The 118,360-nt window shown below is 40.1% G+C and overlaps 3 protein-coding genes and 1 long non-coding RNA gene across 4 annotated transcripts; 2 read left to right on the top strand and 2 right to left on the bottom strand.

Moving 5' to 3' along the window:
* Positions 1 to 3,090: 3,090 nt before the first annotated feature.
* Positions 3,091 to 7,215, top strand: MRPS25 (mitochondrial ribosomal protein S25). Its single transcript, XM_070735753.1, has 4 exons — positions 3,091 to 3,278; positions 4,603 to 4,709; positions 5,930 to 6,017; positions 6,854 to 7,215. The coding sequence occupies exons 1-4, from the start codon at positions 3,145 to 3,147 to the stop codon at positions 7,035 to 7,037; spliced, it is 513 nt and encodes a 170-aa protein (XP_070591854.1). The 5' UTR covers positions 3,091 to 3,144; the 3' UTR covers positions 7,038 to 7,215.
* Positions 7,216 to 11,945: 4,730 nt separating this feature from the next.
* RBSN (rabenosyn, RAB effector) lies at positions 11,946 to 41,884 on the bottom strand. The gene is made up of 12 exons (XM_070738316.1): positions 41,799 to 41,884; positions 34,321 to 34,615; positions 32,636 to 32,776; positions 31,608 to 31,708; positions 28,710 to 28,755; positions 28,461 to 28,622; positions 26,419 to 26,660; positions 25,080 to 25,150; positions 20,019 to 20,105; positions 19,638 to 19,740; positions 17,495 to 17,599; positions 11,946 to 15,635 (listed from the first exon to the last, which is right to left on the bottom strand). Exons 2-12 carry the CDS (start codon positions 34,478 to 34,480, stop codon positions 14,484 to 14,486), a joined length of 2,370 nt encoding a protein of 789 aa, XP_070594417.1. The 5' UTR covers positions 34,481 to 34,615; positions 41,799 to 41,884; the 3' UTR covers positions 11,946 to 14,483.
* Positions 41,885 to 51,604: 9,720 nt separating this feature from the next.
* Positions 51,605 to 67,398, top strand: LOC139158444 (uncharacterized). Its single transcript, XR_011557693.1, has 3 exons — positions 51,605 to 51,639; positions 52,712 to 52,819; positions 67,219 to 67,398. It is a non-coding gene; the product is annotated as an uncharacterized lncRNA (long non-coding RNA).
* A 4,962-nt stretch (positions 67,399 to 72,360) lies between these two features.
* Positions 72,361 to 79,001, bottom strand: TRH (thyrotropin releasing hormone). The gene is made up of 3 exons (XM_070735752.1): positions 78,908 to 79,001; positions 77,643 to 77,858; positions 72,361 to 73,482 (listed from the first exon to the last, which is right to left on the bottom strand). Exons 2-3 carry the CDS (start codon positions 77,842 to 77,844, stop codon positions 73,013 to 73,015), a joined length of 672 nt encoding a protein of 223 aa, XP_070591853.1. The 5' UTR covers positions 77,845 to 77,858; positions 78,908 to 79,001; the 3' UTR covers positions 72,361 to 73,012.
* Between the last annotated feature and the right edge of the window lie 39,359 nt (positions 79,002 to 118,360).

Below are 118,360 nucleotides of genomic sequence, written 5' to 3'. Positions count from 1 at the left end.
GGCTTATAAGTCATTACCAACACTGAATTCTGTCCCGAAACCAATCAGCAACCAATGCCGGCCAGGAGTGTTGACGAAACATGGATATATTTGGGAAGACCCATGACTGCTCACATTCTGCATGTAGAGAACGTTGCAGTAGTCGAACCTTGAGGTGATAAGAGCATGAGTGACTGTGAGCAGGGACTCCCTGTCCAAATAGGGCTGCAACTAGTGCACCAGGCGAACTTGGGCAAACGCCCCCCTCACCACAGCCGAAAGGTGATGTTCTAAAGTCAGCTGTGGATCAAGGACTCCCAAGTTGCAGACCCTCTCTGAGGAGGTCAAAACGTATAGCCACTCCGTCTTGTCAGGGTTGAGTTTGAGCCTGTTGGCTCCCATCCAGACCCTAACAGCCCATAAGCACCGGCACATAACTTCCACTGCTCCATCGAATAGACACGGGGTGGAGATGTACAACTGGGTGTCATCAGCGTACTGATGACAACTCACCCCATGTCCTTAGATGATTTCCCCCAACGGTTTCATGTAGATATTAAATAGCAGGGGGAGAGGACCGAACCCTGATGAACTCCACAAGGGAGAAACCTAGAGGTCGACCTCTGACCCCCCCACTAACACCGACTGTGACCGATCAGAGAGGTAGGAGGAGAACCACCGTAAAACAATGCCTCCCACTCCCAATCCCTCCAGTCGGCAAAGAAGGATACCATGGTCAATGATTTCGAAAGCCACTGAGAGGTCAAGAAGCACCAGGATAGAGGATAAAACCCTATGCCAGGCCCGCCAGAGATCACCCATCAGTGCGACCAAAGCAGTTTCCGTGCTGTAGCCGGGCCTGAATCCTGACTGCTGAGGGCCTAGATAAAGGGCTTCTTCCAAGGACCGCTGGAGCTGGAATGGCACCACCTTCTCAACAACCTTCCCCATAAAGGGAAAGTTAGAGACTGGTTGGAGACTTCAGGTGTCACCAGGTCAAACTCCTCCCAGACAGATGGACAAAGACGGGCCCCTGTTACCTTGAATGATTTGTCAGCTGACACTGCGTTCCAATTGGAGTCAAGCGAAAAACATGTTAAAATCTTCAGCACTACCCTTCAAGGGCTCCCTGCCCCCCCCCCCAATTTAGAAGGGAGAGGGTCACCCTAAACAGAGCGGCTGGGCAGGATTCCACTGATGCAATCAAGGCGGCATGATACGCGCATCTTGCCGCCTTGAGCACAACTTTGTAAGTCTTAATATGAGTTCTTAAAAGTGTTTGATCAGACTCCAATTTACTTTTCCTGCAACACTTCTCTAGACATCTATTTCAACACCCGGAGTTCCTCAGTAAACCAAGGAGTCCTCGGGGGTCTAGTGCCACAGAGAGGTCGCAATGGCGCAATCCAGTCAAGAGCCTCCATTGCAGCCGTATTCTAGGCCACAGCGAGCGACTCTACTGAACTGTTTATGAGTGAATCCGATTTTATGAACTACATTTAGATCAGATTGAAGGCGGTGTAGTTGTAAATTGTCTAATCCCCATATTTCAAGTCTGGTGGAATAAGATATTTTGTTGTGAGCAGAGGAGTGAAGGACTCTTCTTGTGAAATATTTCTGGACTCTCAATTGTATTAACGTCTGATACCTGTGCGGTATTAGACATTAATGTCTGAACCACAGCGGGGTTCCAGACAGGTGAGCTGTATTCCAGAATTAGTGTAACCAATGTTTTGTAAAAAAAAATGTTTTGTAAGGGAAACCTGCTTTTTAGCAACACCTGAACAAAACTTTAAATGTACAAAGTATCATATGATCCTCATGGCTCCCTGTTAACAATCCAAAATGCTTGCGATGAATACTTCACAAAATTACTTTTAAATCTTGGGGCTATTATAAACTTTAAAGGGCTGTCAGGGTGAGATTACCCTACTGTCCACTAGGACTATTCCCCTTTTGGCTGTCAAAATCTAGTCACTCTTGCAATTCAGCCTTGGTACCACAGGTGGACTCACCTGGGTTTCTTCTTCTCATGCGCCATAGGTGCAGGTTCTCGTCATAGAATAGAATAGAAAATAGAATAGAATTAGAATAGAATAGAAAATAGAACAGAATAAAGAGAAAATGAAAATAGAATAGAATTAGAATAGAATAGAAAATAGAACAGAATAAAGAGAAAATGAAAATAGAATAGAATAAAGAATAGAAAATTAGAATAGAATAGAAAATACAATAGAGTAGAATAGAATAGAATAAAGAATAGAAAATTAGAATAGAATAGAAAATACAATAGAGTAGAATAGAATAGAATAGAGTAGAATAGAATAGAATTCTTTATTGGCCAAGTGTGATTGGACACACAAGGAATTTGTCTTTGATGCATATTTATTTATTTATTTAGATTTGTATGCCGCCCCTCTCCGCAGACTCGGGGCGGCTCACAGCACAACACAACAGTTTGTAACAAATCCAAATATAATTTAAAACATTTAAAAGAACCCCATTTTGTTAACAAGCATACACTCAAACATCCCATACATAAAATGTGCATGCCCGGGGGAGGTGTTTCAGTGCTCTCAGTGTACATAAAAGAAAATATTCTTAAGAATCATGAGGTACTATACTTAATGATTGTCATAGGAGTCAAATAAGCAATGAGGAAACAATAGAAAATAGAGTAGAAAATAGAATAGAATAGAATAGAGAAGATAAAATTAGAATAGAAATAGAATAGAAATAGAATAGAAAAGAGAAAATTAGAATAGAATGGAAAAGAAAAGAGAACAGAACAGAACATAATTCTTTATTGGCCAAGTGTCATTGGACACAGAAAGAATTTGTCTTGGGTCTTGGCGCATATTTATTTATTTATTTATGCTCAGTGTACATAAATGAAAAGATACATTTCTCAAGAATCATGAGGTACAACACTTAATGATTGTCATGAGGTACAAATAAGCAATCAGGAAACTATGAATATAAATCTGCATATACTGTATAAATCTAACCAATATAAATAAGTCTTCTTGGATTTTCCTTCTCGAAAAAAACTACATTTCCCATGACCCTCTGCGCCGATCGCCTCTTCCTCTTTCTAACCGAGCGAAGCTTAACAACCGAGCCGGAAGTTGAGATTCGTGCGGAGCTGCCGGTGCCGTCGCAGTCATGCCTATGAAGGGCAGGTTCCCTATTCGAAGGACGCTTCAGTATCTGAGCCAGGGCGACATCATCTTCAAGAAGTTCGTGAAGGTGATGACGGTGAACTACAACCTGCACGGAGAGCTGAACGAGGGCGCCAGGTGAGGCGTCGCTTTCCGCTCGGGCGAGGAAGGGAGCCTTTTCAGGGAGGAGGAGACGGTGCTTTCCTTCAAATTGAGGGGGAGCGCCGTATTTGGGTTGCAAAAAACAGCGATGGTTGCAGGAGGTTATGTGGCTCCTTATTTTTTGCAACCCAGAATCCTATTGGAGGTGGAGATAGCTTGCGGATATACGGGCGCCTTGGATTGCCGATTCGCTCTTCAAACCTGGCAAAGTTTAAGACTTGTGGACATCCGACTCCCAGAATTCCCCAGTCAGCCTGGGAATTCTGGGAGTTGAAGTCCACAAATATGGTTCCCAATGTTTGCCATACTTGCCCACTTGTGCAATAGAGACTGCAAAGCTTCCAAGTCCCAAAGATGTTTTTTTTTCAAGAAGCAAGTGGACTTTACTGGTTTTTTTTATTTGAAGACGTTTCGCTTCTCATCCGAGAAGCTAAGGGTTAAATATGTTAAAGGGTTAAATAAGGTTCAGGAGGGAAGTGTTTTTAATAGGAAAGTGAACACAAGAACAAGGAGACACAATCTGAGGTTAGTTGGGGGTAAGATCAAAAGCAACATGAGAAAATATTATTTGACTGAAAGAGTAGTAGATGCTTGGAACAAACTTCCAGCAGACATGGTTGGTAAATCCACAGTAACTGAATTTAAACATGCCTGGGATAAACATAGATCCATCCTAAGATAAAATACAGGAAATAGTATAAGGGCAGACTAGATGGACCATGAGGTCTTTTTCTGCCATCAATCTTCTATGTTTCTATGATTCTTCAGCTCTGACTGGATGCTGGGGAATGGAAGGATTTATACTCCTTGCAGACCGCTGGTCATGGTCACTCGCATTCTTTTAGGGAGTCATTAAGGACACCTGGAGGTGTCAAGTTTACAACTAGTGTTTACAACTAGTGTAGGGTCTCCTGCCCAAGTAGGGGGTTGGACTAGAAGAAGACCTCCAAGGTCCCTTCCAACTCTGTTGTTGTTGTGTTGTTGTGTTGTTGTTGTTGTTGTTATAACTAGTCAAGAAATCATGATGAGCTGCTGGGGAATGGGGACAAGAGGAGACACTATACTGCCTCTCTTTGACTTTTAATGCTGTCCAAACTAGTATGTTCTGAAGACTTTGCATATGTATATGTGTAGTTTTGCTGCAACAGATAACTTGGCCAGCTTCCTGGGCAATATCAGTCACACTCCAGATGGACTCAAAACCTAGACCGTCGCACTTATTCAACTGCTCGTCCTTCAAAGAGGTTTTAAAATAACAAATATATTGCTTCTCATGGTTGCTTTTGTTTTTTTACCATAGAAAATTTGTGTTTTTCAACATACCTCAGATTCAGTACAAAAATCCTTCGTTGCAGATTGTGATGTTTAAAGACATGACTCCTTCACCGTTCTTAAGATTCTACTTGGGTAAGTAGAGCATGAGGTGGACTAGAAGTCTTTACTTATGCCCCTAATTGTAGCTACCGCATGGAAGATAATCCATAGTGTGTGGATTCTGCGGAGAGGGGCGGCATACAAATCCAATAAATAATAATAAAAAAGTATGTCCACTGATAGAGGGAAATGGCTCATGTCTTCAAAACAGGTTGACATACCTATTTGTTAATAGAACTGTGCAAAATTGACCGTCTGAGCTGTAATAGGTAATGCTCAATGCTGGTAAACCAAGTATTAGTTTGTATTCTAACATCAGGAAGTTTTGCTTCCCTTAGAAAAAACTGTAGTCAATAGTTTGTCTTTGATATGTCCCTCCAGATTTTTGTTTAAATGACCCTAGTTCAGTGATGGCTAACCTTTTCATCGCTGTGGGCTGAAAGGCTGTGTGTGCATGTGTGATAACACATGTGTGTGACCGCAACCATAATGCAATGCGCATGTAGGTCTCCCATGCTCCCCCTTGCATGCACCCTGCGCATTCATGCACTCCTCCCATGCTTGCATGCACATCTCCTACATGGGTCGGGGTTAGAAACCCTTGATCTTACCTCTTCCTAATTATTATAGAACCTTGCCTCGAGATCTACTGTTTTGGTCCTTAGCTTTACTTTACTCATATTGTGAATAGAAAAAAGGAATTGAGTTTCACTACTGCTCAGTTCAGTGATCATGCATTAAAATGCTCCCTGCATTCCCAACACTGGGCCAAAATAGAATATGCTGCAGCCTTTGAGCAGGAAGAAACCTAACCATCCTGCTTAAAATTGAATTAATTGAATTCTTAATTGAATTTTATGAGAATCAGTGGCCACTCTACAATGTGTTACAGTCAACCAGTGTGTGGATCCAAGAATGGCATGCAAGCCTGGGAGTGGTTGGTGACTTAAGGGTGCTCCTTCTGTCTTTTTAAATTCTTAACTTTGTTTTTCAACTTTGTCTATTTTTATATAGATTTTTAAAGAGGTGTTTATTTACAAAACATGTCACTTAGATAGTAAGGTGGATGGCATGTACATTTGATAAATAAAGTCACCAGCACTGGATAGTTTCAAGTATGAATGGTTTGCCAAGTTTTAACTTTTGTCAAAATGATTGTGTGTGTATTTTTGTATGAGAGCTATGCCATCTCATGGGAATAATTTTGGGAAAACCTAATAAATATTCTGTATGTAACCCTATTTCTCCTGCAGATACTGGAGAGCAAGTCCTGGTTGATATAGAAGAGAAGACTAATACAGAGATAGCAGAGCATATTAAGAAAATTCTTGGTAAAAGCGAGTAAGTCAAAATAACCAAAGGCATCACAGAATCAGAGTTAAGTTCTGATTGTATGGGGAAGCACTATTTATTTATTTTATTTTATTTATTTTATTTTTTTATTTTATTTTTTTTTATTTAGTAGATTTGTATGCCGCCCCACTCTGTAGACTCGGGGCGGCTAACAACAATAGTGAAACAACATATAACAAATCTAATATTTAAAATAATTTAAAAGACCCTAATTTAAAAACCAAACATACACACAAACAAACATACCATGCATAAATTGTATAGGCCTAGGGGGAAGAGAATATCTCAGTTCTCCCATGTCTGATGACAGAGGTGGGTTTTAAGGAGCTTACAAAAGGCGAGGAGGGTGTGGGGAATTCTGATCTCTGGGGGGAGTTGGTTCCAGAGGGTCGGGGCCACCACAGAGAAGGCTCTTTCCCTGGGTCCCACCAAACAACATTGTTTAGTCGACGGGACCCGGAGAAGGCCAACTTTGTGGGACCTAACTGGTCGCTGGGATTCGTGCGGCAGAAGGCGGTCCCGGAGATATTTATTTAGGTCTATTTATAAGACATAATATATAAGTGCAACTTTTTTCTATTTACTCATTTATGGATTAAAAAAGTAAAGTGGGGGAAGAGCAGTTTCCTGTCCAGCATTTTTTTAAATAGAAAACTGCATTACCTTAAATCAATAAGCCTACAGAAATGTATTTGATATCAAATGAGTTGTTAATCAGATAGAAATAGAATTTAACTTGTTAAAAAGTATTTACGAATGTGACTTGCTGCACACCGAATTGCACTTGCTTGTCTTCCTTACCATAAAATCATCTTTTTAAACAGAGAAACAATCCGGATAGAAGAAGAAAAAAAGAGGAAATGGCATCCTGCAACATTTGGTCACAAAAGATACCACTCACGGCAATGTATATGTGAGATTGACGGCCAGATTCCTTGTCCTGGTAAAGTGCCACTACCAAAAGAGATGACCGGCAAATATAAAAACGCCACGCAAGACACTTCCTAAGCCACTTTTGTGCCAAGGAATTAAAATATTGCAAAAGAAATAAGAAACGGACTGAGTAGTGGCATCATGAGACTACAGTGTTGTGTCAGTCTTTTGCCAATAAAATAGATGGTCCCAAGTCTTTCACTGCTGTACCTTTCAACTGTAAATGTATTATAAAAGCTTTTTTTTTAAAAGACCAAGTGTTGGGTCACATTGATCGTAATGACAACTTTAATTTTCTATTGGTTGAAAAAGGGCCACTGTCTTGGGAAAACAGCTTGCATCATGTCCACATTCTGTAGTAATGGGAAACGGTTGGAATAGGCAGGACTGGTTCCTTTCCAAAAGTTGCTTTCCAGACTTTCCAATTTCATAAGCCTACCAGTCATTAGCAATTTCCTATCGGTATGGTCGACACCATTGTACCGGTAGTGAAAATTGAGCTGCACTTGCAGCTCTGCATTTCTGGCATGCGTAGATGTGCACCTCCAAGCGAGATTTTGCTTCTGCACATGCTCAGGAAGCAAAATCGCACAAGGGGATGCGCACTAGAGATTTTGCCAAATTTTTTGCTTCTGCGCATTTTTTTGACTCTTGAGGTTTGTAGCATTTGTTTATGCATGGCTCTCTTGAGGGCCTGCCACAGTATTTCAATCGGGTTGAAATCTGGGTACTAGACCATTGCAATGCCTTCATCCTTTGAGCTAGTCTGTTGTAGTCTTGCTGGTGAACTTGGGATCGGTGTCCTATTGCATGATCCTGGGTCAGCCAGCTGATATACTGTTTGGTTTTTGCAAAACATGACACTGCATTATAGCCAAAGATTTCCACTTTGCTCTCATCTGTCCAAAGGACTCTTTTGTGATAGCCGAGTCGACTGACAATGAGTCAGTCAAGGTGACTGGGGCCCGTACTTGTCCACCTGTCTGGGAAGAGTTTGATCTGGTGACACCTGATGAAGTGGACAAGGCCATTGGAGCTGTGAGTTCTGCCACCTGTTTACTGGATCCGTGTCCTTCCTGGCTGGTTTCAGCGAGCAGGGAGGTGACCTGGAGCTGGGTCCAGGAGATTGTCAACGCTTCTTTGGGGAGCGGGTCCTTTCCGGCTCCCTACAAGGAGGCACTTGTGCGCCCCCTCATCAAGAAGCCTTCCCTGGACCCAGCCGTACTTAATAACTATCGTCCAGTGTCCAACCTTTCCTTTATGGGGAAGGTTGCTGAGAAGGTGGTGGCACTCCAGCTCCAGTGGTCCTTGGAAGAAGCCGATTACCTAGGTCCTCAACAGTCTCGTTTCAGGCCCGGCTACAGCATGGAAACTGCTTTGGTCTCGTTGATGGATGATCTCTGGCGGGCCCGGGACTGGTGTTTATCCTCTGTCCTGGTGCTCCTTGACCTCTCAGCAGCTTTCGATACCATCGACCATGGTATCCTTCTGCACCGGCTGGAGGGGTTGGGAGTGGGAGGCACTGTTCTTCAGTGGTTCTCCTCCTACCTAGTCGGTGTTAGTGGGGGGGGTCAGAGGTCGACCCCGAGGTCTCTCACTTGTGGGGTGCCTCAGGGGTTGGTCCTCTCCCTCCTGCCATAGTTCCCTCTAAGCTGAGCAGTGAGCAATCGCTCACTTAAAAATCATCATCAACTCAGAGTTTTCCAAACCTGCCCAGAAGCCGAGAGGGAAATTTTATTATTATTTCTGTGTCGCCCAGTCCCGAAGGGACTGTCGCTCAGACACTATACTTTTCCGCCCACCCCAAAAATTTTTTAGAGAGAACACTGCCTCCTGCTATTTAATATCTACATGAAACCGCTGGGTGAGATCATCCAAGGGCGTGGGGTGAGGTATCATCAGTATGCGGATGCTACCCAGCTTTACATCTCCACCCCATGTCCAGTCAATGAAGCAGTGGAAGTGATGTGCCAGTGTCTGGAGCCTGTTGGGGCCTGGATGGGTGTCAACAGACTCAAACTCAACCCTGATAAGATGGAGTGGCTGTGGGTTTTGCCTCCCAAGGACAACTCCACCTGTCCGTCCATTACCCTGGGTGGGGATTATTGACCCCCTCAAAGAGGGTCTGAAACTTGGGCGTCCTCCCCGATCCACAGCTCACATTAGAGAAACATCTTTCAGCTGTGGCAAGGGGGGCGTTTGCCCAGGTTTGCCTGGTGCACCAGTTGCGGCCCTATCTGGACCGGGAGTCTCTGCTCACAGTCACTCACGCCCTCATCACCTCAAGGTTCGACTATTGTAACGCTCTGTACATGGGGCTACCTTTGAAAAGTGTTTGGAAACTTCAGATCGAGCAGAATGCAGCTGCGAGAGCAATCATGGGCTTTCCTAAGTATGTCCATGTTACTCCAACACTCCGCAGTCTGCATTGGTTGCCGATCAGTTTCCGGTCGCAATTCAAAGTGTCGGCCCTTCATGGCACCGGACCAGGATATCTGTGAGACTGTCTTCTGCCGCACAAATCCCAGCGGCCGGTTAGGTCCCACAGAGTTGGTCTTCTCTGGGTCCTGTCGACTAAACAATGTCGTCTGGCAGGACCCAGGGGAAGAGCCTTATCTGTGGCGGCTTTGACTCTCTGGAACCAACTCCCCCCAGAAATTAGGACTGCCCCACCCTCCTTGCCTTTTGTAAACTTCTTAAAACCCACCTCTGTCATCAGGCTTGGGGGAACTGAGACATCCCCCCTTGCCTATGTAGTTTCGTGCATGATATGACTACGTGTATGTATTTTATATATTGGGTTTTTTTTCTTTTTAGACTTTTTAATGTTAAATTGTTATTTTAGATTTTAATTATTAGATTAGTTACCATGTATTGTTTTTATCACTGTTGTGAGTCGCCCTGAGTCTGCGGAGAGGGGCGGCATACAAATCTAATTAATAATAATAATAATAATAATAATAATAATAATAATAATAATAATAATAATTTGTTCAGATGCAATTTTGCAAACCGAAGCCACATTGCCGTGTTCTTTTTAGGAAGTTTTTTTTAACCCTGACAAGCCTTCCAAACAAGCCACACTTGTTCAGTCTTTTTCTAACTGTACTATCACAAACTTCAGCATTTAACATACTGAGACCTGTACAATCTGAGATGTAACTCAGTATTTATTTTTCAATTTCTGAGCATTGAAAGCTGGGGTGGCGCAGCAGGTAGAGTGCTGTACTGCAGGCCACTGAAGCTGACTGTAGATCTGTAGGTCAGCGATTCAAATCTCATCACCGGCTCAAGGTTGACTCAGCCTTTCATCCTTCCGAGGTAGGTAAAATGAGGACCCGGATTGTGGGGGCAATATGCTGGCTCTGTTAAAAAGTGCTATTGCTAACATGTTGTAAGCCGCCCTGAGTCTAAGGAGAAGGGTGGCATAAAAATTGAATGAATGAATGAATGAATGAATGAATGAATAAATGGTCTGACCTTGGGGTGAATTTGCTGGGACATCCAGTCCTGGGAAGATTGGCAACTGTCTTGAACATTTTCCATTTGTGAATAATCTTTCTCATTGTCGAATGATGGACTTTAAAATTATTTGGAAATGGTCTTATAACTTTTTCCAGATTGATGGGAAGCAACAATTGCTCCTCTAGGATCATAGCTGACCCGTTTTCTCTTTGGCATTAGGTTAACACACGCCTCAGTGCTGGAGACCAGCAAACTCTAAAAAACTTTTGCTGATCAACTGATCAAGGGGACTTGATTAGCAGCAGGTGGCTACTACTCAGCCTGTTCATACCTTTGGGAGCAGTAAGGATGTACTTAATTTTTCAACCCTGGCTTCTCCATTTTGCCTTTTCATAAAATAAACAACATGATGTAATATATCATTATTCATGTTTATCTGATGTTGTATTTACCTACTTTTAAGAACTGCTAAGGACCAGATGATTTTTATGTCCTGTTATCTTTGACAAATATGTAGAATCCTACGTATTTACTTTTTTACATGACTGTAACTAGCTATGCAGAACAGATCACTTAATAAAATAATCTAGGAATTAAGTACCACCTTTTCTTTCTATGTCTTATAACTCTGGAAAACATGTAGGAATATGGCTATGATAAAATTTATTTATTATTATTTTTCCTTTGGTGAAGAAAAGAAAATCAATTTTTTACCTGCCCCGACACTTCTATTTTTGATTATCTTCTGAATTGTATTTTAAAAGTATCTCTCTTGCTGAAGTGATTAAATTAGTTATTTGAAAACACTTTTATTAGCAAGCATCAGCGATTTAGATAGAAAAAGCTATTACTTAACTCTCTGTGTGTGTGTGTATATTGAGAATTTTCATGTTCATGGAAATCAAAACTACCAAATGCAGAAAAGGAAGTTGCATCTAATGCCCCAAATAACACAGGATTTTACTTAGCTGAAGCCAAGGGTTGAGAATAAAGTGAAATTTTGGCTTTTAAAAGCCTCAATAATTTTAAAGCAGGGGAAAAGGTAGTGCAGACTGTTTTTTGATGTCTTGGTTCAAATGGTACATTACTGCAAAACAGATTTTTTTAAAAAACCAAAAATCATGTATCTGTCTACACTATGTAGTTTTCTACATTTCACCATGGTGCATACTTTTTCCTACATGAAACTTGGATTGAAACATTGTTCACCTTATTTTCAATATCCTGTTCCAGAAAAAAGTGCTTTTTCTCCTTCCTACGTGCATTTCTCATTTTATTTAAACTAAAGAAAGTATCTTGGTACAAAACACAGAGATGATCAAATCCTTAGAATCTTTTCAGTAGACCAGCCTGGAAAAGGCCCCCGTCTAAATGTTTGTTTTCTTGCACATATTGCCTGCCTCGGTATGAAATTGCTTCCTGTGTGCTGCTCAGAAGCTACCAAGGAATTTGCAGTTCAAATGAAAGACTAGAATGGTGTGCTGATGTTGACCTAGTCAGTTTTACCACACTCACGGAAACAAAAATCGTACTTTATTTCTTTATGAGAAACTTTACAAACTAGTGCATGCAAATGTACAAACAAATGGCATTAGTGTTCAATCTCATCATGGCATGGTCTTGTTCATTTTCGTTGTGTCAATTCAGTAGTACAAACGGAAGGCTAACAAAATGTGGGACAACCATTGGGTTATCGGGAAGGATAATTCCACATTGACTTGTGTTTATAGAGCTACAACCAACGTATTTGTTAATAAAATACATCAAATACTATGTCTTATAAAGTATTAGGCTATGGCATACATAGAAACAAGGCAGAATGTATGTAACAACGAAATCGGTTTAAATTAAAGAAAAAGCCACTGAAACATTCATATTGGTTGGACTACATAAAGAATGGCAGATCATGTTTGTGGCCTTGTTGTCTTCAACAAATATAATCATCAATCATCGCACCTTGGCTACTTGCTCAATTTTTAGGTATCCATTTTTAAAAATATTTTATCACTTACTTTTATGTTCCAACTCGTCCTGTTTAGTGCATTGTAAGTTCATTCCCAGAATGCTCCCAATTAAAAAAAAAAATTCAAACAAGTATCCTTAGACTTATATAACCTGATGCGCAGTGTTCAGCTCAGTTTTTACAGGATTAAAATAGTCTGTCACTGAATTATGCACAAAATCAAAGCTACGTAGATTTTCCCTGCTAAAAAGGAAAAACATATATATACGCATACCATGAATTAACAAATGAATAACATGTAATACTTAATGCTGAAAGTATAAAGTGCTGCCTTAGTTCTTGACCATACTACCTCTAATCTTTTGAGGAATGTAACATTTAGTGTCCGCATATATTGGGTACAGTATCATCTCTACCAGCATTTCTAAATGGAAACAGTTGTCAAAATCAGTTTAATGATTAATGCTTGGGTCTTCTTCCTATTCCCCTAAGCACATAATACCCTCAGAGTAAGTTCTTGCCGGTGTAAACAATTAAAACTGGTTTATGTCACCAAAATAATAAAATGCAGCTAAATAAAATTCATTCTGTGCAACTGAAGCCAGACATTATTTAACACTTCTAAACATTTCTGTTCGTAGCTGGCAGATCAATTAAAAAGAAAAAAACCTGAATAGCTCAACCATAAGGATTTCATAGCCTCCATTTAATAAAACGGGGTTTACACAAATCCAACAAAAGTTGGTGGCAGGGGTAAAATGCCCCCAGTTTGCTCGTGCCTGTGGGTTGTCTGAGGTTGTGAAGGCAGAGTGAGGCTCCGCCTGCCCACCCGGACACCATTTGGGTTTTTTTACCCTCTGCGCATGCACAGAATGCTTCGTGCAGGTCCAGAGGGTAAAAGAACCCAAATAGCAACGTCTGGCTGGGTGGGCGGAGCTTCGCGCTGCCTTCACAACTGGCTCTCTGATAGCCGACAAGCATGAGCAAACTGGGAGCATTTTACCCATGTGTTGGTGGTATATCAACACTGAGACTTTTTGTGAAATGAGTTCATGCTGGTCTGTCTTATACTCCGGGCACTTTTTTCCCCTCTTCAATTCTGGACTCACTATTTCCTTAAATCCTAGATATAAATCAAATTAGAAAGAAAAATGGACTTCTAGTTTTTAATTTATACTCTTAAGTGGAAACCCAGGATGGCTCTCCCCAAAGCACAGTTCCGGATGCAAATGTTCTCATTTTTCCAAGCCTGGAAACTATGTAGTCTGTCAAAATTTCAACGTTCGTACAAAAAATGGAGTCTAGAATTGTCTGGAAAATGCTATTCAAATAGTTTGATCGGCTGAAAAACAGGTAAAGGGGGAAAATACATGATGTCTGGTTAGGTTTTATGCATGTTTTCTAAAACATATATGCACATACGTTTTTTAAAATGTGTATGTTACTTTATCAACGAATGACTATTCTGTTGAGCGGTACGTTACTGTCTCTCTTCTGCTTTCCCAAAATATAAAGTTGGTAGGAAAACTGAGAATCTGTGAGACAGTATTAATTCCTTGTTAGCTGAGCTGTGCAAGGTTCAAAAACGATTCTGAAGAAATGCTTTGGGCCCCTTTGAGCACCACGTTTCTTTGAAAGCAGTAAAAGCTTTTCCAGGTTGCTGCACGAGTTGCTTCTGCCTTAGGAAGCAAAGATTTCAAGCAATTCTCTCCCTCTCTCCCTCCCTCTCTCTCATACAATCATACCTGGTGACATAAAATAAATTCAGAAGGTTGTTTGAAGACTGCAAATAGTTTCCTGCTTTTTAAAGTGTCCAATTTCTCCCTTTGAATTTTACATCAGAGATAAAGCAGGTGCTGAGAAATACAATTATGCTCCTAAATTTGGGTTGGGATACAAATACAGACTTTTCAGTATCTGAAGAACAGTTTTGGGTAGTTATAACATTTTAAACAGTGTAGACTTTTACGGATCTGAAGAGTGGAAATCCCTATACCAAAGTGCCTAAGCACCCCGGCACCTTTTGTGATGAATTTCTCATTTTACCTTGATCTTCCCTCCCTTTGGGAATTGCAAAAGCATGTGGACATAGTTCAGCAGCTTGATTTCTTCTTCTGTTTTGCAAGGGTGCTCTTAAGTTCTTTCAAGTTCTCAGTCAATACTTCTATCTCATCCATTCGTCCACTTTGTTTGGCATCAAAAATATATGCTTTGATATTATCAATCTGTTGGAGAAGTAATTCCTCCTCTATGATGTCTTCCCCCGAAACTTCATTATCGCTTTCAACTTCGAAAGGATTCAAAGGGGAAGACGTGGATTCTTCAAAAGGATTCCCAGATTCCTGACTACCCACAGGTGTATAAAATGGATTTGCCACAGAATCTTCAAATGGGTTTGGAGCACTGAGATCTATCCCGTTTGCCTGCTGAGAACACTCCTGCTCCTGCTCCTCCTCTTCATCAAATGGATTGTACTCCCTTTTGTAACTGAGCAGGGCATTGGTAGGCAAGGGAACTATTGCAGAGTTTTCAGCAACAGGACTATCAGGGTCGCTCTTGGGAGGGCTAATTACTAAAGGATCTTCGAAAGGATTTATGGAGGCTTTTTCTTGCTCTGGGGCTTTAACAGGTTGGCCAACCAAAACCAGATTCTTGCTGCCTGGCAATTCCACACCATCACTGGGGAAAGCAGCCTTGGAGCTAGCGTAATCTTTGTCCTGAAGCATATCCAGATCCAAAGCCTCTGCTATTTGGTTTATGCTTTCCCTCTCCATCTCGAGTTTGTTGTGATTCATTTCTCTGAAATCCAGAGAACGTGTCCGTGAATGTTGAGACATCTTTTTTTTGTGATCCCTTTTCCATTCTTTTTCACAAAGGATCTGCAATTGCTCCCTCTGCATTTCCTCCATCTCCGCTTGCTTTTTGGAGAGCTCAATGGCTTTGACTGTCTGCTGTTGGTCGTACTCGTCCTGAAGCTGTCGCAGGTTTTCCTGCAGCATCTGGACTTCGTCCAGACGATTGGCTTCCTTTGCCTGCTTAATAAAGGAGGTGATATTATCGATCTGTTGAAGAAGTGGATCTGCCAGTTCCTGGTTCCGAGATGTGCTAGCAGTGGGTAGCCATCCTTCCGCTTTCTTCATTGCGACCCTTTTTGTTCGATGGACCTCACCATTGGACTCTGCGAAGGATCTGGAAGTGCAGTCCCCCGGCTTCTCTTCTCGCCGTCTCTGGCATTCATATTTCACCTAGCCAAAAAGAAAGGAAACTTTAAAAGGAGTCCACATTTCGATGAGAAATCCAACAACTTCCTCAGTTTTTAACATAGATACATGAGCCTAGAAAGGCAACTACAGTGGTACCTCTACTTATGAACTTAATTCTTTCTATGACCAGGTTCTTAAGAAGAAAAGTTTGTAAGAAGAAGCAATTTTTCCCATAGGAGTCAATGTAAAAGCAAATAATGCGTGCGATTGGGGAAACCACAGGGAGAGTGGAGGACCTGTTTCCTCCCAGGAGATTCCTAGAGAGGCCCCACAGAGGCTTCTCCCCGCCTTTTCTGGCCCTGTTTCCTCCCAGGAGATTCCTGAAGAGGCCCCATGGAGGCTTCTCCCCGCCTTTTCCAGTTACGGTCCAGAGACTCAGGTTTTGTAAGTGGAAAATGGTTCTTGAGAAGAGGCAAAAAAATCTTAAACACCCGATTCTTATCTAGAAAAGTTCGTAAGTGGAGGCGTTCTTAGGTAGAGGTACCACTGTATATTGGTGGGAAAGGGTATTCTTTTTTTCTGAAGATTATTTTTTCTTCTTCATCTGAAAAAACAATCTTTAAACTGATGGATTATGTAGGATTATAATTTTTAATCTGTCCCTCAACTGTTCATGTCCACAATGATATAAATCGTATTTAACAGAAATAACATCCCGTTAAATATGTTTAGTATAATGTTCTAAGCAGAATCGGCAAGTAGAAGTTGCACTTCTGCATATAGGGAAAATAGCCATGCTCTAGCACAGTGTTTTTCAACCAGTGTGCCGTGGCACACTAGTGTGCCGCGAGACATGGTCAGGTGTGCCGCGAAGCTCAGAGAGAGAAAGAAAGAGAAAGAAAGAGAAAGAAAGAGAAAGAGAGAGAAAGAAAACAAGAGAGAAAGCAAGCAAGAGAAAGCAAGCAAGAGAGAGAGAAAGAAAGCAAGAGAGAGAGAACGAGAGAAAGAAAGCAAGAGAGAGAGAAAGCAAGAGAGAGAAAGAAAGGGAGGGAAGGTGGGAGAGAAAGACAGAGGTAAGTAGGGAGAGAGAAAGAGAGCAAAAAAGAGGAAAGAAGGAAGAGAGAAAGAGGGATGGAGAGAGAAAAAAAGAGGGAGAGAAAGGGGGAGAAATAGAGCGAAAGTGAGGGAGAGATTTTTTTTGTCCAAATCTTTTTTAGCCGCCCCCCCCCCCATGTGCCCCATGGTTTTTTAAATATAAAAAATGTGCCGCGGCTCAAAAAAGGTTGAAAATCACTGCTCTAGCAAGTTTTATTCTTTTATTCTCTCCTATAATGACTGCAACTCCTTCTATCCTCCTGCCACTTCAATAGATCTCAAAGAACTGTGTTCTGCCATAAAATGATCAGCAGTCCATTAACTCAAAGAGAGATTACATTAGAAATCACATATCCAGTCGTATTCAATATGTATTGCATTTTTAAATTTAATGCATTGCATGAAATTGTTATTTCAATAAGAAAAATATATGAGTCTATACGAGCAGTAATATAAAGCAACATAAAAGTAGTGGAAAGGATACAACAAAACAAAAATTTGAGAGCAGAGCAAATTTTTTTCCTGGCTAAAATATTTTTTAAAACTTCTGAAAATTTCTAAGAAACATCATTCCCCACCCAGCCACCCCCAAAAAGCAAGTGAGGCAATTGAGTCAAACAAGAAATGGGGGGAGGGGGGGGTCATTCTTATTAAGCTGGTTTTAAATGTTTTGTAGATTTATGTCACACTATTTGGCAACTGTTTTAGCAAACACATTCAAAAGTAAAGTATTTCAGAAAGGAACTACTTTAATCAGTGAACAAACAAACTCATTATTAGAAATATATACTGATTAAAATACTTGCCAGTCTCTCCATTTGCAGTTTTCTCTCTAACTCTTGTTTCTTTTTCTCTTTCAGTTCTTCATACTGGTCTTTGGTTGGTAAAGACATTAGGCCAAGCAATTTTTCCTGAGGATATTTTTTTTTCAAAATATTACTTTAAAGGGTATAGGATACTAAGATTTAGATCTTGAAAACTAGAAAATGAGTGTCCATACTTACATACATACATATAATTATGCTTTAAATCATTAAAATATAAAAAAATGCCCATTCATCTAAATTGTGTGTCAAATAATAAAGTTACAATGTGATCAACTATACACAGTATCAAATAACAGTATTCAAAATAAAAGATTAGTTAATTGAAGTAAGTCTTTCAGATGAAATTTGAAATTAGTTCAGGAATATATCTCTAATTTTCTTAAAAGCATTATGGAAGTATCTTACAATCGCCTGCTTCTGGGATGTTTTTTCAATTAGTGCAAGGATAATAGAAAATCAAACAGGCAATAAAAGAATTGAACAGTTTTACACATACAGTATTTAAATAAAATGATCAAATATCCTTCTAAAATACCAGAATGACTTGATGAAATTGAATCTAATCTGAACCAGATGGACTAAGCTAGGGGGGAAGGAGGGAGGAAGGAAGGAAAAGGCGTATAATACAAGATATATGGCTTGTACTTGTATGTGGTCACTGATAACAAGGTGAATATGACCTACAGCAGAAGTACAGGTAGTCCTCAACTTACAACCATTTGTTTAGTGATCATTCAAAATTACAACAGCACTCAAAAAAAGTGGAACATGACCAGTTTTCACTAAACCACTAAAGCCTCCCCACAATCATGCAATCTATATTCAGCTGTGTGGTAATTGGATTGCATCTATAGCTTGCTTTGCTTTGTCCTGGGGTCACATGATCACCATATGGAAACTTCCCAGCTGACTTCTGATCAGCAAAGTCAATAAGGGAAGCCAGGTTCACTTAACAACTACATGATTCTCTTAACAATTGTGGGGGGAAAGGTCATAAAATGGGTTATAACTCACTTAACAACAGTTATACTTAGTAACTGAAATTTTGGGATCAATTGTGGTTGCAAGTCAAGAACTATCAGTATTTTATCAAAGAGGTGGGATGTCCATCCAGAAGTATCTTACAGAGACCATAGAATTCTCCATCTCTGGAATATCCTTTTAAAACCGGATAGATACATTTTGAGAACAGTTTAATTAGCATTCCTGCATGTTGCAGATGGTTGGACTTGTAGTCCTTTCCAACATCACAATTATCTAATTCTATGAAAAGCTAGCACCCCAGAATTATTAAAATGCCATTTCAAAAAAAGGGAGAAGGAGGGGAGGCAAAAGTAAAGTAAAAAAACCTGAGAATAAGCAAACATTATTTTCATAGGCTTAGGTTATTTGGTTAATAGCAAGGGATTGTCCCATGATAGCTGCCCTGAGTCCTCGGAGAGGGGCGGGATAAAAATCCAATCAATCAATCAATCAATCAATCAATCAATCAATCAATCAATATCACACTTGCTAAATTAGAATACAATTACCATTGACAGAGTGCCAAAAAAAAAATCATTAGCCTACTAAATACCAACAGAACTACTGATTAGGTAGGAAGTATTTAAAAACTGAAGCACTAATTTATTTTCATTATGCAAATTGTTAAAACCAAATTATATCGCCCCGAGAAACATTTAAAGTGTCAGTATGAATCTGATTATTGTCTTAGAGGAATTACCATCTTTTCCGCTCCATAAGATGCTCCTGACTATAAGAAGAGCACCTAGGTTTAGAGGAGAGAAACAAGGGGGGGGGGGGGAATATCTGCCTCTGCCTCCCAGCGTCCTTGCAGCAAATAGTAAACAGTCTCTCTCCTCCATGTTTGCTGCCTCTGTTGGGGAACACTGGAGCCTTCGCCTCTGAGCAGCTGATCGGCGGTTGGATTTTCCTCCTGGAATACTGGAATACTGCCGATCAGTTGTTCTGGCCGATGGGAATTGCTGCCGCCATTCACTGCTGCTGCCTGTCGCCCATATTCATGCACAGACATTTCCACCTGCTTTTGGGAGTGGGTGTTATGTCGCGAAAAATACGGTAATACATCTAAAAGCAGCTCAGCCTTTCTACATATGCCTACCTGAACAAAAAGTGTGGCTGAGTATCTAATCATCCTCTGAAGCTGTAAAGTTTTGGGATGAGGTTGTGGATCTTCATTCAGCCCTAAAGTCAGAATCTTCTTGCTGAAACAAACAAACAAACAAACAAACAAACAAACAAACAAACAAACAAACAAAGAGTGTGAATTAGAAATACATAACAACCAGCTAAGTAAACACTAGGTAGACAGAAATTTAAGTATTGCCAAATATTGGTAAAAACGTAATTGGCAAGAGGGATTAACTAACTTTATGCCTTCATTTAAAAAATGTTTATCTTCATTGAATTTTTTTTTAAAAAAATATAAAGCCAAGCAAAAAACAATCCAATAACAATTTTCATCATCATATTTTGTACTTACCTTAAAGCATCTATTAATTCATACATTCTCTGCACTTCAATTCTGAGATTGCTGGCACGTTCAAGATTGTATGTTGTCTCTCCAGCACTGGAAGAGAACATGCACATTTAAAAAATTCCAAATTGTCATCCATATAGACTTAGCAGTTACTTTACTAGCAGTAGTAGAGAACCATCAAAAAACCCCTAAAACATTATTTTTGCTCATTAATGAACTGTTAATGTGTTATGAAAGAAAGTGAAAAATCTGAATATCAAATATAGTTTTTTGTGTATTTTTCATCAATTTCTCTTTAAATTATTTATTTCATTAAAATGAGTTAAACACTATTTTAGAGTGGAAAGCAGCTTGATTCAAAATTAGCATCACTAAGCTCAGCATGATTTTAAAGAGTAACCATGCACTTATAAGGACACAAATCTAAGCATATACAAAAATCAGCCTTGGTAGCCAAGTATTTATACATACTAGCCACTTATTACAGACACCAGCTGACCATTGGGGTTCTGACCTTGGTTTTCCCCTAGAGTTTTTGGTATTTTTCCCTTTAAACTTTTGAAATTTCATTTCTCACTGTATTCATATAAACAACTATAAACAGACTTTATTAAGACTAATTCACACTCTTCTTTTCTACTGCAATCGAGTTAGATTTGGAAAACAGAATTTGGATTAACCAAGTACCGTATATACTCGAGTATAAGCCGACCTGAGTATAAGCCGAGGCACCAATTTTTGCCACAAAAACTGGGAAAACGTATTGACCCGAGTATAAGCCGAGGTTAGAAAATGCAGTGGCTACTGGTAACTTATAAAAATGGAAAACAATAAAATTACATTAATTGAGACATGTTTTAGAATATTTATTTTAAAGAAAACCAGTAAACTAGCTCTGTAAATTTAAAAGAGGGTAAACAAATTAACAATATTAACAATAAATTAAAAAGTAAAAAAAGTAGCTCGATCAGGAACAAAGCTAAAACCTAAGAGTTAAAATCCTTCAAAACTGGATTCCTTCTCATCATTAATTGGATTAACATTATTGTTCTGTTTTTATATATGCTGTGAGCCACCCTGAGTCCTTGGAGAGGGATTGCATACAAATCCAATTAAATAAACAAACAAACAAACAAACAAACAAATAAGTGTATCCAAAGAAGAGCTTCAGCATTAGCTGCTGTGAGGTTATCAGCATAGAAAACCAAATAGATAGATAGATAGATAGATAGATAGATAGATAGATAGATATAGATAGAAAGATAGATAGACAGACAGACAGACAGAAAAATAGATAGATAGATAGATAGATAGAAATAGATAGATAGATAGATAGATAGATATAGATAGAAAGATAGATAGACAGACAGACAGATAGAAAAATAGACAGATAGATAGATAGATAGATAGATAGAAATAGATACAGATAGATAGATAGATAGAAAAATAGTTAGATAGAAAAATAGATAGATAGAAATAGATACAGATAGATAGATGATAGATAGATAGATAGATAGATAGACAGATAGATATAAAGATAGACAGACAGATAGAAAAATAGATAGATAGATAGATAGATAGATAGATAGATAGATAGATAGAAAGAAACAGATACAGATAGATAGATAGATAGATAGATAGATAGATAGATAGATATAGATAGAAAGATAGATAGACAGACAGACAGACAGAAAAATAGATAGATAGATAGAAATAGATAGATAGATAGATAGATATAGATAGAAAGATAGATAGATAGACAGACAGACAGATAGAAAAATAGACAGATAGATAGATAGATAGATAGAAATAGATACAAATAGATAGATAGATAGATAGATAGATAGATAGAAAAATAGTTAGATAGAAAAATAGATAGATAGAAATAGATACAGATAGATAGATGATAGATAGATAGATAGATAGATAGATAGATAGATAGACAGATAGATATAAAGATAGACAGACAGATAGAAAAATAGATAGATAGATAGATAGATAGATAGAAAGAAATAGATACAGATAGATAGATAGATAGATATAGATAGAAAGATAGATAGACAGACAGACAGACAGAAAAATAGATAGATAGATAGAAATAGATAGATAGATAGATATAGATAGAAAGATAGATAGACAGACAGACAGATAGAAAAATAGATAGATAGATAGATAGATAGAAATAGATACAGATAGATAGATAGATAGATAGAAAGAAAAATAGTTAGATAGAAAAATAGATAGATAGAAATAGATACAGATAGATAGATAGATAGATGATAGATAGATAGATAGGTAGATAGATAGACAGATAGATATAAAGATAGACAGACAGATAGAAAAATAGATAGATAGATAGATAGATAGATAGAAAAATAGATAGATAGAAAGATAGACAGATAGAAAAAGAATTCCTGTCTAGCTCTGCCTCATAACACATTATTAGATCCTATCCAAGCAAGGACAGCAACTACCACAAAATACCATTTTTTAAACAGTTTAAATCCTTTCAAAGGAGGGGGAGGAGAATCTGACAGCAGGGGGCCTTTTTAATCTGACTCACCATTGCAAATGGCTGCCTTCTTTGCTTGAGCTAGGGAGAGGAACTACGGCGTGCGAGAGGAGACAAAAGCTGGTGCCTCCTCGCTCTGGCTCAAGCAATGGCGCCCTCGTGTGGTGACTTTGTCAATGACCCGAGTATAAGCCGAGGCTGTGTTTTTCAGCCCATTTTGGGGGCTAAAAAACTCGGCTTATACTCGAGTATATACGGTATCTATTTTAAATATCCTTTAAAGAAATTTAATTCCAAAAAATTGAAATGAATGATATTTTCAAATTCTTTATTACTTCAAAAGCTAAAGTATTTATATGAAAATAATCCTACGCAAACGTATCTGAGAGCAAATTGCAAATCAAAATCTTAATGCACGAATTCAACTTACAAACTGAAATCTTCATTTAAAAGCACCAGCAAATTTACAAAGTTTGGTCAAATCCCATAACCTATTTATTTATTTATTTATTTATTTATTTATTTATTTATTTATTCAATTTTTATGCCACCTATGCTCATAAAGATGGCCATATAAGCCTTTTAAATAAAATTCAGAAAATATAATTATGTAAATATCACCGAGTATTGTTAACAATGCAAATTATATATAAGGAGATTTTTGGACAATAGTGTGAAAATTGGTTCTAAGTGTCAATTAATAACAATACATACCGTGTTTCCCCGATAGTAAGGCAGTGTCTTACTTTCTTTTTACCCCCCAAAGCCCCCCTATGTCTTACTTTCGGGGTATGTCTTATATTGGAAAAAATAAGACACACCCGGCCAACCCACCTACCCGAACCCTGGCCGAAGCCCATCCCGCGCGCCCATCCCCTTCGCCTCGCCGTGATCTCGAGATTCGTCAGGAGAGCAACACGAACCCAGCCGCGCAATTCTAAGCACGCGTTTAAGGGGAAGGAGAGAGGGGGGGGACACAATAGTAAGCGAAAAACCTAAACACGCCTCAATAGGAAGTTACGTCCCATTGAACTCAGTGGGACTTCACTTCCAAGCAAAGGCGGTTCATCAGAAAGCTGCCAAGACCTTCCCAAATTCTCTTCAGCCCCCGCCCCAATTTTTTCCCCCTGTCCACATATTCCCCCCCCCCCCGCCCCACTCTTCGCATCCATTTATAATTCACCTCAACGCTCTTTTATTAGTCACTTCACGGACATCCTGCCACCTCCCATTCCCGCAAAGCCTGCCTGGAAGTAGTCCGACTGGGCTACGGCTCGCTCCCTCGGCGGGCTCCCCTTGCAATTTGCGACTTCCCAAGACCTTTGCTCGTTCGCGCGGTGCTCTCCCCTCCTCTCCCCTCCGCCCAAAGCCCAGACAATTTCGCAGCCCGCCCAGCTGCCTGCTCCCGTTTGCCTTCCCCCCCGCTCCCCTCCTCCCGCCAGGGCCCCATTACCTGGTGCGGGCGCCCGGGCACCCGGCGGGGCTCATGGGTGCCCGTGTCCGGCGGGGCTGCCCCTGCCTTGGCTGCGGACGCCTAACTCGGGCAGGCTCGGCCCATGGAGATGCGGTGGGGCAGGCGGCGGCTGGAAGTGCGCGGCGGCGGCTGTAGCAGTGGTGCCGCCGCCGTTCATGGCAAGGAGGCTGAAGAATCCGGAGCGAGAACGGGAACGAGTCCGGGGGGGCTCCGGCGGTGAAGGGCCCCCGGCAGGACGTAGCGGCGGCGAGGGCGGCAAGAAGGCGAGCAACGAGGGTGGCGAAGGGGCGCCGGAAGGAGCCGCCGCTCTGCTGCCACTACCACCCGTCCGCCCCGCCGCTTCCCCGCCGGCCTGGCCGCGGCGAGGCGAAGGGCGCGCGGGGAGCTGCCGGAAAGGAGGCGGGCGAAGGAGAGCGCAGCTCCGGCCGCTCGCCTCGCCCGCCCACCCGGCGTCTCCGAAGCTTACCGGCCGGGACGGGCAACACGGCATCCGCTTGAGACGCCGGCGGGAGCAGCGGGAGCGTAAGGGAGACTCTCCTGGGCGCGCAGCTCCCTCGCCAGGGCCGCGAACTCTTGGCAAAGCGAAGGACGGCGCTGGGGCCGAGGGAACCGCCGCCAGGGCTGCTGCCGCACTGCCGAGCAGATCAGCTGCTGGGCGGCCGAAGAAACCTTCCCTGGGTCTTCCCGAGGTCATCGGGCTCCCCCCCCGCAATACCCCCGTGTTTCCCCGAAAGTAAGACATATGTCTTACTTTCGGGGTATGGCTTATATTAGCCGACCCCCCTAAAACCCCCCATATGTCTTACAATCGGGGGTGTCTTACTATCGGGGAAACACGGTATATAACAGACAGCTGTCCCATAGAAAGCAGTAAATAACAACTTTGATGCACTTTGTTTTTATAAAACTGAACTTTCCAATATATTTAATTATATATATTCCCAATATCCAATTAGATGTTATTATTAATATCTAATAAATATTTGCCTTTTCTAATTTCTTTTAAATAACACAATTGTCTAACAACTTTTATAGAATACAAGTGTCAACTTTTTAAAAAAATTATGAAGAGGCTTACTTTAATGATTCTGCCATCTTTATGTATTCTGGGGCCTTCTGGTCAACTTTTTCCATGTAAAATCGGAGTTTCTTGTTTAATAAATGAAATCAACAGATTAAAATTAAGTTACTCACAATGATAATTAAAATATAAATGTGTATTATGCAACCTATTTTTCCTTTCCTTTATGTGAGTTTAAGGAACTCAGTTAAAAAGATTGGTGGTTAGAATAGAAATGAATCCATTTCACATATTATTGTATGATTGTATTATACAGTATGTATAGGTCCATGTTTTGCAAGCAATATGAATCTGGTTTTTTTCAGCAATGCATGGTATTCAAATGATATTTCACTAGTTTACCAAAAAAATGCCTATGGAGTATCTGTTGGCCATTTCTGCACTGTTCCCAGAACTATAATAACAATAATAACAATAACAATAATAATAATGATGATAATGATGATTATTATTGTTATTATTTATTAAATTTGTATGCCGCCCCTCTCCGTAGATTATTATAGATTATTATATCATATTATAGTATCATTTCCAAACTGTAACAACCAAGACTATATGCAATATTCTAACAGTTGCAGCATATTGCTAAATAAATCACACAGGAACACAACTAAAGCTCTATATTTATCCTACAGTGCTTATAACATTTTTTTCATGTAAATTGTCACTCAAACGAATCCAAGCTGGGCAAGCAACTTCTTTTTGAAAATTCTCTAAATTCCTTAAAACAATTGGACTCATCTGTTTGAAATCTGGCAAGAAAAATACCCCCAAAGTGGAACAGTGGCTGCAAATTCCATCCATTTTTATCAAGCACAAAAGGCTATAAATTGTGTCAGGCCTGGAAACCATCTTGGGCATTGGATTTTCAAGCCTGCTGCATTTATTGCTATGGGAAACTGAGAGGGGAGGATTGTGTGAATGGGGAGATATAGTCAAAATAACATTCCTTTCTCTGACAGTCAAGGTCACTCTGACCTGCATTGTTGATTTCTTATAATAGTAAAGAGTAACGCAGTTTAAGTCATAATAGAAATTATCATAACTTTCCAAACTGAGATTCTGATTTTGATAGAATGAATTGGGAAGCTTCCAAGGCCATCTCAGCCAAACTGTTATTTTTCTAATCACCAAAGTTAAACCAAATTTTATCATCAATGAACAAACTTACTGTTTTCTTTTTAATATAAACAGTTTCTAGTCTCTTAGATTTACTCCCATAAAATTATTATATAATTTACAATTATTATCTCATTTAAGCCTTGATCTCAGTCATTTGATTGATTGATTGATTGATTGATTGGATTTATATGGCACCCCTCTCCATGGATTTTACCTCATATAGCTTCACAATATCTGGTATAAACTCTTTTTCATCAATCTGTTGTTCCCTTTTGAGCAGTGTATCTTTACAGTGTCTACAGCAGCGGATTCGATCATCATCCTTTTCATCCAAAACAGAACTGACACTGCTTAAACTACTGATGCTACCTCTTCGAGAGCCCTGGATGCTATTGGGTGAGCAGCTGGGGCTAGTGTGAGAGGCCAAGACTTCCTTGCTAGCAGTAGTAAGCTTGCCTGAAAGGAGACCAACAAAATATAACTGACACAATGTAATTGTCCTTTTTCACAGAACGTTTATCTTGAACACTTAAGCTTCAAACGCACAGTTCTGCTCACCTCAATTTACACGTAAAAACAGGAACTGCAATGAAACTCTAAAAGGTGGCGGCTACAAAGATATCAATCAAAATGCTTTTTCCTGTACAACTGTAAAATATTATATTCAAAGTAAATGCAAATATTTACATAACATCACATATCATGAAATCTACCTACTAAACAGGCACTGTAGTAATGGAATATTTCAATTTTGACGTGAAGAAACTTTTTAGTTATTGCATGAGACTTCTAAAAGCCATAGAAAGAAGACAAATGGGGGGAGGGATTCATCTTTTTTTTCATACCTTTTGGAAATAAGTTTTTAAAAGGTAAAATAGCATTGAATAGCTACTGATAACCTGGAAAAAATCCTGACATCTAAAATTAGCATTTTAATATCAAAAATTTAAAGACACAATCATGATTCTCCCAATCATGCGAGAATAAGATGCAATTTTCGAGTTGCAAACTGCTCTTCTGCGGGGGTGGGTGGGTGGGTGGAGAGGCTATTAGCCTTCTTCTCACCCAAAAATAAACCCGCTAAAAATCCTGTGTATTTGGAAGGTAACAATTGGCTGTTGTCTATGCTGCTATAAAAACATGTCTGCCAATCCATATAAAATTTCCTCTAGTGCTTTAACTGGGTATCTCATCAGGGCAGAAGATAATTACTCATTTTTGAGACCAAGATAGCAATAGCACTTAAGACTTACTACTTTACAGCCCTCTCCAAGCAGTTTTACCGAGTCAGTATATTGCTCCCAACAATTTAGGTCCTCATTTTACCCGCCTCAGAAGGATGGAAAGCTGAATCAACTTTGAGCCTGGTGGGATTTGAACTGCCAAATTGTAGGCAGCCGGCAGGCAGCCCAAAGTAGCTTGTAGTACTGCACTCTAACCACTGCACTGAGGCTCTTAATATTGTTGTGGTTAGCTCTGGCCCAGCTCCTGCCCCAAGGAATGTGGAGGTGGATGTGGGGGAGACATCCACATGCTGCAGGCCTGTTTTGCTCCCAGTAGATTCTGCCGACGAAGTCTCCTCTGACCAAGGAAGTGTGAGTGACAGGGAAGAGGGGAGTTTTGCAGACAGCCCAGGAGGAGATCAGTCATTTATATCATCCCTGGATTCTGAACAAGAATTAATGACACATCCATGCATGCATAGAGTGATGCATAGGAGACAACAACTGAAGGATTATTACAAGAGAAAATTAGGCCACCTGTGCTTGGGTGGGGCTGCTGTAATTAGTGCTACAGATAAAAGTGCAGCCTGGTGTTTTAGCCTCATGGCAGTTTATCTGATTCATTGTTTTGTCAAGATCGTGGTTTTTGCTCTTCAGGATGGTGTGTGTGGACTCTCTGGAGTTTAGAATTGGACTCAATTTCCCAGTTATTGGGTGAGCAATTGGACTGCATTTAACCTGTGCCTTGTGTGTGCCAGAAAATCCCTTTGACGTTTAAAAAGGGAGCTGTTTCTGTTTTTCTGTTTATAAAACCTTTTGGGTTTTCCTTTTATCATGTGGTGTCTGTCTTCCTGGACTAATTACCCTGTAATTACGGGCGGTTGAGACACGCCGGCAGAACAAATATGCACAGCAACATTTTTTCTCAATTCATAGTATAATAATAATAATGTTTGAGCGATAGTAAGCCAAAATATGATTAACATTGAAAATTAAGAGTTGGGGCACTTCTAGCTCTAACAACTGTACTCACTTGCAAATGGGAGACTGACCAATTCCATGCACTTCTTGCACATGATAGACCCACAGAGGCGACAGTGATGGCGCCTGTTCCGAATGCTGAATTTGTTACCACAGTCTGGACAAAAGGGTACGTCTTGATCATTAACCCAAGGCACGACAGATTTCTCTATTGCTGCAATAAGACATGATAAACTATTAGACATCATTAATGAAATCTTAGTTGAAAATATTAGCAAAGGCGTTTCTTCTTTGCGCTTACCTCTTATCTTTGCAGAATCTGTAATTGTTCTGTCAAAGGAAGTAAGCTGACCAAATGAAAATGACCAAGAATTAGATAGACATACCAATTTTACAGTACAGTTTGTCACATTACTTCAGGTAAATCTGTTTTTAACCATTTTTCTTCAAAAATCAGATGTCTTCCCTGAATATCACTTTTATGTAACCTTAGTAATAGACCATCAGATTAATAGTGTCCAAACAATTGGGGCGGCGGGAGAGAATAGGAAAAATATTTTAAAAATCAGCGAAGTCTTTTTGTTTTAAAGATCAAGGTTTAAATAGGAAAAACAGGGGGAAAACAAATTATAAAATGAAAATTGAGAAGATATTTGAATTTTTCTAATTAAAAAGTAAATTTTAACTTTACTAAAGAAAGTACAGTGGTACCTCGAGATACGAGTTTAATTCGTTCCGGACCTGGGCTCTTAAGTCGAGCAGCTCTTATCTCGAACGACTTTTCCCCATAGGAATTAATGTAAATAATTTTAATTGGTTCCAGCCCTCAAAAAACTCACAAAGTTAGTCTAAATTATGCAGAAAGACATGTTTTTAATGAAGAAATGTACATGTACATATAAATGAATAATGAAGTTTCTTTCACTTAACTTGTAAACTTTCTTAAACTTTTAAATTTACATATGCTCAACTTCTCTGCCACCCAATCCTGTAGGACAGAGGTCCCCAACCCTTTTTGCACCAGGGACCGGCTTTAAGCGATCAAGAGAGGAATGGGTGAATGAATGGACGGAGGGTGGGAAGGAAGGAAGGAAAGAGGGAAGGGACAGGAACAGAGGAAAGAAGCAAGGAAACTTATGAAAGGGGAGAGTAAGAGAGGAATGAGTGAAGGGAGGGAGGGAAGAAGGTGGGAAGGAGAAAGAAAAGAAGAAATAGAGGAAGGGAAGGTAAAAGAGAGAAAGAAAAAGAGCAAGAAAGAAAGAAAGAAAGAAAGAAAGAAAGAAAGAAAGGGGGAAGGGACAGGAACAGAGGAAGGAAGCAAGGAAACTTATGAAAGGGGAGAGTAAGAGAGGAATGAGTGAAGGGAGGGAGGGAGGGAAGAAGGTGGGAAGGAGAAAGAAAAGAAGAAATAGAGGAAGGGAAGGTAAAAGAGAGAAAGAAAAAGAGCAAGAAAGAAAGCTGCAAGCACCCCCCCGAGCCCCCCAGGCCGGCTGCAACCTTTTAAAACACGCGCGCCGCTTCGCAGCTGTCTCCTGAAGCCGAACGCGGAAGTTAGCGTTTGGCTTCAGGAGACAGCTCCTTGCCGCTTGTATCTCGAATTTGGGCTTGTAAGTAGAACAAAAATATCTCTCCCCTCCCAGCTCTTATCTCGAGTTGCTCTTAAGTAGAGCAGCTCTTATGTCGGGGTTCCACTGTATATTATGTTCGAATTCCGTTTACTTCCTTATTGTATAGTATTTAGACCAGAAAGGGAGTACTAAATTTCTCAGTTTAACTCACCAACCTTTTGGACCCCAGGGACCACTAAATTAGAAACATAGAAGATTGATGGCAGAAAAAGACCTCATGGTCCATCTAGTCTGCCCTTATACTATTTCTTATATTGTATCTTAGGATGGGTATATGTTTACCCCAGGCATGTTTAAATTCAGTTACTGTGGATTTACCAACCACATCTGCTGGAAATTTGTTTCAAGCATCTGCTTCTCTTTCAGTAAACTAATATTTTCTTACGTTGTTTCTGATCTTTCCCCCAATTATCCTGAGATTGTGCCCCCTTGTTTTGTGTTCACTTTCCTATTAAACACACTTCCCTCCCGAACCTTATTTAACCCTTTAATTCATCATTTTAAATCCCACAGACCACTAATATAAATCCAGTTTATATTGCTGAAGCCCCTGGCATGGGGTCCTTCAGATACTTAGCTTGGCCACCTGTTTCTGCAACCTTAGATATTCAAAGAGCCATTTTGACTGGTATTTCCCACAGAAAAACAAAATACCGTCATATCATCTCTCTCTCTCTTCATCTTTCTCTCCCTTTTTCTCTCTCTCCTCTTTGTCTCGCTCCCCTTCTCTCTCTTTCTCTCTCATCTCGCTCTTCCCTCTCTTTTCTTTCTCTCGCTCTCTTACTCCGTCTCTGTATCTTGTTCTTTCTTTCTGTCTCTCTCTCTCATCTTTCTCACCAACACCCATTGCTTTGGGCCGCCTATGAGGTCACCACAATCCCTTGCCGCAACAGCATCATTACCTCCTCCCGGCCGGCAAGGGCTGCCCTACTCCTTGGACATTGCACTACCTGCAAAGTTGCACGTACCTCCCTCTACACTGGAGTTTCCAGCCCTACCATAAGCTGCCTGGTTGTCCCATATTCCAGAACTCTAGTCGCAGGACTGGCCCTTTGGTCGTCCTGGAGCAGCTCTTCCACCCGAGTGCTATGCGGACCACCAATAATTTCTTGTGGTCCACCGGTTGGTGACCTCTGGTCTAACTAATAGCAGTACTACTAATAGGACACTTCAGAGAAGTTAAAGTAGGACTAGATGGCATTTTTTTCTGCCAATTAATTTTATTACTATGCTTTTTAGACTGCTATATATCAATGGTGGGTGAGACTTAAGCAAACAACAAGGATCAAAAGTATATTGTGCCTTAGAGGATGTTTAATTAAAGTAAATTATAGATCACAATTTTCTTTCCAGAATCAATTCAATCTATTTAATATCTCTTCAGCCACTATTACATTTTTTTTGTTAACAGCACCTCACCTTTAACAAATAACATAATAATAAACATAACAAGAAATGTTACAGTAGCTAATAATTGAAAAAAAAGGACTTACATATGTTTATTTAAATATTTTAAGTAAATTTAGTAAAAAGTAAATAAAGTAAAAACTTTAAAGCTACAAATTATTTACCTTTTCTAACCTGATTATTAATTTATTGACTTCCACAACATAGTGATCAATTCTGGCTGCTCTGTGTTTCTTAAAATCAGAAAGATGACTCCTTACAGCACCTAATATAAAATAATCCAGTTAGGAAACTTGACAGAATAATTCAATCATAAATATTCAGCTAACAGGCAGTTTATCATGTTCTTATTTCTATCAAATTTGCTAGTCAGTTTAAAATTCAGAATTAAATAATGGTAGCTCGTGGACCATTCACAATGCCATTTAGCTGAACAATGGATAGAGTAACCAAGCAAGCATAGTAACCAACCAACCCAGACTGTGACTTAGAACATAAACATATTATTTCTTTACTTATCCAACTAATTAAGCAGCCATAATCCTTCAAGAAAATGATACAGAAAAGTAGGTATTGAGGGGAACAAAGAAACTTGGGGAAGGATTTATCTTGCCCCACTGTATATGCAGGGTAATAATTTTCGGTATTGCAGTTAAAAAAAAACCCACAGCCAAATGTGGTTTGCCATATAATCTGGCGTTCATACTTTATATTCAACATGGTTTAATATGTTATATAAACATGCTCTAAGTATTAATACTCTGTATTTTAGTATTCATTGATAAAATACTATTCTTATTTATAATATAATGGTATTTCAGAAGACGTATTTCCATTATGGAATTTTCTTCTAGTGTTAATTATTGCTAGTGCTGAGCCCATTTTGCTCTTAGCCTCAAATGAATACATACATTTGTACAAATTCATTATCTATTACAAACTATCTTCATAACACAATATGCTACATATCTTCTCAGAATTCACTGGTTCTCTCTCAGATCAAGTTAGTGTAGCGTATTTATATAGATTTATATACAATATAAAAATAAACCTATGATGTTAAAAATATCCAGCTAACTGTAATTATTAACATTTTCACAGCTTTATTATTTTTAGATTAGAGAGATCAGTAACTAGGGAGAGTAACATGCTATCTACCCTTGTTTCAAATGAAGATTTCTTCATTGGTTACCTAATTCTTCAAGTTCCCACATATATGGATCCATTCCACCATAACTGTAGCCTTCATATCGTTCCTGAGACCCTCCATCACTTCGGTCATCATCTCGTCGCAACAGTTTATTTTTTGCTTTTTTGGCTTTTTGAACAAGACCTAAAAAAAAAAAATGGTGGATGTCAAAAATTCTGTTTATATATTTAAACGTAATAGTTAGGGCTTGCTTCCTTACAGTTGCAACTGTGACAGCGTGGGCAAGGTTGTAGTTCACCCGATTTGCAATTTTCAGAACTCTTCAGAATGGACTGGCCAGGATTTTTAAATCCAATTTGCCCTTTCGGTTGGATGAGAAAATTTAAGTGCAAAATAGCATGTCTTTAAAACATGCTAAAAACAACCACCACCACTACCCAGGGTTGCATTTTCTAGACGAACAAGCTAAAATGGCAAAATGGAGACTGGCAAATATCACAGCATTATTTTCTGCTCTCCCATAGGAATGGGATATACGTTATTCTACAATTTGTGGGGAGGAAATGAATATGAAAAGAATTACAAATATTCCCATAAAGTACAACCCTGGGAAAAGAAATCTACTTGGTCTGACCTGTTGGGAATATAAATGTATCAATTAGCCAAGCAGCCCAATTATTGGCAGCTCACAGGAATATTTTGTACCCGGTTATAGACTTAATTCAGGAAGCAATTTGTGCAATAGAACACTGGCCAAAGCAGAAGGCAAGAGCACTTTAAAGGTAAAACAATGACGCATTTAACAGCCTTCAGAGAACTGGGAAATAACTTGTAACAAGTCAAAAAAATTAACAGTTCAAAGACATGGTCCTTGTATTTTCTAACTGTATCGTTATTTAAAAGAGGGGGCAGGGAAATGCCCAATAATTAGCATATAAACATATTGCAATTATTTTCACCTTTATGGCTTCTACTATTCTTAAGCTCTTGTTACTAAGTTGTGCACCCTGTGATTGAAATTGTGTGATGACTAAGGGCTGTTTACATGCCACACTGGATCCCATCAGAGTATTCCCAAGGATGACTCTGAGTGTCTGAAAATATAATGAACCTCAATGCGTCAAAATCACCATGGAAATCAGCAAGACTTACTAGTTAGAGCTAGCTTGACTTAGTCTGGGTCTTCAGAACAGACAGACACACTAACTTAGAAACTTTAATATGTATTGTGAAACTATGTCATGTGACTAAAATGTTATGTAGTAAACAGCACTAAATTGATATTAATTATTAATAAATTTATACTGGTTTCTCAAAATCATGGTATCAGATCAGAGGTGGGTTCCTCCTGGTTCGGACCAGTTCTATAGAACTGGTAGTAACTTGGCAGTCTGGGTCACTGGAACCAACAGCAACCCAGGCCTGCCACATCCAAGACAGTTCTCTTGGCAGCGCCATAGGTGCCGCCATCTTGGTTTTTGCTTCTGCACATGCAGTTTTTTAAAGTACTAAGCATGCATGCAACACGCATGCAAACGTTCACACATTCCTGAGTGAAGTGGGAGCGGGAGAAACCGGAAACTGTCCTTGTATTAGATAACTAGATACAGTGTTTTTCTGTATTCTTCAGGCACTCTGGTTTATCATAGTTGTACCAAAGGAAATAGCATCCTGTTATTTGTGCGTTAGATGCATGTTACATACATAATAGGAACTAGAATGCTTACTCTTTAATTGTCCTTTAACATCTCTGTCTTCGCTTGAATGTTCTTCATAATGAGATTGGAGCTGTTGAAAAGACTGTAGATCCTTCAGACACAGGGGACATAGAAAACCCTCTCTCACCTCCCCAGGATCATCAAATGGAGGTGTGTAGCTTGTTGCCATAATGGTCCAAGGCGCCTGAGGTTATTGCTTCTCTCCAAATCTCAGTTGCTATGGAGCACTGTATGCCATAAGCAAAGAAGTGGACATACAGTGAGGAAATAGTTATTGTTCTTGTCTTTTCTGCAAAGCATTCCCCTGAAACAGATACAAAAATAGCTTTAAATGGGAGAAACTATTTGATTTGGTAAGTATATTTTGTCTAATGCGTTCATGTTTTAATGGTTTAGTTCAGAAAACCAAGGGATAGCCAGTGTGGTTCTCATATAGTTATTGATTATTACTTTATTATTATTCATTAAATTTATATGTCGCCCGATGATACCATGGTCTTTCGAGACTGAAGGATGACAACGCAAATGTTGCCCAACTCCCAAAGGACTAATTGCCAAGATGCCCTAGATAAAACCTTTAAAAACCTACCAGGATTCCTAAAATTTTTATTACAAATTAAGTAAATATGAGGCTGGAATGCTGTAAAACCACCTTTACAGTATTATTGTATATGTTTACTATGGTGCCTTTTGCTTCTCTGTAGACCTCACTAAGATTATAGAAGTATTATATAGGGATACATTATGTTTCGGTAAACAAATAATTTGTTTGTTTGACTGTTTAACTGTTGTAATAATAGAACAGCCTTAACAATGTTTGGATAAGTAAGTCTTAACAATCATGTTGCATCAGCCACATGCTTTCAAAATTCCAGTGTGTCCCAACCCAAGAAGATTCCATGTCTCTGAAATAGAGTACCGTATTTTTCGGAGTATAAGACATACTGGAGTATAAGACGCACCTTAATTTTGGGGGAGGAAAATAGGGAAAAGAATCTGCTGACCAGATATTCATCTGGCTAGCGTCCTTAGTCTGGTCAGCTTCAGTTCATTATTTTATCCCATACATACAAATCTAATAAATAATAATAATAATAACAATAATAACAACAATAATAATAATTTTAATTGCTTTGATTGCATCAGCGGAATCCCGCCTGGCTGCCCTGTTTAGGGTAACCCGCTCCCTTCTAAATCAGGGGGGAGTTGGGGAACCCTTGCAGGGCAGTGCTGAGGAATTTAACTCATTTTTCGCTGATAAAGTCGCTCGGATCCGAGCTGAACTCGACTCCAATTGCATAGCAGTATCGGCTGACAATGAGTCAGTCGAGGTGACTGGGGCTAAACGTCTTTGTCCATCTGCCTGGGAGGAGTTTGACTTGGTGACACCTGATGAAGTGGACAAGGCCATTGGAGCTGTGAGTTCTGCCACCTGCTTACTGGATCCGTGTCCCTCTTGGTTGGTTTCGGCCAGCAGGGAGGTGACACGGAGCTGGGCCCAGGAGATTACCAACGCTTCCTTGGGGAGGGGAGTTTTTCCATCACTCTATAAAGAAGCGCTTGTGCGCCCCCACCTCAAGAAGCCCTCCCTGGACCCAGCCGTACTTAACAACTATCGTCCAGTCTCCAACCTTCCCTTTATGGGGAAGGTTGTCGAGAAGGTGGTGGCACTCCAGCTCCAGCGGTCCTTGGAAGAAGCCGATTATCTAGGTCCCCAGCAGTCGGGTTTCAGGCCCGGCTACAGCACGGAAACTGCTTTGGTCGCGTTGATGGATGATCTCTGGCGGGCCCGGGACAGGGGCTTGTCCTCTGTCCTGGTGCTTCTTGACCTCTCAGCGGCTTTCGATACCATCGACCATGGTATCCTTCTGCGCCGACTGGAGGGGTTGGGAGTGGGAGGCACTGTTCTCCAGTGGTTCTCCTCCTACCTCTCCGGTCGGTCGCAGTCGGTGTTAGTGGGGGGTCAGAGGTCGACCTCTAGGTTTCTCCCTTGTGGGGTACCTCAGGGGTCGGTCCTCTCCCCCCTGCTATTTAATATCTACATGAAACCGCTGGGTGAGATCATCCAAGGGCATGGGGTGAGGTATCATCAATATGCGGATGATACCCAGTTGTACATCTCCACCCCATGTCCAGTCAGCGAAGCAGTGGAAGTGATGTGCCGGTGCCTGGAGGCTGTTGGGGCCTGGATGGGTGTCAACAAACTCAAACTCAATCCAGACAAGACGGAGTGGCTGTGGGTGTTGCCTCCCAAGGACAATTCCATCTGTCCGTCCATTACCCTGGGGGGGAACTACTGACCCCCTCAGAGAGGGTGCGCAACTTGGGCGTCCTCCTCAACCCACAGCTGACATTGGAACATCATCTTTCGGCTGTGGCAAGGAGGGCGTTTGCCCAGGTTCGCCTGGTGCACCAGTTGCGGCCCTATTTGGACAGGGAGTCATTGCTCACAGTCACTCATGCCCTTATCACCTCGAGGTTCGATTACTGCAACGCTCTCTACATGGGGCTACCTTTGAAAAGTGTTCGGAAACTTCAGATCGTGCAGAACGCAGCCGCGAGAGCTATCGTGGGGCTTCCTAGATTCGCCCACGTTTCTACAACACTCCGTGGCTTGCATTGGCTGCCGATCAGTTTCCGGTCACAATTCAAAGTGTTGGTCATGACCTTTAAAGCCCTACATGGCATTGGACCAGAATACCTCCGGAACCGCCTACTACCGCACGAATCCCAGTGGCCGATAAGGTCCCACAGAGTTGGCCTTCTCCGGGTCCCGTCGACTAAACAATGTCGTCTGGCGGGCCCCAGGGGAAGAGCCTTCTCTGTGGCGGCCCCGGCCCTCTGGAATCAACTCCCCCCGGAGATTAGAACTGCTCCCACCCTCCTCGTCTTCCGTAAACTACTTAAGACCCATCTATACCGCCAGGCATGGGGGATTTAAGACACCTTTCCCCCAAGCTTATTATAATTTATGTTTGGTATGTATGTGCTGTTTGGTTTTTAATTGATAGGGTTTTTTAGTTTTTTCTTAATATTAGATTTGTGCCTGTACAATATTGTTTTATCGCTTGTTGTGAGCCGCCCCGAGTCTTCGGAGAGGGGCGGCATACAAATCTAATAAATTATTATTATTATTAAATTATTAATTAATTATTTAAAAAATATATTATTTGGAAATAGTAACAATGAAAAAGCTTGCAAGCTAGTAAGAGCTGGGAAAATCATTAGTACCAGGTTAGGTCTGGAAAGAAACATTCAGAGCAAGTAGAACAATGAAAAAAAACCTGCAAGGACTTAGGGCTTGAAAAATATTCTTTGCAGAGAGTAACCATGAAAAAACATGTAAGGTAAGAGCTGGGAAGATCATTAGCACCTGGTTAGGGCTGAAAAGAAAAAGCTGGAGAGGGGGAAGCTACATTCAGAGTATAAGATGCATCTGAATTTTCAGCCTATTTAAGGAGGAAAGGTGTGTCTTATACCCCTTAGGAGGTGTGTCTTATACCCCCCAAAATACGGTATATTTCTGTTCTGGAATATGTACACTAAATCTTTCATCAGTAAGGGAGAATATTCTTTTTACGTATCTTTGGAAGCCACTCTAAATTTTGCAGCACATTAACAGTCATTCCCAAACTGGCACCATCCAGATACTTGAAAGAGTAAGTTCCTCAAATCATTATCTATGCTATCTGATTTGAAGAGTACAAAACTGAGATAGCTGATAAAAGGCAAGGCTTAAATTCAAAGAAACAGAAAACAGTGTTTCCTTTAGATTAAAAAAAGAGACTGAAATGAAAAAGAAGACAATTTTAAAAGCAAAAAAACCCTGTATAAATCAATCAAGCCACAGGAGAATGAGAAACATAGAAGAGAGAGAAACAGATAGAAAAAAGAGAGGAAGGAAGAAAAAGAAAAAGAATGGGAGTAAGGAAGAGAGAAAGAAAATCAAAATCTAGTGTGAAACTAGCTCAACTATTTAAGTGGCATTTTGATATTGATAGAGTTGCCCTATTATGAGCTCACTGTTATAGACACACAGTACAGTATTTTATTTTGAAATTCTGAGGCAAAACAGGGTGGGTTTTTTATTTGTTTCTTTATTTGTTTGTTTGTTTGTTTATTATTTCTGTGCCGCCCAGTCCCGAAGGGACTGCCGCTCAGACACTATACTTTTCCGCCCACCCCCCCAAAAAATTAGAGGGAACACTGATGGGGGCTATGACTTCTTAATAACTGATAGGCAGGGCTAGAGCAGCTACAGCTTCACACCATACTCCTGGGTTCGGGCAGATGCTCCACTGCAGGCCAAGGGCTTCTTTCAATTCTAGAGCCATGGTAAGCCAAGAAAACCCTGAACCATTAGTGTAAAAAGCAGTCCCCAAAGAGATCAGTTCTTGGGCTCTTAGTGCCCCTTAGGCAGGATGTAAATGTAGTCAAAAGGGCAGAGATGGGAGGAGAGGAGAGTAGGTTGGAGGGAGTATAAGGGGAGGAAGTCCCTTATTATGAATAACATAATAAGAGACTTCCCTTACATTTTTGCTGTAAGCCATACAGTGTCTCTAGGGAGTTGGGCGGCATATAAATTAAATTAATAAATGAATAAAATAAATAAACAGGCTCAGGACTAAAAGGTCCCAAGCAGGAAGAGCTTGGGTGAGGGTGGGTCCTTGGTTTATAACTGATGGGATTTGTATAACAACAGCAAAGAGGAGTACCATCTCTAAATGGCATGATGCCTTATAATCACAATGGTCAGTAAAAGAAATTTCAGTCCCAACTGCAGTCGTAACTCGAGGACTATTGGTGTCCAAACTTGCCTGAAGGAAATAACAGTGACATTCAGAAAATTGTCCAGGCCAAATCACCAGTCATATAAACTTATAATTCAAAAAATTAACATTTAATAAGTCACTAGCATAATATGCCACAAGCGGGAAATTACACAATAACAGACTTTGAAGGGACCTTGGAGGTCTTCTAGTCCAATCCCCTGCTCAAGCAGGAGACCATATATCATTTCAGACAAATGGCTGCCTGGCCTCTTCTTTAAAAAATCTCCAATAATGGAACACCCACAGGTTGGAGCCAAGATTGATTAATTGTTTTCACTATCAATAAATGTATCCTTAGTTCTATGTTGGTTCTCTCTCTCCATTTACATTTTGCCTTCAGATGCTTTGGGAAATAGGTTGACACTCCCACTTCTCTGTGGCAGCCCTTCAAATATTGGAACACCGCTATTCCTTCCTTTCACTAGACTAGACATACCCAATTCCTGCAACCATTCTTCATATTTTAGCCTCCAATCGCCTAACAATCTTTGTTGCTATATAGGAATATAAAGATCACATAAAGAAAAAAGTTAAATTGTTATCTTCATAAGCAAGGCCTGTAAGACAAGAATCCTAAATATCTAAGTCAGTGGTGGATTACCATGTGCCACCTGTGTGCCAGAAATGGCACAACAAACCATCCCATCTGGACTGCATGGCCTCACTGGCCTTTGCGCATGGGATTGGCAAAATCCGGAAGTGCGGTAGTCCGGTATGCATGCGCGCACTGGCACCCGGACTTCTAGTTTCTGTCACTGACATGCACCTGATGAACTGCTGGCTGTTGCTCCTGCGTGCAGAAGAAACCTGGAAGTTTGGATGCCAGCGTGCGCATATGTACCAGAGTGTTACTCTTCCAGGTTTTGCCAGCCCCACACGCATGAAAGCCAGCTGGCCGGTGCATGTGTGAACAGGAACAGCACAGAGGAACCAGAGAGGCTCCATGTCCTGCGCAGGATGGCTCTGGATGCCACTTCCAGCACACGTTTCATAAGTTAGCCACCATGGGCCTAAGGTATTATAAAAAGGAACCATGCTATTCTGTAATTTTTCTATCATTAGCTGCCTCAACTTCCTCTGAATATCACACATACCCCATCCACGGTGACTGATGTACATATAATGCAAAGCCTACCACAACACTCATCTCCTATTATCAAGCCTCTGTCTTTTAAAAAAAATTACATAAGGTGTGACCAGCTTTTAGATTCAAACGTCCTTTGGTGAGGCATCCAGATTTCCCCCCAAATGCGATCTGAATGCCAACATTATAGTGCAGACCACTGGCAGATTATGGGAGGGGTGGGGGAATAAAACCTGTAGACTAAAACAAAATTAGCATTCTTAAAACCAGATTTTTTTTAAAAAAGGTTTCTAATAATCTAAAATAGAACACAAGAAAGTAAAACACAAAAGAAATTCAGTTAACAGTACAGTTAAAGCAACCTCATTCTGGCTCAAGGTTGACTTAGCTTTCCATCCTTTCCAAGGTGGGTAAAATGAGGACTTAAGACTTTTGGGGGCAATACACTGACTCTAGTAAACTGCTTAGAGAGGGCTGTAAAGCAGTATAAAGCTGTCTATAAATCTAGGTTCTATTGCTATTCCAGTCTTCTATGCTGGCATCTTATATTCACACTAGGAATGAGGTTTTTTTTTAAGGTAATTCACTAAATCTTGCCTTTTCCAAGTCCATATTTTTTTTAAAAATAGTTTGTATTCATTTAAAAAATACATACCGGTAAAAGCAAAAACAGACAATACATTATACAATACAAACCAAAAACTAATGTATGTATGTATGTATGTATGTATGTATGTATGTATGTATGTATCACGTTTTTGCTGAATTTTTTAATCCAACAGAAACACACACACACACACACACACACACACACACACATATATAAGGAAAAGAGAGAAAGAGGTATTTATGTAGGTATGTAATATATTTTTGCTGAATTTGAAAATGAAGGGAGACTAGTATAGATCTATTTCGGTCTCCTGTTAAGGTTATTTTACGGTACATCTAATATTTTACGCTCATTTACTATTTTTGCATTTGGATTTAAGTCCCCAATTTGATTTTTATGAACCAAGAGAGTCGAGGCACCCAATCCTGAGACAAAAGGGAAAAGACTCCCTTTCCTCCAAAGCAGCCTTATGTCTACCATCCAAAAACTGCAAGATAAAAAGTTATTTGACAGAAGCCATGTCACTCCGACCCAAGGACGGAGACTTGCTCGTTGACTCATCCTTGTTTTTCCACTACCAAGCTCCCAACCCAACCCGTCGGGCAAAAAGAGGTAGGAAGCACCGATACTCTCCTTCTGTCATGTTAACATTAGAAAGGGCGGGGACGATGCAGGGCGAGCAGAAATGGCTCCTGGGATGGCAAAGGGCAACCCGAACATCTCAGTAGAGATGCCGAAAAAAAAGTCTCCGGAGCGGCTGACAGCCTCCTTTGCGGAATCCCGGAACCCGCAAGCTGCCTGGCAAGGGGAAGAAAGCCCCCAACGATGCCAGGCTCCGGGCAGAGCGAGAAGGGACGGCAAGGAAGGGCGGCAGAAGAAGAAAGGTCTCCCTCTCCGACTAAACGCGCCGCAGCAGAGGGGAGATAAGTGCGGGGGAGAGGGTGGGGCGCAACGCTCTCACCTCAGCCTCACCGAGGCGGCGGCGGCCCCAAACGGCCGAGGGATCCAATCCCGCCCCCCGGTTACCCAGGAAGCGACCGGGCCTCCTTTAACAAGGCAGCGGGGCTGTCGATCGCGGAAAAGCCGATGGGAAGAAGAAGGCCTAGGCGGAGGTGGCGGAAAAGAGCGCCGAGCAGTCGATGTGGGAGGGCGGAGGGTGCGGCTCCCTGGGCCGCTCGCGCTGGTCTGGCTTGGCTGCTTGTGGGGTTGCGAGAAAAGTCCATGGGGGGCAGGTGGGGGTGTCCGCCTTTGGGGAGGGCGTCCTGCTAGATTTCGGCCTGCAAAACTCATGATCAGCACTTGGAGGACGGAATTGTAATTTTTTGCATAGGCCAGATTTGGAAATCTGGATGGATTTCACTTGGATCAACTACGTTCGGTGCAATTGAGGAATGCTTGTATTTATTTTTCTTTCTTTCTTTCTTTCTTTCTTTCTTTCCTTCCTTCCTTCCTTCCTTCCTTCCTTCCTTCTTTCCCTCCCTCCCTCCCTCCCTTCCTTTCTTGAAAATACATTCCAGTGGAAGAAGGCAGCACAAAATCATTCGGTAACAACAGTCTGGCTCATTGTAACTCCACTAACGCAGGACCTGGGTTGACATCGGAAAATTAAATAATAAAATTAATAAATAATACAATTGAAGAACTATTTTTTTCAAAGGGAGGCCACCAGAAAATTCAGGAGTTATAATGCTGCGTGGAAAGGGGGGGGGGAAGCGCAAAATTCTTGGAAAAGTACTTCCCAAACATCACACTTTACTGCAAAAATTCAAATTGATTGTGGCAAATGGCAGTTGAGCACACTAGGGAGAAGCTGACTTGAAAAAAACTTTCCTTTCATAGAGTGATCAATGCCTGGAATGCACTACCTGACTCTGGTTTCTTCCCCAAACCCCAAAAGCTTTAACTTTAGACTGTCTAAAGTCAACCTCACCCCATTCCTAAGAGGTCTGTAAGGGGTGTGCATAAGTCCCTCTCCTGTTGTCCTCTTTTAGTGTATACAGACTACTACTATCCTATACATGTTTGACAAATCTTATTTAAACTTTTAAAGCTTCAAACCTGATAGGACCCCGTAACATTTTGATGCCCTGGGCTACAATTCTCATCATGTGAAACAAGCACAGCCAAATGCAGGACAACAAGGATTAGGCCAGCTGTGGATCATTTGGAAGGCTGTGATTCATAAAGCTGCAGGTGGAGAAAGGGGAAGATTTTTCACCATAGCCACATCCTTATTACACAGAAGTAGTGGTCATAGAGCAGATTAGAGGAACTCATAGACCCAGCTCGCACCACACTTCTAGTGATGTGTGTTTAGTGTTGATTTTACATACTGAATGTGTAAGAAGAAATCACTTTCCCACAATCCCAAATAAAATATTAACCATAAGGAAGTCTCAGAAAAGCCCAAAGACCAAGATGCTAATTTAAAAAGAACCTGATTAAAGCCCATTCCACATTCCAGCCAGACACCTAAAGAAAACATTGTAGCAAGAAGCTAACTGCAGATGCTGGCAATTAAGGAGAAACCGAGCTTATTGAAAGAGGAAGCCACCTGCAAGGCTAGGAAAAATGTATATGAACCTCAAACCAAATTGTTGGAGATGTGGTCATAAAACTGGAACCTATTTCCACATGTGGTAGACATGTACCCAAATTTTAAAAATCTGGCATAAAACACAAATTTGGATAAAAGAAATGATACAGTAAAAGCTGGAATTGATACTGGAAATATTTTTACTTGGCATTTTGGAAAAAAACCATTGAAGAAAGAACATTACTATTTAATTCAACACATAGCAACAGCAATAAGGATAAATATTGCACAATATTAGAAACAGGAAACAACACCATCCGAAAGAAGCTTGATTGAAAAGATTCTTGATTGTGCATAAGCAGATAAGATGACAATGGAGCTTAAAGACCAAGAAAATTCAAAGTATTATGAAATATGGAAAGAACTGTACGAATGGATTGAAAAAAGGGGGGGGGGAAGGAAGCTGTATTAAAGACGTGAATAAGTTTAAAAGGGTTTTAAAATATTAGATTTACAGTATTTAAGAATTTTGTAATAATTGACTATATTTGTGAGCAGGTGGGAAAAGTGGATTGAAGAATATAAATTATTGGAAAACTGGTTATACGTATGTCCAAATAGTATCCGCTGGTAGTATTCACCATATGATAAACCGATAAGTTTAAGCTAAGCTGTCAACGAGACAGTAGGGGTGGAGTGGATTATGTACAGTCTGTTTTTGTTGTGTTTATGGTTTTCTCTTTCACTTCCCCTTTTTGTTTGCTTGATGATGTATGTAAAGATGTAATGATCGAGAAAATCAGCTGCAGTAAGAATTACCCAACACCCTCTAGACCACAAAGCCCATATCGCACAAATTCCAAACTTCAAAGTTACAGAGCCATATAGGAATCCTTTCACTTGCCCAGTTGATTGGTCAGCTGGCCCAGAACTGTACGCTGTATGTGTGTTAGTTGTTAGTCTGTTGTGTGTTAGTTGTTAGTATGTTGGCCAATAAATAGGATCTTTCTTTCCAATCAGCCTGCATTTTATTCCCAGCTTGTAACTGGAACTGGATATTTCTTCCAACAAGTGAACCCAGCCATTGTACTTCGTAAACTCTGCTTTTATTAGCACAGTCTGGAACCCAACCAGTTGTCGTTTTTTCTTTTTATTATATACATTAAAATGTGAAATCACTCCGGGTGAGCGGCGAATCGGCGCATCTGTTTAAAAAGATCGTAGCCGGCATGGAAAATCCCCCCATGCCAACTACGAGCTTTTCAGACAAGCGCGCCGATTCTCCGCTCACTCCGGGTGAGCGGCGAATCGGCGCATCTGTTTAAAAAGATTGTAGCCGGCATGGAAAATCCCCCCATGCCGGCTACGAGCTTTTCAGACAAGCGCGCCGATTCTCCGCTCACTCCGGGTGAGCGGCGAATCGGCGCATCTGTTTAAAAAGATCGTAGCCGGCATGGAACATCCCCCCATGCCGGCTACGAGCTTTTCAGACAAGCGCGCCGATTCTCCGCTCACTCCGGGTGAGCGGCGAATCGGCGCATCTGTTTAAAAAGATCGTAGCCGGCATGGAACATCCCCCCATGCCGGCTACGAGCTTTTCAGACAAGCGCGCCGATTCTCCGCTCACTCCGGGTGAGCGGCGAATCGGCGCATCTGTTTAAAAAGATCGTAGCCGGCATGGAAAATCCCCCCATGCCAGCTACGAGCTTTTCAGACAAGCGCGCCGATTCTCCGCTCACTCCGGGTGAGCGGCGAATCGGCGCATCTGTTTAAAAAGATCGTAGCCGGCATGGAAAATCCCCCCATGCCAGCTACGAGCTTTTCAGACAAGCGTGCCGATTCTCCGCTCACTCCGGGTGAGCGGCGAATCGGCGCATCTGTTTAAAAAGATCGTAGCCGGCATGGAAAATCCCCCCATGCCAGCTACGAGCTTTTCAGACAAGCGCGCCGATTCTCCGCTCACTCCGGGTGAGCGGCGAATCGGCGCATCTGTTTAGAAAGATCGTAGCCGGCATGGAAAATCCCCCCATGCCAGCTACGAGCTTTTCAGACAAGCGCGCCGATTCTCCGCTCACTCTGGGTGAGCGGCGAATCGGCGCATCTGTTTAAAAAGATTGTAGCCGGCATGGAAAATCCCCCCATGCCAGCTACGAGCTTTTCAGACAAGCGCGCCGATTCTCCGCTCACTCCGGGTGAGCGGCGAATCGGCGCATCTGTTTAAAAAGATTGTAGCCGGCATGGAAAATCCCCCCATGCCAGCTACGAGCTTTTCAGACAAGCGCGCCGATTCTCCGCTCACTCCGGGTGAGCGGCGAATCGGCGCATCTGTTTAAAAAGATCGTAGCCGGCATGGAACATCCCCCCATGCCAGCTACGAGCTTTTCAGACAAGCGCGCCGATTCTCCGCTCACTCCGGGTGAGCGGCGAATCGGCGCATCTGTTTAAAAAGATCGTAGCCGGCATGGAAAATCCCCCCATGCCAGCTACGAGCTTTTCAGACAAGCGCGCCGATTCTCCGCTCACTCCGGGTGAGCGGCGAATCGGCGCATCTGTTTAAAAAGATCGTAGCCGGCATGGAACATCCCCCCATGCCAGCTACGAGCTTTTCAGACAAGCGCGCTGATTCTCCGCTCACTCCGGGTGAGCGGCGAATCGGCGCATCTGTTTAAAAAGATCGTAGCCGGCATGGAAAATCCCCCCATGCCAGCTACGAGCTTTTCAGACAAGCGCGCTGATTCTCCGCTCACTCCGGGTGAGCGGCGAATCGGCGCATCTGTTTAAAAAGATCGTAGCCGGCATGGAACATCCCCCCATGCCGGCTACGAGCTTTTCAGACAAGCGCGCCGATTCTCCGCTCACTCCGGGTGAGCGGCGAATCGGCGCATCTGTTTAAAAAGATCGTAGCCGGCATGGAACATCCCCCCATGCCGGCTACGAGCTTTTCAGACAAGCGCACCGATTCTCCGCTCACTCCGGGTGAGCGGCGAATCGGCGCATCTGTTTAAAAAGATCGTAGCCGGCATGGAAAATCCCCCCATGTCAGCTACGAGCTTTTCAGACAAGCGCGCCGATTCTCCGCTCACTCCGGGTGAGCGGCGAATCGGCGCATCTGTTTAAAAAGATCGTAGCCGGCATGGAACATCCCCCCATGCCAGCTACGAGCTTTTCAGACAAGCGCACCGATTCTCCGCTCACTCCGGGTGAGCGGCGAATCGGCGCATCTGTTTAAAAAGATCGTAGCCGGCATGGAACATCCCCCCCATGCCAGCTACGAGCTTTTCAGACAAGCGCGCCGATTCTCCGCTCACTCCGGGTGAGCGGCGAATCGGCGCATCTGTTTAAAAAGATCGTAGCCGGCATGGAACATCCCCCCATGCCGGCTACGAGCTTTTCAGACAGGCGCGCCGATTCTCCGCTCACTGCTAAAAGCGGAGAATCGGCACGCCTGTCTGAAAAGATCGCCGCCGGTCCGGTGGGGTTTTGCAGCAACCTCCGAGCCCAGGTTGCTCGGAGGTTGCTGCAAAACCCCACCAGACCGGCGGCGATCTTTTCAGATAGGCGCGCTTTCTCGAAAGGGCGGAGAAAGCCCTCTCTCGCAGCCTCCTGGCTGGGAGCACTTTCGCTGCGAGAGAGGGCTTTCTCCGTCCCTTTCGGGAAAGCCCTCTCTCGCAGCGAAAGTGCTCCCAGCCAGGGAGAGCGTTCAGATCCCCCCACCCCCAGCAGAAAGCGTTCAGATCCCCCCACCCCCAGCAGAAGCCAAGGACTCACCAAGCGCTGGATACGAACGGAGAAGAGCCAGGCTGGTTTGCTTTGCAGAGCCGAATAAAGCGTCACGCCCCCCCTGACGCTTTTGGCGGCAAAAGAGCCCAGCATCGCTTCGGAAGCCGCCGAAAGCATCAGAGGGGCGTGACGCTTTATTCGGCTCTGCATCAGCTCGGAAGCAAAGCAAGCCAGGCCGGCTCTTCTCGGCTCGTATCCCGAATGGAAGCTCGTGAGTCGAGCAAAAATTTCTCTACTCTCCCAGCTCGTATCTCGAGTAGCTCGTAAGTAGAGCTGCTCGTATGTCGGGGTTCCACTGTACATTGTAATGTATTTGTCAAGACTCCAGATAACATCCGAATTAAATCAGACTCAGAGTCAAAGTATTCCTCAAAGCTCCAATTTATTTCCGGAGCCATGCTGGTGCCTACATAGGGAAACTTCAATCTGAATTTCCCACTCAGTTGAAAGTTCACATCCCTTGCCCTCCACCCACAAACTTGTCACATTGTCCAGTCAGATTTTATTTATTTTTATTTATTTATTTATTTATTTATATATATTCGGGTTTTGCCCTGTGTAATATTTTGCATGTCTATGCGACGTTTCGGTGAAATCACATTCACCATCATCAGGCTGAAGTTTCAAGCTTCGTGCTGTTGTAACAACAGCACGAAGCTTGAAACTTCAGCCCGATGATGGTGAATGTGATTTCACCGAAACGTCGCATAGACATGCAAAATATTACACAGGGCAAAACCCGAACTCAGAACAATCTACATACATATACCCGTGAAAATCTACGAAAACATATATATATGACTTTGAAAAAACTAAATTACTCCACAAAAGAGAGAATTTATATAGAAGAATTTCTCTAGAAGCTATCGAAATTGAGAGAATACCCCTTTGTCTAAATAAAAGAGATGATACCTCCCGCCTGCCAGACATTTGGAAACCAGCCTTAAACAAAATAAACACTTCATAATAATCAGCATGTCAATCCTTCTAATAATTATGATTTTAGAATTTTATATTTGGAAATCAGCCTTAAACAAAACACCTCAAAAAAATCTCCATATCATTCCTTCTAATAACTATGATTACACCAACCAATCAGATCACTGAAACGTGGTCACCCAATCTATTTGCTACATTCAAAGCAAATCTCCACCCCCACACTACATACTAGGAAGAAATGTCAGTTGCAAACATTCCATTTAAAACAACACAAAGATTGGAACTACAGCCTGAAGATGGTGAATGTGATTTCGCCGAAACGTCGCATAGACATGCAAAACATTACACAGGGCAAAACCCGAACTCAGAACAATCTACATATATATATATATATATATATATATATATATATATATATATATATATATATATATATATACACACACACACACACACACACACACATACACATAGTTAAATACATGATGAAGGTTATAGAGGAGACACTCATAGTAAAATATATCTATGAAAGAATAGAAAAGAAGATACAGTAATAGAACATATCAATGAAAGAATAGAAGAAGAGACATAGGAATAGAAGAAAGGAATAGGAGATATAGGAGAGCAATAGGACAGGGGACGGAAGGCACTCTAGTGCACTTGCACTCGCCCCTTACTGACCTCTTAGGAATCTGGATAGGTCAACCGTAGATAATCCAAGGGTAAAGTGTTGGGGGCTTGGGGATGACACTATGGAGTCCGGTAATGAGTTCCACGCTTTGACAACTCTGTTACTGAAGTCATATTTTTTACAGTCAAGTTTGGAGCGGTTAATATTAAGTTTAAATCTGTTGCATGCTCTTGTGTTGTTGTGGTTGAAGCTGAAGTAGTCGCTGACAGGCAGATTGTGCTAGCATGGCTAGTCTTTTCCTCACTTCCGGCCCCTCCTGGTATTCACCCTTCCCAAGTTCAGGTCTTCTATAGATAGTGTGGTAAGCCATTAATTTATCACCAACTTCTGCAGCAGCATGGCAGTATTGGCATAGTACTGTATATGTATGTCAAAATCTATTGTACTGTATATCCAGAGTTCTTTGCCCATGTTATCATGATTTCTTTCACTTGTTCTTCCATTTTAAGGCTTAATAAATAGCTGTGTATTTTCTTTATTATTTTTTCATATATAAGGATGCCATACACTAATCATCATCATCCTTCCCAGAATAAAGGAAATATTAACTGACAGAAATTATTTGCACTGCAATAGAAAAGGAAATATCAGGGGACTACCAGAATACTCAACATCAAAGATACCCATCCACAAACCATGAACTCTGAAATAATCTTTCAGAAACATTGTAAATCCTGTCACTATCTAACATTCTTTTGGAGAAGAGCATAGATTTGAAAATATCTTGAACCCAAAGAAATTTTTTAAACAGGTGTTTCACAAATCTTATTATTATTTTACAAGCTGTTTGTGGGAAAGTAATTTTATGATGCCACTAGGTGGTGCAGTTAACACATATGAATAAAGGCATGTTTCTTTTCTATCAGATAGGACAATTAATCTGTGATAGGCAGTTTTTTTAAAATAATTTTTTATAATTAGCCTGTTATATTACAGTTTACAACAAACCCACTTTTATTACTAACAGATCATATTTTTACTTTCTATTAGAGAATTTTTTTTAATAAAGACTTAATTGATTTTTCATAAAATTCACACACAAACGTACAGATATTTAACACATAGTAGGGGTTACAATTGCCCCTCTCATCTTAGAAGTTGATTTTAATACAGAAAAAGAATATATTCTTAATTCTTAAGTCAACATTTTAATCTAGGTGAAAAGAAGATATTTATTCAAACATTATAGTAATATAAAATTAAGTTAATAAAAAAGAAAAAAATATAAAATCACTTTGATATATTCATACATTTATCATAACATTCAATTTTTGTTGTTCTTTTTATCTATCCACTTATAAACTTTATTCCAAATAGTATAAAATTCAGGTTCTTCTTGGTCATTCAACATTCTTGTCATCACATCCATCTCTGCACAGTCTAATTTTTTTTTAATTACCTCTTCTTTTTGGGGGATATTTCCCCCCTTTCCAATTGTGTGCATAAACTATCCTGGCCGCTGTTAAGATATGAACATCTAAATATAAAATATCTTTTTTTATAATTCTGCTTAGTTATGCCTAACAAATAAAATTCTGGGTTTTTTTCTATTTCTTGTGGTACAATCTCTTTTAACATTTTTTCTATCATTTTCCAATATATCTTAACTTTATTACAGGTCCACCATTGATGGTAATAAGAACCTATTTCCTTTTTACACTTCCAGCATTTTGGGAATGTATTTGGGAACATTTTGGCAAATCTATTTGGTGGGAGATGCCACCTATAAAACATCTTGATTTGGTTTTCTTTTAAAGAAACTGATTTTGTCATTTTCCAATTTGTGATCCAAACTTTCTCCCATGTTTCTACGTCAATTTCTCTTCCTATATTTTTACACCAATTTATCATATTATCTTTGAGAGTCAAATCTATATTTTTATATTCAATCATATATTTATATGTTTTCCCTATTAATTTCTTTGGATTTGTAGTTAATAAACTACCTAAAAAATTCTTATTCTTATTAAATATATATATATTACTGTCTCTTTGAAATTTCGACTGTATTTGTATATATACAGTAATACCTCATGATACGAACTTAATTGGTGCAAGGAGGAGGTTCGTAAGACGAAAGGTTCGTAAGACGAAACATTGTTTCCCATAGGAAACAATGTAAAGTCAATTAATCCGTGCAACCAAAAACCCCCCGCAAAAAAAACGGCTTTCGGCGACTGCTGGGAAGCCGCGCGGCTGTTTTAAAAGGTGACAGCCGGCCTGGGGGGCTTCCCAGCACCCCCCCGAACCCCAAACCCGGGTTCGGGTGTGTGTGCTGGGAAGCCCCCCAGGCCGGCTGCGACCTTTTAAAACAGCCGCACCGCTTCCCAGCTGTCTCCGAACGCCGAACGCGGAAGTTCGGCTTTGGCGTTCGGCTTCAGGAGACAGCTGGGAAGCGGCGCGGCTGTTTTAAAAGGTGACAGCCGGGCTGGGGGGCTTCCCCGCAACCTCCCGAACCGAACCCGGGGTTCAGAAAAATTTTGCCTCTTGTTACGAACTTTTTTCGAGTTACGAACCGGCGTTCGGGAGGCTTCTGGGAAGCCCCGCCGCCCGGCTGTCACCTTTTAAAACAGCTGCACGGCTTCCCAGCAGTCTCCGAACGCCGGTTCGTAACTCGAAAAAAGTTCGTAAGAAGAGGCAAAATTTTTCTGAACCCCGGGTTCGTATCACGAGTTGTTCGTAAGACGAGGGGTTCGTATCTTGAGGTACCACTGTATTTTAAAGCCTTCTTTTTGTAAGTTATGTCTTGTTTTTAATTTCATTTGATCATCTAATAATTCTTTATTTTTTGGTGTCTTTCCTGCATCAAATTAGGGTGACAAATCGCCTCTAGTGGGGATATCCAGTCTGGAACAGGTAAAAGATGGTCTTTCTTAATATCTTTCTAGATTTCTAATAGGTACTTTCTTATTGTATGCTTTTTAAAATAGGAATGTGTTTTTTCTTTATCATACCAAAGGAAGGCATGCCATCCAAGCATCAAGTCATGCCCTTCCAAATTTAATATTCTTCTATTTTCTAATGTGACCCATTCTTTAATCCAGGTTAATGTGGCTGCCCGGTAATATAATTTCCAATTAGGTAAAGCAAACCCTCCTCTTTCCTTTATATCTTCTAATATACTTAACTTTACTCTTGCCTTCTTACCCTGCCATAAGAATTTTTTAACAATTGTTGTTAAATCCTTAAAATATTTCCCCCCTGAATTTATAGGTAATACTTGAAATAGGAACAATATCTTAGGTAGAACATTCATTTTAATGGTTGCTATTCTTCCCATGAAAGATATCACCCTTATTGTTTATTTTATCCCATGAAGCATTATTAAGGTTGGGAAACACTAGGTTAGAGGGTGTGCTTGGGGGGTGCATTAGTAGGCAGCACCAGCACAGAAGTCTGGGCCAGGGTGCACAAATGTGAGAGATTTTTGACCTTCCCTGTCAGCTTCCCCATTTGACTTTCTGGAGAAGCCAGCAGAGAACGTTGCAAATGGTGATTTGAGGCACTGCAATTGGTTGCAAATGCAAACTGATGACCAAGCATTCAGTTTGCAATCACTTGACAATGGATGTGCTTGGATGTTTGGAACTCCAAGTGACACTTTACGACCATCATAACATACAGTATGACTGTACTGAGCAGGCTTTAACTCAAGGACACTCTATAATCAATAAGTATAAAAAGTACCTTTTGAAGAATTAGTCTAATGAAAGTTATTTAAAACAAAGATCTCTGGTTTGTTAAAACAAAATATCACAACCCTTTCCAAACGTCTTGCAAATGATCATTATCACTGCCCCACCATTTTTAATTTCCAGGGAAAAGGGATATCTTAAAATTAAAGTGGCTAACATTTCTCAGCCTATAATAATCAACCTATAATAATAATAATTGTTTTACATTATTTTCCACCTTTCCTCTAATGTAGACCTTCATGGTTTAATGCAGTATCTGAACTCAGAATCTTCATGGTGAGATTGTTCATAATATGGAGAAAATAATACCAAAGAATCCTCACTGAATTCACACAAAACAGGCAAGTCAGAAATCTAGCAGCTGTAGTTAGAACAATATAGTAGGCTTGTTTACTTCTAAGTTTGATTTGGTTTGTTGGTGGGGCAAGATAGTCTGCAGCAACGTTTATCCCTATTCAGTGTAGAATGTGAAACAGAAAATGAATTAATTTAGTAACAAAGTGAAATTATTATGCCACTCAGACATATTGTAGGAAATCCCAGAGGATAGTGTTGGAAGAAATATCAATCTGGTTCCAAGTGAAAAGAAGGACACTGGAAACAGGTTGATAGGAAAAATGGTTTACAGTGATCCCTCGGTTAGCGCGGGGGTTACGTTCCAAGACCTCCCGCGCTAACCGATTTCCGCGTTATACTGGATGCGGAAGTAAAAACACCATCTGCGCATGCGCGCCCTTTGTTCCATGGCCGCACATGCGCAGAAGGTGGAGCGACGCAAGTTCGGAGGCTGGCAATGCAATGGTGATTTTTCCGGGCTCCTCGCCGCTACCCACAGGGCAGCGCTGGCGGCAATGGCAACCCTCCCTCCTTCCCTCCTTCCCTTCTCTCCCTTCCTCCTTCCCTCCTTCCTTCCTCTCACCGGCTTTCTTGGGGCAGCGCTGGCAGCAAAGTTCCAACAGTTGCAAAGCTTTTTTTTGCGTTTGCAACGATTGGTCGAGATTTTGGCCAATCAGCAATCAGTATGACGTCATCGGGCGGGAAAAACCGTGGTGTAGGAAAAAAAAACGCGGACTTATTTTTTAATTAATATTTTTTGAAAAACCGCGTTGCAGCGTTTCGCGCTAATCGAGAACGCGCAAATCGAGGGATCACTGTATTGGTGTACCACATGGGTTTTAGGTCCTGGGAGCTGACCACATGGAGTGGAGAATGAGGGGTATTTATACCCTCTCTTGGCCCTTTCAATTCAATTCAATTTATTAGATTTGTATGCAGCCACTCTCCGAAGACTCGGGGCGGCTCACAACAATAATAAAAACAGTATAACAATGGAACAAATCTAATAATAAAATTATATTAAAAACCCCCAACAATTTAAAAACCATACAGCACATACATACCAAACATAAAATATAAGAAAGCCTGGGGGAGATGTCTTAATTCCCCCATGCCTGGTGATATAGGTGGGTCTTGAGTAACTTGAGAAAGACAAGGAGGGTGGGGGCCGTTCTAATCTCCGGGGGGAATTGATTCCAGAGGGCCGGGGCCACCACAGAGAATGCCTCCCACTCCCAACCCCCCCAGCCGGCACAGAAGGATACCATGGTCGATGGTATCGAAAGCCGCTGAGAGGTCAAGAAGCACCAGGACAGAGGACAAGCCCCTGTCCCGGGCTCGCCAGAGATCATCCATCAACGCGACCAAAGCAGTTTCCATGCTGTAGCCGGGCCTGAAACCAGACTGCTGAGGGCCTAGATAATCGGCTTCTTCCAAGGACCGCTGGAGTTGGAGCGCCACCATCTTCTCAACAACCTTCCCCATAAAGGGAAGGTTGGAGACTGAACGATAGTTGTTAAGCATGGCTGGGTCCAGGGAAGGCTTCTTGTGGAGGGGGCGCACAAGTGCCTCCTTATAAGGAGCCGGAAAGGACCCCCTCCCCAAAGAGGCGTTGACAATCTCCTGGATCCAGCTCCATGTCACCTCTCGGCCGGCCGAAACCAACCAAGAGGGACACGGATCCAGTAAACAGGTGGCGGAACTCACAGCTCCAATGGCCTTGTCCACTTCATCAGGTGTCACCAAGTCAAACTCCTCCCAGACGGATGGACAAAGACGTTTAGCACCAGTCACCTCAACTGACTCGTTGTCAGTCGATACTGTTCCTATGCAGATTCCCATAGGGCCATATAGGGCCATGTTTGTCTTGAAGTCAAGTTTGGTTGAAGTGATGCAATGAAGGGCTGAGAATTAATTCTACCTTTGTTCAACCTTGCTGCTGGGAGTAATGGATAACCAAATCTGTATTTCTAAAGGCTAGCCTCAGTTTAGCATCTGCTTCAGGGCAAGGAGCTGAGGCTCTGAGTTTCTGTCTTCTATAAGATAAGAAAAAGATATAATATTCTGCCTTTTAAAACATTTCTCAAAATACTTCATTCTTCTAGGAGGGGTGGGTTCTAACTTTCTACAATAGGGAAGATAAGGAAAAGGTGGACAGATTATATCCATTTACACACAGTATGCAAAAATGGCAATAGCTTCTACAGATTTGAAGAACAATAACTATGAAACTGCGAATGTATATAAAGGTATTGTGTGCAACTTTGTATTTTTATAAAATAAAATAAACTTCACTTCCAAAAATGTACATTAGAAAAGGGAGAATTTAATCAAGTACCCTGATTCTAATTGCTATCAGATTAATTCATATTTTTAGAATGCTTTCCTTTGATGAACTTTTCTGATGATATACTGTAGTTTGCACAAGTATATCCCAAACTGAAATATCAATTGGTTTTCCCCCCCCTTTGTTCTGTGGAACAATCAGTACTCACTTGTGATCATTTTGTTCGGTAATCGTGTCATTATGAATAATAGTGGCTGAAATTGCAAGGATTTGCAGCAACGTCTGGACGATGATGATGCATCAATTGAATTTTTCTCTATCCTGGGACCCTCAATGACTCATAAAGATATAATTCGTTTTTATAACTGTCAGATAAATGTGGGATCAAATGACAATGGAAATTTTAAAAAAAGATCCATCCCTGTTCGACTAGCAATTTAAAGTGTGTGACATTGCATTAATGGAAAGAGGGACCCAACCACCGAACAATGTGACATCGTATCAAAGCTGTTTTGAAGCCAAAATTTCCTTTTATTTAAAATAGTAAAAGCATTATAATTCCTTAGCACTATCATTGCAATTCTCTTTTTGGGAATACATATTTAGAAGTGTGTAAAAAACCTTATTTTTACACTGAAATTACACTGAAAGTGGAAGTAGAGACTAGTCCAATGTTCCCTCTAATTTTTTTTCGGTGTGGGCAGAAAAGTATAGTGTCTGAGCGACAGTCCCTTTGGGACTGGGCAGCATAGAAAAATAAATAAATAAATAAATAAATGAATAAGAAAAAAATCCCTTCTTTTTTTATTAAAAGAAATTAATAATAAAACAAAACCAAAATCTATTACTATTATTATCTTCTCTTTTTCCATCCCTGTCTCCTCCCCCCCTTGTGTGTGTGTGTGTGTGTGAACTCTTGAACCATTTCCAATTAGAGGTGAGCTATTGGGAATGGTTCAAGAGTTCACACACACACACACACACAAACGGCTGGGGTTTTTTTTCTCTGTTATTATTTGGGTGCTTTTTACCATATGCTTTAAATCAAGAGTCATTTCTCTCTCTTTCTCTCTCCCCCTCTTGCTCTTTCTCTCTCTCACTCTTTCTCTCTCTATTGCTTTCTTTCTCTCTCACTTTCTTTCTATCTCTCTTGCTTTCTTTCTCTTCTCTCTCTTGCTAGCTCTCTCTCCCCTCCTTTCTCTCTCTCTTAGCAGCGGCATTGGGCAGTAGCCCTGGGACGGCAGCAGGGTGATCAGCTGTGATGCGACAAGGCGGCTGCGAGAGCGCTTTCTCCAAGCGCTTCAGGAACGCTTGCCCTGCCTCTACTGCAGCCCCCTTGCTGGAAGTCAGGGACAAAAGCACTCCTAGCGAAGGGGCTGCGAGAGGGGCGGGGCGGGCATTCCTGAAGCCTACGGAGAAAGCCCTCTCTCGCAGCCCCCTGGCTGGCTGGCAGCGCTTTCGTCCCGCAGCCGCCACCACCGCGAGAGAAGTCGCGCCCCAAGGCAGGAGGCGGCGGAGGAGGAGAGGGGGCAGATCAGGCGGGCGGGGGGCATGGCTGAGAAGCCAGGGGCGCTTTTGGCCGGAGGCACCGTGGGGAGGCAGGGGCGGCCGCAGCTCCCTTTCCTCCTACTGCCGCACCTCCCCGCCCCCCCCCCCCCGCGGGCTGGCAGGGGGATGGAGAGCGCGCACCCATGGAAAAGGGTGCGTGCAGGGGTATTTGGGTGTGTGCGCCTGCTCACGGGCGCAGCTTACGGGGAACGGTGGAGACTACGTCATCAGCCTTGGTCATCACCATGCCTCATGCAATATTCCACAATAGCACTTATATACTGCTTTACAGTGCTTTACAGCCCTCTCTAAACAGTTCAAAGAACCAGCATATTGCCCCCAACAATCTGGGTCCTCATTTTACCCCCCTCAGAAGGATGGAAGACTGAGGCAACCTTGAGCCAGTGGGAATCAAACTGCCAAATTACAGGCAGTCAGTAGTCAACAGAAATAGCCTGCAGTACTGCACTGTAACCACTGTACTACCATGGCCAAATGACTGTAAGAAGTGTTAGTCTTCAATTTATAACCATTCATTTAGTGATAGTTCAAAATTATGATAACATGGAGGGGAAAGTGACTTACTGTATTTTTCGGAGTATAAGACGCACTAAAATATAAGACACACCTTAGTTTTGGGGGAGGAAAATAGGGGAAAGAATTTGCTTACTGGGTATTCATCTGGTTAGCGTCCTTAGTCTGGTCAGCTTCAGCACATTATTTTATCTCCTGGATAAGGGCTTAATTTTTTTTTATTCTGAGAAAGAAACAATGAAAGAACTTGTAAGCCAGTAAAAGCTGGTAACATCATTAGCACCTGGAAAGAAACAGTCAGAGCAAGTAGAGCAATGGAAAAAAACCCTGCAAAGACTTAGGGCTTGGAAAACATTCTTCTTTGCAGAGAGTAACAACGAAAGAGCTTGCAAGTGGGTAAGAGCTGGGAACATCATTAGCACCTGGTTAGGGCTGGAAAGAAAAATCTGGAGCTTCCTATTTTGACCACTTGTTGTCTGTTTGACAGGAACACGATTAGCCAGTCATGTAGGGGTTTAGTGATGCTGTAGGATTTTAGTTTCAGAAGTAGTTTATCATGAACCACTGAGTCGAAGGCTTTAGAGAAGTCTATATAAATTGCATTTATTGCTTTGCCCTGGTCAAGTTTTGAGGTCCATATACACTGCTCAAAAAATAAAGGGAATACTTAAACAACACAATACAACTCCAAATAAATCAAACTTCTATGAAATCAAACTGTCCACTTAGGAAGCAACACTGATTGACAATCAATTTCATATGCTGTTGTGCACATTCAACTTTGTACAGAACAAAGTATTCAATGAGAATATTTCATTCATTCAGAGCTAGGATGTGTTATTTGAGTGTTCCCTTTATTTTTTGAGCAGTATATTTTTGCTGTGTAGTAGTTGTAGATTGCAGGATATTTTTTTCTTGAAACCTAATTGCTTGTTGGAAAGTAGGTTGATTATTTTTAGGTGGATGGTAATGGATTGGTTTGTGATTGATTCCATGACTTTGCATGTGATGCAGTATAGAGAGATTGGTCTGTGGTTTTCTACTAGACTTTTGAAGATGGAGATGACCGTGGCTAGTGACCATAGATTTGGTAGGGAACTGGTCTTGTAGAGTTATGCTTAGTGGTTCAGCTATGGCTGTGGAGAGCTTTCTTAGGAAGTATGGGCATAGTCCGTCATTTCCAATTGACAAGGAAGATTTTAAGCTGTGTAGTGCTTTTTAAACATTGTCTTCAGTGAAGTCTATTTGTGTTAAATTTTTGTGAGTGTTTGTGGTATGGGTATGGAATTTTGGATATGAGCCATTGCTGTTTATAAAGACTGAGCCAAAGAATGTGTTGAAGAGGTTAGCTTTGTCTGTTTCATCATAGCATTCTTTGTTGTTGGGTCCTTTTAGTGGTGGGAGGGGTCCTTGAGTCCTTGAGTTTGTTATTTACAAAGTTGTAGAAGGTGCAGTTGGATTTGGTGCACAGAAGGTTTTCTGTGATAGTTGGAGCAGTCCATCTTTATTTGGTGGCATATATTTTTGTAGCAATTTTTGAAGTTAGTTACATAACCTGCTTTGTTTTTTCACCAGAGGATTTTTTTTTTGGACTGTAGCTTCCTTATTGATATGGGTAATTTGTTTTTCTTGGTTATGGTGGTTATCAGTGGTACGTGTAGTCTGATAGTTCTTTTGACTTCAAGCAAGAAGATATTATAGAGATCATCGGCAGTGTTATAGCCAGAGTGTTACATCCACTTTCATTGTATATTTGCTAATTTCTGATAGTCAGAATATGGAGTTCACCCAGAGCTCTATATGAACAATGATATAGAAACTCCAAGGGAGTTTGTGTCTCGACATTGCTTAGAAGTTTTTTGTTTTTTGTTTAAAGTCTCCCAGGTAGCTGAAATTGAGAAGCCATTAGATGAAAAGACGTAACAATGTGACAGCACCAAGCACCAAGTTCCAAAAATCAAAGCTATTTATAAACTGTTATTGTCTACATCTGCTTTGGCAATGCAAATAACATTTTCTCTGGAGGGTACTTGCTTAATGAGTATTGACAGTCTTTGATGGCTGATGACTAGCTAGTGGCACACACCTCCTACCTTGCCAAAGGATTGGAGGCAAGCCATGGCAGCTTAAATATAACTTGAAAAACAAACCTCAGTTTTTGCAGAAAATAGAAGCTGAGGAAGGGAACCCTTCAAAGCTCACTATTACTGCTTCTGGGTGTTGCATTGTCATTGGAAAGCTAATGATAAAAGCAACATCCTTGTTGCCATTTTGTGTTGCACACTTAAAGCTGAGAGAGGAATTTGTACCTGAAACAAAGAAGGAATAAGCATACAGCCATATACATTTCTGTATGCAGTAAGACATTTATGCGTGTACTGGCATTGTTAATCACTGAAATGGAAACATTAGGATTTTCCCCATAATCCCAATAACCTCCTTCAGAGGATGAATCACTGAAGTAATAATAAAAGGTTACTCAATGCCACATATCCCTTAAGAAGATGCAACTAATTATAATGATTTTATATGGAGGATGAGCCCTTCCAAAAGCATCTTAGGGTGTTTGGTGGGGGGGACGAAATTTCTCTGATGAGCTTCTCTAAAACGAATTGCTAATTATATAGCTTGTCCCTGTCTCTTTAACCAAATTTAAGAAGGGGGAGGATGTTTGGGGAAATTTCTAAAGGTCGCCGTGAGACAATCTAGCTATTTTATGCTTCATTTGCTTGTATTTCTTAAAACTTCAGTGGAAACAAACTTCGTGACTGCAGAAGGCTGCCTTCACCCTAGCTGTTTCTTCCAGCTGAATGAACTCCTTATTTCTTAACGTGGTAGAATATTTATCCCTTCCTTCCTTATTTACCAGGCTTATGCTTCTCCAATCAGCAAGTGACTCCAGGCAGTTCACTTCCTTTGGGAATTTGGGTTAAAAATAAACAAATTCATAAAAATAACAACCACAGTAATAATCCCAAAAAGGGAGAAAGAAAATACCAAATCACTGTAAAAAAAATGACTTTCCCCTGTAAGAGGAACCTTATTACCTTTCAGAGCCCAAACATCCAATACATTTACTAATTGTCAAATGTATTAGAGATAGTCTGATCCTCAGGGAGATATTATTCGTAGGAAGCAGGGTGGTGGAGGTAGAGGCATCAATAGCAAAAGGCGACTTTCAAGGTCTCTGTAGATGACATTTCATACGAGTGGAACAGAAAGACTACTGTTTGAGATATTTATTTATTCCTACTCACAAATTCATAAAACGAAGTAATGCTTCACATGTTATCCCAAGATCTATAGCTGAATAATACTATAATATTTTCAATAAGGAACCACTGTCCATTGAGGAAGCATTCTAGCAATGGAGACATTTCCTGGAACACAGCCCAACTAATGCAATTGCACACAGGCCAAAAGAATATAGACCCCTGGTTCCCAACATGGGGGAATTTCATTTTTAACGGGGGCAATTAGAACCTTGTTTAAGCCTAGTTAATGGCCTTTTAGCTTCCTCTGTGTGAGTAGTTCACTTTTTGAATAATAAGAATTATATGTCATGGGGGGGAGGCCTCAGGATTTTAGAGATGCTTAGGTGGGGCATAGCCAGGGGTGGGCTACTGCCCGGATTGACAGGGGAACACAGTGGCGTAGCAAATATGGGGCTCCACCCCAGAGTAACCAATTTGCATTGAAAGATGTTGAAAGAAAATGCAGGGCGTCCTGCATAAGCCACACCCACAGTTTGGTAGTAAAACTTTTGGTAGCCCTTCACTGGGCGCAGCCAAATAAAGGTTGGGAACCACTGGTCTAGACATTCTGAAGAAAGCACAAATTCTCCTGCTTCAGCCAATCTGGGTGGATCCAGTTATTCTCCCATTTTAATTTCCCGTAAAGAAATTCTTATATGCGTGAGCAACTTTAGCTCTTCCCAGGTAAAAAGATTAGGACAGACTGTTGCTCTGCTAGATGAGGTTAAAGTGCAACAGTAATGGTGTTTGTGCAAAGGCTTGGATAACTGATATCCAGGGAGTCCCCAGAGAATATTATTTTGCTTTGCACATCTGATGTGGATCATCTGCTTCACAGTGATCATTCCAAGATTGGATCACCCAAACTGGTAGTGATCCACTAGTGACGTCATAATGGTGCCACGGATGCAATTCTGTCAGTGCCAGTCCATGGACGATGCCATCTCTCTTTTTTTGTTTGTAATTTTCTGGAAATATTTCCCTGTTTGGATGGCTTATCCTCTTCCGCTGCTTGAAAATGGGCCCGCCCACCCACCGCCGGGTTAATACTGACCTTTATTTCTTTGCCCTGATCAGCAACTGAGCATGTGCGGAAGCGAAACTGCATGAGGGGACACGCATGCGAACCGATGGCAAAGGTAAGTGGAACCCATCCCTGGATCATTCATATATAGTATCTCACAGAAGCAGTGAAGGGCTACCAAAAGGTTTACTACCACACTGTGGGCGTGGCTTATGCAGGACGCCCTGCATTTTCTTAGAAACATAGAAACATAGAAGTCTGACGGCAGAAAAAGACCTCATGGTCCATCTAGTCTGCCCTTATACTATTTTCTGTATTTTATCTTAGGATGGATCTATGTTTATCCCAGGCATGTTTAAATTCAGTTACTGTGGATTTATCTACCACGTCTGCTGGAAGTTTGTTCCAAGGATCTACTACTCTTTCAGTAAAATAATATTTTCTCATGTTGCTTTTGATCTTTCCCCCAACTAACTTCAGATTGTGTCCCCTTGTTCTTGTGTTCACTTTCCTATTAAAAACACTTCCCTCCTGGACCTTATTTAACCCTTTAATATATTTAAATGTTTTGATCATGTCCCCCCTTTTCCTTCTGTCCTCCAGACTATACAGATTGAGTTCATTAAGTCTTTCCTGATACGTTTTATGCTTAAGACCTTCCACCATTCTTGTAGCCCGTCTTTGGACCCGTTCAATTTTGTCAATATCTTTTTGTAGGTGAGGTCTCCAGAACTGAACACAGTATTCCAAATGTGGTCTCACCAGCATTCTATATAGTGGGATCATAATCTCCCTCTTCCTGCTTGTTATACCTCTAGCTATGCAGCCAAGCATCCTACTTGCTTTCCCTACCGCCTGACTGCACTGTTCACCCATTTTGAGACTGTCAGAAATCACTACCCCTAAATCCTTTTCTTTTGAAGTATTTGCCAACACTGAACTGCCAATACAATACTCAGATTGAGGATTCCTTTTCCCCAAGTGCATTATTTTACATTTGGAAACATTAAACTGCAGTTTCCATTGCTTAGACCATTTATCTAGTAAAGCTAAATCATTTACCATATTACAGACGCCTCCAGGAATATCAACCCTATTGCACACTTTAGAGTCATCGGCAAATAGGCAAACCTTCCCTACCAAACCTTCCCCTATGTCACTCACAAATATATTAAAAAGAATAGGACCCAGAACAGATCCTTGTGGCACACCGCTTGTAACCTGACTCTGCTCAGAATACTCGCCATTAACAATAACTCTCTGATGTCTACGCTTCAGCCAGCTGCAAATCCATTGAACTATCCAGGGATTAAGTCCAATCTTCACTAATTTATCTATCAGCTCTTTATGTGGAACCGTATCAAAGGCTTTGCTGAAGTCCAGGTAGGCAATATCCACGGCACCACCTTCATCCAACACCTTTGTGACATAGTCAAAGAAATCAATGAGATTAGTCTGACATGATTTGCCTTCAGTAAAGCCATGCTGATTTGGGTCTAATAAGTTATTGTTTTTTAGGTGCTGATTTATCCTCTTTTTGAGTAGAGTCTCCATCATTTTAACTACAACTGATGTCAAGCTAACTGGCCTGTAGTTACCAGCTTCTTCTCTACTGCCCTTCTTGTGAATAGGCACAACACTGTCCATTCTCCAATCCTCAGGAACTTCTCCTGTTAACAAGGATTGGTTAAACAAATCAGTCAGGGGGGTAGCAATGACAGATCTGAGTTCTTTAAGAACTCTGGGGTGGATGCCATCTGGACCCATTGCCTTATTTATCTTTAATCGTTCAAGTTCTTCTAAGACATCGGCTTCTAAGATCACTGGAGCTGAATCCGTACAGCTGGAAGCAATGCTATATCCCTCTATAGTATTATTTTGTAAGGTGTCTTTTGAGAAAACTGAACAGAAGTAGCTATTGAAATGGTCAGCGATCTCCTTATTCCCATTAATGCATGTATTATTCCCGGTACTAAGCTTCGTGATGCCGCAGTTTTTCTTCTTCTTATCATTAATATATCTGAAGAAGGTTTTATCCCCCTTCTTTACAGATTTGGCAATTTCTTCCTCTTTTGAGGCTTTAGCAGCATATATTATCTGTTTCGCCTCCTTCTGTCTCATTTTATATACCTCCCTATCAGCTATACTTACAGACTCTTTATACCTCCTATAGGCAGCCTTTTTTTCATTGACTATAGCCCTTACATCATTGCTAAACCATAGCGGTTTCTTCTTCCTTTTACCTTTAGTTATTTGTCTTACATACAGTCCAGTGGCTTTTAAGATGGCCTTTTTTAATACAGTCCACTGGATGCTCGCTCCTGCCATTTTATCCCTCCCCTTTAATTCATTATCTAAATATTCTCCCATTGCATCAAAATTTGTTTTTCTGAAATCCAATACTTTGGTTGCATTATAGGATTGCTCACAATGAGTTTTTACATCAAACCACAAACATAGATGGTCACTGCAACCTAAATTTTCTCCCACCTTGACATCTGAAACCCAATTCCCATTCGTAAAAACTAAATCTAGAATATTCTCCCCTCTAGTTGGTGTCTTAACCAGCTGTGCCAGAGCTGCTCCTGTAAAGGCCTCTACTATATTCTTACTTTTGCATGTAAGGGCACTGGGGATATTCCAGTCAACATCAGGCATGTTGAAATCACCCATAACCACAATATCTCCCTTTACTGCCATTTGGGTAATTTCATCCACCATCTTGTTGTCATATTCCTCGGATTGCCCTGGAGGCCTATAGATCACCCCAATTCTAATGACAGAACCTTCTTTATTTTGCATGCAAATCCAGAGAGTCTCTAGATCTTGACACGTATTTTGAATTAGTGTTGTTTTTAGACTTTCTTTAATATAAATGGCTACTCCACCTCCCCTTCTCTCTATTCTATCCTTCCTATACAGTGTATATCCTGGTATGGATATTTCCCATTCATTAGAATCCTTAAACCATGTCTCAGTTATGGCAACCAGGTCCAAATTATCTCTAGATATTATGGCCATTAATTCACAGAGCTTGTTGCTCAAGCTTCGAGCATTTGTGCACATTACCCGAAGAACATTATTTTCGTTATTAGTTTGCCCCTTATCATCAACAACTACATCTATATTATTTGCAGCTCCCTTTTCATAAGCTTCCAAAAACTGCTTTATCCTCATTGGTCGGGGACAGAAATCACCCACATCAGTTACATCTCTGTCCCCTTTACCTAAGTTTAAATGCCTGTCCAAAAAAGTTCTGAATTCCTCACCGAGCACCTGGGTACCTCTGTATGATGGATGCAAACCATCCCTCTTAAACAACTCCCTATTAGACCACCTACTGACATCATGACTTACATAGCCAAAACCTTCAGCTTTACACCACTGCCTTAACCACACATTAAACTCTCTGATACACGTTGTTTTATCCTCTTGGCCACAAACCGGTAACACCTCTGAGAAAGTCACTGAATCAGTTATTTTACCCAGCTCCACACTTAGACATTGAAAATCTCTTTTTACTACATTAACATTTCTCTGGGACAAATCATTTGTGCCAAGATGCACCACCACATCAACGTTATTACCTTTACTCACAGTCTTAACAATGTTTGTAATCCGCCTCCTGTCCCTGCTGGCAGTGGCCCCTGGGAGACACCTCAGCACCTTCACCACATCCTTGCTCTGTCCCAAATCAACACCTCTAACGGTCGAATCACCCACAAGAAAATGTGTCCATGTTGAAAGATCTTTCAACATCTTTCAGTGCAGATTGGGTGCTCTGGGGTGGAGCTCCATTTTTGCTACCCCACTGCATTCCCCCCTGTCCGGGCAGCAGCCCACCCTTGCACAGAAATGAATACACATTTTATAAATATTTAAATATATCTTCTCATGTGACAACACTGATGAAATAACACTTGTGAAGCTCTAGTGAGCTCTATGCCCAAGAGAGTTAGGGCAGTACTGGAAAATAATCGTGGCCACACAAAATATTGTCACTTTGGGCCCGGTAGTGGGATCTTACTGGTACATCTAATTGGGCACAGCTCTGCGGCTCTGGCGCACAAGTGCGCATTCAAGCAGGTAGCAAAATGCCACACAGGATGCACGCATGCACATGTTTCAGTGAGGTTTTTTGCTTCTGCCTTAGGTGCACCGGTAGGAACCCACTACTGTTTGGACTCCATTTGGACATTATCATTTAGGGGTGTACTCACTTTTGTTGCCAGCAGTTTAGACATTAATAGCTGTGTGCTGTATTATTTTGAGGGGACAGCATATTTACACTGTTGTACAAGCTGTATACTCACTATTTTACAGTAGCAATGTGTCATTTCTTCAGTGTTGTCACATGAAAACATACAATTAAATATTTACAAAATGTGAGGGAGTGTACTCACTTCTGTCTCTTCCTTTAAATAAGAAATGTTATAGTCCTGCCATAGCAATAGAACTCCTGGACATTGTGAAACATTAAAATCTAGGTACAGTGGTACCTCTATCTACAATCACTTCTACTAACAAACTTTTCTAGATAAGAACCAGGTGTTCAAGATTTTTTTGCCTCTTCTCAAGAACCATTTTCCACTTACAAACCTGAGCCTCCGAAACTGTAACCAGAAAAGGCAGGGAGAAGCCTCCGTGGAGCCCCTCTAGGAATCTCCTGGGAGGAAATAGGGCCAGAAAAGGTGGGGAGAAGCCTCTGCAGGACCTCTCTAGGAATCTCTTGGGAGGAAACAGGGCCTCCACCCTTCCTGTGTTTTCCCCAATTGCACGCATTATTTGCTTTTACATTGATTCCTATGGGGAAAATGGCTGCTTCTTACAAAATTTCTACTTAGGAACCTGGTCACGGAATGAATTAAGTTCATAAGTAGAGGTACCACTGTACTCATTTCTGGTAGCCAAGTGTCAGAGTGAATATTAAAAACTGTTTCTTAGCATGTTTTTCCACATGCAAAGTCTATTCCTGGAAAATCAGCTGACTTGGTCCAGCCTCTGAATTTCTCTGAAAACTCGGGAGTATGCCTCCATGGATTTTTTTTACTGATTCTCACCTGCACACAAGCATTCATATAGTTGCCTCATCATCCTAGCTCGCATGGTCAAACTGAGAAAATAAACTAGGTATTACAACAAGAGTGAAGGTGTCCCTTATGAAGAAAACAGTTGAAATAAAAGTGAGTTTGGTCTAGTAGTCAAGGCACTATATCAGAAATCAGGGACCATGAATTCAAGTCCCACCTTACCCATGAAAGAACTCTGTCTCAGCCCAACCCACCTCATTGGATTGTGGTTGTGGGAAAATAGGAGGAGCAATCTGTGTTGGATATGTTCACTGCCCTGAGTTACTTCTAAAATTAGTAAAGGCAGGCTATGAACAGATGGGATATAAAGAGCCATGATAGCACAGTGGTTAAAATGCAGTAATGCAGGTTTACTCTGCCCAATTCCCAGAGTTTGATCCTGACCGGCTCAAGTTTGACTCATCCTTCTGAGGTTGGTAAAATGAAGACCCAAATTGTTGGGGGCAATATGCTGATGTTATAAACCATCACAGAGTACTGTAAAGCATTGTGTCTGAGGTGAAGGGAGGCATAGAAATCTAATAAATAAATAAATAATAATACATAAATATAAGTCTAATTGCTAGTGCTAAACAAATAAACTATTGCCTCTTGTAGCATTTGTCTCAGTGCGTTTTTCCATAGGAATGCGTTTTAAAATTTCTACTCCAGTGTTTTCCTTTCCTAGAACTCCTGCATCTGCAATTCCTCATGCCTTGAACTTTTTGAAGAAGAGACAGACTACTCAACTCCTCTTAAAGAAAAAGCAGGTTTAGCAAAAGCTGTATACAAGAGGACAAGAGGCAACTCTGAGCCAAAATTGAGGAAAAAATTTCAGTGTGGCATTCGACTTTATCTTCAGGATCACGACCTTTCAGAAAACTGTACTCAACGTTTATTGACCCTTCCCTGTCAGTCTTTCATCTGGAATTATCTGCATTATAAGAGTCATCATATGTTTCATAGATCACTGTGGTGCATGAAAAATTTCCCTACAACATATACTTAAAATTGGAATGGGGAGAGAAAAAATATGTAATGGAAGCTATTTTGGCCTCTGGATGCAATGGGAAACATTTGGAATGAGTGATTGATTGGGACTGCCTCCAGATTCACTGAGAAACCTAAATGATGTCCACACCAAACACCTTGAACAGCATTTTCTCTAAAATTTTCAGGAAAGTGCCATCTCTGTGGTCTGTGCCTCAAAGTGTGGGATCCTCCAAGAAGGTATGGAGTTCCCAGCATAGTGGGTCCATCACAGCAGCTGACAAGCGACCAGAAAGAAGGTAGATTCCCAAGACCTCTCTATCACTTTCAGACCCAGTGTAACATGTTGTCATCAAAATTCCTACCAATAGATACACGCCTTAGTTGAACACATTTGTTCATGTGGATATGAGGAGATTCAAACCATTGCCTACCTACTGCTTTTGGTAATTTCCTCAATGACATACAAAATGTTCTTATTTTGCCTCTTCTGCATCAATATTCAGGACGAACATTTATTTATTATATAGAGTTCATATTTATAGTCTAATGCTAGTATTACTGTGGCTAAGTTGTGTGCGGTTAAACATATGAAATATCATATTCTGGTTGTGATGATTTTGTATGTTTTTGGCTTTTATCTGGCTCATTGATTATAATAATCAAGTAAATTAAGTACAAGTTCAGAAGTTACTTAATTGTAACTGTTAATTGTATTGGAATGGATTCAGTAGATTTTTGGGAGGTAGCAATAATCTGGAGCTTCAAAGTTTATATGTTATATCAGTCTAAGTGAATGTCCTTCTGTGATGATGACACAATAGCAGAAATTCCCTACCTGCTTCTCCCAGAGTGTAGAAATAGATTACCAGTGTGCATTCCTTACAACATGCAGATTTCAGAATGAGAATAGGTGGAAGGGACCTTGGAGGCCTTCTAGTCCAGCCCCCTCCTGAAGCAGGAGATCCTATACCAGTGATGGCAAACCTATGTCACGGGTGCCACAAGTAGCACGTGGAGCCATGTCTGCTGGCACATGAGCCATTGCTCTAGCTCAGCTCCAATGTGCATCTGTATGCCGGCCAGCTGATTTTTGGCTTGCACAGAGGCTGTAGAAGGGTGTTTTTGGCTTCCAGAGAGCCTCCAGGGGGATGGGGGAGGCATTTTTACCCTCTCCCAGCTCCAGGGAATCCTTTGGAACCTGGGGAGGGTGAAACAAGACCCTACTGGGCCCCACCAGAAGTTGGGAAACAGGCCATTTTCAGCCTCCTGCGGGCCTCTGGGGGGCAGGGGAAGCTGTTTTTGCCGTCCCCAGGCATTAAATTATGGGTGTGGGCATTCATACCTCAGAGATGGGCTACTGCCCAGAAGGGAGGGGATGCAGTGGGGTAGCAAAAATGGAGCTCCACCCCAGATCACCCAATTTGCACTGAAAGATGTTGAAAGAAAATGTAGGGCATCCTGCATAAGCCACGCCCACAGTGTGGTAGTAAATTTTTTGATAGCCCTTCACTGTCACACATGTACGATAGTGTGCATGCATGCTCTTTTGGCCCCCGAGGGAAAAAAAGGTTTGCCATCACTGTCCTATACTATTTCAGACAAGTGACTGTCTTTTATTAAAATCCTCCAGTGATAAAGCACCAGTGAAGGGCTACCAAAGGGCCCTGCATTTTCTTTCAACATCTTTCAGTGCAAATTGGGTGCTCTGGGGTGGAGCTCCATTTTCACTACCCCACTGCATCCCTCCCATCCAGGCAGTAGCCCACCTCTGTGAAGCACCCACAATTTCTGAAGGCAAACTGTTCCACTGGTTAATTCTCCTCACCATTAGGAAGTTTCTCCTTAATGCTAGGTTGCTTCTCTCCTTGATTTGTTTCCATCCATTATTTCTTGTCTTGTCCTTTGGTGCTTTCGACAATAATTTGACCTCCTCTTCTTTGTGGCAGCTTCTCAAGTATTGGAATTCTGTTATCCTGTCCCCCCAAGTCCTGGTTTTCTCTAGACTAGCCAGAAATGAACTGTAAATTAGAATCTATGAATCTTATGTCAACTAATCCAGTTAAATATTTGAACGCCAGACAGTAGGAATGGTCTACCTGGTGCCCATTAAATGATTCAGTCCAAGTACTACACAGATGCTACTTTTGTTTGTGTTGCATTTTTTTAAACATGTATCAAAAAGATTTCAAAGAGAAATCTATTTTTGCACAAAACAGTTTTCCATATGAACATTTCATTAATATTGTATACAAATATAAAATGCCATATACAAGTTTTGATTTAAAATATCAAGTTTGTCCCCTTGTTATATTGCGTTAATTTCCCCACTTTTCAAAATCAAAGTCAATTTTAATTTGGTACATTGTTTATTTACTTTCTTTCTGTACAATAAAAATGAAAGCTGAATTGGAACACTATTGTTTTATTTGGCAATTAAACACTTTTAATTCACAGAAAGTGAATACATTACTTCTGAGTATGGTAAGCAGAGTTTTCCACATTTATAAATTAAAATCCACACAATAAGATGAAGATGTCTAGTAGTTCCTCGTTTCAGTTTTCATTGTTGCTGTTACCGATCATTACAGTTTTGCCAATCAGTTTGAATTGAAAGATTTACTTTCACTTTATTCGACCCAGCAGCTAGAACCAGATATTCTTGGCTATAGATTTTTCATACTGATTCTTGTAATAATAGGAAATGTTTAATTGATAAAACAGGCATCTTTCTCAGTGTATATTTCCTGATTGGACTTCAATTTCCTCTACCTTAGCAATAAGCACAGAGAAACATCTTATATTATCACAGCTTTGTACCTGGTAATTTTACAGCCTCCCCCAACTGAGAAGGTATCAGAATGGAAAATGATATCAATGGAAAATATGATTTGAAAACTGCATTGCTACATAGAGAGGTATATTGTATCAGTACAGAAATAAATAATATATATTATGATAGTTAGTTGGAGAATATCAAATATCAGCCATAGGTCCTTTGTCCTTCTACAGTTTGATTACCGATGTGGAATAGATTTCTTTTTTTATAAAGACACTGTTCATTTCTCATTCCAGAACTAAATGGATAATATGAGCAACTGATATTATATTTTCTATCGATAATTCTCTCCATATATATCTTCAAATTCCTTTGCGTTTCTGATTAACTAATAACAACTTGATTTATAAAAGGATCGTTCAAATCTAAGAGCCCAGAGATCATTCTTAGTACAAGGACAAGGATAGACATATTAAGTTTCCAACTCCAGCTACTACAAAATCCCATAGTGCTAATTCTCCAGAGATTACGCCATTCACACCTTGGTAATCCTAAATCATACCATGAGCCCTCCTTAATCTGAAGGTCTGCAAATGTGTTGGGCTATAAAGAGGCATCTAGCACAGATATATAGATTGAGAACAATGAGAATCATACTTCAACTCATTTCAACAACAACAGACTGGGAAGATCTGGTTTAAGTAATGCAACCAAACAGGTCTGATAATATGATTTTGATCTTCAAGGTGAATAGATAATATCTAAAAAGCCATTGTGTTGATTCCTTTTTTTAATACATCCATATTGCAGATGGATGGATTATTGCAGGGGGCTCTTACTACAATGCTACAAAAATCCTACAAGCTAGGCTCCAGCAATATGTGGATTGAGAACTACAGGCAGGATTTCAAAGAGGCAGAGTAACTAGAGATCAAATTGCCAACATACGCTGGATCATGGAGAAAGCTAGGGAGTTCTAGAAAACCATCTACTTCTGTTTCATTGACTATGCTAAAACATTTTTGTGTGGATCATAAATTGTGGCAAGTTCTTAAAGAGATGGGAGTATCAGACCATCTTATTTGCCTCTTGAGCAATCTATATCCAGGTCAAGAAGCAACAGTGAAAACTGGACACTGATTAGTTCAAAATTGGGAAAGGAGTCCACCAAGGCTGTATACTGTCACTCTGCCTATTTAACTTATATGGAGAGCACATCATGAGAAAGGTGGGACTAGATGAAATAACATCCTCGGATATGCAGAAAGTGAAGAGGAACGTAAGCGTTTCTTGACGTGGGTGGAAAAGGAGAGTTCAAAAGTTGGCTTGAAATTCAACATTAAGAAAATTAAGATCGTGGCATCTGGCCCTCTCAATTCCTAGCAAATATATGGGAAAGAAATGGAGGTAGTGACAGATTTTATTTTCCTGCAGATGGGGACTGCAACCAAGAAATAAAAAGATGCTTGCTCTTGGGAAGGAAAGCTATGGCAAACCTAGACAGCACACAAAAAAGCAGAGACATCACCCTGCCAACAAAAGTGCACATAGTCAAGGCTATGGTTTTCCAAGTTGTATGGCTGTGAAAGTTGGACCATAATAAAGGCTGAGGAACAAAGAATCGAGGCCTTTGCACTATGGTGCTGGTGGAGACTCCTATGAGTTCCTTGGACTGCAAGACGATCAAACCGGTCAGTCCTAGAGGAGATTAACCCTGACTGATCTTTAGAAGGCCAGATCCTGAAGATAAAACTCAAATACTTTGGCCACCTAATGAGAAAGAAGGACTCACTGGAGGTGAGACTAATGCTGGGAACGATTGAGGGCAAAAGAAGGAGGGGACGACAGTGAATGAGGAGGCTGGTTGGGGTCACTGAAGCAGTCAGTGTGAGTTTAGATGGACTTCAGAGGATGGTAGAGAACTGGAAGGCCTGGAGGAACATTACCCATGGGGTTGTAAGGGGTTGGAAACTACTTCACAACTAACAACAACTAACCACAATATTCCAGTGGATCTACAGTACATACTCAACATTGTCTTTATGACAAGAATCTGATTGTGAACTCTCCCTTTCTTTTATCCACTTCAAATTTATTAAGTACCTGGAAAGGTCCTGCATCAAGGTAATTTTGTTGTAATCATTTATCTTTTACAATTAAGAGTGTTGACCAAATCATTTCTTTTACAGACATAAATTATATGTAATAGCCATGATCTTTTACACAATCCTTGCTGAATTACAGTTCTCCGTTTGGAATTTTTATTCATATCTGTAATGGGAGAATATCAAGACTTGAATAGGAAGCATGACTCTTTGCTGCTGGTGCAGCAGAAGTGAGCAGCAAGATTAGCTCGAATTAGTCTTCTAGTATGACAATTCCCACCTTCCCCATATATTTATCATTGGTCCATGCACAGTTGGGGAAAAAAGGTACGATATGGCTTTTTATGAGTAACTTTGTATTAAACAAGTATCAAACCCAACTATCTGTCGCTCAAGGAAACCCCTTAGTCTTTTCTTTAAAATGAAATCCACATGTCCATAGACTGCTAAATCTGGACTACCGTACTCCACCATTCTGTGTGATATTCTTTATAAAGAATTGCCTTCAGAGAAGTTAGCAAGCAGAAGGAGATGGGGAAATCATTCAGAAATCATCCAGAATGAAACAACGAATACGCAGACACACACAGACACACAAGCAATGTATCTCACTCCTCTGCTTCTATTTCACCATCCAACAAAGAACTTCTTCCAGGGTGCTGCCTCTTCTCTTCACCGTGGACTTTGCTTATCTTATCTAGCCACTCTAGCAGCAGGTTACCTTTGTTGCATTCAGAGGATTCCTGTGGGTCACAGAGAATATTATTGTCTGGGGTCTGTGAACCCAAATACCTCTTGCCTGGATGTTGCCGCTTCTCTAAGGTTTCTTCACTCTCAGTTTCATCATCCCAACTTTGCTTGCCAGGGTGCTGTCGCTTGGTGTAAGGCAAGAACCTCTTGCCTGGATGTTGCCTTTTGGATAATTCATTCAGATAAACTAACTGGCTGCTTGGAATGCTGAGGATTTGATCCGAGAGAGATCTTCTGCCAGGATGCTGTCTCTTCTCCAAATCCATTACCACCCTCTTCCCAGGGTGCTGCCTTTTGGTGATCCAATCCAGTTGAGAAGCACCTGGCTCTGTACAAATAAAGGTTTCACATTACTGCACATTTGGAAATTGCCAAAGGGTTGTTCTTGTGCAAGTTATAATTATTCAATTTGACTCAGGAAGACTTAGGCACAATTGGTTAAAAAAAAAGATCATGGTCAAAACAAGGGTTTAAAATATAATATTTGGTGGTGGATTATAAATAAGGGAGTAAGACTATTCCCTGGAGTTGACAAGATCTTTGAGAATATATTATGGGATAGGTGTTTAGAGTTAGGGATGTTTAGAAACAAGTAATTTGGTTTTTTCTTTCTTTTTGTTAATGTTTGTTTTTTTGGTTAAAAAGGGCGATTAAGCTAGGATAAGGATTCTGAGATGTATATGAAATAAATAAATATGTATGAAAATTGAAAGTTAGCCCTGTTAGAGCTCTCTTTGGCCCAAATGTACTAGATGAGTAAAAGTAATGGATTAGATTTATTAGCTAATGGCGTTGCAAATTTGATTAAGGATACTGGAAATTTTTATATTTGATTTTTCACATGACAAAAGAAAAGGGATTTGTGGGATGATAAATACCAAAGGTAAATGGATAATTATTGTACTGTAATGCAGATTGATGGTATATGACATTGTACATGTTTTTTGAGTGGAGAAAAATAAAAAAAAATAACCCAAAAGAGAATATGTTATGGGTACCTTTGTGAAATGGCTAATGTAATAGGGCTTGTTCATTTCCAAAATGGCTGCCATACCCAGTTTACCAGATTGTCCATGCAGATTCTCAGTCATCCAGGTCATGGTTGTCCCAAAAGGTGCTTTTTTTTCAAGAGGCAACTGGGCTTTCTTGTTTGTCTTTGAAGATGTTTCGCTTTTCATCCAAGAAGCTTCTTCAGCTGAAGAAGTTTCTTCGGTGAGAAATAAATCATTTTTCAAAGAAAAACAAGAAAGTCCAGTTGCATCTTAGAAAAAAAGCATATTTTGGAATTTACCAGAACGTTACCTGCATTCCTCCAGCCCCTCCTCCCACAGGTTGCTCCTCCCAGTTTAAAATTGCCTTTCTTGGGCAAGTGGGCTTTGCGATTTTGAACTATCAAATTGTAGGTGCCCATCACTGATGCTTTGAATTGTAGCTGCCCATCATTGGGCACAGACAAGTATCCATAGACATATGAGTGGATTCTACTTGAAAACAGATTCTAAATGCAAAAATTCCAGAAATATCGTGAATACCTTTTCCAATATTTGACTGAAACCTCTGACTGAAGAACATGACTTGAAATGATTGATTGGACAGCTATTTGGGAAAGTGGAAGGAGAATGGTGGTTTGAGTGGTGGTTTCACTATTAATAGAGGAAAAGGTTGGACTCCTTCAATATCAGTAACACATTGACATTAAAATAATGTGCAGCTCTCATGTGAGATTCCATACACTCGTCAAGCATAGTCTTATAATAAGTGTTAAATTATTCACAGAGAGGTTTGGCTACAGGCACAAGAAATACAGCCTTGTATATTCTGAGGGCAAGGAACAATTTTTGGACATTCCTCACAAGATGTTGCTCTTCAGGAACTTCATTTTACACACGGCTGTTTATAAAAAAGAATATCTTCCAGCTATCACTAGACTTCCTCCATTTAGATAGAGAATCAGAGGGAAGATTCAAACATACGGAATGGTATGTGTAGAGTTCTTTGGATAGATTTGCCATTCTTTGATCTGCCATCAACTCCATTATCAAAGTCAGTATGACAGAATGGAAATAGCGACCCTGTCTGCCATTCAGTCATATAACACCCCAGGCAAACATGCTATAGGTCAGCGATGGCAAACCTATGGCACGGGTGCCACATGTGGATTGTGGAGCCATATCTGCTGGCACACAAACCATTGTCCTTGTCCTAGCTCAGCTCCAACATGCATGTGTGTGCCGGCCAGCTGATTTTTGACTCACACAGAGGCTCTGGGAGAGCATTTTTGGCTTCCAGATAGCCTCTATGTGGATGGGGAGGGTGTTTTTACCCTCCCCTGGCTTCAGAGAAGCCTTTGCAGTCTGGGGAGGGTGAAACACAAGCCTTCTGAGCCCACCAGAAGTTGGCTATTTCCGGCATCCAGAGGGCCTCCAGGGAGGCGGGGAAAGCTGTGTTTTCCCTCCCCAGGCATTGAATTATGGGTGTCTGCACTCACGCATGCACAATAGTGCACAGACACACTCTTTCAGCACCCAAGGGAAAAAAGGTGCTATAGGTGATAGCAAGAATCTGAGAAAAGAACCCAAAAAAGTTTCTTCCCCCACACACAATAGAAAACCTTAGTCAATTCAAGTTCCCACTGGGGCAGCTGGAGCTTGAGTTGATTAAAAAACCGTCATGACATTGATTGTAGGGAAATTGGGAAGGGAGAAAAAGAAGAAAGATATCCCCAGGTGATTCAAGATCACCTAAGTGAAACTGGCAGGAAGCCACTATAGCATCTGTCCAGTGAAGGGCTATCAAAATGTTTATCATCACACTGTGGGCATGGCTTATGCAGGGCACTCGGCATTTTCTTTCAACATCTTTCAGTGCAAATTGGGTGCTCTGGGGTGGAGCTCCATTTTCGCTATCCCACTGCGCTCACCCTGTCCGGGCAGTAGCCCACCCCTGGATCTCTCTGTCCTGCACAGATAACCTGCAGAAGAAAAGGATCCAAAGACACCAGATATCCAGCTACATTTTGATTGGAAACCTTAATTAAGTCACTGGAGAATTTAACAGCAATTGCATTTCAGGACAGGAGTAATGTCTTATTATCATAGACATTAGTATTGCTGACAGAGATCTAATTAATCCCAGAATGATAGTACAATTAAGCCATTAAACTTGTCCACATTCTCTTTTCCTTTGAAGGCAGACAAGAGATGGAGGCAAAGTGGAAGAATTATAGGACTGTCACATTGCTTAGTTATCAGACTGGAAAAATAAAGCTTTCCAAAAAAACCCCCAACAACCCTGTTGTCTTTATATCCTTGTTACATTTAGGAGAAGGGAAATGGTTGATATGGTTCACATGAAGGCCTTTGAGTTCTGTATTTGTCTAATCCTGAAAATTTATGATCATTGGCCTAAGGTAGAGTGAGCCCTGTATAGAGATGTCAAGAAATGTGGGGAAGCAGAAATTGTAACTTTCTGACTATTGTATCAAAACCACCAGCTACCTATTTTTTTTTAAAAGAAAGCAGAGCTATACATGTCGCATAATACATTCTGGCCTGTGGCGAATACCCTGTGGCTTTACAGAGAGTGGAGTGAAGAGCCCTACACCACTATTACTGTTAAACAAAAAATCAATAAGCAGTCTAGTCAACTAAATGTTGACTGCCCTGAATACGAGCTGTTCTTCAGAGCTCTTTCCCAACACCGCTGGGAAGGGCAAATATTAAAATTTAAAATTATAATAGTGGCTTGTTTATTTGAACGTTGAATATACTGTAGTAGAAAATAAGAGATCTTAACTGCTCTAAACTTGACTGTAAAAAACATGACTTTAACAATCGAGTTGTTGAAGCGTGGAACTCATTACCGGACTCAATAGTGTCAACCCCCAACCCCCATCATTTCTCCCTTAGACTCTCCACGATTGACCTCTCCAAGTTCCTAAGAGGCCAGTAAGGGGCTAACATAAATGCACTGGTGTGCCTAACGTCCCCTGTCCAATTGTCTTTCCTTATCTCATATATCATATATATTCTCTCCCTCTCATATATTTCTCTTCTTTTTTACATACTATCTTTATATATATTACTCAATGTCTATTCTCTTCCATATGTATTGTGTATTGGACAAAAAATAAATAAAAATAAATAAAATCTTTTTTCCAGGGAGACTGGTCTAGCCTTCCCAGAATTGGCGTGCTCTGTAGATGTTGAATTACAATCCTCAAAACCCCCCACCAGCATACAACTGAAAAATTTAGGATTTCAAATTTGCTTTAAGATATAACACAACTCTTCTCCATTTCAGCAACCAAGAAAGATGTGCTGTATATTTTAGCAGTTGTCTCTCCCCGCTCCACTTCCACCAGCTTAAAAGAGGGAAAATACTATGAAGATTTTTTCTGAGCAGAAATTGTGCATGTAAACAAAACAGGAACAAGAAAGGAACTTTCACCAGTTATGTAACCATAGAGGTTCTCGTGTTCATATTTACCTTTATCCACATCCTCTCCTGCATCTTCTACTTTTCCAAAAATGGAACTTAAGATGAGGCTTTCTGCCTCTGGCGAGAGGTCATCAAAGAGACTCTTTTCATCGTTCTCATCTTCTTCTGGAAATTGCTGCCCCACGTTGACACAGACACTAGTAAAAACCAGGACTAGAAACAGCAGCTGCCGCCAAATGGAGATGGACATGGCAAAGCAAGATCCTATAAGCAGAATGTAAAGAAAATTGGTTTTTTTAAAAAGGTGTAGAAAATGCAGCATTGCTAATCACTTGGGAGGAAGTGGCGCATGGAGGGGAGATATGAAAGACACACTCTTCTGTTTTTATTCACTTCTAATGAAACTACCCATGGGAATGATTACTTGTCACTTTAATTTTCTGCAAGCTCACTTAGGTTTCCCTAAAGATCTTCATATGAATTTGATGTTCCTCCCTGAGCAAAGATGAGAACTACAATATGAGAAAACAGTCTGATTTATTCTTTTTTAAACATGTGGTTTATCTGAAGCCTATTCACATTAAAGATCTAAGGCTATATAAACTTCGTATCAATGCATCAGAACAAGTTATGTGTCATATTATATACTGTACACCATTTCTTTTGAATGTTTTATATCTGAAGTAGAATACCTATACAGAATTATCATAACATGAATACAATGCTTGTATTATACTGTGCTGTCAAATGATGCTTTAAATCCGCATGGTTCAATTACAATTTTCATTAAAATCACTCCGTGTTTTTTACGCCAGTCAAATAGATTCTAATGTTTTCAGAACATTTGAAAATGAGAGGAAACCTGTTCTTTTTTTAACACATAACTAAATGACTTAAAACACATTTTAACTTTGCTGGCAAAGTTAACAGCAGTTGCAATTTTCAAGATCTTTTCTATCTGATTCTTTGTTGTGAGCAAACAATTAACACTTATCCTTTTGAGAGACAGAGAGAGAGAGAGAGAAAGGAAGGAAGAAAGAAAGAAAGAAAGAAAGAAAGAAAGAAAGAAAGAAGGGGGGGGAGAGAGAGATTTTGTCATTTCCATTACCCCTTCAGGTTGAAAATGTTACAAAATAAGATTAAATTCAGAAGGTATATTTTTCCAATCCAGTAAATAGCCTGCTTTATTAACTACTCAGAACAATTGAATAACAGCTGTGCACAAATAGATAAATCTGTGAGATGTTTATAAGAAAGGAAAAGTTTATGTAGGCAAGACAGCCTGCAGAGGGAAAGTAAATGGAATTTATTACCTTCCTTCCAGGTGCTTTAATCCTTGGCTCAGGTGGTGAAAGAATTGCGTCGGCTCACTATTTTTCTGTAGCTACTTACACGTTTCAGCTTCAAAGTTGCCTTCCTCCGTTGAATCACAGATGACATCCACCAGAAGTGCTCCTGAGTTCTTTTGGGTAGATTAAGTCTTCTTCCCTTCTTATAGAGCGCTGCCTCTGGACCAATTATGCAAATAGTTGTGAGGTAATATATGTGATGTACTGTGTTGCTCCTGCCTCCTTTCATTGATGTCAGGGATCTGAAATTTGTGCGCATGTTAAAATTCTGACAGTTGTGAACTGACCTCACTTCGCTAAGGGTTGCTGGAAAAGAATTGCTTCAGGAAATAAGATAAGATGAGGGATATGGCTGTGTGTATATGTCAAACAATTGTTATGAGCCAAGCCAAAGCAGGTCATTCATGAGATCTGAAGAGCAAAATAGAATCAATAAACGATATTATTTGCAATTTCTTCTCTTTTTATGGTGTCCTCTTACTTGTGAATTTGCAGTTCAGTAACTGAGAGTTTGCTAGACTATAATTCACAGTTCTCTCATTTCCATATAGATTCTCTTCGTGCAAAATCTTGAATTTTACAGAAAGCAGGCAGTGTTCCCTCTAATTTTTTTGGGGAGTGGGCGGAAAAGTATAGTGTCTGAGCAGCAGTCCCTTCGGGACTGGGCGGCACAGAAATAATAAATAAATAAATAAACAAACAAACAAACAAACAAACAAACAAATAAACTAACAAACAAACAAACAAACAAACAAATAAATAAAAAAACCATTTGCCTCAGAGAATTTCAAAATAAAATACTGTACTGTGTGTCTATAACAGTGAGCTCATAATAGGGCAACTCTATCAATATCAAAAATACTTAAATAGTTGAGCTAGTTTCAAACTAGATTTTGATTTTCTTTCTCTCTTCCTTACTCCCATTCTTTTTCTTTCTCTTTTCCTTCCTCTCTTTGTTCTATCTGTTTCTCTCTCTTCCTCTCTTCCTCTCTCTCTCCTTCCCTCTCACTCTTTTCCTCTCGGCTTCTGGGCAGGTTTGGAAAACTTTGAGTTGATGATGATTTTTAAGTGAGCGATTGCTCACTGCTCAGCTTAGAGGGAACTATGAAAGCAGGACAAGATTTCATTTGGGTAGCAAAGTGCTTTGTGAGTGATGACCCTCTGTTTTCATCTAGAAAGGTTTCTATGTTCAGTTCAGAGATGCTTTTTTCCTACTCATTTGTATATGGGAGATTTGCTATTTCAATTTGAAAAAAGTTGCAATCTAGAAAATACACAAACATGAATGTGCTATACAACCATATCAGATTGTGACATCCAGTTTCTTCCTTGTATATTTCATGATATTCTGGACTTTTACAAAATCCTTCATTTTCATGTCTCATTTTTCTACAGTGAAGGTTTCACTGTTCTTTACAATCTTTTCAAATAAATTTATTCAAACTTAAATATTTTTTAAAACTGCAGTAAAAGCCTACATCCAGATGGCCAAATCCTGATTAAAAGTTATGTTAACATTTTGTTAAATTCTCTTGAACCAAACATTGAGTGGATCAAAATAATTTGTTTGAAATAAATTAAACTTTGAAGTTTTCTGTTATTTATCAATGAATGAATAACCTAATGTTTCCACCAGCTGCAGTAAGGGATAGATTCAATATATTTTCAAGACATTTCTCTGCCTTTCACATGTACATGTTTATCAACATGTTTTCAAGATAATCTGATGGTCAAGGAAGGTGAAATTGCCATTACAGTCTAAATATCACAAATAGCTATTTCAAATGGCTTTAAACCTAATATTTTAAAAAGATACACTTCATGTAGATACATAGAAACATAGAAACATAGAAGTCTGACGGCAGAAAAAGACCCCATGGTCCATCTAGTCTGCCCTTATACTATTTTCTGTATTTTATCTTAGGATGGATATATGTTTATCCCAGGCATATTTAAATTCAGTTACTGTGGATTTATCTACCACGTCTGCTGGAAGTTTGTTCCAAGGATCTACTACTCTTTCAGTAAAATAATATTTTCTCATGTTGCTTTTGATCTTTCCCCCAACTAACCTCAGATTGTGTCCCCTTGTTCTTGTGTTCACTTTCCTATTAAAAACACTTCCTTCCTGGACCTTATTTAACCCTTTAATATATTTAAATGTTTCGATCATGTCCCCCCTTTTCCTTCTGTCCTCCAGACTATACAGATTGAGTTCATTAAGTCTTTCCTGATACGTTTTATACTTAAGACCTTCCACCATTCTTGTAGCCCGTCTTTGGACCCGTTCAATTTTGTCAATATCTTTTTGTAGGTGAGGTCTCCAGAACTGAACACAGTATTCCAAATGTGGTCTCACCAGCATTCTATATAGTGGGATCATAATCTCCCTCTTCCTGCTTGTTATACCTCTAGCTATGCAGCCAAACATCCTACTTGCTTTCCCTACTGCCTGACTGCACTGTTCACCCATTTTGAGACTGTCAGAAATCACTACGCCTAAATCCTTTTTTTTTGAAGTATTTGCTAACACAGAACTGCCAATACAATAGTCAGATTGAGGATTCCTTTTCCCCAAGTGCATTATTTTACATTTGGAAACATTAAACTGCAGTTTCCATTGCTTTGACCATTTATCTAGTAAAGCTAAATCATTTACCATATTGCCGATGCCTCCAGGAATATCAACCCTATTGCACACTTTAGAGTCATCGGCAAATAGGCAAACCTTCCCTACCAGACCTTCCCCTATGTCACTCACAAACATATTAAAAAGAATAGGACCCAGAACAGACCCTTGTGGCACACCGCTTGTAACCTGACTCTGCTCAGAATACTCGCCATTCACAACAACCCTCTGGTGTCTATGCTTCAGCCAGCTGCAAATCCATTGAACTATCCAGGGATTAAGTCCAATCTTCACTAATTTATCTATCAGCTCTTTATGTGGAACCGTATCAAAGGATACCCAAAAGTTATAAAGAAATAATATACATGCTTTATAGTACAAACATTCCACATAACAGTCCTTTTTGTATTTAACTCAACAATTGCCAGATGAAATGATTTCTTTATTTTAAGCAACACTGGACACACAGTGAGCAATGTCTGTATTTGAGTGAGTGTGTGTGTGTGTGTGTGTGTGTGAGAGAGAGAGTGTGTGCATGTGTGCATGCAATAGACTACACAGTTTTGTCACTTCTTTTCATAGATTAAACAATATGGGCTTATCATGTGCCTGGATTTATAATAGAAACATAGAAGACTGACGGCAGAAAAAGACCTCATAGTCCATCTAGTCTGCCCTTATACTATTTCCTGTATTTTATCTTACAATGGATATATGTTTATCCCAGGCATGTTTAAATTCAGTTACTGTGGATTTACCAACCACGTCTGCTGGAAGTTTGTTCCAAGGATCTACTACTCTTTCAGTGAAATAATATTTTCTCACGTTGCTTTTGATCTTTCCCCCAACTAACTTCCGATTGTGCCCCCTTGTTCTTGTGTTCACTTTCCTATTAAAAACACTTCCCTCCTGAACCTTATTTAACCCTTTAACATATTTAAATGTTTTGATCATGTCCTCCCTTTTCCTTCTGTCCTCCAGACTATACAGATTGAGTTCATTAAGTCTTTCCTGATACGTTTTATGCTTAAGACCTCCCACCATTCTTGTAGCCCATCTTTGGACCCGTTCAATTTTGTAAATATCTTTTTGTAGGTGAGGTCTCCAGAACTGAACACAGTACTCCAAATGTGGTCTCACCAGCGCTCTATATAAGGGGATCACAATCTCCCTCTTCCTGCTTGTTATACCTCTAGCTATGCAGCCAAGCATCCTACTTGCTTTTCCTACCACCCGACCACACTGCTCACCCATTTTGAGACTGTCAGAAATCACTACCCCTAAATCCTTCTCTTCTGAAGTTTTTTAATGTCATGCACCTCAGGGCAAGACAAGAAGTAATGGATGAAAACCTATCAAAGATAGATCCAACCTAGAATTAAGAAGTGTAGCTCATAAAATCATCTACTACAGCGTCCTTCCTGTCAACTACTACTTCAGCCTCAACCACAACAATACACGAGCACACAACTCAAAGTGAATCATTCTAAACTCGATTGCAGAAAATAAGACTTCAGCAACAGCGTGCCTGGAACTCACTACCTGGCTCTGTGGTTTCCTCCCCAGTCCCCAAAACTTTACCCTTAGACTGTCTACGGTTGACTTCCTTCAGTAGTGGGTTCCTACTAATACAGCTAATTGCACATGGCTCCATGGCTCTGATGTGCACGCACACGTCCTAGCAAGATGTTGCTTCTGTGCATGTGCAGGAAGCAAAATCTCATGTGCGGATGCATGTGTGTATGAGATTTTGGTGAATTTTTTGCTTCCGCGCATGCACAGAAGCAAAAACCACCAAGATCTTACATGCGTGCGCATTCCCTCATGAGATTTTGCATCCTGCACATGCACAGAAGCAACAGCTTGCTTGGACATGTGCATGTGCATACCGGAGCCATGGAGCCGCACACAATTAACCGTACTGGTAGGAATCCACTACTGACCTCATCCCCTTCCTAAAAGGTCAGTAAGGGGCATGCATAAGTGCACCAGCATGCCTACCGTTCCTGTCCAAATGATCCCTCCTATTTGCACCCATCTAATGTTATACTTATGTATATTATCAAATACAGTGATACCTCGACTTACGAACGCCTCTTCATACGAATTTTTCGAGATATAAAGCCAGTGTTTAAGATTTGTTTGCCTTGTGTTAAGAACCATTTTCACCTTACGAACCCAAGCCTAGGTGTGTGGGCTCTCTTACTGCGCATGCGCTCTCTTACTGCTGCAGGGATTCCCCTGCCTTGTGACTGCCACCTCCGGGATTTCCCTGCCACCCTCACCAGGATTCCCCACTCCTTTTGCTTGCACCTGAGGTGGGGAACACCGGAGCTGCCCCATTTCCCTGCCACTTTCCCCTCTAGCCCTCCGCTTCCTCTGCTCCCCGCAGCAGTCCCATCCTGCTGCCAAAATCCCCCCTAAACTACCGCTTCCTTTGCCCCATCTCGCTCCCAAAATCACCCCTCCAAAAGCTTCCTACACTGCTCCAAATTGCCTCCAAAATCTCCCCACCAAAAGCTTCCTATGCCACCCCAAATTGCCTCCAAAATCGCTCCCCCAAAAGCTTCCTATGCTGCCCCAAATCGCTTCCAAAGTCTTCCAAAATTTCCTCTCCTTTCAAAATGCCTTGTTTCTCCTTGTTGCCTTTCTTCACTCCATTTGCCTTCGTTAGGACCTTGATTTGGGATGGCATAGGAAGCTGCTGGAGGGGTGATTTTAGGAGTGATTTGGGGCAACATAGGAAGGTTTTGGAGGGGTGATTTTAGGAGTGATTTGGGGCAACGTAGGAAGGTTTTGTAGGGATGATTTGGGGCAACATAGGAAGCTTTTGGAGGGGTGATTTTAGGAGTGATTTGGGGCAACGTAGGAAGGTTTTGGAGGGACGATTTGGGGCAACATAGGAAAGTTTTGGAGGGGTGATTTTAGGAATGATTTGAGGTAACGTAGGAAGGGTCTGGAGGGGTGATTTGGGGACCAATTTTGGGCAATGTAGGAAAGTTTTGGAGGGATGATTTGGGGCAACATAGGAAGGTTTTGGAGGGGTGATTTTAGGAATTATTTGGGGCAACATAGGAAGGTTTTAGAGGGGTGATTTGGGGCAACGTAGGAAGGTTTTGTAGGGGTGATTTTAGGAGTGATTTGGGGTAACGTAGGAAGGGTCTGGGGGGGTGATTTGGGGAGCAATTTGGGGCAGCATATGAAGCTTTTGGAGGGGTGATTTGGGGAGAGATTTGGGGTGGCATAGGAAGTGTCTGGAGGGGTGATTTTGGGAGTGATTTGGGGCAGCGTTAGCCTTTGTTAGGACCTTCATTCCTCGCTTCTCCTCGCTGTCCATCTCCACTCTGTTAGCCTTCACTTTGTCTGCCTGCCGCTTTTTTTTTAAGCCTTAAAGGTTGGATTTTCCTAATGGGTTTGCATGCATTATTTGCTTTTACATTGATTTGCTTTTACATTGATTCCTATGGGAAATATTGTTTCATCTTACGAACTTTTCTACTTACGAACCTGTATGTGCGTGACTAAATAAATAAATAAATAAATAAATAAATAAATAAATAAATAAATAAATAAATAAATAAATAAATAAATAAATAAATAAAAATTCCTGATACTGAGAACAATTCATTGGTGGAACACCTTGCCTTCAGAAGTTGTGGGTGCTCCATCACTGGAGACTGGACAGCCATTTGTTTGGACAGGTATAGGATCTCCTACTTGTGCAGAGGATTAGCCTAGAAGATCTCCAAGGTCACTTCCAATTCTGTCATTAGATTTTTATCTTATCTTTCTTACATGATAAGTTACTCAAGGCAGTGAACATACATAATACTCCTTCATCCTATTTTTACTACCAGAACAATCCTGTGCAGTGGGGTTGCTGCAATAGAGTGACTGGTCCAGAGTTACCTGGCTGGTGACTTTTGGAGAAAGGAACTACATACTGTATTTTTGGAGTATAAGAAGCACCAGAGTATAAGATGCACCTTAGTTTTGGGGGAGGGAAATAAGGAAAAAATCTACCTACCAGGAGTTCATCTGGCTAGTCAGCTCCAGCACATTATTTTATCCCCTGGTTAGAGCTGGAAAAAAAGTCTTCTTCAGGAGTAGCAATGAAAACAAGCTTGCAAAGACTTAGGGCTGGGAAAAAAACTTATTCAGAAGGAGTAGGAATCCTGCAAGCCAGGAAGATTGTTAGCACCTTGCTAGGGCTTTCAAAAAAGAGAGCTACATGGCATTGGACCAGAGTACCTCTGGAACCGCCTGCTACCGCACCTTTTCCGGGTCCCGTCGACTAAACAATGTTGTTTGGCGGGCCCCAGGGGAAGAGCCTTCTCTGTGGTGGCACCGGCCCTCTGGAATCAACTCCCCCCAGAGATTAGAACTGCCCCCACCCTCCCTGTGTTTCGTAAACTACTCAAGACTCACTTATACCGCCAGGCATGGGGGAGTTGAGACACCTTTCCCCCAGGCTCTGGTACTCTGGTCCAATGCCATGTAGGGCGGCATACAAATCTAATAAATAAATAAAGAGCTACATTTGGAGTATTAGACACATCCAAATTTTCGGTCTCTTTTTCGGGGGGGGGAGGGAGAGGTGCATGTTATACTCCAAAAATACGGTAATAATGACATACTATACTATGTAAAGAACATTTTAATAGGACAAGCAGCCCAAAATATTTGCTGATGAAATGAAAGAGAGACCAACTGATGTCCATGCATGTGTGGACTTCTGAAGCTTTCATTGAAGTAGCATATGAAGTGTGATAACCAACCTCAGGCCTTCTTTGGTAGCTTGGTGACATTTCCACCCACCCTCTCACCTGGTTGTCTTCTCTGATATTTTTCTGTCATGATTGTGAAGTTCTGTTCACTAGAAAATTTACAGCTGTAAGCAATTGCTTCTGGAATGGCTTTATGTTTTGGGATGGAAATCATAAAGACCATTAGATGGATATTATAGAAATGTGAAAACAGAAAATTAAATCCTATTGCTAGCTTTATTTATTTATTTATTTTTAAAAACAGACTTATTACCATTGAAAGCAACAACTTTATTTTCAAGCATATGTTAATCTTAGACTGCTTAGACTGAAGAGATGAATTATTTTTAAAAATGTCAAACAAAAGATGTCTTTGTCTTTTTGCTAGGCTTCAGATCTTTTTTCATTAATGTTAGAAAATTGGAAAGGTAATAAAAAAGAAACGTGTAATGTTTCACAGCTCTATAAGGCTTCTGCCACCTTTCATTTAAGTCTCTGTCACTCTTGTTTACGTTGCTAGATCCCGAGACCTTAGATCCTTAGGATCCTTATTGCTAAAAAATTGGATTTAGGCCTCTGTAAGTGAATTCAATTATTTTAGACCAGCTACAAGAAATTGAGAAAGAAAAATAACCAAGGATGGGTCAGCAGTCCAGAGATTGGTGACAGCTGTTCTTCTGAAAGGACCCTGAAAAATTCTATAACTCTAAGAACATGATGTGAACACTTACTCATCAGTCAACAATGGGCTGTTAAGAATAATAGCAAGAATAAAATTTGGTATATTCCTTTTCACTATTTGTTCAGAGTTTGAGATAATACCGTCAAAAATTGACAATTGGTGCTGAAGATGAGAAACTGACCAAGTACCTGAATTTTCCTACTATGAACATAATATAACGATGGTATTGACATTTTGCATCCATACACAATGAAGGAAGCAATTGAAATAGCACTTTATCAGAAGTTCACAATAGCACTGGGATACTCAGCCAGACACAATTTAAATGTTTAAAGTCAATAGCCTTTAACAGAAGGCTGAAATAGCTGTTAAGACCAACCCATTGCATTTGTTATTTGTATAAAAGAGGAGGAAGGGAAAGGAAGGGGAATGAGGGGAGGGAGAGAGAGGAAGAGGAAGGGAAAAGAAGAGCAAGGCTCCCACAAAATGCTGTTTTTTTCATTTAATTATTTTCATAATCTTATAATAAAAGTCTCAATGTTCCAAAGTTGTCTGGACCTTTAATTTGTTTATAACTTTCTCAGATCAAAATCCAATTTAACCTTTTCCCCTCTTTTATTTCCAGTTTGTTTAATTCTTAAACTTATAGTTAACTTTCTTTTTGTTTAAGAAGAAAGATAAACTCACAAAGTGGCTTTTCAAACTTGTTGTTCTGAAGAGTTCTAATAGCCTTAGAATAGCAAAAGGCAAATTCCAAGAGACCAGAAAAGTGAGGTAAATCCAGTGTTCTTGGAAAGCCTTCACTATGGCTATGAACATGATGATTGGTTGATTCCGTCATCTACCAATTCTCAAACCCACAAGGAACTATTGTCCTATAGTCCAGGGTTCTCCAACCTTGACAACATGTGGACTTCCACTCCCAAAGTTTCTCAGCCAGCAAAGCTCTCACTCGCAACAGAATACCCTATGCCAGTGTTTTTCAACCAGTGTGCCGTGGCACACTAGTGTGCCGCAAGACATGGTCAGGTGTGCCGCGAAGAAGGAAACTCAGGTTCCGGTCTCGCAACTTTTTGCTGAGAGAGAGAGTGAGAGTGAGAGAGAGAAAGAGAGAGAGAAAGAGAGAGAGAGAAAGAGAGAGAGAGAAAGAGAGAGAAAGAGAGAGAGAAAGAGACAGAGAGACAGAGAGAGAGAGAAAGAGAGAGAGAAAGAGAGTGAGAGAGAGAGAGAGTGAAAGAAAAGAGAGAAAGAGAGAGAAAGCAAGAGTGAGAAAGAAAGTAAGAGAGAAAGAGAGAGAAAAGGAGAGGAAGGGAGAGAGAGAGAGAGAAATGAGCAAAAAGGGGAGGAAAAAAGAGAAATGAGAAAATGATTGAGACAGAGAATGAGAGGAAAGAGAGAGAAACAAAAGAGAGAGAGAAGTGATTCTTGATTTAAAGCATATTATAAAAAGCACCCAAAGAATAAGAGAGGAAAAAACCCAGCCCTCGCCTGTTTTTGGAAATGGTTCAAGAGTGTGTATACACACACACATACACATACAAGGGTGGGGAGGAGACAGGGATGGAAAAAGAGAGGAGAGTGTCTTAGGATGTCATTTTGTGTCATTTTGGTTGGTGGTGTGCCCCAGGATTTTGTAAATGTAAAAAATGTGCCGCAGCTCAAAAAAGGTGGAAAATCACTGCCCTATGCAACTAGATTTACAATCCTAGATTTAGAAAGCTTAGAACTACTTCATCTTAAACACGACCTAAGCATAGCCCATAAAATCATTTGCTACAATGTCCTTCCTGTCAACAACTACTTCAGCTTCAACCAGAACAACACATAAACAAACAACATATGCAAGCTTAAAGTAAAACGCTCTAAACTCGACTGCAGGAAATACGACTTTAGTAACCAAGTAGTTGATGTATGGAACTCACTACCTGACTCTGTAGTGTCATCACCTAACTACCACAATGGCCAAACCCACATGCTGCTATTTATAGCAGCAGCCCTAATTACTGGAGCCCCACCCAAGCACAGGTGGCCTCCTTTATTTCCTGTAATATGTTCTTACTTGGTCTCTTCTATGCATAATTCTGCGCTTGCATGGGTCCAAAACGTCATCATCTGAATCAAAGGAAGATAAGGGAGAGTGACTGCTTGGGCTGTGTGCCAAGCCCTCCTCTGCCGAGTCACTCCCACCTTCTTCTTCGTCCGAGGAAACTAAACTCTGATCTGATTCTGTCGGCAATAACACAGGCCTGTGACATGTTGAAGTTTCCCCTGCATCCACCTCCCCATTCCCTAGGGCAGGAGCTGGGCCAGAGCCAACCACAACACCAATACTATATTTGTATGACAAATAAAATAAATAAATACAAAATAAAAAAAATAGTGAAATCAGAATGAATTTTCAGAGCTTGCTCGCTGCATCAGGAGGGTATGAGAATAGTTTGCCATTTAATTTCTTCCCACTGAACTAATTTCTCCTTTCATGAGACTAATCAGGCAGACAATGCCGAAGCCTGTATTTATGCAGAGTAGGTGGACAGTTCTTTCAGTCTGACATTCATGAAAATAGTTCCAGAAACAAATGTGCACTAAACAGAAAATCTGTGTCCCCAAAGAAGCTCTTTTCCCTTGTCACCTGATTGATGCTGCATCTTGAAAATTCAGCTGGTATTTATGGTATAAGATAACCACAGAGAATTCAATCTTTGTCTTTTTAAGACATGTATTTTTTTTCTTCTTTACCCATAAGGGTCCTTATAAAATGTTTGGGAAATCAATTTCTTTCCTTTAGTCAGAGACCCCACGATCGATCTGATTTAAGAGGGGAAGTTCTGAATTGTGTTTTCCTTTTTCTTCTTTTTTTCCAGTTTGAACTGCTTGATTAGTCAGAAATAATTGATGAATGGGTAGAAATAAAATGAATTCTGTTTTCTTAATCAGAAGTTTTATTTGTTTGTTTGATTTCTGTAGCCACCCATCGCAGCAAACACATTCCGGGTGGCTCACGATTCGAAAACCTATGCTGCAATTAAAGTTTCAAAATCATTTTAAAAGGATAACAACAGTAAAAAAAATCATTAAAACAATAAAAACCTTAAAACATCTAATTTGAATGCATGCAAAGCAAAACATCTGGCCTGTTAACAAAATACTTAGAAAGAGGGCCCAGTGGTGAAATCCTCCAAATGCAGATTACGTGCACAAGTACAGTGATACCTCGTCTTACAAACCCCTCGTCATACAAACTTTTCGAGATACAAAACCGGGGTTTAAGATTTTTTTGCCTCTTCTTCCAAACTACTTTCACCTTACAAAGCCAAGCCACCGCCACTGGGATGCCCCGCCTCCGGACTTCTGTTGCCAGCGAAGTGCCCATTTTTGCACTGCTGGGATTCCCCTGAGGCTCCTCTCCATGGGAAACACCACCTCCGAACTGCCGTGTTTTTGCGATGATGCAGGGGAATCCCATCAGTGCAAAAATGGGCAATGAAAGTCCGGAGGTGCGGTTTCCCAGTGAGGGGAGCCTCAGCAAAATCACAGCATCACAAAAACACGGAAGTCTGGAGGTGGGGTTTGCCATGCAGGGGAGCCTCAGGGGAATCCCAGCAGCACAAAAATGGGCACTTTGGCTGGCAAAAGGTGTGAGTTTTGGGCTTGCATGCATTAATCGCTTTTCCATTGATTCATATGGGAAACATTGTTTCGTCTTACAAACTTTTCACCTTACAAACCTCATCCTGGAACCAATTAAGTTCGTAAGATGAGGTATCACTGTACAGGGTGCACCAGATGCACACTATGCTCTGCATGCCACCACTGGCAGGTGTGCCATAGATTTGCTATCATGGCAATAGGACTTTCTCTAGATCTAGAAACTTGAGCTTTACTTTATTTTAATGAATGGAATTGATAGAGTGTTAAGATGCCACTTCCAGAAACAAGAGAAAGTGTATACTATAAAGGCCCTGAATTTTCCTCTAGTATCAATATATTTAAGGAACAAAAATCAAATATTTTTAATTTATTTATTAAGAAAATTTATATGGCTGCCCAACTCATTCATAGTGATTTTAAGCAGCTTACAGAGATAAAATGCCAGTATAAAACCCAATAAATTGCTGGCTTCCTGGCAACAATCAAACTAAACACATAATGGGCTCTGTACAGTGATGGGCTACCAACATTTTTACTACCACACTGTGGGCATGGCTTATGCATTTTGTTTCAAATGCATAAATTGGGTGCTCTGGGGTGAAGCTCCAAAATTTGCTACCCCAACTGCGTTCCTGGCCTTTCCCGTTGTTCTGGTTTCTGGTAGAACTTTAGCTATTACAAATAGCTCTTACTAAATTCAGTATTTCATAAACAAAGAAACTCCATCTTCATTTCTCTTCCTTTCCGTATTCAAAGTACAGTTCATACTAGCACATTCCTCTTCCTCCCGTTATCTTTCTTAATTGCATTCCTCATACATTCCTCCCAGCCTCCTCCGTTTAACAAGATTTATGTACTCACAGCATGATTCAAAAACAGCAGAAATGACTGTAAAATAACACAGACTGCATTTGCTTGCTTGGGAGATGAACGGAAACACCTTTCATTTTAGCCCTACAACATTGAAACTCCACCCTTCTCCCCACTGACACCCTGACATACCAAATACATCACTCCAGTATTTAACCCATTCCTCCCCTTAATATCTTCTTCCAAACACCTGTTCCTTATGTTTTTGGACCCTTCTGAATTTAGGATTGACCCAGCGAACGTCTGATTCTTCCTCGCTAGATTCTGGACTCATAGCCACATCCTGTGGCTGGCCTCCCACCTGTTCTACTACCTGTAACCCTGGGCCCACCACTAATTCATAAACACTATCTGTATCAGAGTCCTCAATTTCTTCATCATCCTCCAACTGACCAGGATTATGTACAACACCCGTAGGAGCCCATCACTGGCTCTGTATCGCCCAGGCCAGTGATGGATTATAAATTATTTTGCTACAGATTTGTGTGCCTGCACAATGCTTTTGTGCATGTGCAGAAGGATTCCAGATGAATGGCATAGCCTCCCACCACTGGCTCTACCGGTTCTAAGAACCGGTCCAAATCACGAGCAACCCACTACTTACCTAGGCCCACTGGCAGTATCATATTTTCAGGATCTTTCAAAAGAGAATCAAGGTAGAAGCCAACTTTATTTCTGCAGGGATATATTCCACAGGGAGTTAAGCAGCAAACTTGCATATTTCTGTCCCAATTCTCTCTCAACTCTCTGCTTTAATTGCAGATCACAAGCCAGCCTTATTCAACATATCAATCAATTCAGTAGCTTTGCCAGTACAAAAGTGTAAATCCCTTAATATCCTGACTTGTTTGAAACTAATAGCAAGCCCCTTGGGAAAACATAATCTGGGAAGACAGTAGATATCGAATCTCTGATAATGAACAGGCAGACTGACACTGAATGAGATGAGGATATTAATGTATAAGCAAAGGAACTCTTAACAGAAATAAGGAGTAAATTCTTCACAGCCCACAAATAAATCAACTGTTTACATCCATCTGAAGGCTGAGATATTCAACATGTTTATGGTCTGAGGAAAGGGATGAAGAACATCTGCAGAATCTGTCAATGGAGCATGTCACTTAAGAAAGTCGAGCTGATTTACAATTTAATGAGGAAGAATAACTGCAATGCTACGGCATTAATCCTGCACATCACTTCCTGGAGACATTTTTTGATAATAAACAGCCTGTTACAGGGCTGGCATTTGAAATGTTTACTATACCCTTAAAAGACAGCTAAACATAGAATTATTTTATTTATTTTATTTATTTATTTATTTATTTTGTCCAATACACAATGAGGGTTTTAGCGGGTATATATCTATATACACATAGTAAAATACATGATGAAGGTTATAGAGGAGATACTCATAGTAAAATATATCTAATAAATAATAGAAAAGAAGATAAAGTAATAGAACATATCAATGAAAGAATAGAAGAAGAGATATAGGAATAGAAGAAAGGTATAGGAGATATAGGAGAGCAATAGGACAGGGGACGTAAGGCACTCTAGTGCACTTGTACTCGCCCCTTACTGACCTCTTAGGAATCTGGATAGGTCAACCGTAGATAATCTAAGGGTAAAGTGTTGGGGGTTTGGGGATGACACTATGGAGTCCGGTAATGAGTTCCACGCTTCGACAACTCAGTTAATGAAGTCATATTTTTTACAGTCAAGTTTGGAGCGGTTAATATTAAGTTTAAATCTGTTGTGTGCTCTTGTGTTGTTGTGGTTGAAGCTGAAGTAGTCACCGACAGGCAGGACGTTGCAGCATATGATCTTGTGGGCAATACTTAGATCTTGTTTAAGGCGTCTTAGTTCTAAACTTTCTAGGCCCAGGATTCTTCACAGATCTCATAATATATTTCCATATTGAATTATTAACTGCTTAGTATTTTTACATACATTTTGTATTTATGTCCATGTCCTTTGGGCTAGAGAAAGGCACCAAGGAAACTGAGAATCTTCAGGAACAGTAGATGCATCTTTCCATGAGCCATCTGGGTGTGATTATCAAGGGATTTGTGTTTAATCTCATCAATATGTTGATAAGACTTAGATCTTTTCTGTCAATATTTGAGAAGGAATAGAAAAAGTAAAGCTAAGTTTAAATCTGATTCTTTAAGGAGTGTTAAATTCATATCATCATGGCAGCGTCATATGAATATCGGGACTTTCTTCTTCTTCGCTAAACTAGGCATGGGCTTGACCAGCGTGTGAAGCATCTGGTCCATGGGCCAAGAGTTTGGCAACCCTGCACTATACTATTCCATCTAAAGAATTGTTTTTTTCAAGCAGGGAACTATATATATATAATGGTGGTGTAATAGTCTGAGTTTTTAGGTTATTTGCTGACCCGGAATGCCCATTTCCACAATTGTGCCCTGTTCTTAAAAACAGAGCTAATCATGGTTGTGCATGACTCAGTACTATGCGTATTTTGATTTCAATCAGGATTCTGTTTCTCCCAAAATAAGACATCCCCGATAATAAGACCAATCGGGCTTTTGAGTGCATGGCAATAAAATCAAGCGCTTATGTCACGGTTCAAAAATATATAAGGTAGGATTTTATTTTCGGGAAAACATGATAGCATCATCCAGTAGATTTTTTTCCATCTTAGCCTTGATTAGTGGTTAGTTAGGAGATTCTCTGGGAAATACCAAAGCTATAGACTTGGGTAGAAAGTTAAATGAGAGATTAATAATAATAATAATAATTGGGGGGGGTGTTAATTTCCCCATGCCTGGTAGCAAAGATGAGTTTTTAATGACTTGTGAGGAAGGTGGGAGCAGTTCTAATCTCTGGGGGGAGTTGGTTCCAGAGGGCCAGGGCCGCTACAGAGAAGGCTCTTCTCCTTGGTCCCGCCACATGACATTGTTTAGTCGATGGGATCCGGAGAAAGCCAACTCTGTGGGATTCTCAAAGAAAGCACTATTACACTAGTTTTGGTATGTTGCCAACAACACAAATGTATCCACAAAGTCACAAGGAGTTGACTCATCTGGAGCAAGATGTTATTACAACTATAGTTCTTTCAAAAATTTGATTTGGAACTCGAACTCCCATTTCCAAGCAGGCTAATATTTCTGACTGTCTGCAACAGCTGAAAATATATTTACAGGAATAAAAGTGCTAAATCTTTCTTTCCTACCAAAACAATTAGCTGAATAGGAAAAAAATGACAACCAAATCCCACCCCATCGTTGTTCAATCGATCTTAACATCTAAAGTGGTTGTCATGGTCATAGTTCCCTCTAAGCTGAGCAGTGAGCAATGGCTCACTTAAAAATCATCATCAACTCAGAGTTTTTCAAACCTGCCCAGAAGCCGAGAGGGAAAGAGTGAGAGGGAAAGAGTGCCGCCCAGTCCCAAAGGGACTGCCGCTCAGACACTATACTTTTCCGCCCCCCCCCCAAAAAAAAATTAGAGGGAACACTGGTCATGGTCCCGTTTTTTTAAAAAAACTGAAAATTTTATCCGTAATGCTTGAAGTTTTACAAAACTTTCTTTGGTCAGAAGGTCAAAATGAAAAAAAAAAGTTATGGAAATGTAGGAATATCTTCTTAAAGGAAGTGTGTCTCCTTTAAAGAGTGCTTAGAATTTTAGCCAGTTCAGAAACTGGTTGCCAGAATATTAGTCAGCTTCAGCGAAGGCCTGTTGTCATCAGCGCTACTGGTGCACCCTCCATGGCCGTCGTGGGCACATGTGCTCCCGGAAGGTGCACACACCCATCAGCATGAAATTTTGCTTCTGTGCATGCACAGCAAATGAAATATTGCATGAAGAAGCTTGTGCGAAGGACATTTCAGTGATTTTTGCTGATATTTTTGCTGATAAAAAATTGCCAAAAACTCACTTGAGCATGCACAGAAGTGAAATCTTGCACGGGGGAGCACATGTGTGTATTGGGGTGCACAGCTGTGCACTCATCCCAAAAAGTCAGCTTGTCAGACAAAGCACATATCTCTAATCTTCCCACTTATTTCAGTTCCCATTACAAGGAAATGGTTTTTGTTTTAAGGGGCTAATGGTGAGAAACAAGTTATTGTAAGTCTTTGTTTCTTTGTCATATTTAAGAACTGCCCATCCTCCTCATAGAGGGACTCTAGGCAATGTATTGCCTTCCCCGCATATACGCTGCCTATGAGCATCACATAGATTCTCTTCCATATCTTCAACTGTCTCACATCTAGTGGACAAACACCCAAGAATAAGGTCTTTCTGGTCATCAGGTGATGGTTGTAACATGCTTTCCAAAAGAGGTTTCCTCTAGTTTTATAAGTGGTTGTTTTGGGGCAGCCAGAGATAAATTTAGGAAGAATGTTGTGAGCTGCTCTGAGTCTCCGGAGAGTGGCGGCATACAAATCCAATAAATAATAAGAATAAGAATGTACTAGAGATAAGTATTTGCCTCACAAATGTAGCTTTGGCATTACTCTGAAGCTTCACATAACTATTTTATTGGTGTTTTGTGATTTGGTTTTTGGAAACTAAATTATAGTGCTCCAACTGACTGACATAATGTATTTTGAAATTGTTTTATTATGATTGTTATCTTAAGGATCAATCCATCAAAAAGGCAGAGCTGAGTTTAGTAGAATAGTACCGTAACACATTAATAATGTTCATGATGACACAGTGTCTGTAGTATTTCCATATCCATTTGGTTGTTATTCTTGGTTACTGGAGTACACAGAATCTCCATCAATTGGGCTAAGACAGCTCTGTTAGGGGATGTAGACTTCGAAATGAAATCTGAAACATTCCTTAATCAACAATGCTCCAGCTCAAAAATGAATCATCACTTTGCATAAAATTAATTCTAATAACCATTAACTTTCCTGTCAGCATCATTTATGGTAGGCATATTTTTTTCCCACTGATCTCATATCTGAAACAGCCTTTAGTCTCTATTTGTAGACAAGCATCTTTGGTCTTCTACTCTCTCAATAGAAAGGCATATCAGTTTCTATGGGGCATACTGTATAATGCACACTACTTCACAAGAAGAAGGCAAGAAGAGAAGGCAAGGAGGCACACTACTTGCCTTCTCTTTCTGCTCAAGATCCCCATGGACAATTGGTGGGCCACTGTGTGACACAGAATGCTGGACTCGATGGGCTTTGGCCTGATTCAGCATGATTCTTCTTATGTTCTTATGTTCTTACAAGAGATAAAGATGTTTTAAGGAATACTTTGTTGAATGCTTAATGTTTCAATTCGTCCTTTCAAGTAGCACATGCCGGCATCCTCAGGAGGAAAAGCTGCTCACTCATGAATAGTGGGAGGAAGAGACAACCATAGTCATTGCATCAGTGAAGGGCTGCCTGTTGCTGGTGCTCCCAGTGTGGACGGCAGGCAGGCGCAAGAGCCCCCGTGTGAGATTCAGCTTCTGCATATCCTCCAGAAGTGAAATCTTGCACAAAGTCATGTACATGAGTGACATTTCTGTGATTTTTGATGGTATTTTTGCTTCTGTGCATGCGCAGAAGCAAAAAAAATAAGTGAAAATCGCCAAAATCTCACTTGCATGAGCGTCTCACATGAGATTTCACTTATGGTGCATGCCCAGAAGCCAAATCTTGCATAGAGATGTGCATGTGTGCACATCCTCATTTTTCAAACTGGGTCTGTGCACCACTCCATCTATGGAGCAGCCCGCTACTGCATTGCACTGCTCAGACTTCCCATGTGGTCTTTTTTAAATTAGATGCAATAATAATAATAATTTTATTTAGAGAACATCCCAAATACCCGCAAGGTAGTAATGGGTTGCTGCCAATTTGGACTGGTTCTTTACAACCGATAGTGGAAATTTACCGCCCCTCACTGAACCAGCAGGGTGGTCTATGTTCCCAAATTGGTCCTCTGGTTGCCACCGCTTGCGAAAAACCCCTCTGTACATGCGCAAAGGCTTCTGAGCATGTGCAGAAGGTCATTTCCGGGTGGTTTGTGTGATGTGATAGGGGCACATTTGAGAGAGACACGAGCACACTTCTGTCGCGATGAGACCCAATAAGGAAGGCAAGTGGAACCCACCCCTGCCTTAAGGTCTTGAACTGAGAGGTTTTGTTTTCAATTAATGACTTCATTATTAAAGAGATATACTCAGTGAGTCCATAAGAATGCTAACATCTTAATAAAGTTGGCAGGTGGCAATAAATTTAAAAATCCAGAAAGAACGATAGAGCCTGTGCATCCTTCTCCTTAAGCATAGTCCAAAGTTCTTCCCTTCCATCTTTTATTTAACAAAAATAGACATGCTGTACACCTAGACAAAAACCCTACCAGCAAGCTTAAAAAAACCATATAAATAACTTGAGGAAGTCACCAGATCTGTAGGTAATGTGATTCAAGAAAGCAAAATTCAATACACAAAATCACTATACTTTTAAAAGAAATTTCCTCTCTAATCTGCCTGTTTAAGAGCCTGAAGCCCCCATTTAGATATTTCAGTATTTAGATTCGGGGCCTGAACTCCCACTACCAAAATGAGCTAATATTACTGACTGTCTAGAAATGCTGAAAATGTATTTACAGAAGCAAAAGTGTGAAATCTTTCTTTCTTGTCAGAAATGTAATTGCAAAGAATAACAAATACATTTTAAAAAATTCAATTGTTCAATACATCTTAACCTCAAATGTGGGTTGTCACCGTCTGTTTTTAAAATAGCTGCTGGGAATTTCATCCATAACGTTTAATATTTTGCAGCACTTTCTTTGAATTAAAAGTTCTGAGTGAATTTTTTTTGTATGAAAAAGTTCTAGAAATGGTTTACAAGCATTGGATGTGATTGCTAACATTATTCAATTTACATTCTGTTTGTTTGTTTTTAATATTGAAATTCCTAATGAAATGAGATTCCAAAGTCTATTTTGGGGAAGGTTCGGTTGAGAGTTACGAGGATAATTTGCCCCTGGGAATGAAATTATAGAATATTGGACAACCAGTGGTTAGAGTGCAGCACTGCAGGCTACTTCCGCTAACTACTAGCTGTAGTTCAACAGTTCACATCTCACCACTGGCTCAAGATTGAATCAGTCTTCCATCCATCCGAGGTGGGTAAAATGAGGTTCCAGATTGTTGGGAGCAATATGCTGATTCCACTTAGAGAGGGCTGTAAAAGCACTATGAAGCGGTATATAAGTCTAAATGCTAAATGCTATTATTTATTAAATTCCTAATGAAAAAAATAAGGTAGAAATTGAGAGGTGATTGTCTGAGAAAATTATCTTTCCTGGTTTTGTCCAAAGGGAAAGAAACATTTATGGAAAAAAAGAGATAAATGCCATTTTGTAGGAGACATATAAAACTACCTTTATTATTATCGGTATTTCTATTAAGTCATCCAAGTCCTTCTGTTCACATATTCAATATACGTAGCTCTTTCATTTCATGCTGAAAAGATCACTGACTTTTAGAGGGATGCTAGGATCTAATCTGTTATGTCCAGGGACTGAAGAGGCTTGGGAAAGGCTTCAAGGCAAACAGCTCTTTATTGCAACTATATACAAGATCCAGCAGAGATCCAGGCTGACAGCTTTCCCTTTTAAAGGGAGCTGTCAGATGGCTCAGCCAATCAGTAGCCTCCATTTTCCTGCTTGAGCAGTGGACCTTAGCATAACCAGGCAGTCTCAATATTCAACATAATCCCGTGATATTTTGACAACTTTTTGGTTGGTAGATGCTCTACATTTTAAGGAGGGTGAGATTAGCAATGTGTTACATTCACATGCACAAAGATTGATTCCTTTCCTTGTTTTTAAATCTACTTTTTAATTCTTTATATTCATTTATGGCTCCAGTAACAAAAACTGGATCCCCCCCCCCCAGTGGGAAGCCCAGAAAACAATTGTTTCAACTTGTTTTGTGTTTTTCCCACCGCAAAGAGAAAAAGAAAAGTTTCTGTTGCTGAACCATAAATGAGTGTAAAGAATAAATTATCTCTGTTGAACAAATGTGTTTTTTGAATGTTTGCTCCATTATATGAAATCTGGTTATTTGTAAACAGACAGAGTTTGAATGACCCGTCTTCCAATTTATCATGAAAAGCAACCAATTTGTTCTGTCATGCGGAAGTTATAGAAGAATCATGTACTTAGCTTACGTACTTACTTATCCACATGGTCAGATAATTTTAAATGTCTCAGACTCTTCATAGTTAGAAGTAGTATTTAAAGGGCATCCAATGGTTGCAGAATCATCACATTATCCACAGGATATACAGGTTAAATATGACCAATTACAATACAGCAACTGTATCTTAAAAAGAAAAAAAATTAGTATTGTTACAAAGGTGCAAGAAACAACACAAAGTAAAGCAAACAAAATAACACATTCTTATTGATCAAAAGGTGCATGAACACACATCCACATCCAGAGAGAGAGAGAGAGAGAGAGAGAGAGAGAGAGTGAGTGAGAGAGAGAGAGATCTGGTTGTACCTCATTATTTTATATAAATATATTCAGAGGTAAATCTCTTTGGGGACCAACCAGAACCACATCATGCAAACCAAAGACCAAGACTGAAAAATTCTTCCTTTTTGATTTCCTAGTGAATAACAATGACGGCAAATTTAAGACATGGTTTAAAATTCATTAATCCGCTCCCAATGTTGAAAACAAGGCCCCCTTGGGACATTATCCACCTCTCTCTTGCATGGATCTATTGTAAAACAGCAAATTACAGAGCATGCAGCCATGAATGTGTATGAGGGGGATTGTGTGGAGGGAGACTGTGGATTTAAAACTCTGAGAGGAAGAAGTAGCGGAAAGCAATGGAAAGTGGTAACTACGGAATTGAGGCCCCTGCTCTGCTTCTCCCTTGAATGAAAGCCAAATTAATTGCGAAAGTAAAGCATTGAATTCCAGAGAGAGAGAGACAGGAACAGAGAGAGACAGAGAAACGGAGGGAGGGAGGGAGGGAGGGAAAGAGACAGTGGTGGAGGGAGAGATGGAGGGAGAGAGGGAGAGAGACGGGGAGAGTAGATTTAATTGGACCTGTAAATGTTCTAACTCAATATATCTTTGTGAAATATCTCCAAAAAAGAAAGAAGAAGCAATCAAGAAAATACAAAATGCAGCATTGTAGCAATAGAAAATTTTACAAAATGGAATGCATGAAAATGCAGCATCTTCCATCCAGAGGCCTTGAGTTGGCTTCTCCTTAGAATTGAGAGTACTTGTGGGAACCGAATTTACTGATAGGAAAACTCATAGGGATTTTGAATTTATCTGCTTTCCTAGATAATAATGGGCATGTTAGCAAACCTGGAATCCCTGATAACAATCCTGTTTTTTTAAGGGGTGGTGGTGGAGAGAAATAGAAATGTGCATTGGGGGAATTTTCTTGAGTTCTCCCAAACAGAGAAATAGCACTTAGACTTGGTGTTGTTTCATAGTGCTTTTACAGCCCCCTCTAAGTGTCAGGGCCCTCACTTTGGAAGGATGGAAAGATGAGTCAATCTTGAACTGGTCAGGATCGAACTCCTGGCAGTGAGTAGAGTTAGCCTGCAACACTGCATCCCAGTGAAAGAGCGTCAAAAGATATTCTGGGAATTGAACAGCAGTGGGATACTATAGAAGCTATAGTGGAAAAGTATGTGGAAATGAATGGATATAAAGCAGAGTCAGGCATATGAAGCTGGGATCAGAGGTGGGTTCCTCCTGGTTTTGACCCGTTCGCCCAAATGGGTAGCAACCCGCTGGTGATGTCACCATGATGTCACAGAACCGGTTCGGTTGTTGCCGGTCCATGGAATCTTTGTTTGTTTGTTTGTTTGTTTTCCTGGGGGATTCTTCTGCACATGTGCAGAAGCTGGGTTTCTGGCACTTGTTTTCAGCTTTTAAAAAAATATTATTATTATTATTTTGATTTAAAAAAAAAAAAATCAGCACTGCATATGCAGTACCAAGAGGCATGGCCACATGGCACAGCAGGAAGCTAACTGGCAGCAATGTAAGTTAGAATCCATCCCTGGCTGGGACGTATAATATACAGTTATTTTTTTGCTTCCAACCGGGAGGTTTGTAGCACGATCAAGTTCATGCTGTTATCTGTGCTCTGTGTAAAACTGCAATCATGAAAGGAGGAGGAGGAGGAGGAGGAGGAGGAGGAGGAGGAGGAGGAGAAGAAGAAGAAGAAGAAGAAGAAGAAGAAGAAGAAGAAGAAGAACGGCGCCTAAAACACGATTTACTGTAAGTATTGCCCACAAGATCATATGCTGCAACGTCCTACCAGTCAATGACTACTTCAGCTTCAACCGCAACAACACAAGAGCAAGCAACAGATTCAAACTTAATACGAACCGCTCCAAACTTGACTGTAAAAAATATGACTTTAACAATTGAGTTGCTGAAGCATGGAACTCATTACCGGACTCAATAGTGTCAACTAACTTAGACTATCCACGATTGACCTCTCCAGGTTCCTAAGAGGCCAGTAAGGGGCGTTCATAAGTGCACTAGTGTGCCTTTCGTCCCCTGTCTAATTGTCTTTCCTTTATCTCATATATCATATATATTTTCTTCCTTTCATATATCTTCTCCTCTATTTTCACATTTATCTTTATATATATTACCTCATGTCTATTCTCTTCCTATGTATTTGTGTATTGGACAAATGAATAAATAAATAAATAAAAAAGAAGAAACTCAGCACTGGAAGGAGCTTCTGAGGACTCTGTTACTCCATTTACAGACCTCTTTTCTCTTCAGGTCTTTCAATAATGCATTTATTCCTCTTCAGTTCCAGTCAGTGGAAGCACTGGATTGTTCTGCATGTGAGTAGAAAAATGGTGTAAACACCCAGAAGGTTGGAGGTGTTAGCAGTTTATTTCTTGTACAGCATGGAGATGAGACCATGGCTTTTTCTGCAGGACTTATGGCAGCAGTGATTTTTGCTCCTTGTTCTCTTTATTATTGGGGCGGGAGGGGGAAGGTAGATGGATGCAAAACGATGTCTTCAATCACCCTTGGAAGTGATGACGTCTTTAATCACTCTTTGCTATGCTCCATCATGGTTCAACTCTACAAATAAAGTGGACTTGTTTAAGAGACTGCATTCTTCATCTTGAACTGCCCTTTGTGGTGATAATGGTAAAAGAAAAATTCAGTGAGGCTGATTTATGCCTTTAAAAAAAACATTATTGTGTTATATGAAAAAAAAAATAAGCTGGCTCCGTAAAACCAAGAAACCGGTACAGATAAAGAAAATTAACGTTGGAAGAGATAATATGGCAGAGATAAGCTAACACACTTACATGAGCATTAAACCTGCTTTGAAACCACTCAAGCTCATTTTTTTGCTGTTCATAAATGCAATTCATAACTGGACTGGGGAAATCACGGAAATAAAAATAAATAGAGTTTGGAAGCATATCAAATTGCATAAAATAAAACATCAGTTACAAATCTGGTTTGTATTTACATTAAGATATGTTTCACTCATTCTCAGAATGATTCCAGACAACAAAATAAAATCTTTAAGATTTTTCCATAAGGGTGAAACCAGATTTATTCTGAATGAGAAGAATGACGATTTGTTGCTTCTTTGCAGTATGTAAGCTAGTACTCAGAATGTTTAGCAAAAAATATGGTGTTCATTATAATGAGGAGGAAAGGAGCGGGAAAGGAGAGGTAAGAAAAAAGATGTTTATCTTCAGCTAATTATATTAATTATTTGATTAAGACAATCTTTGCAGTTAAAGATGCTTAACAAGTACAGTGGTACCTCTACTTATGAACGTAATTCATTCTGTGACCAGGTTCTTAAATAGAAAAGTTTGTAAGAAAAAGCAATTTTCCCATAGGAATCAATGTAAAAGGAAACAATGCGTGCGATTGGGGAAACCACAGGGAGGGTGGAGGCCCTGTTTCCTCCCAGGAGATTCCTAGAGAGGCCCCACGGAGGCTACTCCTCACCTTTTTCAGCCCTGTTTCCTCCCAGAGATTCCTAGAGAGGCCCCACGGAGACTTCTCCCTGTCTTTTTCAGCCCTTTTTCCTCCCAGGAGATTCCTAGAGAGGCCCCAGGGAGGCTTCTCCCTGCCTTTTCCGGTCCTGTTTCCTCCCAGGAGATTCCTAGAGAGGACCCACGGAAGCTTCTCCCTACAGTTTCAGAGGCTTGTAAGTGGAAAATGGTTCCTGAGAAGAGGCAAAAAAAATCTTGAACACCCATTTCTTATCTAAGTTTGTAAGTAGAGGCGTTCTTAGGTAGAGGTACCACTGTGCAGGGTTGAAAGATAACTCTGTGTTTCCTCTCTTTGTTAAAAGGCTGTTCATAACAAAAGCTGTTATAAAATAAGAGAGGGGAGTCTCACAAATAGTGTTCTTCATCTACTTACAATAGTTTAGCAAATATACAACTTTTCATCAGTGCTAAGCCCAATTATTTTTATAGCTACTTAAACCTAATCTTTGGATAAATTGGACTGTATACAGGAGGCATGCTAGGCAATTGAACCACTTCCACGTGACCTGCCTCGGTAAAATTCTGCGGATTCAATAGCAGGACTAGGTGCCAGATACAGAAGTCCTCTCCATAGCAGGCCTGCCATCGGTTCACAGCCTGCTGATGAAAGCCCAGACACACAGGGCAGGCCATGTTGCAAGGATGCCAAACCATCACATCCCTAAGCAGCTTGTCTATGGTGAGCTGTCTCAAGGAAAGTGATCACACAGGGGACAAAGGACGTGTTGAAAGCCTCCTTCAACTCCCTGGATATCAACACCACCTCCTGGGAAATTCTGGTACAAGATTGATCGACAGGGTGCACATTGATCTACCAAGGTTGCCAGACATTTGAAGACAAAAGAACAACCACAGCACAAGAGAAACAAGCTCTCTGCAAAGCCCATATAGGCCTTTCCAGCCACCTGCGGACACCCCGTGGACAGCTCACAACCCTTTAGATGTCAAGATCCCCTTCAAACACAATGGATGAACAGCATGATCCTAATTCAGTATATTAATGTGCCGGCTAATACACTGCTACATAAATTGACTTTTTATTCAAGTTTATACAGGATGCAATCACATGCCTCTCCTATGAGATTGTTCTATGCTCCTCACATCCAGCCATATCAGGCCTAGGTTATCCCAAATAACCTCGGTGGTGTAGTGGTTAGAGTGCAGTACTGCAAGCTACGTCTGCTTAACACCGCTGCCTGCAGTTTGGCCCATCAAATCTCAGTAGGCTAAAGATTGACTCAGCTTTCCATCCTTCCAAGGTCGGTAAAATGAGGACCCAGATTGTTGGGGGTAATATGTTTAGTCTCTGTGAATTGCTTAGAGAGGGCTGTAAAACACTGTGAAATGGTATATACAGTAAGTCTAAATGCTATAATGCTATAAATAACCATGAGGTCTACTGCACAGGTTTGTGTTATGTACTGCCATACAGAGTACTGTTCTGCATGGTCACAGAACGTGATTGGCTAATCTAGCAGCGGGAGAAATGAACTGCTATCAGCGGCTAGCAAGCTACAGGGAAGCCCTTAAAAGCAGCTTCCCTGCAGCCTGCTGGCAGATCGAATTACACTCAGTTTTGGAGAAATAGAGGTGCTGGACTATTCCTCTATCTCACTCCTTCATTCACGCATGAATCTAACACTTTGCACAGCATCACTTAATAATAATTTGACTATCAAGCTATCTCAGGAGCTTCAGTATATCATGCAAGTTCATGCATTATATCCATTATGTACAGAAAATATGGTTCTCTATACTGAAGCTGATTGCAGATCTGTAGGTCAGCGGTTCAAATCTCATTGTCGTCTCAAGGTTGACTCAGCCTTCCATCCTTCCAAGGTGGGTAAAATGAGGACCCGGATTGTGGGGGCAATAGGCTGGCTCTGTTAAAAAGTGCTATTGCTAACATGTTGTAAGCCGCCCTGAGTCTAAGGAGAAGGGCAGCATAAAAATTGAATTAATAAATAATAAATAATAAATAATAAATAATAAATAATAAATAATAAATAATAAATAATAAATAATAAATAATAAATAATAAATAATAAATAATAAATAATAAATAATAAATAATAAATAATAAATAATAAATAATAAATAATAAATAATAAATAATAAATAATAAATAATAAATAATAAATAATAAATAATAAATAATAAATAATAAATAATAAATAATAAATAATAAATAATAAATAATAAATAATAAATAATAAATAATAAATAATAAATAATAAATAATAAATAATAAATAATAAATAATAAATAATAAATAATAAATAATAAATAATAAATAATAAATAATAAATAATAAATAATAAATAATAAATTAATTAATAATAGACTAGCATTTAGAACAGCCACGAAGACCTTGGAAAAGAGATTCAAATGCTGTGGTGTGTGTACCAAGATCAGAATCCTGTAAACCATGACAGTCCCTTCAAAGTTGGACTTTCAAGAAGCAAGATATAAAGAGTATTGATGCCTTTGAACTTTGGTTTTGGAGAAGAGTCCTGAGAATACTGTGGCTAGTCAAGAAAATAAACTGATGGATCATCAAAGAAATCATTCTAGAGTTCTTACTTCAGGCACAAATGATCAGGCTCAAATCTTCCTACTTTGGACACATTATGCAAAGTTCTTCAGGAAGGTTCAAAAACCAGTCTATGTAATAAATAATCTTCAAGGTTGAAAAACTCACAGTAGAGAGCAGCTTTCCTTAAAGTAGCAACATATTGATTTATAGTTTTGCCTTGTCCCTGGTTCCTATGATAGAAGACATACCGCTTTGCACAGCGGGAGGGGAAGGTCATAATGGTCCTTTAGCTTTTCAAGTCATTCCTCCCAGGTAACTGTATGAATAGACTTTGGTGTGAAGAGAGCCTTAGCTGTCTTGAATATCTCTTGCCACAGAAACCAAGGAAATAAGCCTTCTTCCTGTCATCGGACAGTTCAATATATGCGTTTGCAATTAGGAAACGTTCAAATCTGGCTACATAAGAGTCCCATGTTTCACTGGGGGGATTAAACGGAGCAAACGTGTGCTGGGAAGCCATTCTGATCTCCTCGTATTTCTCTACGTATTTATTCTTACAAAATCCAGCACGTCAGGATTCAGGAATTCCTCGCCACCAGTATTAAATAAGTAGAGGTGTTTGTAGACATCACAGCCACAAAGGATTTTCAGGTGAAACAGCCTTTAATTGTAATAGAACATCACAGAAAAACTGCAACTGTAACTCATCAATGTAACTTAGAATATAAACAAGCTAACAGCTTTTTTACACCCAGCTTTTCAAATGGAACAACCAATCACACTCTTGCTTCTTTCGCTCATGATCGGCCCTCTAGTGTCCAACCGGCACATTACAGTTCTAATGCTGGAGAAGGTAGAAGGAAAAAGAAGAGGACAACCAGCATCTAGGACTCAATTACTGTAGTGATGGGTGCACCATTGAAAAAGCTAAAGGACCATATTAGGGATAGAACCTTAAGGAGAAAATCTACTGTATGGGATTGCTAGGAGTAAAAGAAACCAAATTGATGGCATATAATCAATTGGTATTCATATTTTTCTTCTTTGCCTGATTTCACTGGGAGGTGTGTGTCCATTCTTTTTGAAACTTGAAGAGAGGAATTCATATCTATCTATATTCAAACAATTCAATACTAGAAAGAGAGAATTCTGGCTCCAGGATAGATAAATCTATCCAATTTCAATCTGGTTCTTATTTCTGTAAATCTGCCACATGTAGCTCAACTTTAAAATAATCAGAGAACTGAAATTCTTGAATGACAACTAAATTGCAGTTTCAAAACTAGAAGATTAGATAAGATCATATTCAAAATGCTAAAAGGGGGCATGCCGTACTTTTGTATGGGAAGTGTTTGGCTAAAAAAAAAACCTATTGAAAGGATGTTGAACAGTTGTAGAAGAGCTCTGGAAACTTATTGAAAGCAGTAAAATTAATGAGAGGAAATTAATCCAGATACTTTAGACCCACGCTTCTGCAGAGTGGAGCTCATTATATGGAATTGACTTTATGAACAAATAAGAGGATACCATCTAATCAATATAGAATAAGATTGGAGAGGCAGGGATTAGTTCCACCACCTTGCTTACTTTGTTTATGGTCAATAACAGGTTGAATTTCCTGAACAACCATTCTTCATTGTGTTTTATTATTGTTCATGATTATTTTTGTTTTCACCTCATCCCAACAACAGAAAGGTGAAATCTATGGATAGTTTTTATTCTGATCATATTTAAATGTATATCACTAGAAGACAGATCTACTGATTATATATATATATTTTTAATAAACTTTATTGATTTTCAGTAAAAAAGACATACAAACTTACAAACATTTAAACACATATTAGGGGTTACAATTACCCCTCTTTTCTTGAAGTCAATTTTTAATACAGAAAAAAGGATAAAATCTTAAATCTTTAAATCAAACTAATATTCTAATTGAAAAGAAGAACTTTGTTTATATATTCTAATAAACATAAAGTTAAATTGGTAAAAAAAGAAAAAGCCAACAACACTAACAACAGCAAAAAATATCAATAACATTTAATTATATTCATACTGTTTTCGTTACCTTATTTTCAACTTATTCTTATCTATCCATGTATAAAGTTTATCCCAAACAATATAAAAATCAGATTCTTCTTGATCATTCAGCCTTCTCGTCATCATATCCATCTCTGCACAATCCAATATTTTTTTGTACATCCTCTTTTTTTGGGATCTACTGATTATAAATGCAGTACTTACACAAACACACATAAACTTGTGTATTACAGCCATCAGAAATTTGGGAATAATTTGGGACTGGGATGTTTCTAATACCTTCTCTTCTGAGGTATTCCAGAAGAGAATTAATCTCACACAATGGAATATTTAGTTCTGCAGTGTTAGCAAGAACTGTGATATTGCAGGTAACACTCATTTCCAGGATAGTAAGAAACAACATCTTTAAATTTCATATTGGCAATTAGCCATAATACCAGCCCTGTTCCCAGACTTATGGGAGTGATGACTTCTTTAATTGAATCCATAAAAAGAAGTGCATGAGGATGCAAGTCTTGGTTATAATATTTGCACAACTGTGAACAGGGATAGTTTATTAGAAGCAATCAAAAAAGGCCAAGGAGACCAATTGTGTGAAGACTATTTCTAAATTTCTTGTTATGACAAGGGCAAGAAAAAAAGTTATACTCCCTCTTTTCCTCAATTTTACATTATCATATATTTGACAAGTGAGGAGAGATACTTTTGCACCTCTCAGATATTCTCCTGATAAGTAAGTAAGGATACACCTTACTTTTCCATAAAACCAATTATCTCAATTTATATCCTTTCCCCCAAAAATAAGACATCGCCTAATAATAAGCCCAGTTGTGCTTTTCAGTGCATGGCAATAAGGCCAAGCACTTATTTCAGGACTCAAAAAAAAAAAAAAAAAAAGACAGGGTTTTATTTTTGGGGAAACATAGTATGTTTACGCTAAAAGAAATCTTCAACTAGACTCCCCAATAACTTCCTAGGGCTTGAAGCCAGATAACATGAACAGTATAGTTTGTTCCTAAGGCAGACAAACTGGTCTTGCCTTGTCCCATATTAAAATCTTTTGCAATCTTTGCAAATACTATACTGCTCAGGATATAGCTCGCTTTGATTCTGCTAACATTCTGTTTTAGTAAACATGGCTCTGATTCCAAGCAAAAGGGTTGGATGATTAAGGGGGCTATGAGATAGAGGTGATTATAGTGCTCACTATTCTCCCCAGTGACCAGCCTGTAAATATTTGTTGTTTTTATTTTATTTTATTTTTGTTGGTTTATTTCTTTTGAATTTTTAATCTTGTTGGCCATCCACCGTCACCGTTGTAGGATGGATATCCTTATGAATTGGTGAAATAACACAATTTAGTTATTTAAAATAAATTTAAAAATCACATTCTGTTTACAGAGGTAATTTTATAGAAGAAAACAACTACTTTCATCTCCATGGCAACTAGATCCTAAGGCTGATATTTAGAAAGGGAAAAGGCAATCATTTGCATATGTAGGAAGTTAGCACCTCCCTCCCTCCTAGAGGAATAAAATATTTTAGGAAATATTTTTAAAAGGCAGAATATTATATAGAATATCCCTAGAGAAATATGCTTTTAGGTAGGAAACAGACTCACACCTAATAGTCCCCACCTTTGTTAATAGCCTGAACCAGTCTATTCTACATAACAAAGATCTATCCCCTTCAGCTCCAGGGTGATAGGATTAAGACCTTCACCCTTAGGACATGGTAGGATTCACCCTCTATCCTTCTTAGCAATGATATCTGGGAAGATTACATCAGCCAAGCCTGGGACTCAGGACAGCCTACAGAGTTGCACCAGCATACCCTCGGGAAACTGACAGCCAATGGGATACATTTCATCTGTTTGGAACCCATATCGCATCTCAGACATTAACACCCTTGAAAATGTCCAAAGACACTTCACCAGAAGAGCCCTTCACTCCTCCACTCGAAATAGAATACCCTACGAGACTAGACTTTCAATCCTGGGCCTAGAAAGTTTAGAACTAAGACACCTTAAACAAGATCTAAGTATTGCCCACAAGATCATATGCTGCAACGTCCTGCCTGTCGGCGACTGCTTCAGCTTCAACCACAACAACACAAGAGCGCACAACAGATTTAAACTTAATATTAACCGCTCCAAACTTGACTGTAGAAAATATGACTTCAGTAACCGAGTTGTCGAAGCGTGGAACTCATTACCGGACTCCATAGTGTCATCCCCAAACCCCAACACTTTACCCTTAGATTATCTACGGTTGACCTATCCAGATTCCTAAGAGGTCAGTAAGGGGCGAGTACAAGTGCACTAGAATGCCTTCCGTCCCCTGTCCTATTGCTCTCCTATATCTCCTATGCCTTTCTTCTATTCCTATATCTCTTCTTCTATTCTTTCATTGATATGTTCTATTACTGTATCTTCCTTTCTAATCTTTCTTAGATATATTTTACTATAAGTATCTCCTCTATAACCTTCATCATGTATTTTACTATGTGTATATAGATATATACCCACTAAAACCCTCATTGTGTATTGGACAAAATAAATAAATAAATGAATGAATGAATGAATGAATAAATAAATAAATAAATAAATAAATAAATAAATAAATACATTTCTATACAGGAATAGGAAACTCTTGAGGAGAGACCAACAGAGAGTATAAAACAAGCACTCTCCACATCTCAGGGCTTTTTCTCTTCACCCAACATCGGGGAGCATGTGATCAGTGATGGGCTCCTACGGGAATGGTCAGGAATGCAGTTCCGGTAGCAAAATTTGGAGCTCCACCCCAGAGCACCCAATTTGCACTGAAAGATATTGAAACAAACTGCATAAGTCAGGCCCACAGTGTGGTAGTAAAATTTTTGGTAGCCCATCACTGCATGTGATCCAGTGATTCAGGAAATCATGCCATTTGCTCCTGTCCACCATTAAACCTTTCCATGCAACTTCCATTAACCCAGTGTCTTTTTCCCCACTTGGAACTGAACCCAGAAGGATATTCCTTACAACACATATGCAAAACTGTGAAAACATTTGGCTTTTTTATGCCTATCGGTGCTGGTACAAATATATTTAAACATGATAGAAATATGTCATCTAGGCCTCTTTTGTATGAATCTCCTGGAAGATGATGTGTGGTTGGGTTTAAGCATTGGTCAATTCATCTTTAAGTGAGGTCAGAGTCTCACCTGCACTTAAAGGGTCCCTCTTCAAGAAGGAATCACTAGATTGGGCAATTTTCATCTTATCTTCAACCTTCTCTTTTGGAAAAGACAATTGAAAAAGTGGTTGGGCTACAGCTTCAGAGGGCCCTGAAAGAGGTGAATTCTGGGACCTTTTTTAGTCAGGTTGGGCATTGATTATACTATTTCAGTGTTTAGTGCATCCAGTTGGTGGTGATCAGAGAGGAGAGTTCAAAATAACTTTTATATCTGAAATGCTGTATGGTATTACAGAATTAAGAAAACTGAATGGAAATATGCTGTTTTCTATTTTAAAATAAATAAATAAATTCTAACAGTTGACATATTTATTTAATCCCAGTCCAACTATTAGGAAAACTAAACAAATAGGTCTTTTAGATCCAAATATCATAGAATTGTAAAGAATCACTGGTATTGAATTATATTGTATATATTGATCATTGATATTAATAGCTAATATGCAAATGGCTTTAGAGAGGGGTGGCATACAAATCTACAAATAAACAAACAAACAAACAAATAAATACAAATATAGGCACAGTCTGATACCACATATTTCACTTCTGTTTATGTCTGTTTATTCAACCAAACAACTTGGTGCTTTTTAATGGACATAGTATTATATTCTTTGGGTTCCTTAGCTCACAACCTTCAAATATACACATAAACTGGATTATTGAGGAAATTATGAGCTATATATAACATATATATTTTATTTCATTTCACTTCCCTTCATTCTCTGTGTGTTGCGTCTTTGCATGAGGATCCAAGTGCTTTGCTCCAGCCCCAAAGAAGAGGGAGTCAACCTATTCTCCAAAGCACCTGAGGGTAGAACAAGAAGCAATGGGTAGAAATTAACCAAGGAGAGAAGCAACTTAGAATTAAGGAGAAATTTTCTGTCAATTAATCCATGGAACAGCTTGCATCCAGAAGTTATGAATGCTCTAACACTGGAAGTTTTGAAGAAGAAGTTGGATAACCATTTGTCTGAAATGGTGTAGGGTTTCCTAGAAGACCTCCAAGATCCCTTCCAACTCTGTTATTCTATATTCTATTCTATGCACTAGGTAGCCTCAACTTAAGGACATTTAAAAAAAAAAAAAAAAAGACAGCCCAGAAAGGGAGATTGCAATGATTTCTTCTTTTTCTCCTGTAGATAAGATGAGCTTTAGCAGGAACCACAACATCACTTTCATTCCAAAAATACTGAATCAAAAGTTTAGTTCTTCTGGTGACCTTGCTCAGGAGGTGGCAATTGAGGGAACATGAAATAGGAGTTGTTATTAGAAAACCTGAGCTGGGTATGCCAAATGTTTCCCCAAGCTTATTATCTTTCAGATGCAAGAAGCTGAAGGCAACATCTCTTTCATTTGTGTCAGCTAGGAAAGCCATCCAGCTGCTTTCTGGTTTAAAAGCCTATTAACTCTTTCATGTGAAGAGAATATGTCAAAGACCTTTCCCCCAAAAGAGATAGGGGTTTTATTATTTCTTTTCAGGTAGAATTGAAACTTTCATATGGGCTCTCTGTGAAGACCAGTGGTGAGTTGCTGACGGTTCGAAGCGTGAATGATCAGTGGCTAAAGAATCAACTTTTTTTTAAAAAAGCTGAAAACAAGATGGAGACTGAATGCATAGTGCTGGAAACTCAGCTTCTGCACATATGCAGAAGAAAAAAAAATCTGGATTTTTTTTAAAAATTTTTTTAGAAAACCCTTTAATAAGCTGAAAACAAGATGGAGTGAATTGAGCAAGGTGACAAACTAGCTGATTGTTATTTAGATTACCAAATACTGCATAACTTAGATTTTTCCTAATTCTTAAAAAAAAAAGATTAAATGCGTTTTGTTCCTAACATTACCTTAAATTATACATAATAAAATGTCTTGAGAATATTCTGAACTACAATCCAAACTATTTTTCAGTTGCAATATCTGGCTTTAATATGAATATCTTGTACTTTGTCTACTTGTATGTTGGTTTCCACTAGTTTTTATAGTCAGGGAGAACTCACTGATCGTTGCATACTAGCAATTAATAAAAATTTGTGGTTCTAATGGAGATTTCAATTATGATTTCCAGTTCTGAGGGCAATGATTCTTCCAGCTTAAGTCCCTCTTCCAGTTTGATCTATCTACTGGACTCAGTCCTGGATCTTGCCCAGCAGAGAGCTAGACTAGCCTTGTTCCCAAGCTGTGGTTATATGATTCTGTTAGCCAGTGTAGGGACAGACAGCAGCAGCTTGGCATTAGGTAGTTCCTAATTTGGGATGGTGCTTATCTTGAACCTGTTGGTCATTGTCTCTCCCATGGAAGAAGGAGAAGAATTATCAGGTATATATTTATGAGATGTGTTAGTCAATTTCTTCTCTCTGGGTCTGTCTTTTTCCATTCGGCAATTGTGTCCTATTTCACTTCTTATTGTAAGCAAATACTTTGGGTAGAGCCACATAGGCACAAATACTACTTCTCTAGTAGTAGGCACAAATACTACTTCTCTAGCTCATTTGGTCAAAATGGTCTCAAACAAACTAGTAATTCTGTAAATCTACAACATCCTAACAGTAATGAAACTTGAAGTCAGCCAAAGAAAGGAGGAAGAAAAGGAAAAAAAGCAGATATTTTTGTCATTCATATATATAAAACCATTTCAGGAAACGAGGGGAAAGTAGGAAAGAATTTTATTTCTTTCCATATTTTTCTTTTTAAAAAATAGTATGACATTTGAATTTATCAGAAACTCTTCCTCAATCAGTTTAGATCCTCATGATCCACAGTGTATCGACAGAAATGAGTTGGCCTAATATTTTCTTTCTTTGGATATGGACACATTTTGGATACAGTTGGTACAGCATCAATTCATTTTAATTTACAAAAAAATTAAATTCAACTGCCAGAATCTTTAAAAATGATGCAGCATCTTGCAAACCTCACAATCTTTTCCTTGTAATCTTTCAAGGCTGTATAACAAAGCTATCCCTTTAATTTATCTAAAGTACATGAATGGTTTCAATGTGTTCACGTATGCACATGAACACATTGAAAGTTGGTATTAGTATTGTGTAGCGGGAAGCCTGCGGAAGAGAACGAGAAGGGCCAGTGGTCCGTAAATCATCGACTGGTGTTTTGGTGAAGATTAGAGATTAATGTCCTCATTCTGTTTCCCTCCAAGTGTGAAGTGTGTACTGTAATACACTACCTGAATGCTAAGGGCATGAACACTGCTGCGATTGTTGGCCAAGATTTGTGTGCGATGGGTGCCTAAGATTTTTCTAATCAATTACTGAGTTTTGAATTTTTTGGCTGAAGGAAAATGGACATGGCACTGCAATAATTGATGTTTGCTGTCTGGAGTATGCTGATCAGCTCAAGTCACATCTCCTGTCACTATAAAGTTGAGAAAAGCCTCACCTTCAATCTCAAAATGGTCAAGAAATTCTTGGGCTGTATTGACTCTCAATTTTGTGCGCTTCAGTAAGCACCTTGGGCCCCCATCACAGCAGTCTTCATGCCCTTAGTATTCAGGTAGAGTATTACAGCGCGCACTTCACACTTGGTGGTTAACAGAATGAGGATCTACTGACCATTGGCACTGCTTGTCCCTGCTACACGATAGTAATGCCAACTTCCCCTGCAAACATTTCCCGCGAGAGCTATGTGCCTTGTAACCTTATTTTCCAGATAACTCCCGTAGTACAAAGATAGATTACCAGTATGATTAAATCCATATTATACATGAGTGTGAAATAACTAAGTTCAACTGAAGGAGATGTAGCTATTTGTTACCATTTAGGCTGGTAAAGTTTATGTTTTTTTTTAAAAAAAGTACTACTATAGTCAGTGTTCCCTCTAATTTTTTTTTTGGGGGGGGCGGAAAAGTATAGTGTCTGAGCGGCAGTCCCTTTGGGACTGGGCGGCACAGAAATAATAAATAAATAAACAAACAAACAAACAAACAAATAAAAAACCCATCCTGTTTTGCCTCAGAGAATTTCAAAATAAAATACTGTACTGTGTGTCTATAACAGTGAGCTCATAATAGGGCAACTCTATCAATATTAAAATGCCACTTAAATAGTTGAGCTATTGATTTTCTCTCTTCCTTACTCCCATTATTTTTCTTTCTCTTTTCCTTCCTCTCTTTTTTCTATCTGTTTTTCTCTCTTCCTCTCTCTCTCTCCTTCCCTCTCACTCTTTCCCTCTTGGCTTCTGGGCAGGTTTGGAAAACTCTGAGTTGATGATGATTTTTAAGTGAGCGATTGCTCACTGCTCAGCTTAGAGGGAACTATGACTATAGTTCCACGGTTTCAAAAGTGAAATTAAGTCAGCTGAGTTATATTTACTACTCTTCTCACTTATGATACTCAGTGGGGGGAAAAAATCTAACACATTATTTTCAAAGTGCCATTTTGTATGACTATTACAATCGGTATTCAACCTGGTAATATTAATTCTGCCCTAGGTTGCTATCATTTTAAGGCTGCAGGCTGAAAATCCCTATGAAGGTAACCGTTTTAACATATGATTGCATTGAAACAGCTGAAATGGCTCTTTGAGTATTTAACTTTGCAGACCCCTGTTCTAGACCAAATATTCTGAACCTCAAGATATTTTGCCTGACAATTTATCACAAAAGAAAAAGTTATATGTGGAGAAACAAAACATAATTAACTGCTAATAAACAGTACAGATCTGTTTCAATTTTTTAGCATAAACTCCTTGATGAATGCCTATAATCTGTGATGAATCAGCTTCTATATTTTTCTGCAAGCATTATGCTTTTCTAACTTCATTAAAATTATTGGAATTTTAATCTCTCTTCCTCCCTCTTTGGCTTTCCTTTCCTCTGAGCCTCCCCTATCAATATTTAGATTGAGAGAGCTGTGGAAATTTCTGCTGCCTTATGATGCAGGAGTCTAATTTGCTAAGAACATGTAATATTTAAGATTTAGGGCTATAAGAATTCAACACAAAATTCCGGACAAGAGGTAGATGGGTGTGAAGTTCTTCTGTACTTCTCGTCTGCTATCTGGATTTTTACAAGTCAAATCTGATAGCCTTATTTAAAGAATTTATCTTCAAGATTTGTAATGGATTTGTCCAAGATTTGTAATGGATTTGGATACAAAATTATGCTCCTGTAAATTAAATATTAAAAATTAAATCAAATTCTTTATGGAGGACCACCACTTCAAATTCCATCTTTCCTTAAAGTAAAGTTACGGGAAATAAGAAAGAGAAAGTTCTTTCATAAGGTTTACTGCAAAAAAGCAATTTGGTGCACCCCAACTCTCTGGATTTCAGTTTCAAATAGAACTAGCGCATAGAGCACATGTATTAGCAAGGAATGTGAAAGTTGCACTGTCCAGAGGGAATAGTAATTCCTGATTGAATAGTATCTTGCTTTCCCCTTCTTCTCCATGCTTTTAAGAATATTTTTTTTCAACTGAAAACATCTTTCTATGGTTCCATTTGCTGCTGTATTCTGCTTCTCTGAAGTTATCTGTAACATTTTAAGATTGTCACTTTAGTTCATCTAATTATGTTTTATCATGCCATTTGATGTATGACTATTTTAATATTATTGTTAGCCACCCTGGAGGCACCATGTCATGCAGCAGAACATTCATTCCCAAATTATTGAATTAATGATGGATCATTGCTTCGCAGGCTGCAGAGCTGAGCCCTGGCATTCATAATAACTGTAAACATTAAGGAGATATCATTCCTTTCTCTTTTGAAAGCTTTAATGAGAGAAGATTGTGGGAACATCCTCCCTCAATCCGTTAATGGGAAGAACATGATTGTACCATTTTTGGAATCGTAATCATTAATCCTTGCTGTCTCTCAATGGGAAAAGCAATGATATAATGAAACAAACAAAAAAAGCAAATTATAAAATAATCATTTCTTTCATCTCCAACCAGATCCTGAAGCAGTAGTTTTACAGTTTTATTATTTACAAAATAATAAGGCACATAAGGAGAAAACAAAGCCCAGCTTATAAAGATTAAAAGCTTTTTTAAAAAATCTATGTGTGTCAAAAGTTATGTGTATGGTTGCACCATGATACTTTTCAGAATGAAATAACCCAAAATTTAGTGAAGGTGTACAGCATTATATCTCTAGCTTTAAAATTACAAATACAGCACATATTCTGTATGAAATTGTGTGTCAACATGACACAATGTGCTAAGCAGTAATGGGGAGCCAAAACTTTTACTGCCACGCTGTGGGTGTGGCTTATTTTGTGGGTGTAACTGGGTAGGAGTGGCTTTCCGACCATGTGATCAGGTGGGAGTGGCTTGAACAATCATCATCGTTCAAGTGAACTGTTAAGTCCTCGACTTACAACCTTACCAGTGTCGCTCACTGGGGTGACAATTTGCTTCGCGTTTCCCGCGCTCTTCTTCCTGGGTCGCCCCTTCACCTCAAGCTGGGTAGCTAGGCGAACAGTTGCTGCCAGAAGCCTAAAGCCAGCGCTGCTTCCACCCACACCTTCTACTTGCACCTCAGGTGGGAGGTGGTCACGTGGCTGGAGGGGAGCCGGGCAGGAGAGAGGGAAGCTCGTCCGAAGCCAGGAAGGACGAAAGAGGAAAAAAGCAAGGAGTGCAGACATAGCAGCAGCAGCAAGGGAAAAAAAGAGAGCTGAGCTGAGACCAGTAATCCAGGAAGTGACAACCGCCAATCAGATGGAACTGTGCACACATCTTCATTTTCACAGGTGGAACTGCGTTCCACATTGTCCTGCCTGTTACCCATCCCTGGTCCTAAGTATAATCTTTCTTCCAGTATCTTTATATCTATATCTCTGTCATTATATTATCTCTATCATCGTTATCATTTCTATCTCTCATTTTCATCATCATTTTAGCCATTGTCTATCCACTGTTGGATGAAGGCCTCTTCTGCATGCTTCCAACCAGCTAATGTCAGGGTTCTAAATAGCATTGAAAATGAAATCAAAGTCCGAGGCATAGTATTCCTCAAAGCTCCAATTTATT

Source organism: Erythrolamprus reginae, chromosome 2 (genome assembly GCF_031021105.1).
Source record: "Erythrolamprus reginae isolate rEryReg1 chromosome 2, rEryReg1.hap1, whole genome shotgun sequence".
Taxonomy (NCBI): Eukaryota; Metazoa; Chordata; class Lepidosauria; order Squamata; family Dipsadidae; genus Erythrolamprus; species Erythrolamprus reginae.
The sequence above is the reverse complement of the archived record's forward strand: the minus strand, read 5'-3'. Positions and strand labels throughout refer to the sequence as shown.

Coding starts and splice junctions, on each gene's coding strand:
- MRPS25 (XM_070735753.1), top strand. CDS start 3,145: ATGCCTATGAAGGGCAGGTTCCCTATTCGAAGGACGCTTCAGTATCTG. Junction 3,279..4,602: donor GAGCTGAACGAGGGCGCCAG/GTGAGGCGTCGC, acceptor TTTTTACCATAG/AAAATTTGTGTTTTTCAACA. Junction 4,710..5,929: donor GTTCTTAAGATTCTACTTGG/GTAAGTAGAGCA, acceptor TTTCTCCTGCAG/ATACTGGAGAGCAAGTCCTG.
- RBSN (XM_070738316.1), bottom strand. CDS start 34,480: ATGGCAACAAGCTACACACCTCCATTTGATGATCCTGGGGAGGTGAGA. Junction 28,756..31,607: donor TAATAATCAGGTTAGAAAAG/GTAAATAATTTG, acceptor TCATTTGGTCAG/CTTACTTCCTTTGACAGAAC. Junction 25,151..26,418: donor ATATTGTGAAGCTATATGAG/GTAAAATCCATG, acceptor TTATTAAACAAG/AAACTCCGATTTTACATGGA.
- TRH (XM_070735752.1), bottom strand. CDS start 77,844: ATGTCCATCTCCATTTGGCGGCAGCTGCTGTTTCTAGTCCTGGTTTTT. Junction 73,483..77,642: donor AGGAGAGGATGTGGATAAAG/GTAAATATGAAC, acceptor TTATTTGTACAG/AGCCAGGTGCTTCTCAACTG.